We start from the raw sequence: 126525 nt of genomic DNA on the forward strand, positions 1-126525 counted from the left end.
AGGAAAATCCAGTTTTTTTTTCTTCTCTCTCTCACACACACACACACGACACATGGGCTTCTCTAAACATTCCTGGCCAGCTTTTGAAGCAAATCATAAGGCAGTCTCTTCGTACCTTAAAAAGGTTAACAACCATGGCTAGCTTCAGAAAACCATGAATGCTGCCTGAATTCGTTGCATGGTTTACATGCATAGAATTTTTAGGGGATTGCTACAGTGAGAAGCCCTTATCCTGAGAACTTCATGAGAAGCTTGATTTGGGCCCACCGACGTGTCAACACGATCACTATCCTTCATCGGAGGGCCCCACCCTAATAGATGACATATTGTGAAAATCTATCCGTTCAAACATTTTTTTAGGGGAATGTGAATTTTTTTCTCAACGATACATTTTGCAATAGGTGGGAACCTCTACTTAAGTGCGGTTTTTTAGGGAAAGGACCAATTACCAATGGGGGACAAAAATTAGGCGGAATTATCAATAGGACCCATGCTTTTCAGAAATTATCAACGAGGGACAAAAGAGGTCTTGTCATTAAAAGTTGAATGAAAATGCTCTATTCTTAAGCAACACGTTTTGCTTTTCCACTTTTCCCTCTTCTCTCTTCTTTCCTTCTTTTTTTTTTTGCCTTTTCATTTTCAACTTTGCTTTTTTACCTTACCAGTCATCTTCTTCATCATTTAGCCACCATTGGAGACGGGAAAGCTCGAAAACTTGAAACGTGAGCTCATTCTCATCTATCTCTCTATATCTAGGTTTTGTTTTTCGTTTGTTTTAGGGTTTTGCATTTCTCCTTCTCCCTTTCAATGGAGGATGAGGAAGATGAATCGTAGCATAGAAAGAAAAAAAATGGTGAAAATGAAAGAGTGAAAAAAAAAACAGCAAGTAAAAACGTGTTCATAAGGGACTTGATAAGCTCATTTGGAATTTGGTAACCCCATTTTGTTACAGGATAACCCCAACCCCAAAGACTTGAAAACCCCCTTCCAAAACTCCAGTATCCTCGACCAATTCTAAGGGACTTGATAAGCTCATTCGTAAATTGGTAACCCCATTTGATACTAGATAACCCCAATCCAAAATACTTGAAAACCCCCTTCCAAAACTCTAGTACCCTCGGTCAATTTTCAAGGACTTGATAAGCACATTCGGAAATTGGTAACACCATTTTGATACTTGATAACCCCAATCCCAGCGACTTGAAAACCCCATTCGAAAACTCCAGTACTCTCAGCCAATTTTCAAGGACTTGATAAGCCCATTCGGAAATTAGTAACCCCATTTTTTTATACTAGATAACCCCAATCATAGAGACTTGAAAACCCCCTTCCAAAACTCCAGTACCCTCGGCCAATTTTCAAGTACTATAAGCCCATTCAAAAATTGGTAACCTTACTTTTGAGAGTTCCTAACCCCCTTCCAGAGAGTTGACAAACCCCTTCTACTACAAAACCCCCGCCTATAGAAACTCTTCTAATGGCATTACAATTATGCTCATGATAGAAATAACAAAAGAAATGGATGTTGTTGTCAGTAAATGTACTTCATGTATTACATCCCAATTTCTGTATTACAATTTTTTTTTTAAGTAAATCAAAAAATATGTAGCCATCCATTCATGTATTACATTAACTTTTTCTTATACAACCAGTTGTCTTCCAAAAAAGTTAGTGAAGCCATCCATGCATTATCTCCAGAACACACCCTAAAATACAAACCGCATAAACCCTAAACAAGATAAATCAGAAATAGAGGAATGAAAAATAGTGCAAACTAAAAAAAAAAAGAAAAACAAAACCTAGATACAAAGAGATAGATGTTAAGAACTCAACATTCAAGTTTTCAAGATTTGCCAGCAACAATGGTGGCTAAACAAGGAGGAAGATGACTAGTAGGACAAAATAAAAAAGGTGATAATGGAAAAGTAAAAGAAGGAAGAAGGAAAAAACAAGGTCAAAACATGTTGTGAATGCCAAAGGGCGTTTTCGTCCAGCTTTTACTGACAAGACCTCTTTTGTCCCTCGTTGATAATGTTTGAAAAGCATGGGTCCTGTTTATAATTTCACCTAATGTTTGCGGAAATGATACATCGCCTCCTTTTCTTCCCTAGGCTACCTCATTGTAGTGTCAAATAAAAGTAGTCATGGACACACCAGAGGGTGGCCCGGGGAAGAAAAGGGGGCAAATATAACACTTCAATTTTTTTATCATGTCATTTTTATGATGGGCCTACCACTTGAGGGGCCAGGATCAGGATCAACCCATATCATGTCGCTGGGCTCAGAATTAGGCTTCTCATTGTCTCTTCAATTACCTAATTTTCCTAGTTGCCAACCTTGCCCTAGATGTGACTATCTGAATAGTCTTTTGCTAAATTACAAATGGACAATGAATAAAAGGTGAGCAAACAAAAAATAAAGGTCCCACATTGAATGAGAAGAAATTGCATAGATTGGATGGTTAGGATCATTTGATGGCTGCAAAATGTTGGGGAATGGAAAATCTACATGAGTAGAGCCCATCAGATCAACAATGCCAGTAACTAGAGAGGGTGACCTCAACATGTGCTCCATTTCCTCAAGAATCCTTGACACAGATGAAAATGAAAAGATTAGTAAAAACTAATAACCTCACACATGCAGCATGCCAAGAAAAAAGGAAAATCAGAAGAGACTGGTTCTTGGTCTGTAGCTTGCAATCAAACTACATTTCTATTCTAAAATCGATCATAAGTCTCCTATACCTGACCAAATTTCTAGCTGCTGTTATAAATAAGTACAACCAGAGTCATATAATCAGGAGAACCAACCCCATGGTTCTCAAGGGCCAGGGAAGATTTGTGGGCCCACTCCGATTGGATCCTCCATGAAAAGATATGGGTTTCCACCTTCAATGACAGTGTGGGTCAGATATAGATCGCTTCGAACATGGAAAATTGACTTTCGTCCATATAATTTGCTTCAAGTTATATTCACCTGAAACACTCGGACGCTGTGATCGGCTCCACAGGAAGCAAGCTGCAGGGTCCTGCAATCTCCTTCTGCCTCAGAGTTTCTCCACGCTAGACGATGCACCGTTGAAACATGGCACAAGAATGGATCGAACCGCATGGCAGGAACAGCCACACACCCACCAGAAAGACTCCACAATTCGATCAGCCCATCATCCATTCCAACGGCAAGAAATCCATCAACACCTGAACGATCACGTGCGACCCAAGACAAGGCTGTGATGCTGTTATTGAACTGCGGAAGAGTCATGAGCTGCTTAACACAACTTTCCTTCTCAACAGCCCAAATCTTTACAGTCTTGTCCCTTGAACCTGTTGCGAATTCATGACGATAAGGGTTCCACGAACATGCCCATATTATCCTTTTGTGCCCCTCGTGCCGAGCAACAAGATGATGACTGACTTCTCCCGTCTCTACAATTTTTGGAACCAGCAGGTAACAGGTGTTATAATGTGCATCATCTCACCAAAAGGTTCAAAAGAAATTAAAATTTTTATATATTGTAGTATCAGCTAGAGAAATGATGAAATCAATTATTTGGCATCACTACTGAACTCCTGTTTTATGTACCGGATTTCTTGATTGAGAAGACTGAGAACTGGCGATCCCTTGAGACGGCTAAAAGGAACATGTCATCATACGAGAACTCCATCTGTGTCACGGTTAGATTGTGAGACTGCAGGCGACCAACTGCTTTCCATGTTCCGACTTCCCATAGCCATATTTCAGCTACCATAGCTGATTGTGCCTGAAAGATGGATAGCATATGAGCAGAAGCCGAAAGCAGAGTAATTAAAGAAATTTAGAACTGAAAATTTCACAATTGTACATATCAAATCTTAAAGAAGTTTTTTAGGCTCACTTTTATATTAGTAATACAAAGTGACATTAAAGTTATCCATTTAGACAACGTTTTCTCACTAACAGTTCCAATACGAAAGTAACAAGGATAGTGGGAACATATTAACTACCTTGCACGATGAAGCAACAAGCTTCCCCTCATGGTCACAGCATAAAGAAAATAGCTCATTCCCATGACCATAAAGCTTGTGTGACTCAGGCCATAGTGTATGCCATGCCAGTTGTTCCTCGATGGGAGGTTCAGTTAATACAATTGGAATTGCATCCGGAATAGTCTCGAGCGAGTCCGACACATCATGACTAATTCTATCCTGGGCCTCACTTGGAGCTGCATACACAAGGCAATTGTTTGAGATAATAACACTCATTAAACAGGATAGGACTCCTCCAACATTATCTAAGCAATTAAGCTCTGGCCAGTCAAGAATTAGTACAAAAACCGCTAACATGAAGCGTAAAGAACTTGCAAGCATACAGAAGCAAGCAATGTCAATATATCATCAGCATCCACATCATATGGATAAACTTTCGTCTAATAAAAAACCTTTGAAACAAATACGCATGTCAAAATGCATGAACAACTGATTCAAAATCATGCTAGGCCCATCATCTATAGAGTAATAATTGCTATCATCAACCTTAGGCAGAATGAATTTTGTCTACAATTTGCTGGAATTGGAAAGAGAAAATGTATCCGGTTGGTTGAGTACAACTGCACAGTCACATCTCTTTCCAATGTCGGGGACATTAAAGGTGTAAATATACAAATATAAAAGTCGCACATGTAAAGGTTATTAACACAATTCATGGAACCAGAAAAAGGTACTAAAACTCACCCTGAACATAAATAGGTTTCTGTGATAGTCCAAGAGCTGACATATTTGCACCCAAAATTTGAATGTTATCTTGAGGATCTTCGAAGCAGCTAGATTTCTGTAACATGGCATGGTTCATTGTCTTCAAAAATGATAAAGGAGCTTCAAACACTCTGGCAACTTTTTCATCAGCTCCACTAACAAACCGGTGGTTCCCCTTTCCTTGAACGATTGTCACACAGTTAATATCATGACCATGAACTTGTGGACGAGCTATTTCATGACAAGAAATAGTATTTCCAAGGCACACTTCAGTTTCCCATGGAGCGAAAATACGAGTAGTCTGAAATTTGTTTAAGATTGGAACATTAAATAAGCCAATAAATTCAACTACATGTAACAAATTACAATGTTTTTACTGGTAAAATTTCTTCATCATGCTATGATACAAACTCTTTCAGATAGGTTTGATGCAATAAGGGACTGGATAATGATAATCAAGCATATAGATATGAACCCTGGAAAAATTAACAATATGTTGTAAGAAAATAGGTAGGAATTCTGCATTGTCGAATTCAGCACAATTCAGAGTCCAGGCATTTTTAGGTTGTCACTGGATCGATTGTTATCTATAAACGGAATGAGACAAATAACATTCAGAACATTTATAAAAGATAAAATCATTTTTTTCATATATTTGCACAAAATAATTGCTCTCTCTTTACAAGTACACAAATTCAGCTACAATAGTTTAAAGTATAAACAGTCTGTTATGAGTGAAACTTTTTTTGAAAGATTAGCAGTCTGTTATCACTGAAACTAGAAGCTACTTTTTACAATTTCCGTCAAAACATTGTTCAGAGTTCTAAGCCACCTTTACCTTCTTTGAAATTTCAAACATAAGAATGGAAACACCTAGAGAAAACCAATTGAAATCAATACTCGAGATGTTGCAAAAAATTTATAAGAAACTGTATTTATTCATGGAAGAAAAATTAAGGTTTATTGTGTTCTAAAGACTACAAACAATCTCTATGAATCACCCACATACTTCCAAGCCAGATTCCCTCGCACATTTTTTTTAATATTTTTGAATCTCTTCAGGAGCAGAACATCGAATTGAAAAATGTATCATCCCAATTGGAAAAATAAACTAACTAACAAATGGAACTGACGACTTTGAACCAGCCACCATATCAGTCCCTCTCTCACTTTTAAAATAATAAGGTGCTAACTGCGCTTTAACGGCATATGATTAGTGTGTTTTTCTACAAGAAAATCAATTATATTGTGATAAATAAGTAAACCTTAAGCCCAAGTTCCTATAGTTATAACAGCGATCATACTGAGTGTGTTTTCATCTCTAAGGATGGCAAGAGAGAGTGGGAACTGAGAATATCTCAAGTTGCAATTAAAAGAAAAGGAGGTAAAAGTATCTCTGAGGATACTTTAAAAATGAATGGATAAGATAGGAGGGAATAATACAAAAATTTCTTTAACTAAATTTATCCTCTACGCTAACAAACATCGTAACTTCTTGCTATATTTTGGCATGGGAATTGGTCGAGTTTGCATCAAATAAAGCAGGAGAAATCCCAGCACTTCATTGCTACAGGAGAGAAATATGGGTCAAACTTTTACTTCAAGCGTTCTCCAAGTAACATATTCGTCAATGCCCGGCGTTCTATGAGCTTATGTTAATTAGCATTTAGCAGTAGCACATGTAGGTCATGGTGTTATTTTCACTTATAGAACAGAGCAAGCTAAAATCAGGAAATTAATCAAAGAAAAAATATGTTTATGATCAATCAGGAGAAGTTTGACCCACATCGGGCGCAGTATTTATTTTTCAATAGTTGTTTCAAAACAAATATGTAACTCCTCACAGCTATTATTTCAAAATAAATAATTTGATAACCATCTTGACCCCAGGAATTATTCTTATTAATTATCACATTTGAGAACCATTTCCAAGCTGCTTATCAGACATTTCCAAAATATACGGAGGAGAAAAGATTTGGTTGTTTGAACAGGTTTTCCTGGAAATTGCGTCGAAGAAAATGGAAAGAAGCTTCCTTGCAACTTTGGTTGCAACATAAAGGCCTTAACAACTGCTCATGGTTCGATAGAAATGACGAAATTAAATTATAAAGTTGCATAATTCACAAAAAAAAAATTACCTGATCATGACTGACGGAAAGCATATATTCACATGATTTAGCCCATGCAATATCTGTTACCGCTCCACAGTGGCCAGATGGAACGATTTGTGGTTGCCAATTTTCGACATTCACCCCAATATTTTTCCACATATGGAAAGATCCACCATATCCATGAGCTAGAACTGAATCCCCACTTGGGCTCCAATGACCGCCATAGAATCCTAATGCACAATGACTTAGTTCCCCTACAGTAACCACATTTACCCAAATACCAGTGGTCCTTTCAGGTCTCCAGATCATCATTGTCTTGTCCATAGCCGCAGATAATATGCTTTGAGGTTGATCCCACTCATTTCCATCCACAGATGTTCTTAAAGGAGGTTGCCATTCCACTGAATAAACCCAGTCTTCATGTCCAATAAGCAAAGATTCCAGAGATACCTGATAGGATGAAGAACCAGCCACGAACAGAGGACCTTCAATATAAGATGTCAAGCCTATTCCTTCTTTCCTGTAGGGTACCTTAGAATTAGCTGGAGAGATATGCAAGGCCATCTTCCATATGCGTATGCATCTGTCCTGAGATGAACTTACAAGGAGAAGGGTATCCTTTCCATCATCAATACAAATAGGTAATGAAAAGTCCAAACTTCTGATCCAGTCTGTGTGGCCCTTCAACTCACATGCATAGTTAAACTGTATCCACGGCAATACAACAGTTTAAACGACTGAAAAATACAGTACAGGATACATATATAACCAAAGTAGAATATTTTTTCGGAGGTTACAAACCTTTCCTGTCCTTTCCCCACAATAAAGATGAACCTTGTTATCTAGGCCCCCCAATGCTAAAACTATATAATCAGAACTCCCTGGCAATTCCGCCAAAGAAATGGCCACCATAGGTTTTGAGCCCACATTAAGAAATTGCAGACATGACAGCTTACAGTCACCTGCAACCACATTGGGGATTTAATGGGAAACAACTAGCAAGGAATGCTTAGTGATACTGATTAAGGATTGAAATGATGCTTGAACATATAGGGACACACACACACACACAAAAATGCATACAAAAATAAGAACAAAATAAAAAATCAGAATCTTTATTGAATTATTACCTAAAATTTCCAATAATTGATCTTGAATTCTTGATTATGAAACAAATTCAATCTACACTTCATAAGATACAAGCATTTGTTGGCATTGACCTTCAACCAATTCTTTGTAGCCTATCTCAAACCACAATTACAAAGAGGAAGTAAGGATTCTTACAAGAGATATGACTTGCATTCTTCCACAATTCTCCACAATTTATTCCAAAATTTATTATGACTTGCATTCTAGTTAAAATCACAAAAGAAGAGATAGATAGATATGATTGAGATGATCAAGAGATAGACATTAATGCCAGAAGAAAAGAGAATAGTAAAAAAGAAGCCATATGAGCCACCACTCTTACATGAGAGGGGCGCTAATTGGGACCCTATGCTGCCCTTCAAAGTAAGGTATGTGAGAGGGGTGCGCTAGGGTACTCTTTCTTTTTCCCATGCGGCCTTGAAGAGGGCAGCATTTCTCATGCACGTGCATCCATAATGGTTTAACAAGATCAAGTACCCAATGGCATGTGTTATTAAATGAATTTCACTAGTCTTTCTTGATTACTATTAACCTAGTGTAATGTTATATAAAACACTCAAAAGGATAAACATAGAAGATAAATATAAGCACAACAATAGATAAGAATAGAATAGTCTTAAGCTAACCTAGATACCTCATCTAGCCTAGTTGCCTAATCTAACAACCAGACGATCCAATGGTGAGGCCATAAGTCCAAAGGAATTCTTCAGTTCAACATATGAAAAGGGAGCTCTTCTCCCTTGAGCTAGTTCAAACCCGGGTACCATTTACAAATGGCTAAAAGCTGGCGACAGGATTGGGTGGACCACTGGCAATGAATGGCTTCATTGACCTCTTAGTCATAAATGATATGATAACTTTTTCAAAAGTTTCTCACCCAACTCCACATGAGAAAAAAATCATAGACTGCTGGAAGAAACACGGGCATAATGTTACCGTGGTCACAGGCACCCCTTCCGTCCCACGATCCAGATTGCACAACCAAAATGCAGTACATTCGAGATCCAATTTGCTGAAAATGGCGACCCCATCATCCAAGACAATAAACTTTCATATTCATCTTTGCAAGAGGGGAAATTTCAGTGGACAAGGGAAAGACAACTAAACACTAGCTTATTAATTTGGTCATTTAACATGTTTTTATGTTTTTTTATTTCAGAACTAGATAGTTGTTTTCTATTTTCTTTCTTTTAGGATTGAGTATGCAATATATGACGGTACTTTATTTAGTGATATTTTAAGATCTTCAAATTTTATATATTTTTTTTTTGGAATTGAAACTTTCTTTTGAATAACTATGTGATACAAATAGTAGGCCAATAAGTGGCATATTTGCCCATTAGGATTTATTTCCATGTTATTTAGTTTCTAGGATTCTTATTTACATGTTATTTAGTTTCTAGGATTTTATTTCTCAAGTTATTTAGATTTAGGGCTTTTATTTATTTTCCATGGAATTTTAGTTCAATTGCCTATAAATAGGCCTCATGTAGTAGGGATTTTAACTTTTGGATGACTAATTGAATTGAGAGCTTCTCCCCCAGATTTCTTTCTTCCTCTATTCTTTTACTTCTCTTCTTCTATTCTTCCCTGTCTTCTCCTATTCTTCTTCTACTTCTCCCTAAAGTCTTTTCTTCTACTTCTAATCTTCTCTTCTTCTTCTTCTTTCCCCTCTTTCTTCTATTTCCCTTCCCGATCCTACATCACTATGTATGGCATAACCCCATATTACGGCGTACCGGACTAATCGGCGTACCTCATACCCATTCCCGTACCACGTACGGCGTACCGGACTAACCCGCATACCTCACACACATTCCCATACCACATACCAGAATGAACCACCTTCCAGGTAACATTGCACGGGCAAAAGGTGGCATTAAGACATAGTATAGAAGCGCGCGCGCGCACACACGCACAGAGAGAGAGAGAGAGAGAGAGAGAGAGAACTATTAAATGTCTAAAAAAGGGCGGCCCAATGCATGAGGCTTCCGCCATTGCGGGGTCTGAGGAGGCCTAGATGTACGCAGCCTTACCCCTGCTTTGCAGAGAGGCTTTTTCCGTGACTCGAAAAACATGGAAGACCAGATTTTTTTTTTAAAATTTTTTTGAATGGAAAGATATCATTAATAGAAGAAAAGAATATACTAAGCCGACCGAGGAGGACAACTAAAAGCAAAAAGAAAAAAGAAAGAAATGAGATAGTTACATAACATGGAAGACTAGATAGTTACATAATCAGAATAAGAATATTTACAAGAAATGAGAACATTTGTTGAGGAGTTATTGTTTAAGCATTTTAACATATATTTTAACATGACATGTAAGCCCAATCCTTCAGTAGTGGCACCATTAGTATCAAGGAGCTTATTCAATTACAATAGTTACTTCTTCTTCTTTTTGAATCGTATACAGTAGTTGTTACTAATCCACCTTGTATTATCAAAAATTTAAACCAAAGGATAGGATATTTATTAAACAAGCTAATGTATAATGAAGAAATCGACTTACCACCAGTCCTAGATGGAAAGACAAACTCCCAGAGAAAAACACTGCCGTCAGAAGAGGTAGAAGCAAATATTGCAACCGTTCCAGTAACCATGATTCCTTTCATACATGTAACACCTTTCTTGTGTGACTGTGGTGCTTGCAATACATGCCTCCACTGTGAAAGTAAATGAAAGAAATCCAAGTTAAAACCATTTTCACCATGAAATCAATCAGCCAAACTTGAAATAAATGAATGTTGGACAGGATAAACAAATTCTCTCAACTATACAACAAAATGTTACACAGGTCACATCTATGGAGTGCCCAACAAGGTAATAAGATGGTGGTAGTTTTTTTTTCATTAGCCAATAAAAGAGCATCAATAAATGAGTGAAGGTTCAACCATATGGATCGATTGATGTATCAGCCTGCAGCATTCATTTTGCTTTCCATGTTTGTGAGGAATACATATGGCATAAAGAGATTTTTTACAATTAAACTCACTGCCAGACGAGAACATGCATAGCAGTTTTTTCCACAAAAACGTAACTCATCAGAGCAAGAGCGAACAAAAATACATCTGCAAACTCGGTGAGTACCTTTCCTTCTTTAAGAGACATCCCCCATACAATAATGACACCATCAGCGCTTCCTGAAAGTAGAAAATGCTCCTCTTCATGCTGAACTGTGCATAAACATGGGAGAATCTTAAGTATGAGATTTAATAGCCTGCTTGACAAGAAAGACTCGCCTCAGAAAATCCAACGAAAATGCTATTGTAGTGTTTGACACACTAAAGAGTAGAATTATATAAAGATCAAAAACAAAATTTACGGAGGGGGTAGAGATTGTCCCAAATACAAAGATTCTGTATTCACACTGGTTTTGGCTAAAATATCAAAAATTGCTGATTACAAGTAATGAAGACCTTGATTTAATTGATAAAAGGGCAGCCCAATGCATGAGGTTCCTGCCATTGCGGGGTCTGGGGGAGGGCTAGATGTACGTAGCCTTACCCCTACTTTGCAAAGAGGTTGTTTCCGTGACCGAACCCGGTCACAATGGAGCAACCTTACAGTTGCGCAAAATGACATGCCCAAGGATCTGCCACTAACCCTGCCCCCCCCCTCCCCCCCCCCCCCCCAAGGAAAAAAAAAAAAAACTAGCGAGCGTCCAGCATGATTAAAAGTCTTAACCCCATAAGAATAGCACAAAGATGAGCCTTCTTTGAGTTGCACCACCCAATCGATCCTACTAGGACTCATCTAGTTACTTAACTAGGAGTCATATGAAAACATGGAAATTGCTTTTGGAGCATCCTTCACTTAAGTGACATCACCTTATATTGTAAGCATGGTTTTAAATTTCAGCCGAAATCGAAAGGGACCGAAACCAAAATTTGTTCGATAATTTTGGGCGAAATTTCGAGAAAATGTATGTTTTTTTTTTTTTTAAAGAAATATTACCAAATTTCGGCCAAAATTTCGAAATTAATAAAATAATATTTTTTAACTATTACCGAATTTCGGCGGGTCCTGAAATCGGTACCGAAACGAAATTTAAATCCTTGGTTGTAAGTATTTGATGGGACTACAGTACCCAGCACAATTGAATCAAAGCAACAACAGACAAATCTGTGATAGATACAAACTAAAAGGCAACAGAGTCCCAAACACCCAGCAGAATCAAGTAAAAGAAAATAAAATAAGTAAGTGTGTGATAAAGAACATGAAAAAAACACAGCAAACCCAGTAAGCAAAACATTTAAATACAAATAAAAAAAAAGAATGGGTATTATCAATACTTAGTGAGAGCGTTAACCACTAGGTAAAAAAAAAACCCCAATTCAGAGGATGTGTAGAGAAATACCTTTAAATGCATCCTTAGTGCTTGGCATCCATTGAGTACAATTCACGACAGCTTTATGCCCAGGAAGCGTAGTTAAAATCTGGGCAGTCTGCAGAAAGAGGGAAATCGAAATTGGCAAAAGTACACTAAAAATTATAAAAACAAAAAACTGAAAATACATCTTTCAGAAACATGGAAAAAGAAGATAGGGGAAGAAAGAAAAAACCTTGGGGCAGAAAATAGCAACTGAGTTTTGAGCCCCGAAAGCTACTAAACCGGAGGCACCCCATGAAACGTTGTGGACGATTCTATTGCATCCAGCTCCGATAAACAGTCTCTCCACCTCCACGCCATCACAAGTCATTCTCGTTTCGTTTCTTCGCTTCTTAATTTCTTCCAAGACTCTGCGCTCAGAGCAAAGAAAAAGAATCAATTTTTATTCACCGTTTGCGTTGTTGCCCTTGGCTTATGATTAATGGAGAGTGCTATTTTACTTATTTTTGGCCGTGGAAATAATATTCGCCCCATTTTCTTCACTAGGCCACCCGTTCTAGTCTAAGAGAATAACAAAGGGGGTGAATATCTCACTATCTGGGCACAAGTGTATGTGGGACCCACTTATGTGAATGATCAAAACCATTCACCTGATAAGCCCCACCGTGAATGGGCATGCCATGAAAATCTCCGCCATCCAGCTCCTGAGAAGAGGGCAAAGTTACGGGCATAGAATGGCAGTCAGCTTTAATATGCTTCGTGCTCTCATGAAAAATTAGATCCGGAGCAACCTGACTTTTACTCTCATTATCTCCACTAGGAGTGGATGGAAGGAGTGAAATACAGAAGTTTAAAAGGAGTGCTCCAACTCGGACCACATCACAAGATCGAGCAGTGGGTATGCTTCAACAAAGTTGAAGACAATATCACTTTTCTCACATTTTCAGGATATTAGAGAGCTCCTATGAACATACACTAACCAGTAGTGGAACATAGCATGTTTGGATAAATTGCCAAGGCAACATTGAAATGTGCATTTAACTCTGATGGAGATTAGGACTAAAAGAATAAGCTATTGTCCATCGTTCCTCTTAAGTATTGAATGATCAATGAATTGTTGTGAGATGATGTATACGAGGGGCAGAACAATCTGACTCCCCGCTTGAACAGAGTAGGAAATAGTTGGTCATCGTTAGATAAACTACCGACAAGTCGTAGATGTATAGTCAAATCATCAAAAGGTGCTCCATCGGTCTTGTGATACTCGAAGTAAAGCTCGAGAGGGGCATCATTCGTCACCCCCGGCCGGAACATTATTCGTTAGGTTTTAAAGGCAAAGAAAAACAGCAAAGGGGGTGAATTTATCTTCAAGTAGTGAACCACTCTCACAGAAACAGTTAAAGAGGGGGATTTTATCCGCTGAGAGGGGGGGAACCGATAGTCCTGGAATATGATCTCCTCATGCTGACGTCCATTTTGTAATAGAGACCGCTGAGCTGTGGATGCGATGTAAATAAAGCGTACAGTGGAACAAAAGTTTCTTCCTAATCAATGTCATACTTTTGGTTATATCCATACTACCATAAGAGCCTTATTTATCCAAAGTAGGTCGTTTTTTAGGTTGATTGAATAAACGAACTTGCTCCCAATGACAAATGCATGTAGTGGACATGGAACCAACTATCGGGTGTCACTCACAAGTCACAAAAAAGCACGATGTTCCTCACTCACGGCCATTATCCGACATTATGCATTGTTTGTTGTTTACTAGTTGAATGGATAAAATGTTGCTCGAACACCGGATATGGTGGCTACTTTAATATCAACTGTTAGGTACCTTACCAATACGCTAAAAGCTCCAATGCCGATTGACATATGAGGCAAGGCCCTTTAAACTTGTCCCATATTAGATTGGGTCCCAGCTAGTCCCATACCTAGGCGGGCCCGCCCGTAGGACCGTAACCATACTCGACAAAAACATAGTTTATCAGGTGTACACCTGTGAGATCTGCCACACTCCAAAGGTAACTCAGAGTTTGAGATTGAATGGAGACAATATGATATTTCTTCCTAGGTGATGACAAATTCGAACCCGCTATTGGATAATTCGCAACCCTTTCAAAGGAGGGTTATCCTCGGCGGAGTTTAACACTTTTTAACGTTGTTTCACGTGAAAGGGGTGCGAATCATCCTACAAAGGACAACTCTTGTAAATAGGACACCCTCGTATTGTGGTAGTTTTTGAAAGTCATGAGAATAGGATTATAATAATCAATTGAAATTACGTGTTCATCATTTTTAGAAATGCACAAATTACATTGATGAAGTTGGATTTCTATCGCAGTGTCCATGCAAAACCTTGTGTGATCACCAATAAACAGAACAGAATAGCAATGCCTTTTGAAGCGGGCCCATAATCACAAACAATGCCCATAATCGCAAGAGGAAGAAGCACTATAAACAATATTTTTATTATCTGATTCTTTAATTGTCGTTACTAATTCCATCCGTTGTAGGGCCCACCTGTTATGAATGCCCTAGATCATATCTCACCTATACAGTTCAACTGTTTGCGGTGATGGGTAATGAATGGTCTAGATCATCCCATCTATGCAGTCCGATTAAGTGTCATCACATGAGAAGATGGCTCCCAAATCGCATGCCTCTATTGGGTGAAATGATGGGACCCCCACTCACACCATCATCCAAGTAATCTCTCTCTGGGTTGTCTTCTTCTCCCACCTACAAAGTCCAACCTCGTTTCTTCGTCTCCTTGTCGACTAAAATTAACAAAAATCCATCACGCTATTTGCTGGAGACCCCCCCCTTCTCCACAAGCATTGATCTTCTGTATTACACTCTGCCCTCTTCTTCTCTCTCTCTCTCCCCCCATTTTCATGTGATTTTATTTTGTTATTCTCTCTCTAGCTCTACATACACAAGATTCTGTATGTTTCGTTGGTTATTCTCTTTCTTATCTCTATTCATTTTCTAGGGTTTGGAAAGCTCGTGAAACTCGGCCGACAAAATGTCCAGGCCCCAGGTCACCATCACTCTGGGGCGTAGCGGTCAGGTACCTCACTCCCTCTACTTTTTCTAACTTAGGCATTGGGGTGTATGTGCCTTAACCTACGCATATGCCTCAAGCTGAGTTTCCTCACTTTCTTCTTTTTCTAACTTAGGCATTGGGGTGTATGTGCCTTAACCCTAATAAATGGTCTCGTTACTGCTAATGGTGCTTTCAATTTGTGAATTCTCGAATTGTTATATGGGTCAGTGTGGGTTTGGAATGTTCAATGTCAGAGACCCAAGTCTGCAACTTGATTGATTTCACTATTAAGTTCAAATCCCCACTGCTTTTACCATTTGTTTATCGGAGGAATTCTAAGGATGGAAGTGTGTGTGGTGCTATACTATATGATAGCAATTGCTACTGGCTGGACCAATGGATTTTTTTCATCTCTTAATAAGTTGCTAGCATATTGGAGTTCATTATCAAGGTTGATGGTTGGATCCTTCTCCATAGACACGTGCTTTTGCATATACTGCCAATGCATTTTAGAAGGAAAGTTGGGCTTGAAAGTCAATTCACGGTTAGGATTATTTATATTTGGTTTAGTTTTGGGCTCATACACACTGGGAACCTCGAATTTGGATGGTTCCAATCTTCTTGAACATGTGTCACCTGTACAATGGAGATGCACTCAGTCATCAATCTCGATACTTTGCCCAATAATGCTATATTTTTTTAAATGCCTGATAAGTAGATCGCTGATTATGTTATTATCTACCAACCTTCTTATAGGTTATGAACTTCCCATAATATCCGAATCAGAGGAGACATACAATCATGATTCTGTTTCCTTCTCACATGCTTCGAGTACTTAGGAGTATCACATATATAGGGAAATTGTATGAGATCTCTTTTAAAAAATGATATCTGCACTTTTTTAATATAATGGTATTCGTCACTTTATTAAGCACATTTAAATTGGTTGACGGTAGTTTTTTGGGAATTTTAACAGCCTCTAACTAATCAATAAAGAAGTACCAATAGAGGGATGACTGGATGAGTACCATTGTTGAAAAAGGAAGTGTAGATATCAATTCTTACATACACACATATACATATATTATGCATATGTATGCTATGGCTTATAACATACAACATATATGACATTAGTGGTATCCTTTTCAATTTGGATATGGATAAAGCATACGACAGGGTGGAGTGTGGCTGCTTTGATTTCTCTAGGAGTTCCCCGCCCCCCCCCCCCCCCCCCCTCTCTCCCCACCTCCCCCCCGAGAGGATTCTTCAAATGCTCAAGAGGGTTGAGACAATGTGATTCTCTATTCCCTTTCCTTTTCTCCATTGTGCCCGATATGATGAGTTGCATGATTGACAAAGCTGAGGGTTTAGGCCTTACCATTGCCTTTAGATTGGGTTCCCCCGGGTGTTGCGATCTCCCATTTACAGTATGTGAATGGCACTTTGCTTTTCAGTAGCACAAAATTGGGAAACGTGATATCTCAAGGTAGTTATGAGGCTATCTCGAGTCAACATGTAAATTTTTCCTAGCCGTTAGTGATGAGAGTGCGGCTGGAGGAGAGACAGGTAGGCAAACTGGTTGGGACTATGCGCTGTAAGGTTGACTCGGTCCCTTATTCATATCCCCGCCACCACGCGCGCGCGCACACACACACACACACACACACAAAACCCATGGCCTTGGGGATCCCGTAGTTGAGAGAGTGGATAAGAATTTCCCTCTTATCGGAAGAAGTGTTGTCACTCCTTTTTTTTGTGTCTGTGTGTGAGTGGGGGAGGGGGGATCGCTCTCATCAAGGCTGTTTTAGTGAATTTGTTGCCCAATTTTATGTCTTTCTTCCAGTACGATAAGCATCATCAAACGTTGTGACTCGTGTGCAGCTGTAGAACTTTTTTTAGAACGATAATGAGAGTAGCAGGAAGTATCACCTTGTCAATTGGGAGACAGTCTATGAGTCAAAGGTGAGGGGGTTTGGGCTTTTGCACAGTTTTGAAAATGAACGAAGCCTCTTGGCGAAGTGGTTATGGAGATTCGGGGAGGAGCATGAGCATCTTTGGAGGGGGGTGATGTGGAGAGATACAGAGTTAGGTTTGAGGATTGGGAGCCATTGGATGGTTTCAGACATTAGGGTGTGTCAGGAGAGATATCATGCTCTCAATTGATTTTTTTCCAGGCAGGCATCATATTCAGGATTCGTTCGGGACTGTGGGTCGAATTCTGGCATTGCATGTGGTGTGGTGAGAGACCTCTGAAACTGGTATTAGGAGTTTTTTTAGCATTGCAGTGGATTGTGAGACTAATGTGGGAGCTTCTTTCACTCGTCAGGATGTGGTCGAATGGAGTTGACAGTCTGGTTCCACAATGCTTTGTTTTATCGGGAGATAGACTCAATGCTTCCTTGATATCACGTTTGGGTTTGGATTCGTTGTCATTCAGACAGACAAAGGATGATTAGAGAGATTGGATGTGGAGATCCATTGGGAGTTCTCTGTTAGATCGTTCATTTGGAAGCCTTTACCGTGATCGCCCTTATCGCCTACCATACGAATTTGTCGATTCCTGTCCCTTTCCGAGTATGCTTCTTTTGTTGGACTGCTTGCCTTGATAAAATCCCAATGATAGATCATTTGTGCTCAAAATGGAGGGACATTCCTTCTTTATGTAGTGTGTGGAGATTGAAGGAGGATGGGGTCAATCATTTGTTCATCCATTGCATTTTCGTGAGAGAGTTGGGCCTTCATCTTTGATTCTTTGATTTATTCGAGTGTGTTGGGTCCTTCTCGTCACATTGTTGACCTTCTCGAGGCCTACTCTTTCTCGCCGTGTCTGTTTGGAGTGAGAACACTTTGGAGGCTCTCTCCCTCTCTCTATTTTTGGCTTTATGAAATGGTTTGGAACGAAAGGAATGAAAGGATCTTCAAAGACTAGGTTGAACGTGCCCCGCATCCAACAATAAATCTTTTCTATTGTGGCCCAGTGGGTGGCAGTTATCTTGGAGTTCAGAGGCACTGAGTTTTCCATTTGTTATTCTCGGGCCGAGATTCGGGAGACAGTTAGGCATCACCCTCCCAAACCTACGCTCTGTTAGTCCTTCTTTGCCAGAGTTCTTGAAACTCAATTCCGACGGTTCAAGTTTCAGAAATCTTGACACATCATGTATTTGGCGGTTGCTCTATGGAGCGGATTTTAAGTTTAGCTGGGCTTATTCTGGTCCGATTGGTACGATTGATTCCATCAAGGTGGAAATCCTTCTCTCCTACACGGCATTTGGCTCGTTGGCCAAGCCCTTTTTGATTCCTTGGTTGTATAGGGCGATTCCCTCAACATGATTAGATGGATCAAGGATCAGAAGGACATTCTGTGGCGTTTTGCTGATGGGATAGAGGAAGAAATCATGGTTCTGATTGAGACTCTTCCAGCATGTTTTTCGTTTTACTAGTAGTTTGTTGTGGATGCTCTGGCCCCGTAGCGGTGTTGGGAGAGCAGATTTTGAGGTGTTTAGACACCTACCCCCTTGTGGCTCTTGTATTTACTGTTATTTTCCACTTTTCTCCGTATGTTGCCCTAGACCATTTCAGTTAGTGGGCCTTTATTTTTCTTTTCTTTTTTCAATTTATTTTACCATTTGAAAAACGTACAACATATAGCATGTATTGCAAACTCTTTATAAAATAATATGTCTTAATACTACAATTCAATTGAATTAACATGTTAGTCTTTCTGAGTTGCCACATCTGACTGTTCCATGTTTTTTGTGTCTAATTTACATAGCTTGGTATTAATTAAGGATTTGGTTCCTGATTGTACTAATGGAAAACTAACTATTCCTTGATGTGGTGTTGGATGGCTATCCAATCATGAATTGCACATTGTAATTTGAAGTTCTTTCATTCTCCGGATTCAATTGAAGTGTTTAATGTTTTCTTACATACTACCTTTTGTTTTCTGGCTAGTTCCTAATGAATAATTTCTTTCCTAGAAGTGCATTCACCTCCTTCTATTGACATTTGCAGGTTGTTAAAAAAGCAGGACCCACAACAGAGGGCATTCGTTCAGATTACGTGCCATTGTCGGGAAGTAAGAGACCCATAAGAGAGAGACTGGGGAGCAATGCTGAAAATCTCACATTGTATGCTGGACAGTCCAAAAGCAAACGGTGTGTCTTCTTTCTATCTTAATTGGTTTCCAACTATTGATGCTCATTTAGCCATCCATTTCTAAGAGTCGGGCTTGCTCTGGGGTTTCAACTTTCAAATGCCAATATGTCTACACTTCATTTTTTTATCAAATGTGTTGATGTGTCAAATAAATCATGTTCTCTCAGACATCATTTTTTGTTTGAAAAGATAAATTCTCCCCATTTCCCAACACCATTGTTTTTATAAACATTTATGCTTTTGTTGTTTTTTTTCCCAAAAGTTTTGCTTCAAAATGCTTTCTACCCATGCATTGGCATTCATGCACTTGTGTGATTATTAGAACAATTCAATTAGACATGCATTGGCTTTCACACACCTATAAATCCACTATATGCTTTGTCATATCAATAAATTAAATAATCCTTACATGCTATTTCTAGAGCCCAATGATTGCCATATAATCTAAGAGGTCAGGAATTTGAGTTACTAACCTAGTTTTCCCTTGCAACTTATTTTACAAGAATCTGATATTCTTTATGTTGAAAACCGAGAGATACACGATATGCAACACACGCCAAGCAGAGATGCAAGAAACACTAAAAAAACAAGAACATAAGATTTACTTGGTTCGGCAGTGTACCTATGTCTATGTGAGAAGAGTTTCACTATTTCGGTTTTGGGTTACAAAACTCTGCTTTCCCCTTGGTTAAAAAATTCACAAAATCCGCCGCAACTCGTAACCCTAATATATGGGGAAATGATATTTACGCCCCTTTTATCACCAGGGACACCCATTTGCCAGTGTACTTTGCAATCAAAGCCTCTCGATTTTTCTGACATAAAGTACATGAGCCCCCTTTTTGCCATTGATACACTGACGCTGGGTGTCCCTGGTGATGAAAAGGAGCGTAAATATCACTTCCCAATATATGGCTTATATATTAATGCCACTACATCAAGAAACTACTAAAACATCATTTATCACAAAACAGCTTGACCCACACGTGTGTCGCGTAATAGTCCGCCAGGGTGATCAATCATTGCCATAATACAAGACATCTGCACAATATTTTCCATTCCAAACTCCTATCATGATTGTTTATGAAGTTCACAAAACTGATACTCTACCTTTTACGGTGGGATGGATCCACTTCTCTCTACCTTTTAGAGAGGACAGGATGGATCCTGTCCTATCCAAGGTTTTAAATTTCGGCCGAAACCCGAAATTTCGGATTTCGCCCAAGACCGAAATCGAAATGAGCGAAATCCGAAATTGGCGAATTGTAACATATTTCGGTCGAAATTTCAGGAAAAAAATTAATTTTTTAATCCTTTACCAAATTTCAACCGAAATTTCGGCCCAAAAAAATGAAATTTCGAGCCCCTTTACCAAATTTCGGTTTCGGTGGGGTCTGAAATTAACCCCGAAACCGAAATTTAAAACCTTGGTCCTATCTAGCTGCCTGGTCTTATATTAGTGTGCTTTTGATGCTCTACTTTTACAGTTTAGAACAATACTGCCAATGTCCTCATCTCATGGATTCACCGATACCACATGATGGATTTGTTGAAAATCCTAAGGCCATGAGACGGCAAGGTACCTTTCCTTTTTGGCCTACAAGATGCTTCCAGCAACAGCAATCAACGTTTCTGTCAGTTTACCATGGAAACTGTTTTGTTTTTAACAAAGACGTCACATGATTGGGATGTTGGTGAGAATGGCTATACTTGGTGTGAGAAAAGTTATACTTGGCCAATCTCTTCTGAGGAAAGCGAGGAGTTTCTTTCAAAATTTCATCTACCCAAAAGCTCACACATTCTTTCCACAGTGGGACCTAGTTGCTAGTTGCTGATCTATGTTGCATGGATTCTTTGCCCCTATGCCGAATCCATGTCGACATGTCTCCACATGCAAATCAGACATGGATTCACATGGGACACACCCGGATTCTTGTCGTAGCCGTGTCCCGCATGAATCTTGTTTTTTTCGGGCGAATCCGATTCATCGTTGTCTCCTTTAAAATGCGAATCCTGTATATTTTCTCTCTAAAAGTGTTTTCTTATTAACTTTTTTGCATATGAAAGCACAATACTTACTCTTTTAATAAAAACTCTTGTGCCTCGACCCTCAAACATCGACCCCCTTCCTCCTTTGACTCTCTTAATACAAAACTCGCCTCGACCTTCTACCCTCAAAATTTTCATTGATACATATACATACATGTATGTGTGTGTGTGTATATATTTAAATTTTTAATTTTGAAAATTTTATTTTATTTAAAATAACCGAATCCGAATCCGACACCTCGAATCTGTGTCGGATCCCGACACGCGAATCCGAATCCATGCAACACTGTTGCTGATCATACGACATGAAAATATTGATGCCTCACCGGCCACCACCATTCAGCATATCACCAACTTATAGTTGTTGAGACATCACCATTCACCTCCTTAGTAACAACCATTACTATTAGGATATTACCAGCGGCGTCATTTTTATTTGGATATTACCAGGAAGGAGGTTGCATTTCAATGAGAATTTCCAAAAAAAAAAAAAAAAAAACTTAAAAGTAAAATTTCACTCTATAAAATGCCATCTTAACCCTATAGTTAAATTAGAAATTTATAAAAAGTGGGGTGATCCAATGCATGTTGATTGCATCATATTTTGTTGGGGGCATATCTATATCCCGGTAGATGGGCCTCACCTGTGATTGAGACTGACTTCCGCCTATTGTAAATTAGAAATTTATAAAAAGTGGGGTGATCCAATGCATGTTGATTGCATCATATTTTGTTGGGGCATATCTATATCCCGGTAGATGGGCCTCACCTGTGATTGAGACTGACTTCCACCTATTGTGTCTTCTCTTTGATTACCCATGTCCTAAAAGAGCTTATCGGACAATTCTAACCATCATATAATTTTTTTTTTTCAATTTTTGGTTTAGGGTGTGAACAACAATTCCCTCATGACATGAATGCATCAATAAAGCACTGCGTAAAATACTTGGAATGAAAGGAGATCAAGAATGAAGATGGACAAAACCTGCCCTTCCATTAAGCTTCTCAATGCGAAGAAAATACCCCTGGGGATCCATTCCCCACGATTGACAACGTCTGTTGAGGAAATACCACCGCATACAATTATAAGCTTTACAAAAAGCTAGCTTCAATAGTAGATGTATGCAAAATTATCGTGTCTGTTGTGTTCTTGGCCTTTTATATCCAATGTGATCCAAGGCAGATAAAAGCATTCTAATTTTTTTGAAAAGACAACAAAAATTGCATTAAATCAGAGAGAGTACACAGGGACAAGATGTCCCCGAAATCAACAATGACAATGCAAAAAAGCCCCACCCGAAGGCGGGCCAAAAAAACTCAAAAATTACATTGGCGGAGTAAAATGGAGAAGCACCGAAGTACAATCCACGCCGGCCTTTGCTAACACATCCGCAAGATCATTGCCCGATCTGCGTGTATGCTTGAGCACAGGCCTAATAACAGCAACCAAATCCCTGACCTCATCAATCTTGAATGCAAGACGCCAAGGCCACAAACCCTATTGGCCGCCCAAGCAATGACATTAGAACAGTCACCTTCAGCAATAAGAGGCCCAAGATTATTCAGGACATACCACCTCAAGCCAAACAATAAGACGCCAATGACATTAGAAGAGTCACCTTCAGCATTCTAGTTTTTTCAAAAGTGAAATTTGCTATCATAGCCAAATATTCAGGCAACAAACTCCAGATGGCAGTGCTTCAATTTTTCTAACATAAACAAATGATTCTAATTTATCCATGAATGCCTTCTGTTTCTACTAATCCTTACAGTGAGAACATTTGTTCTGTCCCTGATAATGGCTTTCATTTTCTCATGCAGCCAAAGGGGAGATAGTCATAACTGGAGTCTCAGTGATGATGATGCGAATGATGGCAAACAATACACTTCCAGTATCCATTCCGCATGCATTGGAAAGTCATTTAGTGTTTTTGTATTTTATTTTTTTCTCTTTCTACTTTTGGTTTCTACTTTTGGTCGCCTTAACTTTTGAAGATGCTGGAGTTGGCCGTGGTGACCTGCGATTCAAACTCATGCGCAAAAACTTGTCTAGGCAACCCCGGAGTTACAGTGAACATCATAGTGATGTAGACCTTCGTGAAAAGCTTTCACGGACAGTTCAGTCTCCATTAAGGAATGATACACGGCAACGTTTTCCAGAACCACATGCCACCAACCTTATGAGGCGAGTTCCTCCCACAAGAAGTGCGGATGACTTGCTCCAGATGGACTCATTAAGAAAATCGAATTCTTCTTGGACATTGGATGGGTTGAGACGTAGATCTCCAGATAGTTTTTTAGGTGCTTCTAGAGGTATCTCCCCTCTAAGGATTATGGACAACAGGCGGCAAGCTCCATCAGTACTAAGGTCTGTTGATGCTTTAAGACCCAGTCCTTATATGATAAAAGGTGTTGTCGATGCTTCAAGGCCCACATCTTTAATGACAAAAGCTACTGTTCCTCTTGAAGTCACAAAGCCAATTGCACTACTTCCTCCACCAAATATCGTCCTACAGAAGAGTTCTTATACAGTACAGTTCACTCACCACCTCCACTGCATGCTTACTTGCTTTATCACTAAAATAATTTATTATTAAGGGGGGCTTTTAACATGACCACCACCAACATACATGGATAGCATGATAAGTACTATTTACCGTTATTATTTTCTGCTGTACAACCTATGATAATTAGCATCTATCACAGTGTGCTTCTTTGAAGTGGTCAGATGCCTATTCTCTGATCCCTTCTTTGTAAAAGTAACTCCTCTTGTGTCAAAGTGAGTAAAAATACCTGATCTTAAAAGAGAACTTTGATTACCCAGTCCAATAATGTGGCACACCTTATAGGAGAGGCTTTATCTGTGGTTGCGAAAAAACTTCCGCAGAGCATTCACTGATGTTCTAACAAATTTCACATAATACTTTTCTCAAGTGTAAGTATTGCCTTTTAGGTCGTAGACCAAATTTCTAGATCATAAGCTTGGGTTACTTGTGTTGGTTCATGGATTAAAGAAAATCAGCAAATATGCTTGGTCAATCCTTTTTGAAGGAACAATGATTTGTTTGTGAGATTATAAAAGAAATAGCAAGGGCCTTATGTGTTTTGAAATTTTGATCTGAATGTTCTAATGTTTAAAAAAGCTCATAGAAGTAGTAGTACCATGCCAATTTCATGAGTTATTGAGGAGGAATTCAAACCATTTCTATTTTGCGGGGACTTCTCATTGTAGTTTTATATTTTTTTTTATGACCATTATCTTTATACGTTTAAATTCTCATATTTTTCTTTTTAACCTTGTGCTTTCATGTAGGTTGAGGAACCACTTACTGTCTCTGGTTTGTTGCAGTCATTGGGCTTAGGGAAATATTCCATTCTCTTTCAAGCAGAGGAAGTGTGTACTCATGGACTTCCCTATCATGCAATTCAAATTTTATATTTTGTAACATCGTCTTGCGAATTTTCACTTTGTTTTTACTGTAATTGTTATTTGACATAGTTGATTCACAGGTTGATATGACTGCATTGAAGCAGATGAGGGACAATGACCTCAAAGAGTTGGGGATACCGATGGTACTTTCACTTCTTGATCTTTATTGCTACCTTATGTTGTCTCATTGCTTGTTAATTTTGGAATGCTTTGACTGAAGTGGCTATTAATATGTAATCGGATCGTACTAGAACATCAGTTTACCCATTAGAAGAATTACCTTATTTATTTATGTTTTGAAAATGAGGAATTACTTTTTTATTAGTGCATGGAAAGTTTTTTCTTTTCACTTGAGCATGACACTTGCCTCATGATATCTCAAATACTTCTTGGCAAGATTCAGATAGTAAAGGTAAGCTTATAATCTCAATAAATTTTAGTATTCATTTATTCTCGGAGGTAGATCCTCTTGCTGGGAATGACACCGTGAGCGATTCTTTGATGATTTACAATCGCTACTTGTTGATGAGTTTCCCTAGACGGTTTATTATCGGGATGTGATATATTCGGCCCCATTTCTTTCTCGGGCCAACCCTCTTGAGTGTATTTATGACTACTCTTTTACACTGCAAGTGGGTGGCCCGGGAAGAAAGGGGGGCGGGTATATCATTTCCCATTTTTCCTTTTAGAAAGGAAAAATGGCATGCTTGCTTCTTACTTGTTTGCCACTTAAATTCTCCTCATACGGATGAGTTTCATAGTGCCTTACCCTGTCATCAAAAGTAGGCAAGGGCTTTGAGGACCTATGCCTGTAGGCATTCCATGGTGAAGGAACTTTCATGACCATTATTATCACTATTTGAAATAAGTATCTCTGTGTCTCTTATGAAATGCTATGCGCTGCAGGGACCTCGGAAAAAGATTCTACTTGCACTTTTGCCTCGCTCCAAACATTTACCGTCATGAGTTTTGACTTCGAACGAATATACACTTATGAGTGAGTATCAATCCTATTTGTGTGATTGATTAAACAGATTCTGTTGCCATTTATATTGAAGTCATAGTCTCCATTTATTTCTTTTGGAAATTATGGTAAAAGGTTTGCCCTTTCGAAATAATTGAAAATAACATTCTTCTTGTGAATCTCCAATGCAGATTATGTGAAATAGATTGATGATGTTTATTGATAGCCCTGTTGTGGACAACATAGTGGCAAGTTAAAGTGTTTTATCGATGTTAAATTATGATTGATTGATTGCTTTTATACTGGGTTGCTTCTCGCATATCATCATTTGCTTGAAAGAGCTCGGTAAACCTTATATTTTGTGAGCTTGGATTACTGGTGAAATTTGTAGACAAATCAATAATACCCATATTCAACTAATTCATCTAAACAAGCTGGAAATACATGCGAGGAGGGGATGAGCTCCTCCCTGCGAAAGCAAGCCAACCTTGGTTACCTTGGAAGAGATGGAAACTAAAACCTGGATTCTAAAATCCGCGTATCCAAACTGCCCCTAGGTGTTCGATGTTAAACCATTATTTGCATAGGTTTCCATATGTCTCTGATTTTATAGGATTTTCACCGAAATTTCCAACCAAAACCGAAATGTTTTTGTTTTCATGATGATCAAAACACATTGAAACCAACACTTGAATCCATGTTGATGGCTAGGGACTGTTGGATAGCCTTCTTTCTTTGCCCCCTTCCGTCTTCATCGGTGTCCATCATTCTCCACTATGCATGATGGAATGACCCCTATTTGTTTATGTCGTGTAAGTGATTAGACTGCTCTATATATAGGAGGTAATGGGACTGACCATAGTCAGATCACATATTCAACATTGATCATTCTGCTATACACTAATGTTGTGGGGGATGTGCCATATCGCCTCTATCATTCCTGAAATATTGTTAGGAGCCGCCTTAAAGGTAATCCAGCCTAGATTTAAGTGGAAATTACCAGCTTTCTTAACCTTTTCCGGGGCTTTCGTCAATCACTTTTGAGATGGAGTTAAAGGCTAAATGTAAATGGCAGACTCGTAAGAAGGCTAGGGTGTTGCTGCTGGAGAGGAGACTTCGCTAATAAAATTAGATCGATCTAATGTTTACATGTATTCTAACTCATATGATCAGATCTAGCTGTTGAATTCAAGGATAATATCAAGCACTAGAGTCCAAAACAAAAAGCTCTCAAATACTTCTGTTGGATTTAATATCGAGTCAATCAATAAATCCATTGGTTGAGATTAATCTAATCTGACTGTAGGATTGAAAACCAAATTTGGTCACTCGAATCTTTAACACATTTGGGTCTAAAATAATATCTTACATGAATTTTTGAATCTTGAAAACAAGAAGATACGAAGAAAATTTTGCAAAATTTCTTAGATGAGAGTAGAAGAGATAGAAGCTCCAAGGCATCACACCTCTGGATCCTAGGGCACCATTCCTTAGGTTTTATCGGGGCATCACACCAAGATTGATGAAGAGAAGCTCTCCATGGTTGCACAAGCAATTTTTTTTTTTCCCCATTCATAAACCTACCAAATGATGGCGCCTAATCATGGTTTTAAATTTCGACCGAAATCCGAAATGTCAGACTGAAATTTTGGATTTCGGTGAAGACCGAAACTGAAATGCTCGAAATTTGGTAAATTTCGTTCTAAATTTCAAAAATTTCGGGAGTTTCGTAGAAATTTATAATAAAATATTATTTTTTTTATGCCGTCAAAGAATTTTGATCGAAATTTCGTCCCAAAAAATCAGGGATTTCGTGCGTTAATACCAAATTTCGCCCGAAATTTCGCTTTTGGATAAATCTGAAATTTTAGCCGAAACCGAAATTTAAAACCATGCGCCTAATCCTTACAATATTAGTGTAGGCTTCCCCATAACTTTTAGACTCTTCCTGCAACTCAAACGTAAGACATATGAGCCCTCTTGACTAAAACCTGAAACTCTGGAGAGTTCCTACACAAACCCAATGAAAATAATACAAACTAAAACATGTGGGTGAATAGTGATATGAATAGTGACATGTGAATAGTAAACCCTAACTAAAACACTATCGTACCAAATATATAAAAGTCAAAATCTCAAAAGACAATTACATGCATACTAAATGAAAGATATGAATAGGTCTAATGACCTAAATCACTCTAATATGACTAATGCACTGATGTTGGGCACCCTTATTTCTGATTTGTGAAGGATGATTCCCATCATTCTCCCCTGCTTGAAAAGAATTTGACCTTGTTGAGTATAGGGAGTAGGATTGGTGCACTGGAACTATTCGACAATGATCTGCGAACAAGCAGAGAATGGTTGTCCTGTCCATTGAATAAGTAATATTGACAGCCACTTCCTCTAGTAGACATATTTTGACCATCATGCACATCTTTGATGCATTCTTTAGGTTACATAACTAATGGTAGAAGAAAAACTTGTTCATCTCTCTCTCTCTCTCTCTCTCTCTCTCTCTGAAAGATAACATATTTTATTCCAAAGCAAAAGCCACAGTTACAATCCAGGGAGACAAGCTGTCTAGGCATACTGAGTAGCGATCACTGCCTTCTTTATCCTCAGATAATATAACTAAGCTAATATTTGCAAAATTGACTTTGTATAACAATTGCAGCTTTTGTCTCTCACTTGAAGTTGAGATCTTTACAGTCCCATGCAAACCAGATTGAATGCGACAGCCGAAGAAATAAAGCTTTTGTAATTTTTCTTCGTAAGATAAATCTACACAAGGGATTTTGTGGGGAGGATCGGGTTCTTCAAAAGGGATTTCATTGGTAAAATGGAGTGAGGTTTGTCTCCCCATAAAAAATGGAGGATTGGGTATTAGGAGGGTCCAAGGCTTCAACAAGGCTCTATTGGGAAAATGGCTCTGGAGGTTCGGCGAAGAACAGTCTTCTTTGTGGGTTAGAGTTATTGGAAGTAAGTATGGGTTCTCGAATGGTCACTGGTGCTCTGCTGATAACTATAAATTTAAAGGTGTCTCAGTTTGGAGGGACATTTTGAAGGTGAAGGTTCTTTTTGAGAAAGCGTTCGTTTCAAGGTCTATGTGGGGGACAAAATTCGGTTTTGGCTGGACCCTTGGTGCTCGGCCGTGTCTCTCAAGGAGCTTTTTCCGGAGTTATTTATGGTGTCGTCTCAGAAAGAGGCATGGGTCAAGGACTGCTTTGAAAGAGTGAACGCGAAAGTGGTTTGGTCTCCTAAGTTTAGAAGAGCCTTTTTTGATAGAGAATTAAATTATCTTCAAGAATTCCTTTCTTTATTAGAAGCTTGCTACATCAAGAAATCGGGCGCAGATAAACGAGTGTGGAGTTGGAGTCCTTCTGGACTCTTTTCAGTTAAGTCTTTTTACCATCACATGATTTTTAGTATAGCGGAGCCTTTATCTTCCTCGGTCTGGAAGTTCTTTTGTCCGCCTAGAGTTGCTTTTTTTGGGTGGTCAGTTTGCAGCGGTCGGATTCAGACAATGGACTTTTTGAGGAAGCAATGAATGTGGCTGGTAGATTATTGTCCTCTTTGCTTATCTGCTGGCGAATCAATAGATCACCTTTTCATTCATTGCAAGGTAGCTCGAGTCATTTGGGGTCTCATTTTCACTCGCTTTGGAGTCTGTTGGGTTCCATCCAAAACAATGGCCGACTTCATTAGGAGTTGGGAGTGGAATCCTTGGAGAAAGAAAGGCAGGATACTCTGGAAGATGTGCCTTCTTGCTTCGTGGTGGTTCTTGTGGAAAGAAAGGAATGCGTGAGTCTTTGACGGCGAGGCTAGGTCTCCCTATTGGATTTATGTAAAGCTGATAGCAGCTGTTATATCTTGGGCTCGGAGTCTCCCTTTGTTTCGCTTTGTTTCAGCTTTTGACCTTTGGCAAGGATGGGCAATCATCTGTAAGGAAGGGGTCAGCAAAGCGAAAATCATACAATCTTGGGTTTCTCCCTCACAGGGGCTAATGAAGCTTAACTTCAATGGCTCGTCTCTTGGTAACCCTGGGGAAGCTGGAATTGGGGGTCTATGTAGAAATGACAAGGGGGAAGTTCTTTGGGCTTACTCAGGACCTATTGGAGTAGCGGACTCGAATGAAGCAGAGGTTAGAGCCGTTCATAGCGGGATCAAATTTCTGGATAGCCAGGTTTATGACTCATCTATAGTGGAAGGGGATTCCTTAAATGTAATTCGATGGCTTTCGGGTGAGGTGGCTCCTCCCTGGAGATTTTTGCCTTTTTTCAAAGAGATTGAGGACCTGATTCAAGGCTCTTCTATTGTGTTTGGCCATGTTCGGCGATCAGCCAATGCTGAAGCAGATTCTCTAGCCAGGGGAGGCGTTTTTAGGACAATTTTAGAGTGCTTTGATTATTTTCCTCCTTGACTTATTGTAATTTTTCTCTATTTTTGGTCCTATCATTGTATCTATATCTTGTTCCTTGGAGTTGACCAACTCGGTCCTCTCCTTATCTATGAATGAAATTGCAGCCACCTTTCAAAAAAAAAAAAGATAAATCTACACATTTTTTCCTTTTCTCCATAGAGCATCTTCTCTTCACATGTTGTCATAAAGTTCCTTAGCACGCACGTTTGTTTTGATGATACATTCTCTGGATTCCACTTGTTCCAATATGTCCCCTTTAGCTATCTAACAAATTAGCTTACTTGTAGGAGGTTTCGTGGCTTTTGTCTGATATTGCACAGATACCCCATAGCATGCACTTTTTGTGTCATAGTCATGGGGACAAAGCTCACAGGCTCATTTCACTTGGCAGTTTTTAAGTTGATCTATAGCCACTCACATATCAAAGATATTTGAACCCACTTTCGCATCCCTTTTTCTTTGAGAATAATGTAGTTTTATGATCTGCAATTGCCGACTTGGCAGTTTTTAAGTTGATCTATAGCCACTCACCTATAAAAAAGATTTGAACCCACTATCCGCATCCTTTTTTCTTTGAGAACAATGTAGTTTTAGCAATTGCCAACGTGGCAGTTTTCCCCATAGACATGCTGGATTAGTTTTCTATGGCCGGGAGATTTTGCTGATCCCACACCATTTCTGAAATTCTAGAGATCCATATATCACTGCTCAGATTATGAGGAATACGAAGCATTTCCAACCAAAAATATTAGACTGCATCTATAGACGTCCGATAAACAGAACAGGAGTATGCTTATATGCATTTTTTTTTTTCAGTTCATATTAATGATAATTTTCATGACTTATACAAGTTTCCTATAAATCTGATTGTAGTCTTTAAGATGGAATCAGTAGTAGTGATTCCATGTTGTGGCCTGAATTGGCTTGTTTTCCTGTGAAATGTTAGGAAATTAGTAACCAGAATGAAACTTCTCATGTGGTCAACAATCCAAGTTTTTTTTTTTTTTTTTTATATCTAACTTGAAGTATGATTTCAGAAGTGCAGGTCCCTGTTTGTGGGCCTTCCACAGTGAACGCTATCTATTACTTTCTTAACGGAGGCCGTGGGGTTGCAGACGGCCATAACAGGTTTGACACATTGGATACTTAACATTCTGAAATCCCTCACACCTATTTTGTATAATTGGCAGTTCAAATTCTGTGATCTTTCTACATCAAAATTGTATTATCCATGTATTGCCTTTTGTAATTTGGGTAAAGAGTTTCTCCATTTTAAATTTATTATGAGTAAAATTCTTGATCCTGGACTTCAATTAAACAGATTAAGCTGTTTGATTGCTTGGACTGCATATAATGGGTTGAATTGCATCAAAAGCTCTGTCGCATCAGTATCGGTATGAATGTGGTTTCGAGTTTTGAATTCGATAATCCTCAAAAAGAAAGATTTGTGGATTCGCCGAAATATTTTAATCAATTCTGTAAATTTAATTATAATAAGTAATATATTGAGAATTTTAACAAGTTAAGGTAATATAATGTTCTATTTTCATATAAAGACATTACTTCTAGGATGGATAAAACTAAAAAATTTGCGTTAATTGTAAAGTTGTGGTATGGCATTCAGAAAAACAATTAAAAGAGACCTAAAAGTGTTCCCTGAATCCTGAAGTATTGACATGTCCACACAGGTACATAGCCTATTTAAAAGAATCCATGTAACAAAGTGACAAACAAATCAAAAGTACATATCAATTTAACAATCAAAAGTATCTCAGTTGAACTGAATTCATCTCAACAAGCTTTTACAGATGGTGGGGGGGGTGGTGACGACAAGCGATTCGCCCCACCACATTCCTTTCGGCTCCTCGCCGCCAAAGCAATTAAGAACTTGGATGATGCCTTAGGGTTACAGGAATGATCAGTAGGGAAGCGATGTTTCAGGCAGACCTTCTGAAGGCAAACTTTGCAAGTATTTGTATTGGAAAACGTCAATACTTCTTTGCATCGCTTGACGGGGCACTTGGGTTTCTGCTTCTTGGAAGGATCACAGTCTCCAGACATGGCGTGCCGTTCTAAGATTACCTTCTCTTCATCCTCCCCTTCCCTCTCTATCGACATCGAACATAGATTGCACAGCACCACTGTTCTGTTTTTGTGCTCGGATTTTGGGCAATCATGAGACTTGTAGGATCTGTGATCCAAACAAAACACCTGTGGAAAACAAAATACACTGTCATGATCAAAGGTTTCACCTAGGGTTGCATTGCAATTTGGGTCGGACGGGTCGGGTTTTCTAAAACTCTACCCTACGTGAGAAATTATTTCAGGTCGGGTCGGCTCTAATTTTTTTAGAGAAACATAAACCTGACCCTACCCGAGATAGTTTCTTGGGTCGGGTTAGGTCAGGTTTCTCTATTTTTCTTTTAGAAAATAAAAAATCTTCACACCAAAAATCTCTAAATTTAGGAAGGAAACCATTTTTTTCACATCAGAAACACAATCACCTCAATGAACACAATTATATCAATGTAGCAAGAAGTAATTTGCCGTGTTATGGAATAGATATTTAAAAACCTATATGAGTTAGGTTGGGTTCCGGTTTTTTTTATTTAAACCCGACCCTACTTAAGATTTGGTTTGGTTTGGTTTTTCAACTTAAAACACGAACCAACCCAAGACCCATGATTTCTAAACCCGACCCAGGTTACTTTCAGGTCAGAAAAACCCGACCCAAGTTGCAACCTTAGTTTCACCTTCACCAATTGAACCATAAGAAAGAAGGAAATAGAATAAGAAACCTTTCGACATCCATCACACTTGAAAGGAAGAAAGTCGAGCTGATTGCAGTATGATTCTTGGCAGTGTTTTCCCAGTTCTGGAAATGCTTCCGTTCCTCCGTCCATATCTCTCTCTCTCTCTCTAGATTGGGTTTGTTTGTAAACAGGTGAAAAAGTTGCAATAGATGGAGGAAAATTTTCTTCTATTTATAGTTTTCCCTTCAATGGAGAGGAGAAAGCTTGGGGTTTAAGTAAGCGATGACGTGCGGTTTCTCGCCAGTTAGATGTTTCTAGAATTACGGTTGTGTTTTTCGTCGGCAACTATGTAAACAACGCGTATGCAGGAGAATGACCACCGTACCCTTAGCTTTGTTTGACCATGGATGGTGGCTTCTGTATGTTTATGAGGCCCATTTATTTGGTGGGCCACCATGTGGATTGACTATGTTAGCTATTCAATTTGGCCCTGAAGTGGTAAAAAAAGTTGTGCAAGATCGACCAATGGTCAAAATTTCAAACCATTGAAATTGCGTTAATAGGGTCATGGACAGTGTTGGTCATTTTTAGAAGCCATCCCGGAGCCTGAGGGGTATTTTGGTCATTTTTCTGGAAGCAAATTTTTTGTTTTTTGAGGTCTCCTCTGATCGGTCTATGGAGGGTCAAGATCATTTTGTTTTAATTGGAACTCGCACTTAACAAGTGGATATATGGTTTGTGAGCTCTAGCTTAGGCTGAGCTAGAGCTCACAAACCATATATCCCATAGTTAGTTTAGTCATCCAACCCATTAGTTTTATAGGTTATGGTTATCGGCCTATGGTTATGGTTTATGGCTATTGTTTATGGTTAGGGTTATGATTTGTGGAGGTGTAAATGGATGGCTAGAAATGACGCTCCTATAGATTGGATGGTTAGGATTATGGTATGGAGATGGTTTTTTAGGAACATCCTATCTATGTGAGGTGCTATAAAATGAATGGGTTGGATGAGTCAAATACCTATGAGAGATGGGGTATTATAAGCTCTAGCGCAGGGGTATTATAAGCTCTAGCGCAGGCTGAGCTCTAGCTCATGAACCGTGCTCCCTTAATAAGTTGTGGAATATTTGAGATTCAAAGATGAATGTTCTTATGATGGAGGAGGAGGCTACATTACACTTTAATTCTGTCCTAAATCTGAGATGTTGCACATGCCTCTTGATTTCCTATAAGATTACTAAACTCAATTCGAACCCTAATAAAACAAACTTAATCAATGTTTTGATCATATGTATTTTAAATATTGCAAAATTCTATAAAGACATGCTGTTATGCTCCTTGCTAAAAGAGGGTTATTGAGCCTCATTTGGCATTTATCTAATCAAATCCGTTGATCGGCTAACTGCCTTTGAGAATATATTGATGGGATGAAGGTAGCCCCTTATCCATGAAGCCTCATTTAGGGTTAGAAAAGTTAAACCGCTGATTTTTTTAGATGGAACCAAGACCATGTGGGTTGCCCGATAATGTTGTACAAGATCAATGGTCTTGAATTCAATTAGATCTCCTTTTGTGGGACCCAAAATTCCCTGTCACCATTGATCATGAGCATGACTTCCTGCCTAGTCGTTCTCGTGCCAATCCCTAGCCTTGATCTCTATCATTCTAGTATGCTAAAAATCAAATCTTTTCTTATAGAAATCCATATCAATTATATAAACTCTATTCAAGGTTACTCAAATTAGGCTATGCATAAATTTTAGCGTCACCTTACCTTTTTTGTTTTTTTCGATAGGTAAGCTAGGATTTGGCAAATGCTCTATCTAGAAGGTTTCTTTCATCCCGAGTCTCAGGAAGGGACGGGCGGAATTGAGTAGTCACTTGCAACTTCAATCATCAGTGGGCTCAGAATCAGAAAATATAGGAGTCACATTCTTACACAATCCCTCCCCTCACTATCCCGATACACAATATTTAAGAGCATGGGAGAGTTACAAAAATAGGGATATTCTCTCCTTTATAAATTGGTAAGCGATATATCCGCCCCTCTTGATTATTGGGGACACCCAGCAGCAGTGTATCAATGACTGAAGAGGGTCTGATGTACTTCATGTCAGAAGGATTCAATGGGGCTGATTGCCACGTACACTGGCCCTGGGTGTCCCAAGTAATCACAAAGGGGCGGATATATCACTTCCCTATAAATAATGGCATTCAACTTTTGAAAGAAAATCTGCTGCAAAATTCACTTCTATCCATACATGTGTGATTCTCCAACTCTTAAGTTGTACTATAAGTAGAAGGCCTTGGTGGTTAGCATTGAGATATACTGCATAGATTTCTTTCCTTTCCACTCGCATTAATAGAGAACATGGTTGTTGCATTTCTCATGATACCACCTATCGCTGCATTGTTCCCAAAGCAAAAGAATTTTTAAGAGGATTCCCAAAGCTCAAATTCAAATACTACAACTCCCCAAGAAGAGGACACGAGGCTACACATGACCTAACCATCTTCTACTTCAATCAAGTTGGTATTTTCAAAATTAATATAGATAAGATAATCAAAAGATTTACCCAATCTTTCCATATATTTTCATTATCTCTAGTCTTACGCGACATCATAGCATGTTGTATATCCATCTACTTTTAATTCTCATTCAAGATCCCCTCTTTCTATAATCGAACACTTGGTTGTGAGTAGATTAATGCTTTTCTCAACGTGGCACTGAACACTTGGATGCAACATTTTGGTTATAGTATTCACTGTTTTCTTCATCCACAACTAAGCACTTAATGCGGCATTTAATTTTACAGTACTTCCTTGACACTGCACTAGCCAGTGAAGCCTGCATTTGTAGGCATTTCAGATTGCGAAGCCCATGGGTTGGGCTCCTGTGGAGGCAGACAGAACAGATATATCCTCATCACCAGAGGCATATACGGAATGAGATGAAATTCGACTTGAACTTTCTTATTGTAACACATCAGAGGTGCACCAAGAAGGTGCTGACCATCAAAGAAAATACGCTAATGAACCCACCTGTGCGGGGGTTGTTAGGCCTTGAATATTTATGTTTTTTTTATTATAGTGCTCTTTGTATTGCGCTCTTTTAGTTTTTGTATTGATCATCTCGGTTGCAGGGTTTTCTCTTTTCTGCCTTGATAAAATTCTCTTATCACTCGAAAATAAAATAATGACATGCCCTTTAACAAATTACTCTTGCAGCATTGAATAAAAAACTTAGTTCTTGCACTTCTCTCATAGCCTTCTAAAGTCAAACACCATTATGCTTTCCTTTCGTTTCTTTTTATATTTTCTCTCAAGACTCTAGATGAGAAGAGGTGTGGATTACAATGGCCAACACCAGCCTACTGTAGTTTGTCTTGTTGGGTGACTATATGGGTGGCATCATATATCCTCATCCTCTACAACTCTAGATAAGTGACACGATATAAACTAAAATCAAATCATCCAACCAACCCACTTCAGTAAAATTCTACACAGATGGCCTTTAAGATATGTGAATGCTAAATAATCTGCTTGCCTACTTTAGATTCTTCCATTTTAAGAATTTGACTTCTTGGGTTGGATGTAAAGCAAGAAAGCAAATGAATAGATAATGGGAAAAAATATAAAAATAAATAAAAAATTAGTGGGAGCTGATGATCATCAGAGGTTGTGGTGGAAGAGGTCCACCATCCACACTAAACCAAATATTAGAAGATCTAGCCTAAGACAAGGAAATAACAACACAGGTTGATGTTTCCAAGATGCCCCCAAAAACTACAAAAAAGTGGGTTCCAACTAAACAACTGTCCAACACAAGTATTGTGCTTGTTTATTCAATAATTGTAGGCAGTTGATGACTTGATTAACAATCAAACTGTGGTTTTGAAATAAAATATAATAGTTTCCTACTGTAAAAGATATTCCTAGATATCATTCCACAATTAACTATCATACCCATATATTTTATATGCTTGCACATCATTACCCAATGCTAGTGTTTCTTTGGTTGAGGGTGACCAATTTAAGTAAGCTATTCATTTGAATGATCTTAGTTTCATCTGCCATTTTCTACAAATGCACTCCCATTTGCATTTTATTAATATTTGCAGGACATAGTCAAGATTAGCAATTTTTGGACTTACATGTATGGGGGTAGAGAGAATAGCACTAAAATATAGGACATTCTTAGGCAAAAAATTGGTCTAACAAAATAATCTATTCAATTAGTAGATTTGTTGCATAAGGTAAATGCATCCCCGTCTTTTGACTATTGAGATTTGCTGTAATCTTCTATCATGCATCTTTAAGCATGGAATATTGTTTTTAAAATGCCAAGTGGTACTAACTGCATGCTAATATTGATTTGCAAAGCACTTACAGACAAACAGTTGCCCTCTTAATCAAATAGATTAACTCCCTTTGGCAGAAAGTTAAATCTCTTTGACAGAAAGTTGAGAGGCGTATCTCTATTGCAATACGGAAAGTCATAAAGTTATAACTGATACTGTAGGAATGACTCACAATTCAATGGATGACACCCCTTTGATCTGACTTTTTTATTTCCTTTTATTGACTCCTCAGCTACTTCTATACTGTTCATGATTATAAGATAATACTTTATATGGAATAATTATGTGATATAAATGGAATAGAGATGAACTAATTTAATCTGTGCATGAGTTCTTGAGATATCTAAATCTGCTTATTGTTGAGGAGAGAGATGGAAAAGGATGCTGCAGAACAAGATGTTGCCACCTCTAATTACCTTGTAGACATTCATGGTGAAGAAAAGAAGCTCCGATTGTTCGGCTTCGAGGTGGATCCTTATATGAGAGCAAACATGGATGTTAATGATGGGGTTTGTTTTAGAAAGATCGAGGGAAATGAGGCGGCGAGAACAGTTAAATCCTCTGATACAGTCTTGTTTCAGAGGGAGAAACTAGCCAAGGCGAAATGCTCTCCTGGCGAGCCGGAAGATAAGAAGTACGGATGCCAGTTCTGTTTCAAGGAGTTTGCGAATTCGCAAGCTTTGGGTGGGCATCAGAATGCTCACAAAAAGGAGAGACAGATGAAGAAAAGATTGCAGCTCCAAGAAAGGCGGGCGAGCATTAGTTGTTACCTTCAGCGTTTCCAGAGTCACGGTTTTAGCTATCATCACTCAACGCCATGGTTCTATGATCCTTCTTGCTGTGCACCACCTGAGTTCAGTTTCTTTGAAGAATCTAAGGGTACTTTCAAGCCCTTTGATCAAAATACATGTGCCACCGTTTCAAAACCATTGGTTCTACCATATCATGTTCCAATCCAACAAAACACACGTAAATTCGACATGTTGCAGACAAACAGTTCCAAGGAGAACATGCCTATGGTCATCAAGCCTTCCCCCTTGCCTCTCACAAGCGATGCTGTAAAAGCTTGGATCTTCGATTAGGTCTGACCATGCAATCAAATGTCAGCAAGTCATCTAGAAGTGGATTATAGCACATTTTAGCACAGGTGTAGGGCTTTCTACCTTTTTTGTTTGTTTGTTTTTGTTTTAGTGATGAACTAAAATAGAATTTTTCAATAAAGAAAAGAACACAAGAAACGGTAGACCCAACATTAGAATTTACAGTTACTCTCTATGCCTATCATGTGGCTCTCAGCTAAAATTCACTGCACCATGGTTACCGGCTTATTTGCATTTGATTTGGAAATAAAGGCAAAATAACAAATAATTTTCAGATCCGCATCGATTAAATGTAAGGTTTTCCATAACGATTGTGGCCTCATCTTGACTTTTGTTAAACGTGGGTTCTTACATTGCTTTATGCTCTTAAATAAAGCCAAATTAATGGGTGATGGTTAGCAAAAGTAAAGGAGAAAACTAGCATGAATTTGTTATCTCATTAAGTCTCTCCATTATCGGAAGAGGGAATATGGCAATATAAATACATGGGTTTGGTCCCCATCTCACCACGAACAAAAAATAGAGGTAGAGAATACCCATTGGTCTCTTACCATACGCAATAAAGTAATAGAGATTGGAAACAGCGGTGACGCTCCGACGGCCAAAGGAGGCGACACATCCGGTGATCCAAAACAACGTATTACGCGTACAATGATCAAAGATCCAAGGACATCATGGCCTCAGGTAAAGATTCTAACCCTTCAATGTATCCTGCGTTGAATCCCTGAGTTGTTTGTGTTTTTTGAAAAATTGACTCTTTTTTGGGGGTTTCAATAATATGCAATCAGGACTGACTACTCATGATGTTGGCGACAATTCATACACATTTCTTGAATGATGCCTGATTTTTAATGTTAATTTTTTAAATCAAAATAACTACCAGGGCAAATTTTCCCCATGGCTGGATTTTGAAACTATGCTACAACTATGAGTTGTTCTGGCAATTGCGTGAAATTGAGAGGATACTATTGATTTCTTAAAGGGGGGCTGATGTTTGGACTCCCTTGGTTGGGCAATGTACACCCTCAGCATCTTCAGATCTTTTTTGCTGAATTTTACATTCCATTGGCTCTTTGTTAAAATCCATGCTGTCGGCTTCCTCTTGAATTCCAAGTTCGGCCCCACTAACTCTGTCGAATGGATACTCAACAAGATACCTTCACAGGAAGAAGATAGTACCCTTACTTTTGGGTCAAAAAGAGAAAAGGGAAATACCCTTTAACCAATTTGCACAAATACTAGATCCCACAAGTATATCATCAGTATCCCAAAACCTCAGTGGAAGACTGAGATAAGTAGGCATGTCTTGCAGCCCCATCCTCTTATAAAGTGATGCCCACAACCAAGCTTTCACGCAGGTTGATCTTTAATCCCGATATCACTTCAAACCATCTAAATATTTATTTTAAATTTCTCATTTCTAGCATTAAGAAAAACGAATATTTCATCCGTGAACAGTAAATGGAATATGGATTATGATCGTCTTTTCACTCGGGAACCTTTTGTTAGAGTAACTAGGTCAAGCTAGGTTGCTTGAAACATTACACCCAAGGTATCTAGTTTGGAATACTAAGTTTGTTGCCTCCAGCCCCTATATATATTAGATACACTAGGGTTTTAATAGGTTAGTGAGTTCTAGCCCAAATAGGCCCACTACACCGGTCCAATATCTTATTGGGCTTATATTAGAACATACATGGGTTATATTATATACCCAACAATCTCCTCCTATGTTCTACATATAGCACAATCCAATAGATAGATAGTGTAATGTTCAAAACAAAATATTGAATCATCCACATCACCATATGGTCTATATCATAAAAGATCTGTAATCCAACTGAAAACACGAATCATTTTATGACAAACCAAGAGTTTTAGATGTACAACAAGCTAAACTCAACCAAAAGGTAGTTTCACATATAAGTGAACTCCACTGATCTTAGAGGAATTCATTCATGGGGTATGATTCTCATCGAGATCTAAAATAAAGTTTCGCAAACAAGTGAACTTTATACATACTAAAATGAAAGCATAGTCTCCATGACTTTAGAAGATTTACTCATCAAGTAAGTCATCTTCATCAAAGTCCAAATCAAGATGAGCTCCTCATTTTTCGCCAATCCCTGTGAATTACCAAATATGGATTTCATGAAAATGAATCCAACCAATTGTGAAAACATGAAAGTATCTAGTTCTACCTGAAGAAGAACTTAGTACAATTCCTTAATTCACGAAAGTATCTAGTTCTACCTGAAGAAGAACTTAATACACTTTCAAAATGGCTAAAAAAGTATCAGCATCACTGTCAAGTTTCAATAAAGAACAAGACCTAAACAGCTTCTTTTGCAAAGAACCAATCATTATTGTCAAATTTCAATAAAGAACAAGACCAAAGTAGTTTCTTTTGCAAAGAATCATTTCATGTTTCTTTTTGGAATGTTACAGTCATCTTATCCATATTTGAGTTAAGATGTATCATCAAGTTTGGAATGTACAACATTTCCCAAAAAGGACATGTCATCAAATGTGGAATGACACACAACAACTGTAAACATCATCGAAACATATCAAGTACCTATCTGGGCCAAGAAAGGGAGATTCGAAAAATTCAAAATAACATGGATGTAGGTTAAGACATGTCTACACGGTCTTTAACCCCATCTCTCCCACAATTTTGAATATTCGATCTTTGGTCAGTCCCTGTTGTGAGAGCTTCGGCTTATTATCCTTCGATTTCATATCAATGAAAGTGATAATCCTGTGTTCTTGAGATAATTCAACATATGACCTGTTGCAGCCTAAGATGTCTCCTCTTACCATTAAAGAGTGAGTTCTTGTAGACACCCCATTTTGACCAGACCCAAGTTCGTGTCGTTTGGGCAAGGCCTCGTCAAATCAGTGAGTTGAGATCTCAAATTAAACCCTGGGGTAGCTTAGGGTCCCATCAAGGTCCCTGTGAAATTTCGTCAAGATCCGAGCATGTTTGCCTGGCGAACGAGCCAGGGCAGTGTCGTGGTGCAAGTTCAGAAGGGCGGAGGTGAAATACGTCTTTTTCCATGTAAAAAAAGGGGATTCTTGGGAATTTATGTTGCTTCTCTCGCAAGCAATGAGTAAGGGCTATCGGATCAAATTAGAGGGTTAGGATCATGTAGAGAGGGGAATCTTTGCCCCATTTTTTTTTTTTAACTTGGACGCCCCCCTGTAAGTCATAATTCGTTAAAAATTACATAGAGGAGGGCTGTCCAAAGGAGAAGAGGGGGGTCAATTTCATCATCTGGTTTTTAATAAAACCCATCGAGCTAGGGTTTGCGAAGGGGGATTTTCTATTTTTCTTCTCTCGGCAGAGGGAGAGGGGCAGCCGCAAGAACGACAGAGGGAGGAGCCAGTCATCTTCTCCGGCACTCTTTGTTGCCGCCGGCCATCGCGCGCAAGACCCGATCCCCACCTCCATTTCCATTAAATCCACCTACACCTCCACCTTCGCCACCCATCTTCACCACCATAGAATCCGGCCCTCCCCATTTTTACCACCACCATCTTCCTGTATTTCTTCCATTTCCCATCATCTTCTTCAACCTCAAACCATCCACTATCTTCTTCCCATCCCATCTCAGCCACAATCCCAACCTCCACCACCACCTACCATTTTCCAGACCAAAACCCATTTGGTTCCTCGTTCATTCAGTTTCACCCTTCACAGCCACCTCCACCTCCAGCAAACCCCTTCTCCTCACAGCCACCTTCTCCGGCAAGCCACCCACCGGCCATTGCTGCCTCTTTCACCCACCACAATCTTCCCCTAAACCCTCCCCCATTAATTCCGGCAACCTCCATCATCCACCTCTCATCTCCATCCTTGCCTCTCATATCCAAAATCAACCCCCATTTTCTCCTCTGCAACTCCGGTCAACCCTCCCGCCGGCCATAACCCACCACAACCTCCTACCTTCCCCGGTCGGATTCTCGTCGGAATCCGGCATCCACAATCTCTGCAAACCCCCTTTAGAAAAATTCCCAAACCCATTTCTGTTCACCCCAAACCCACTCTCTACCCATTATAACTCCATCCTCTCTTACCCAAAATCCTCACCTCTGCAATATCCACCATTTTTTCCGACCAACCCCTTTGCCGGAATCCAACCATTACCACCCCTTGCAACCATCATCGCCATCATTTCTCCACCCCAACCCTTTCTTCCATCATCTTCTTCATTTGATTAAATCCACTCCAACCCTTGTCAATCAAACTCTCGACCCCTTTCCAACTTTAGAAATGAATCTGGCAAGGGCTGAGGCATCGGTATTTTCATTTGTCTTTTGAGCTCTGAGTGTGTCTATAACTGAAAGCCTTGGTAGTAGCTCAGGCAAGTAGCTATTTATCTTCTTATCTATGCAGTTTTCTATGTCTTAAATTCTTTAAACATTTCATCCTACTAATGCAATGTGTTTGTGATATGTATGTTTGAGGTATGCTGATTCTGATCCACTGTTCCTCTTTTCACCTCAATTTTTCTAGGAGAATGCTTCGTTAAAGTTTACTGAGCTTTAATTAATTTTTTCTTCATCCTAATGCATAATGGTATTTGATTTAATTGCTCTTGTTCAAATTTTCCAATCATGTTTTGATTTCTCTGTATAGACTACCCTGCAGCCATTTTCGTTTATTCCTTTCTTGAAAATTTGTCAAATTTTTTTATTTATTGTTAAGTGACTGAAAGCTCGGGGTATTTGGAAGGTTGAAGATATTCTATCTTATTCCTTTAATCTCAAATGTAAATTTAAGCTCATTTTGTGTGATTATTGGTTGGTAAAAGTGACAGCATGTTGATGATTCTTTTTAGTATCTTTACTTATGGTTATGTTAATATTGAAAGACAAAGGGGAGTTGGTACAAATGTTTGGCATGGGTATTAGCTTCATCTCCCTGGTACGTTTTCTTTTGGAGGCAGATTGACTGAAATGTTTGCCTCGGCATTTCCTTAATTGGTTTGTAAGCATTCCCCAAAGACCATAAAGGAGAAGTAGTTGATCTTGACTGTATTGCGACTTGATAATCCCACAAACCCATCTTGTCTCTTCTATTTTTATTTATTTTTAAATAGCTGCCCAAGGTAGTGATAATTTTCAAAGCCTCTTTAATCAAAAGAAGGAAAGACAAGATGAGTTTGTACAATTATCAAAGCATGATAGTGTTAATGCCATCTGCCCGATAGTCATTTTAAACCCTTGGCCTGACCTTATATGCTTATGTCCGAACTATACATATATGATCTGGCTTTGTCACGTGCATGCTTTGAATTTTCATGACAGAAAAGAAATAGAATTCGGCTGCATATTCTTGCACATTTTCTCATTCTTGAAATTCAGATTCTCATGAGAGATTTAATCTCAAAGGGGATCTTTAGGTACCCCCCCCCCCCCCCCACTCATAGAAAAATTGGCACTGCACAAGTGTTGCTCTCATGACTTGACAAAGGGGTGTTGACTATCATATGTATTTAGCTTTGGGAATTACTCATATCATTGCTGTGAAGCCAAAGGTCACTTGCCCTCAGAGTGTTCATGGCCCGTTTATGTCTTTCTAGTTCTCCTTTGTAGATATTTGCTCCAATATCATGATTTCAATATTTTGGTTTCTAATGCCAACTTGCATTTTATTCCTCGATGCCGCATTTCGCTCTTGTTCGCAGCATATTAGTCTCCTTGTTTGGTGGACCTCGTTCAGGTTGCTTACTTGTCACCTTTTAGGTTTGCGCCGCAAGGGTCTCTCCTTCATAAAATATATACTTTGAAAGGAGAAAGACCGTCTTGGGGGCGATGAAGGCGCTAGCCCAAGCCCATCTTTAGGGGACTTGCTCAGTCCAAGTAGCATACCCCTCCTTTGTATATAGGAGACTTGCCCAGTCTTGCTAGCATTTTTCTCTATCCTACCTTTGTGTCTAAGAGACTTACCCAGTCTCATTCTCTTGCTAAACCTCCTCTTTGTGCGTCGTTTGGTTTTGGGAGAACACCTTACTCGGCTTGGCAGCATACCCCTACCCTTATGGGTATTGGGTTGCACATTTGTTGCACCCTAGGGCTAGGTAGCTGTCCGGCCCGGCTGGGTGTTTCACCTTTGCCAACTATGCACAGGGTCTTTTATTCCTTTTTACTTGTGAGCTTCTCCTTATTCGATAGTCCATTCGCATAGGAGTCAGCCCTGATTAGAGAGTCTTTGACTCATTCATCCTTTGTAGTGTTATTAGAGTCTCTGACTCATTTGTACTTCCTCCCTAGTGTTATTAGTTAGGAGTTTTTCCATTAGAGACTAACTCAGTCATATAGAGCCTTCCCTGCTTAGGATCTTAGATTGTTTTCTCTGTTCTTGGGGCACTATCTTTCTTGTTGTGGTTTGTCTCTTTGAGACGCCGGTTTCTTGTTGTGGTTCGTCTCTTTGAGACCTTTGTTGCTTGTTTGGGGTTTTCCCTTTTTGCTTTAGGGCTTTGCCCTAGTTTATGGTTATGCTTGCGTGTTCCCTTTAAGATTGAAAACATTTAAAGGTCCAGAGCATTGGAAAAGCTTAAAAATCCAAAAAACATTAGAAATTTGAAACTCAAAAACATTTGAAAACTTTAAAAATATCAAAAACATTTGAAAAACATAAAAAACCTTAAAAAAATCTAAAGTGTTGAGTGTTTTCTTTTAGAAGCGTAGTTTGAGAGTTCGTTTCGAACTACGTTGGCTTGATCCTCTTCTAAGAGGTACGTAGTGCAGCTTGGGATCGTCATCCCAAGTCCAGCCAAACTTTGTAAATAAATGCTTTAACCCTTTTTTTTCTTCAAAACCTTGTTTTCAACAAGATCTTCCTCTAGAGTTAGGAGTTTGTCCTAGATAGAGAGTTTTAGAGTTAGGAGTTTGTCTTTTATTTGTTGTGTGCTTGTTTGTGTTGTTTTAGAGTTAGGAGTTTGTCTTTTGTTTTGTGCTTGTTGTGTGTTTGTGTTAGAGTTAGGAGTTTGTCCTAGCTAGGAGCGCCTCCGTCCGGTCAGTTGGCGATTCACATCGCCGACTGATGACTAGGTCTTGGATACGTTAGCAATCCTATTATTTTCCTTATGGCATATAGCCTAGTTACACATAGGTTGTAGGAACCACCTGCATTAGCTTAGGGCTAACCTGCATTTAGTTAGGGCATATAGGGTGTCCTAAAATCTACAATTTACTGGAATTTAAATAATCGTACAAGAAGCTTTAAGAACTGGTCCGGTCTTTTAGATCGAGTCTAGGATAAAGGTCTAGGTGTCTCAGGCATCCTAGTTTAGAATAGGTGCGAAGAACTACGTTGCCTTGATTCTCGTGGAGGCGGGGATACGTAGGCTTCTTTGGATGAATACCAGACCATCCGAGGACTCGGGCTAATAATTTAGAGTCTTAGGATTTGTTGTGTAGTTATTGTATTTCTTTTGATGTGTTTTCTTACTTTCTTGTACTGATCTTATACATTTAGCTATAGCTTGCATGTGTTTGCACATCAGAATTTAGACACCCATTAGGTATGTCACTCATAACCTAGCTATGCTTAGGTGGCACCTCTTTCATTTATTTTTTGTGTGCTTATTATTTCTATTCTCAGGAAATGCATGCTTAGATAGACGATTCCTGAGGATCGTTCCCATTTCACATGATTTTTGCCCAAAACTCTTCGAGGTTAATAATAGATGGCATAAGAGACCAAGTGTTCGCACTCGGGCGAATTGGGGGCGCTCTTCGGACCTTCTCCATTCGTCATCAGGCACGGACCTTTTGTATCTCTGGTTATCCATTGCAAACAGAGCATTTGTTTTGGTTCCATGGTGTGTCCATGGATGGCGACTCTGAGTTATTTTCAGATATATCTTGGTTTCGAGCCCTGGCTCCGGATCAGGATGTATCTCTTTCTTTTTATATCGCCACTCATGCTATGCTGTGAGGGTGGCAACAGTTTCGAGAGTTCCTTGGTAGAGCTCTCCTTCACGTTGTGGAGATATTTGAGGATTGCAGGAGGGATCTCGCGTCCCTCGGCACCCGTCCTCGGGATCGGGGTCCACAGTTCTTCACAACCATTGTTGTAGCTTGATTATCACAGAACACACATAAGGAACTAATCCTTAACCCACTAAAGAACTAATCTTTAACCGGGTCAGTAGAATGCCATAACCATAATCAGATTCTTTATCCCTTAGCTTTCATCTATAGCTGAAGTTAGGGCATAAAGTTCCAATTCGACTTCCACACAACATCAATAAATTTACTGTCCTCTGATTCTGAGCCACATGATACATCAGAATAAACTTCCACAATAAGAAGATGGCCACCATAGTTCAGAGCATACTCTTGAGTACACGAAAGGTATCTCATCAGCCTCATAAGGGCATTTCTATGCTCATGGCCAGGAGTGCTAGTCAAATGACTCAGCATGCCAACTATAAAGGCTATGCCTGGTCTAGTGCAACACATAGCAAACATGAGACTACCAATCAGTTTAGAATAATCTAACTAATCCACACACTGTCTCTGCCTTAGAGATCAGCTTCTTGGTATAATCAAAATGGTGTCTCAATCGGTTTGCACTCACTGCATCCCCATAAGGAAAGTATTTTTTCATATAATGGGCTAGGCCAAGGGTGATTTCTTGCCTTTCAAAAACTTACTTTCGTACCAAGAATGGTGTTAACAACACCGAGGTCTTTTCATGTCGAATTCTTTACCCAAGGTTAGTTTCACATTATTCACCACACAGAGAGATTGGAAACAAGAATCAACATCTACATACAAGCAAATAATCATGACCTTATTTAACACAGAATGATAGTAAAAGCATTTATCATAGTAATTGATCAGAAAACCCAAAGCTCTTTACTACTTCGTCAAATTTTTGATGTTACAATTTAGGTGTTTGATTAACACCATAACATAATTTTGTATAAGCACATACAAAAATCTACTTACAGCCCATAGTCTTAGCCTTTTTTGGCAAATCGACCAGCTGTCAAGTTAGATTTTCTAACAGAGAGCTCATTTCATCATGAATGACTTCTGCCCATAACAAAGAGTCCCTAGATCTCATCACTTCCTGATAGGATGATGGATCATTCTTCAAAGGGTAGGTCACAAAGTCCTCACCAAAATTCTTGGGTACTCTACCACATATAAATGAAGTGCATATACCAAAATAATAGTAACTACTTTAACATCTTATAAAGTTAGTTGTGTACCTGAAGAAATGGCCAAGTTCGCAGTACCAGTGTGAGTGACCTCCATGTCTGCTCCACTAGCCACTGTACCAGTCTCCTTTACTTCGATAACATCAGTGAAAAATTTCTTTAAGTTGTAAGCATGACAAATAGCTTCTGTATCCGATCACCAATCTGAAGAAGTATTGGCCTTATCTTTTCCCAACATGGCAGTCAAACTTTTAGGCTCAGCCTTATCTACCAACATAGTAGCTTCCTTATATGGTGTGTCCAAACGATTAACGTTTGACCATCTCAAAGGGAATTGTAGTCTTGTCCATTTTAGTATAATTTACCAAAATAAAATATGGAAAGAGTGCACTTGATTTGCGAAGCGCGATAACCAAATAAGAATAATTAAGTCGCGAACCAAATCCAAATTCGAATCCGAGATATCCAAGATGAAACCCAACAGCAATAGATTACCACTAAGGGAAAAACCCAAACCCAACCTATTGGGATTTACAGGGGGTAAACCAAGAACAAAGAACCAGCCAAGGCGAAACCCGAGGCGAGGGTTGTTCAGACTATCCAACTGTTGGCAAAACTAGTTGGCAAGAACTGGTCTAAAACCAATTGCAAAGCTGTTTTCTTGCAAATCTTGTCCAGATTTCTCGCCAGAAATAGCCCTACGGCAAAAACACCAACTGCCATGAGTAAACCCCCAATATGAGCAACAATCCGAGCCGTGAGAAAACCCCCAAATTCTGAGTGATCTACGGCCTCGAGTTAAATTCCCCAAAAAAAATCGAGAATCTAAGACCAACACCAAAACAGTAGGTTCGGCCCAAAGAGAAACAAACGTCCCTGTTTGATGAGAGTGTAACAAACGTCCCTGTTTGTTCGGATGGTAGCAACAAGGGTCACGTCTATGAGGGAAGAAACCCACGGCAATAATAGCAGACGTCTCTATGGTAGTATGATCGGAAGAGAATCCACTATGATCAAGAGGGAAAAGTAGACGTCCTTCCCAAACGAGCTCTGTGGGAGTGCAATCCACGCTCAATTGTTCAACTCTGCCCCAGCCAAACACAAGTTATAACACTAGTTGCAAAGAGATCATGGCTGCCAAGTGAAACCCCCAAAATCGTAAGAGTAAGAGCTGTGTATAGTGGGGGAGGGAATAAATCCGACGGCGGGCTTTACCCAACAAGGGTTTATTAATTCCCACCACGCCCCTTTCTGCTTATGTGGAAGAAGAAACCCACTAGGGTTTCGTGAATAACCCAACCGTGTAATTCTCCCTACAAATAAAACGAGAAAAGAGAGATCGTCCCAAGAACGATTTCACAGGAGTGAAACCTACGGCCAAACCGTTTTCTAGAGAAGATGACTACGCCCAAAAAATAATTTTTGAGGGAGTCAAACCCACGGCTAAATCTTAATTCCAACGAGTGAAATTAAAACCACGAGCGAGAGATTAACAGACGTCTTCTTCTTCTTTTTTAAGTTGAGGACGTTCCCAAGATAAAACCCTAAAAAATTGTACTGCTTCAAGATTGTTAGAGTAACTAGGTCAAGCTAGGTTGCTTGAAGCATTACACCCAAGTTATCTAGTTTGGAATACCAAGTTTGTTGCCTCTAGCCCTTATATATATATTAGATACACTAGGGTTTTAATAGGTTAGTGAGCTCTAGCCCAAATAGGCCCACTACACCGGTCCAATATCTTATTGGGCTTATATTAGAACATACATGGATTATATTATATACCCAACACCTTTTACTGAGCCCTGAACTGTAAATGGGGTATGGCTTGTGATCCTCTTTTAACATGGAAACCATTTACTAATCCCTTTTCATCTCTTTTGATGAGTAGGCTGTGTGCTTCTGCAACCATAATAAATAGATAGGGGGAAGGTGAATCCACTTCTCTTGCGCCCCTTGAGCTCCCGAAGTATATTCAAGTGGTGAACCATTAATAAGAAGGGAGATGATATTTTCACCCCCCTGCAGTACTTGCACACCCCCCTTATAACGTGATTTGACTTAAAGTTGCCCACACCTTTCACGTCAAGTCAGGTTATAAGGGGGGTGTACAAGTACTGCGGGGGAGGGGGGTGAAAATATCATCTCCCTTCTTATTAACTTCAATCCAAAAAGTCTGACAAAATGCCATAGGAAATCCATCAAGGCTTGACGTTTTATCTTTTTGCATGGCAAAAGCGCCTTTTTTATTTCTTCTTCAAAACTTCTTTCCAACCTTCATTTTTTTTTTATATGATGAGAGGGTCTTGAATGTTAGACCATGAACCCTTGGTTTTCATTTTTGGTCTATTATCATCCAACAAATTGGTTTATCGTCATCGGGGAAGGCAGACTCATACCAATAAATGTTGTACGATAAGTCAATTGATTTAAATTTGGTAAACCCTAGTATTTTCATGCAATAATCCCAATGTTTAGTGCAATTACATATAAAAAACAAGTAGCCAAGTTCAAGCTTCAAATAAATAGGCCTCTTTTTTTTTTAAATTGAGGTTTTTTAATCCCAAAATGATTACATATGGAAGGACGAGGCGTCCCAAAAACCATCCATGGTTAAAAAGAAAACACAGGGATTACATTTGCAAGATACAAAAGAGGTAGAAGGAATCATATGCCTCGACGAGCTCCGTATGAATGACCATCTCCTCTAGTAGAATGCCGCCCTTGGCCAAGGGATCTGCCAATTCATTAGCCAACCTCCTCCGGTGCTCTAACAATGTTTTGATTTCTCTTACAAAGTCCCTTAGTTCCACAATTAGAGCATGCATTCTCCATAGATATTTGGAATTAGTTGAAGCCCACAAGATCGTATTCGAGGAATCCCCTTCAACAATGAGTGGTCCAAGATTGTGCTGTGAGTACCATCTGACCCTGAATAAAATTGCTCTTACCTCAGCCTCATTCGCGTCACAGATTCCTGCCGGTCCCGAATAGGACATATGAATCCGCATGTTTGAGTCACGAATAACACAACCAATTCCTGCTTTGCCGGGGTTTCCAATAGAGCTACCATTAAAGTTCAATTTAAACCACCCGGCCGGCGGTGGATTCCATTTGGGAGTTGTCTTCTCCTTTACACTTATTTCAAATATTACTGCATTCCAGTTTTTAAGAATCTGACCTATGTCGTACGGAATATTCATTCTCCCTCTAACCCATGAAATCAATTCAATTCTGATTCGTCCACAAATAAATACGCCTCTTAATGGTAAGCATGATACAGGTCATATATGAACAGTGTCAAAAGAACCCTCTCAATGTTATGACTCTCACCTGAACTTTCAAGACTCACCTGAACTGCCCATTTCTGGAATGATGCCATATCCACCTACACTATAGCAACTATTTTAATTTTGCCACGGCAGCCAACACTTCTTTAAATCACTAATGTCGCATCCAGAAACATAGTTGCAACTGTCCCAAGCACTTTCACTTGCTCCCACCACAAGCCATTTTCTAATTTTCTCCTTCACTTTTATTTGGAACAACCACAAAGACAGAGATCAAGAAAGAATTCTGATGATGAATTGTACATCACAACCTAATCCGTCTTGGAAGGCGGCCGCATCTGCTCTGCACTCTCAGAAGCTCCTTTGCAAAACCCTGATTCCCAGTCAACAAAAGCCCATTCAAAACACGATTAAAGGTAAATTTCCGAGGCAGAAACCGTCTCTCCAGCATCTCCACCAACAACTTCCCCGCCGCCAACATATCATCCGATCTCTTCCTCACAAACAACGCACTAATCAAAACATTGTACGTGTCCAAATTCGGCAAACAATCTCTCTCACCCATTTTCACAAACACATCAAACCCCTTCTCAATCTCCCCCGCCTCACACAAATAACGTATCAGAACATTGAATGTCTGAACATTCGGCTCGCACTCCTCCCCTTTCATTCTCTCCATAAACTCCGCCGCCCTATCCATCTCCCCTACATGGCATAGCCCTCTAATCACCACATTGTACGTTGTACAATTCGGCACATAACCCTTCTTCAACATCTCCTCAAAAACCACAATTGCATTCTCCACACTATCCTTCTTACATAGAATCTGAATCAAAGCATTGTAAGTCGCAACCGAAGGAAGAACACCTTCCCCAACCATCTCATCAAAGACTCTCCGAGCCTTTTCGACCTCACCCAACACACCAAAACCATGAACAACAGTAGTGTAGCTAACAACATCAGGCTTACAACCCCTCTTCTTCATCTGTAAGAAAAATTCCCAACCTTCCTTCACCTGCCCCGCCCTAAGAAACCCCTTAAGCAACGTATTATACGTCGCAATCGTCGGACTCAATCCCCTCTCTACCATCTCCTTCAAAACCTCCAACGCCCTAGACGTCTTCTTAACTAGACACCAACCGTTTGCGATAATGTTATAGCTAACAGAATCAACATTAAACCTACGGTTAAAAACCCTAAAAAGAGAATTCGCCATTTCTACGCGTTTAGACTTACAGAGAATGTCTAGGAGAGTGTTGAAAGAAGATAGATTTTGGGGGCATCCATGTTGGTGCATTGAGAGGAAAATTCGAAGGGCTCTTTCGGGTTTGCCGGAGGATACGTAGCGTTCGATGATGATGGCGAAGGTGCGAGGGGAAGGGAGGAGGTGGCGAGAGCGCATTCGGAAGAGGAGAGACCAGAGGGTTTTGTAGTTTTTCATTCGGCCGGAGATATCGATGGCGAGATCGAAGGTGGATTGGGCGTGGGTGTAGTTTGGGAAGCGGTCGAGGAATTCAAAGAAGTGGAGGGCTTTTGGACCATGGTTCCAGAGGAGCTTGAGGATGGTGTTGGCGAGGGAGGGGGACCATGGGATGTTTTTGCATTGGGTTAGGGTTAGGGTTAGGGTTTCTGAGTTGGTTTGGAGGATGAGACGGGAGATGGATGAAGGAGTGTGAGATGGGTGTGTTGTTGTAAGGGTTTGATGGTGAATGGGGAGAAGAGGGCGGTGGGAGATTTTTTGGAGTGTGGGGAACATTACACTGCAATGTTTCTCTTCGTTTTTTGTCTGTAAATAAGGCAGGGGGGATGAAAAATGTGCCGTTGAACATGTGGGCCCACTGCAGGATAGTGGGTCCCAACCATGATAAATCCGAACCGTTCATTTGGTAGGCCCAGTGTTTGGACCTGCAATGGCTTAAGAATTACACCAATCACCCAAGTAATCTGAGTTTTTTCTTTGTTGATATTACTGTAGCATGATTGACGTGATCTGTGGGCCATAAGATATCTAATGTAAGGTCTCTCGAATCAACGATTTGGATCAATCAAAGTTGGGGCCTACTAAATTGTACTGTACTGCCCTATTGAAGCAATTTTTATTTGGTGGTTGTTTATAATCCTCTGATCCAATGCTATAATTCTCGGAATCGATGCACTGTGCCAACCAATTACGAAGCTGAGATTAAAAAACAAATGAATGTATATTTTTTCAAGCATTTTCCTGGATTTGGATCAAGAAGTGCCGCTAGGACCCAGATCGGAGGTTGGGCGCAAGGTCTTAGGCCTGCGGGCATACGTGATGGTGCTGCCTCGATATAAAGATTGCGCCTTTCCCATCACCAATTCGTTTTGGGATAGTTGGCAGTTCCACGATTCTACAATAACCCGGGAGAGTGAAAAGAGTTTCGATTGATTTAGACAAAATGCCGGACGAAAAACCTGCTAAGATATGAGTATTAGAGCGAGCAAGTCAACAACGACACAAAAGAGTTTTGAAACAATGCTTTCATGATGGATTTATATTGCAAATGAACCTCACCAGTTAAACAATTTATACCTGTTAGAAGTCAGCAAACATGTAAGAAACCCTCAGTTTAAAAAATGGAAGCATAAATAGAAGAAAAATATTTTGCTTCCAAAAGCTCTTAGCTCCCTCGCAACTGTGTCACCCAAAAACAGCCCATTCACTTTTCTGTAAATGGCTGACATTAAAGAAACAGTTGTTCAGTTAGGACTAATCTCTCAGCCATTTTCAGTTAGACTTAATCTCTCAGCCATTCACAGGAGAGTGAATGGGCTGATTTCAGGCAAAATGGCGTCGGAGGTGAAATCCACTCTTCACTAATAATCAGCCTTCTGAGTTGAACTTGGGCAATTTTAGTTAAAAGAGCTAGAGTCCACAGAATAGGGTTTGAGCTGTTACCTTGCTATGCCATGGAGAGGGCATATAGATTCATGAAGCATCAACTTTCATGAGTTTTTGACATCATTGAAGTTTTTGAACAATGGAAGATGTGTTCCATACTTCCAGGTAATAAGGCAAAAATAAATCAATCTGGATTGAAACAAATGACAAGTTGGGAAACCATTATTAATTTACAATGGCGTCTTCGCAGGTATACCTGGAAGACGAGGATACTTCCTTGGAGTGGGGCGGTCTTTTAAGCAAATGACAGCAGTTCGCTGCCCATATGGACTGTGTGATTCCACTGAATACAATAAAAAATCTGTTAGTTGCACTTTGATACCGGACATACAGACTACTAATTACCATACACGCGTACAAACATGCATATAGTTGCAATATTACTAACTATATTGAAACAACATACCAGAACACAGTTGTAGTATGGAAGCTCCCAACAATTGGACTGATGACTTTGCATTTCTAACTTCCTCCTGCCCAAAAGATAGCCAAGCATAGGAATATCATTGAAATAGAAGAAAAGAACAATCAACAAACTGAGATCATTTTGATAACAATAGCATTTCAATATATTGCAAGCATGTACCGCATATTATACTGCAAGCATCTCCTTCTCAGGAAAGAAAATTGCAAAAATGTATCACATATTAATGTTTCATATTTTTTATACTGTTTTAGGCTTGAACTTCATACTAGGAGATGCCCTACAATCTCCCCTTGCATTTGTTGACACTATACAAAGTGGTTTAATTCTGGTATGAAATTACATTAAAAGAAATAATGAAATAGAATTTCTTGAAGTTTTAACGTATGGCAATATTCCTTTTATAATTGTTTGTCGCTCAAAATCAAACGGCATGTATTGATTGTAGTGCTATTAAACTACAATCTCAGTTGCCTTCCATGTATAGAACTCATTTCCTTCTCTTGTGCAAGTACCTTTCTTCTGTTGAATGAATCTTAAATTTGTGCATATTTCAATCTATTAATGTGCAACCCATCTTTTGCACATACCCCGTCCTTATATTCCCCCTCCCTCTTTTCTCCCCTCTTCTACAAATATTCCATTCACTCCCTATCTAAATCCAAAGATCCTACCCTCAAACCTCAGTTACCTTTGTGAAAATCGACAACCCTATAACCCAAAGTGCCAAACCCTCAAACTCTCAACCCACAGAAAACTGAAATCCCTACATATCATCCACAGACCCCACTCCATGATGTACCCCCTCCTATCTTATCCCTTCTACACATCCTGTTTACTTCCTATGTAGATCCAAAGCTCCTAACTTCAGACTTGAATTCGCTTTGTGCAAACTGACAGCCCTAGAGCCCCAACTCCCAGTCTAGGGCTACATGGAAGCCCCTGATCCACAGACCCCACTCCATGATGTACCCCCTCCTATCTTATCCCTTCTACACATCCTGTTTACTTCCTATGTAGATCCAAAGCTCCTAACTTCAGACTTGAATTCGCTTTGTGCAAACTGACAGCCCTAGAGCCCCAACTCCCAGTCTAGGGCTACATGGAAGCCCCTGATCCACAGACCCCACTCCATGATGTACCCCCTCCTATCTTATCCCTTCTACACATCCTGTTTACTTCCTATGTAGATCCAAAGCTCCTAACTTCAGACTTGAATTCGCTTTGTGCAAACTGACAGCCCTAGAGCCCCAACTCCCAGTCTAGGGCTACATGGAAGCCCCTGATCCACAGACCCCACTCCATGATGTACCCCCTCCTATCTTATCCCTTCTACACATCCTGTTTACTTCCTATGTAGATCCAAAGCTCCTAACTTCAGACTTGAATTCGCTTTGTGCAAACTGACAGCCCTAGAGCCCCAACTCCCAGTCTAGGGCTACATGGAAGCCCCTGAGCAGGGATGGACTCCCTCAACACTTTTTTTTATCCAAAACAGGAATCTGTTCTATGCAAAATCTTACTACGCACCATCGCTAGCAAATTCTATTTTTCCATGTACCTCAAACCCTTATCCCAATTCAAACGGTCCATAGCCCTGATTCCATTCCCCCCAAACCCCAATCTTCTTATGCCAAACCTCTGCATCCTTGCATTGAAAAGCCCAATATTTTTCCCCACGCAACTAATTAACCCATATCATAAAGCCATCCCACATCAAACCCTAAATGCTTCCAAGAGAAATGAAAAATTCCTTCTTCAACCCATCCATGAAACAGAAAATCCTTTCCCATTTCGAACATTAACATTCACACTAAATCCTTCTAACATGCCTACAAGCATAAACCCTTTGCAGACACTCAAAACTTTGTTCAACCTAGCCAACTATCACAAGGATCCAGAACTTTCTGCTGGATCTATGGAATATAATATGAGGGTCACATTTCCTCCACTTCCAGCTCTCTATTGTAGGATACCACTTAAAAGGAATGAAAAATATAATTATTTCAAAGCTAAAATAGAAGATCTCAGAATTGTTAAAGAAAGAGTAAAATGAACAGATAACTTCATATGGTAAAAGTAGAACAGTACACATAGATCTTTGACAACTGTCCAGATGGTAGATTTACTACTTAGTGTTAGCATTTGAATAGATTGAGGCTACACACACACACACAAAAAAAAAAACATCTCACAAGAGGTTCTTTTCGGATTAATTTATCTTCTTTCATCAGACAGTATACTTGCAACCCAAATTAACAATTTTCCCGATAAGTTATGCAAATGAAAAACAAATAAACCATCTCCTGCAAAAGCAGTGGTGAAATCCCAATTGGGAATGACCAAATTTTCAAAGCAAGATGAATAATACAAAATTTTATACAGGAAAATTTTTCAAAGCAATGTGGTATTCCACACATCCGTCAAAAAATGTGGTATGCCATTTGATGCATAGAAAATTGAGATTTACGTGCAATAAGCACTGAAAGCATAATTTGAGCCACATTGGTTTAAATATGATAAGTGCTTGATAAAGCATATAAGATGTGATGCAACTTACTCCATATTAACCCTATCATTAACCTGATTTATTTTTTACATTTTTGAAGCACAATTCCTAAATGGGAGTATACTCAAACAACCTAAAAACCAGAGGGTGGAAAAATGAATACCTGTGGATCATAGCCTTTCGCAGCTACAAATAACCCGCCAACGCGAACTAAAGGAATGCAGTACTCGGCTGAAAATGGAAGCAATTGTCATAAAAAAAGTAAGAGTCAAATACGTAAAATCAAGATTAAAATTTTGCATCAGACCTAAAATTCTCATTTCTGCTACAGCTCTTGCCACTGCTACATCAAATACCTCTCTGAAGTCAAGACTTTGGCCTGCATTCTGTCCTATAGCAAGGCTACAATCAGTGAGTTGGACAGGGAAACAGAATAATCATCAGAAAAAAAGTAAATAAAAAACAACAAAAATGAAAACCAGATGCATTTCGACAAAGGGGAGACAAGTTAAGGGTCATTCAGATCGAACAAATAAAGAACAACAACCATTTAAACTGTGAGATCTAATATGTCTACTGCAGGAAAACATTTTTAAGGGGTGCATAGCCATAATAGTCAAAAAACGTAGGCAGCCTTCCCTGTGCCTCTAGGAAATTCCCCAGCAAACAATCCTAGGGAAGTACAATTTTTTTTTATCATCTTCTTTTTTTGCATTTTAGCATTTCTTCAAACAAGTGAATAGGATAAGCTCGGCAGTTTAAACTTTAGAGCAAAATGAAAATCTATAATGTTACATGTCTGTAATTTATATATCACTACACAGTTCACGGTTGAGTAAACATAGGGGAGAAACCTAAATAAGTATAGAGGTTCAGAAATCAACACATGCAGCTATAAACAGCATATTTAGCCTTTTTTTTTATTGTGTTTCATTTTTTAATTCTGAAATGGTACATTGATCCATTCCCTTCTTTTTTATTAATGATATTTACTATTCTTCTAATTTAATGATCTTAATATGGCAATAAAGTTAGAAAAAATAGAAAATAGAAATGTAACAGTAGATCTATAGTTCATTTTTTTTTAAAAAAAGGTAGATCTATAGTAACTAAATTTTTAGAGTAAAAATTAGAAGGATAACACCCATTATGGGGAATTGGAGGCATTCTCATGAGAATTGAGCAGTTGAAAATCTGATTAATAATAGTATATGCACGGATAAATCAAGGTTACAGAAGGAATGGACTTGCAGACTGATAATGAAAGTAACTACATCAAACCAAAAACAAAAGCATGTACATATAGGTTAACCCTTAACAGTTAAAATTTTAAGTAAGTATGGATTTGACAAAAAAATACCTCTGCTCTCTCACGCAAAACTTGTACATTTGACAACCCAGTAAGATCAACAGCATGCTCCAAAAAAAGGCACCGTTTCTTCATCGACTCTAAAAGGGTAACCTTCCAACCTATCAAGTAAAATCCAAGTTTTTTTAAAAAAAAACCAGAATTTAGGAACAATGACCATTTCGAAAATGTAACTCATTAAGACTCAAGAGCAAAGAGAAGCACACAAAATAGACACGAATTTGAACTCACTGGAATGAAAGGAAACGAAAATCACCAGGGCAAGCAATGGCGAAGATTAATCCAGGGAGGCCGGGGCCACTGCCGACATCAACGAGATTGAGGTGGTCACAAGAAGATCCACAACGAGAAAGATATGAGCTTTGGATTGGAGGGATGATTGCAAGAGAGTCCTCCACGTGCCTTTTCATAACCTCGCTCGTCTCTGTCACGGCCGTGAGGTTCATTCGCTATTGAAACACAAAAGGGGCAAATTCAGATAAGAGGAATAGAGGATTTTTCTTCCTTGCACTGGTAATAAGTGTAGATACCTGGTTCCATTCCAGTAGAGCGTTGACGTAAAGGGAGATCTGCTCTTTCTGGCGGGGAGTTAGGGTTTGCAGATTGGGGGTGTGGAGAGCGGAGGTGGTGATGGTTTTTTTGTTCCTATTAGATGGGATTTGTATTGAGGAGAGGTGTTTGATGAATGTCCCAAGAGAGATGCGGTGATGATAGCTGCGGAGGGCAACCGTGGGAATTTTATTGCACCAAATCGACATCATCCCTCGCTCCCACTGAAAGCACGAACGGATAAACAATTTGGAACACGAAGAGGAGGGCAATTTTGAAAATATGAAAACATCAGGCTACTGATATTTGCACTACTTATCTCGATAATGAGAGGAAAACTCATCTTGTCTTTTGTAATTTACCCTGTCGTAGTGCAAATATCAGTAGCCTTTATCAATTTTTATGTTGTAAACATGGTTTGAAATTTCGGTTTCGGCATAAATTTGGGACCTAGCGGTAGGGGTGCAACTCAGGTCGGGTTCAACCCGAATTTGGGTTGGGTTGGGTTGGGTTAAGCTTTTTAGCAAATCGGGTTGGGTTGGGTGAGGTTGGGAAAAACCAACCCGAATTGGAAATCGGGTTGGGGTGTCAAGCAACCCAACCCGACCCGGCGCAATCTCTTTTCCCCAAAAGTACACGAGTGTTATGCACTTTTCTAGACAGCCATTACTTCTCTTCCCATTTTGAATTTCTCCCAATGCCAAAAATAAAGTAGGTTTTCCTTTCTTGCTACACGTGTAGAACAATGTAAGAAAGTTTACTCTTTTAAATGACGTTTATATTTATAACCTCTTTCACAGAAGAGATTTACTCATTTATATCCTAGGGACGCCTATTTTGTAATTTTCAAAAACCACTTGATAGAGGTAGGAGCGAGGGTATTTTTGTAATTTTCAAAAACCACTTGAGTTTCTTCTCCCCTCTGAAATCGGGTTGGGTCGGGTTGGGTCAGGTTGGGTTGGAAAAATGGGTTCCTCGGGTTGCGTTGGGTTGGCCTGAGGCCTCAACCTGACCCGAGTTGCACCCCTACCTAGCGGAAACCAAAATTTCGGCCAAAATTTTCTAAAGACGCAAATTTGGGAAAGGAATAAAAAATTAATATTTCACCAATTTCGGTTTCGGTGTTTACTGAAATCCGAAATTTCGGTCAAAATTTAAAACCTTGGTTGTAAGTGATCAATCTGTGAATTTGCTCTTAACACTAAATTTAGCATGGGATTTGCTAGGGACCATTGCAAAAGGCATTTCGCGAAGCGGCTGTTGCATGCAAGGTTTTAAATTTTGGTTTTGGAATGCATTTCGGTACTCACCGAAGCCGAAATTTTTGCCATAGCTTTTAAGGATAGGTCGGGTCTTTGATCTCTTGGCCATTAACCCTACTCTCTTTGTGATAGGGGTAAGTGATTTGTATGTTGATTGTAATATCTTTCTCATTCCAATAGACCGGTAGGAGTCACCTACAAATCCAAGCTTACCCATATAAAAACTCCAAATAAAAAAACTAAATCTTAGTAGGTTTTTCAAAAGTACGGAGTGCCGTTGACAAAATAAGGAAGTGCGGGTAATACCTATATCTTCTCCGGCTCGTGATATTTGTCCTGGACCTGGACAAAATGTCTCTTACGCGCGTCTTGTATCCATTCCAATAGAAATGGATTAAGTGATTACACAGAGCACTGAGTAGTGTAGTAAAATAGATAATGATCGCGAATCCAACAACAAAATTCCATCAAACAAATGTTGCTTCCTCTTTATCATCACCATCCTTCATTCTCTTTCAAAACCCTAGACTCATTCTCGCCACCCATTCCACCATCATCTCCTCTCAAAACCCTCTCCTTCCAAAACCCTAAACCCCTCACCAAATCCCTCCTCCGCACCTCTTCCCCAACCTCCTCCGACGCCGAAACCGTAAGCAAATCCGCCATCCAAAGAATCGCGGAGAAACTCCGCAGCCTCGGATACATAGAAGATGGAAAACAAAACCCTAACCCTAATCTCCACACCAAACCCCTCTCTGCCGGAGAGATCTTCATCCCCACCTCTCGCGAATTGTCCAAACATCGCGTTGGATACACGATCGACGCCAGCTGGAGCACGCCGGAGAATCCAGTTCCGGTGCCGGGATCCGGAACGGCGATAATGAGATTCCATGAAGTTAAGGGAGAATTAGAGAGGCAAAAGGAATCGGTGGGGAAAGTGAAGAGGGCGGCTCCGGTGCCGACTTTGGCGGAGCTGACAATTGCGGCGGAGGAATTGAAGAGGCTTAGGAGTGTTGGGATTCGGCTCGAGAAGCGGCTTAAGGTCGGAAAGGCGGGTATTACAGAGGGGATTGTGAATGGGATTCATGAGAGGTGGAGGAGGTCAGAGCTTGTGAAGATCAAGTGTGAGGATCTGTGCAGGATGAACATGAAGCGTACGCATGAGACCTTGGAGGTTAGTATCTTTATCTTGCTGTATGTTGCAAGGAATTAGGGAATTAAAAAGAAAAAAAGAAGAAGTATAAAAGTCTGTTCTTGAATTTTTCTTTTTGAAAAAAAATCCAAATTGTTGAAGTATTAGTGGATGTGCATATTGCTTATGATTTATGACCTTTTTGGTCACTATAAATGCTTTAAGAGGTGAAGAACTGTTGCCAAAGCATAGATGAATTAGAAGCTCCATTGTAAAGGAAAAGAAGAACAAGAAGAAAGGGGAAATTTAGTCAAAGAGAACAAATGTCATGGATGAATCGAGTCGAACTACGAGCCACTGTTAGCCAATTGGTTTGTTATCATGCTAGCTTCCCTGCTAATATGACTGATTGTATGACTGATGTGGTATTTTTGAAGGATTTGAAATCAATCGAAATTTTAAATGAAGCTCCCACAAAGATACTAGGGTGTGTTGAACATGACTCCTGTACAATCTGATGGCACTTGGAACATATCCTTCAATCTAATGCGGTGAAAAAAGGAATGTTGAAGGCAATCTTTCCATCGTCTTCAAGTTGAGGTCAGTGCTATCGCCTTTTGAAGAATCTGGGTAGTCAGGGGATTTGTTTAAGTGGGACTTCTCAATAGTGAACGGTCTGTGATGTTTGAAATCTAGTACCCAGTCTTGACGATTCTATCAATATACAATGCTTATAGTTAAATTTAAGATTTGGAAGGTGACCCGCGTGTGGAGAGAGGCAAACGCGGCTGCTGATTTCTTATCTAAAGCAGGCTGCCCTTGTAAAGGGGAAGACACTCCTCTCTCCATCATCTCCCTCCCCTTATAGACATTGTACATTTACATAGCATTGGAATTGGAACTCTTTATGATTTATTTTATTTATTTATTTTTGAGATCGCCATGCCCCTTCTAGACATTGTTTTTTTTTTTTTTACAATCTTTAATGGAAGATTGTAATGCCCATCTTTATGAAAGATTGTAATGCCCATCTTTTTTAATCTTTAACAACGAGGAGCAGGGTGAATTGTTCTGGGGTTTGATTTATATTAACTAATGTAAAGAACTACTAAAAAACCAAGAAGAAAAGAACTACTAAAAAGCCATTAATGACTTACACCTTATGTAATTCAATGTTTTATTTCCAACACTTCCCTCGCCCAAGTTGAACTGCTCCTCTGAACCTGTAAAACTTGTCGGTCAAACATGATTGATGATCACTTGTAAGGACTTTGGTAAAGATAAACTTATGTGGAAGTTGAAGCTTCGAAGGATGGAGAATGGAAAGTGGAGTGTGCCCAGCAAGAATGGGCAGAAGATCACGGAGAATGTTTAAGGGAAGAAGATCATGAAGAATCTGAAAGGATTGAGCAGTAGGTATTCGGGACTGAATGGATGGCGTGAAGGTGATTGGAAGTGTAGTGACTGCGGGCTGATGAACGTTCATTTCCTAAAGTTGTCCTCGCTATCGACCCCGTCGCCAAGAAAATATTTCAGGGGTTAAAGATAAGGAGAAGCTGCTCCCGGGAAAACTAGGAAAGCGAGTACTGGTCTCAGACCGGATTAAAAATGCAGTGGATGCTAGTGCATTAATTTCTGATGGAGGAGTTTTTTCCGGAATTGTTTTCTAGCCAAGAATGCCGACGGTGTTCCAAAACCAAATATGTCGAATGATGCACGAGTTGGTCCAAGAACCGAGCCAGATATTCAAGCTCCTAATGCTCCTAATGGTTTCTTTCTAAAAGCTCTAATGGGTGGAGAGGGTTTGCCAAACGGTGGCGGGGCTTCTGTGATGAGATCACATAACATTGCGAAACATTAAAGTGATGTAGCCATTAAAAAAAAAAATAATAAATAAAAATAAAGTGATGACAACTATATTTGGCATTGAGCTAAAAGTTGTTGAGACTACTATTTGGGTGTATGGTGATTATTTTTTACTTTAAAACTTGTCATCCAGCTGCAAGTCACTTGTGAGTTGCCTTTAGACTTTTGTCTGGTACCATGTCTTGTTTTTTTCCCAAGTCACAGTTAAGCATGATTGAATTTTTCTCTATCATCTCTTCAAACATGAGATGTGCTCCATTGAATTATCTCTTAATGGTTGCAAACTGTAATACGCCTTTTCAAGACAGAATTTCATCCCCGTATTCCATCCACTCTTCTTTAGTATTGTAACTTGCACTCAATCTTGTTATCCACTAGAATCTATGTGTGTGTGATGCTAAATGGAATTTATCACTTGCCATTCTTCCTAAAGCTGCTAATGGTTTCTTTCTAAAAGCTCTTAGAGGGTTGGCCAAACGGTGGCGGGGCTTCTGTGATGAGATCACATAACATTGCGAAACATGAAAGTGATGAAGCCATCAAAAAAAAAAAAAAAAAACACATGAAAGTGATGACGACTATCTTTGGCATTGAGCTAAAAGTGGTTGAGACTACTATTTGGGTGTATGGTGATTATTTTTTACTTGAAAACCTGCCATTCCAGCTGCAAGTCACTTGTGAGTGACCTTAAGACATTTGTCTGGTACCATGTCTTGTTTTTTTTTTTCCAAGTCACAGTTAAGCATGATTGAATTTTTCTCTATCATCTCTTCAAACACATGTACTCTATTGAATTATCACTTAAAGGTTGCAAACTGTAATACGCCTTTTCAAGACAGAATTTCATCCCCGTATTCCATCCACCCTTCTTTGGTATTGTAACTTGAACTCATCCCCGTATTCCATCCACCCTTCTTTGGTATTGTAACTTGCACTCAATCTTGTTATCTACTAGAATCTATGTGTGTGATGCTAAATGGAACTTATCACTTTCCATTCTCCTGTTTAAAATGCACGTTTTACACACTAGGCAGGTTCTTAAAGCTTATTGACAAATGACATGGATTCTTTTAAATTGTTAAAATTTCCCCGGTTTTCAGATGGTTTCCATATGAATTGGTTACTAATTGAAGGTGTATGATCTTATTTTGCATCGGTCGATATAATGCATATAGCATTCATTTAGCGATTTTCCATTGTCATATCAATTTATGCCTTCAATGTATATTGATTCAAAATTGGTTGTTTGCCATAATATTTTCAGAGGAAAACTGGAGGTTTGGTTGTTTGGAGGTCCGGAAGTATCATCATCTTATACAGAGGGACCAATTATGTGTATCCTTATTTCTTGTCTGACAATACAAAAGATGAGATTCGTAGTGATGAAGTTTCCTTGAGCTCTAGTAACAATTGTGGGGTCCAAGGTGAACAAGAGGACAGCTCACTATACAAAGTTGGCATGGAGTCATCCATTGAACCAGTTTCATCCAACAACTTATCTCGCTCATCACTGGTTTTTGGTGTTGGTTCTCCACAGAAAGTAAGACTCCAACTTCCCGGTGAAGCACAACTTGAAGAAGAAGCTGACCTTCTGTTAGATGGATTAGGTCCTCGATTTACTGATTGGTGGGGATATGACCCTCTACCTGTTGATGCTGATCTTTTACCTGCCGTTGTTCCTGGATACCGGAAACCTTTTCGCCTTCTTCCATATGGGGTAAAGCCCAAGTTAACAGACCGTGAAATGACTGTTTTAAGGAGACTTGGACGGCCCTTACCATGTCATTTTGCATTAGGTGAGTAAATTTATTACTCTTTTTGCAATATTCACTCTACCATCTTAGCATTCCTTTACTGTTTTCTCTATTTCCAGGGAGAAATAGGAATCTTCAAGGGCTGGCAGCTTCTATGCTTAAGCTCTGGGAGAGATGTGAGATTGCGAAAATTGCAGTAAAGAGAGGAGTCCAGAACACCAACAGTGAGATAATGGCGGAAGAGTTAAAGGTAGAATATGGAACTATCATTGCTCCCCCCCAAAAAAGAGAATCTGAAATTGTACTCGCCTCCTAAGCTGTATGTTAACCTTGACAATATTTTTTGATTCATGCACGTTTGGTTTTTTGCATTGCTAATACATAAATGAGTTGGGCATTTTGCTGCGTCTTGTGTCGAAATAGATGTTTATAACGTATAAAACACTGGTTTTCATATTAATGTCTCATAGTAACTTTCTTGGATGTAATATATGCTGGTGGAACTTTTAGTAACCAGGTAACAGACCTAGATATATGGGATAACAGACTAGTTTGCCGTGTCACTTCCCTAACCTAGGTGGCAATTGTGTGAAGTTCAGACTGGTTTTCAGTCCCAAATTCACGAAAAAGAGAGCAAAATCACAGAAAATCAATAAACCCAACAAGAGCAATAAAAGAACACCACTCTCTGGCACAACAGGACTCGTGTACTTAAATCATAATTTCGTCACGGATATCTATTTATTTTAAAGTCTACTCTTGCAGCTGCTGACTGGAGGAACTCTTCTATCAAGAGATAGGGAATTTATTGCCTTTTACAGAGGGAAGGATTTTCTGCCGCCTGCAGTTTCTGCTGCAATAGAAGAGAGAAAGAAGTATGAAATTTATAAAGACAGGCAGAAGAAAAATCAAAGTTCATCTGTTGATACTATGCTTGATCTTGAGTTAAGATCTGCAGAACCTGCCTCTGTAGATGAACTGAAAAGAGCAAATGACCAGAAAAAAGACCAAGCCATGGAACAAAGGAAATTGAATTCAGCAAGCTTAGCTGTTAAAAGCATGGACTCCAAGCTATCTGTGGTACGTATTTTGTAGATGGTTCATTACATACTATATCTCTCTTTTCTAGAGGAGGTGACATACTTTTCATTTTATACACGCAATGCCTATATGGTTGGATTAAAATCATTCTACACTATGACTGTATGACATGCTTCCTTCTAGGTTTATATTTGTTCAATGTCTATTGGAAGTTCCTTATAACAGGCATTAGAAAAGAAGGCGAAGGCAGAGAAGCTTCTGGAGGAGCTCGAGAAAGCTGCCACGACTCAAAGACCAGAAGCCGATAGGGAGGGTATTACCAAAGAAGAAAGATACATGCTAAGGAAGGTTGGCCTGAGAATGAAGCCTTTCTTACTGATGGGTGAGTGATTTGATCATAGTGCCGAAAGGTTCATTATAGAGTTGTTTAACTAATAGCAGATGGTTTATCAATGGGTGCTTGCCCATGAGCCCATTGAAGGGCATTCTAAGTCTTCTGTTTATGTCAGAACCATGTGAAGACTCATAGGGGTCACCAAAGTGACTCTTTCATGACAAAGATTCCAGTCCATGGCATGAGTGAACGATAAGGTTCAGAAGGGCTTGTGTGCTCTAAACAGTTTCAGTCGTTAACATTATCTGTTGTCCCCAGTTTCAGTCTGTGGCATGAGTTCGAATCCCCCTGTAGTAAATCCGATGTGCGTGGTTTACGGGTGATTGCGCGCATCCAAAGGGATTAGTCCCGCCCGTAAATGGGGTGGGAATACCCTATGTCGTAAAAAAAAACCCTAGGCCATCTCAAGAATCATGTTTGTATCACTGCATTGTTGTAATGAAGTGCTCCATCTCAGCTGTCAGCTTTACCAGGTTTAACAATAAATCAACTCTGTTTTTATTCAGGAAGACGGGGAGTCTTTGCTGGGACGATTGAAAACATGCACCTTCACTGGAAGTACAGGGAACTTGTAAAAATAATTTGCAATGATAGGCACATTGAAGAGGTTCAAAGAGCAGCACAGACATTAGAGGCTGAAAGTGGGGGGATATTGGTGGCCGTAGAGAGAGTGAGCAAGGGTCATGCTATCATTGTATATCGAGGGAAGAATTACCAACGCCCTATTCATTTGAGACCTCGGACTCTCTTAAACAAAAGAGAAGCTTTGAAGCGCTCTTTGGAGGCCCAGCGTCGTGAGGTAAATTTCATGTTTTTCCTCTTTGCTTGTCTGTAGATAAATGTTTTCATCAAGAGGCTATTCAACTTATTATACTATCTCCTTTTTTGTCTCTAATTGGTGCAGTCTTTGAAACTGCATGTCTTGGAGCTTACCAAAAACATTCACAAGTTGAAACACCAGGTGGTGAGTTTTTATATTTTGAAAGTTCATTTGGACTGAAACACCAGGATTAGAGCCGGGTAGATTCCTGTCACCTTCTTCAGGATTTTTTTCTAAAGGATTATTCATTTAGCCGACCCCAACTAGTTTGGGACAAAGGCTTTGTTGAGTTGAGTTGAGAATTTGGATTCAACCTCTGTTGAATCCAAAGCTATAGATTTGATTTGTTCTACTCCCCATGTCATTTTTAATGATGCAGGTGGAAGGTGAGGCAGTCAAAAACTCTGCGCGAGCAACTGAATGTGAGCAATCGAATGCTGTGTTTGAATCTAGTGACCACTCTGTTTCGGTGGAATGTGCTCATTGTCAAGAGAATGTTGAGGTAAGTGACATAATTAATAAGAAATTTTAAAGTAACGAGTGGTGTATTTAGCATGATGGACCATTATCTCATGTTCTAATGATCCAAGGTAAACCTATCAATTCTATGTGGCAGTTATTCACAGGGAAGAGGATTTGCAGATGCACATATCCATCACATTTCTATCTAGATATTAAACCAAACCTTAATTATTTCTATTTTGATTTTTTTCTTTTGATATTCATATGTATCTTTCATGTATTGCATTTGCATATGAACTAATGCTTTATTTATTTGTATACCTTCTAATATCAACTGTATGATTGATATGAAATGTTGGTTTACTAGGCTTTCTTAGCTTCATAAATTTATTTATTGTACCTTCAAAAAAAAATTATTTATTGTTTTCTGGTATTAATTATACATACTATGTATAGTTTTGATGTGTTTTCCTATATCCAACCTTGTATGAACTAATAATTATACAATAATTTCTCTTCCAATATTATCAAATCACTGTACGGATCTTGGGGTATATGGTTGCTTTGTTGACACCTTGTCTCCCTGTCTAATATTCTTCCAAGTGACAAAGATCTAAATCTAGCCCATAATCCAGGCCCACCAAAACATGGTGGTTTGAGGTGTTTGTGATTCTATTTCCTTTTTGGCATGATCACCAATTGCCAAGGGAGGGTGTGAAACTGTGAACCTAATGCAAGTCCCATGCAGTCAATTGAATGCACTGGTGCCTCAAGTAATGGTGAAGTGATCACCAGTTCTTCGCCTAATTTAATGGAATCTGTATTTGATGTGAATCATATTGATTTAAGGTCTTATCAACTGTTCATGCATTTGTGTTTTTCTCCTTACATTGTTCTCTTGTTTATACAGTAAACTAAGATCCTCTTCTGATTTTTTTAGGGACGGGATATGTCACTAAATTCCTTAGCCAAATATGAAGATCAGTTTCCCGAGGCTGAACCAGAGTCCTCATCTGATGCAGTACTAGATGAATGGGTATACAGATATAAGCTTGATTCTTCATCCCTCCCTCAAAACTTTTATTCAAATTATGTTGGCATCTTTAATTCTCTTATAATTTGCATTGTGGTGGTATTTCATGATGATTTTTCAGTCACAAGGTGGGACCACTTGTTCTGTGACCGATGATGAAGCTCATGCCTCTGGCAACGAGTTAAGGGAGTCCACATCTGAACCATTTAGGAGCAAACCGGACCTATCTGTTCATAAAGATGTAATAGAGGGTTGTGATGTTGAAATGGCTTTTGGAGAAGCACCTCCTCTCAATTGGGGCAGGGTACTAGATGATGTTGTATACGAATTTGACCTTGACTCTACATCTCATCCTGAAAATTTGTATTCAAATTCTTTGGCATCTTTGTTTTTCTTACAATTTTAGTTCTGGTATTTCATGATTTTGTTTTCCAGCCACGAGGTAGGACTGCATTTTCTGTCACCGATTATAAAGATAATATCTCTACCAATGAGTTAAGGCAATCCTCCGATGAATCAGTCGAGAACAAACCTGAGTCATCTGTTCGAAAAGATGATATGGAAGGGGGATCCGATGTTGGAGTTCCTTTCCGAGCTGCACCACTTTCCAACAGAGACAGGCTTATTTTACGAAAGCAAGCACTCAAGATGAAAAAACGCCCTGTGCTTGCTATTGGTAATCTTAATCTGAGCTCCCATAATCCTCGTCACACATGTTTCAAATTTGCAGGAAAATGGAATACTGTTATTTTAATTACCTTTAGACATAATCTTAAGACTTTAGTACTCTCTTTTTTTAATGATAACTAAAGACTTTTTCTTTTAAATATCTTTTGTGTTCTTATGCTAATATGGTAATAGACTGTCTGGCCTAATTAGTACTCTATCGATATTTAGATGGATTGGTTCCCAAGGTTGTTCTATCTGACAGCTTGCATGATGCTTTTTCCCTGTCACATAATTGTCAGTCCTAATTTTCGTTAAAAGTGCTGAATTCTCTCTCTAAAGTTAGTATATTTATTTGTTGAATTTCTACTTGAAGCTTGTATAGTTGTAAGGATAATCAGGAAACCCTTCCAATATATTCTGTTACTGTAATCAGGGAGGAACAACATCATTACCGGCGTTGCCAAAGCAATCAAGACTCACTTCCGGAAGAATCGCCTCGCCATAGTGAACATCAAAGGCAGAGCAAAGGGAACTTCTGTTCAAGAGGTGGTTTTAAAGCTGGAGGTGCGTGTGTGAATAATAGTGTCTTTCTCATGCCATGGCTGAAACTGGGCTATAATTTTTGTTTTTATTTGTTTCTTCTTTCAGCAAGCGACTGGTGCCATGCTAGTTTCTCAGGAGCCCAACAAGGTGATACTATATAGAGGTTGGGGGGAGGGAGAAGAGGGTGGTGGTGTTACAGAGAAGCTAGATGGAAGAAAAAGATCGACTGGTGGAGGGGTTCAGAGGCGGGAGGTGGTTTCCCCTGAGCTAATGGCTGCCATTAGACTTGAATGTGGATTGCAGAGCAGTCTTGAAGAGGAGGTACCCTTGTAGGAACAAATGCATTGCTTGCTTGGAATGGTATTGTTGTTCCTTTCTCCTACTTGGCCCAACATAGAAGATGAAATTTGTTTAAGAGATGGCCACATTGCCTAATCCAAAGAAGAGGCTTTGAGGTAATAGTATAGGGAATTTGAACTAGAAGTAACTAAATCAAAATGGAGAGGTGTCAAAGGGCACTTTTTGTCATTTCAAGTATCATCCAAGTTCTTGGTGAGGTTAGGGGGTGGGGACTTGTTGGTTATCATGTGTTTATGTTGAGTTAGGAGTTATAGTAACATTAAGGCATGTTTTGCAGCCATGAAAAATTATTCCATGGAGTATTTATGGGTCCAATTGTAAGAGAGTTAACTGAGGGGAAGGAGACTTAAGAGGTCTAGAGTGCAGAGAGCATGGAGTGGGCATGAGAATTCCTTAAAATTAGTGAAAAATTACGCTACTTCAAATCAGGTTTTTTTCCTCCTGTTCTTCAATGGCTTTTCATGCTCCATTTTCTGCTTATGAGAAGAAAAAACGATTTTGATCTGTTTTCTTTGCATTTTCTGCTTATGTGAGAAGGAAAAGAATTCGAAGAAATTAGGTTACAAGTCATCCGACAAGAAAAATAGGCCTACTAATAAGTAGAGGTATGATATACTCATGACTATATATTGATAATGATACCACACACTTTGATTTACACCTCTTAATTATAGTGTAAAAAAGTGACTAGTCCCTTGAGAATATGTACTAGAATGGTTATTGGGATAACCATGCATATCTTGATAAGATCCTTTATTTTAAAGTAGCAAATGACACTTGTGGTTGATTTTAGGACTTTCTTAGGGCTCAAAGGGTCGGTTGGTGCACCACCCTCCACCTAAACTTAGGAAATTAGATTTTGATTTGCCCTTAAAAAGCAAGAGGTTTCATTTATTCACCGTTGGGACCGATTATAACATGTCATTTTTCGGTTCCATAGGAGGAAATGTACCTGAAATTGAGATTATTGATCTTGTAGAACACCACAAGGAGATGAACAAGATTTTGGGTCTGGCCCAACCCCAACCCAATGGGTTTAACACGATTTCGGCTCGGGTTATGTTGGGAAAAGCCAACGAGATTTAATTCCTGGTTGGGTTAGGGTTTAGGCTAGGTAAATCGGGCTGGGTTGGAAGAAGCCAACCAGATTTAATTCTGAGTTGGGTTAGGGTTTAGGCCTCTGGCTACTTGACTTGACCCGAGCCAGAACCCAGATCTCTTTTTCTTACAAAGTTCTGCCATTTTTAAGTAAACAAAAAGCCAAACAAAGCCGAGAAATTGCTAATGTGTGAAAAGGCTATTAGTTTGGTTCTACCCTCGGCTACCATAACATTATTCTTGTATTTTTTCCCTACTAGTAAAAATGCACGTGCTATCCATTTAAAATTGTACAGACCACATCCTAGGTTGATCTAAACCGTCCATGTGATAGAACACAACATCAATAGGTTGTGGCCATAAAATCATTTCCATAGGTTGATCCTAGCCCTCCAATCTATAGAGGTTTCCATGATTGTTGTTCCTCTTAAGGTGCCCAGAATTCGTCAATATTTTTACAGGTGTCCTGCATTCTTAATATCAACATTTCTGTAATTTGACCCGCACATAGTGAATAAGAAAAAGTAGTTTTTTCGTCATCGTTAGGAGTGGAACTTGGGTGTCAACCCGACCCAATTCGGGTTGGGTTGGGTCGGGCTGACCCGATTTGATATGGTACCAATTGTTAACCACCTCAACTCAAGCCGGGTTGTTTTGGATTTTGAGAACCAATAGTGAGTCACCAATAATAAGTTTTTAACTCACAATTGGTTCTCAAAATCAAAACCAAACAGGGACTAACAATTAACAAAGAGAAATATTATCCGCACTACTATATTTTGATGATCACACTCCTCACTTTATTCAAGTACGGTTTGGGCCGCACCTTAGGATTATCCAAACCTTCCATTGTGAACTGTGGAGACTATTTGAATGTTGGAAAAGAAAAACACACATATACAGAACTTCTTCAGATGGAAACCAAATTCGGGTTTTGGGTCGGGTCGGGTTGCCCGATAGCCCAACCCGACCCAACCCAATTTCCAATTGGGGTTGATTTTTCCCAACCCAACCCAACCCGATTTGCGAAAAAAGCTTAACTCGACCCAACCCAAATTCGGGTTGAATCGTTGGGTTCGGGTTGAACCGACCTGCGTGGGAACATCCAAGTAACAACGACGGTTTGAGATTATATCGTGCTAATGTCCTCACTACCATATTTTATAATGGCAGTACTCGCCGTATTTTGATGATCGCACTCCTCACTCTATTAAAATGTACGGTATGGCCCGTACCCTGTGTCAGTACTTTTCGTATGTAGATTACGATTTTACCCTTAAATTATTTCTCATAGAGATAGATGTTAGATATCAGCAAAGGGGTTAATGGTAAAACAGTAATGATGAAGTGTAAATCCCAGACAAAAAGAAAAGAAATTTCTTTTGGATGGGCTACTTCCTACATAGGTCATGCCCCAAAAATAATTTTCATAGGTTGATCCGAACCCTCCGATCTATAGAGGGTTATAGGTTGATCTAAACCGTCCATGTGATGGACCATAACATCAATCGGTTGTGCCCGTAAAACTATTTCCATAGGTTGATCCTAGCCCTCCAATCGATAGGGGTTTTCAAATCCAACAATATTTTGCAAGTAATATAAAGTAGTTCTTTCGTCATTGTCATGTCTTTACCTCTTCTTGATAGTTTTTTGCCGTAATTGTTATAGATTGTACCCTGTGTCGGTACTTTTCGTATGTAGATTACGATTTTACCCTCAAATAATTTCTCATAATGACATATGTTAGATATCAGCAAAGGGGTTAATGGTAAAAGAGTAATGCTCACGTGTGGATCAAAAGGTTGGACACAAGCGGAAATAACGGCTAATGACACAAATGCCCTTACATGTGGGATACAATTGGAATTATGGCAGTGGGACACAAGCAGAAATAACGGCAAAGGGTGGAATAACTTAACCCATCATTTTGCCTTTATATATATAGAGTAGTTATTATTATTATTATATTATATTATATTATTATTATTAAGGAATTCTAGACTGAAAGGAGCCCTTGCAAAAAAGAGGTGAAAGGGCTCCCCCATTGGCTGCACATCACCATCATGTTTGACTTTTCAGCCATTATTCGTGCATGATGGTGATGTGTAGCCAATAGAAGAGCCCTTTTACCTCTTTTTTGTTGCAAGGGCTCCCTTCAGTTTAGACTTCCTCTTATTATTATTATTATTATTAGATAGATATATTAGACTAGATTAGATTAGATTAGATTAGATTAGATTAGATAGATTAGATTAGATTAGATAGAAGTAGTTAGATTAGATTTTTGTCCGGTCCCAGCTCGAACCCAACCTTACCCGAGTTAAAAAGGTTAGGTTAGGGCTGAGAGCTTAAAAGGAAAGTTGGGTAACCCTAACCCTCTTCAAACCGAGATTTGGGTTGGGTTGGGTGGGTTGAGTTGGGTTAGGGTTGAAGTATTCTTACCTCAAGTTGGACTAGGGTTGTGGCGCGGCCCGAGTTGCAATCATAATTTTCCAAATAGAAGCCAGGCAATTTTGGGCCTAGAATGGGTTAAAGCCCAGAAGCATGGCCCATTAGGGTAACTAACCTCACAGCCAGGTTAGCATTACCACAGTCTATCTCTAAATCCAAGCCGTTCAACGAAAATCAAAGGATCGCTGCCGTTCTTTCATTCCTTTAAGTACTCTCCATCCTGAGGGGTTTTCTCTGCACGCTGCGACGCTCCGAAGCTAGGGTTTACAGGTTTGAAGATTTTGCTTTCCCATTTTCTTCTTTCGTTTCCTATTTTTCATTATTTTCTGATTTGCAACATTTTTCTAGGACTCCTGTTCCATTCTCGCACCAGCCGATTTAGGTATGCCTGTAAATTTCCTTCCTTTTTTTTTTCTTTTCTGGGAAATGTTTTGTCAGTTCACATATCAGTGATTCTATTTTTTAAAGTATCGGGCTAGGGTTTGAAGTTTCTGATTTTACTTCTCTAGGGTTTGGAGTTTTTTTTTGGGATTTCTGTCTTGACGTTAAATGTTAATTTTGCTTAGTTTTACTTTATGATAGAGTTTGAAGATCGTGGTTTTAGGTTTCTAATTGTGATCGAGGAGAAAGGGAATTATGGGTTTCAGGTTTTTGAAGCTCTGTTTTTTCTTATACTTCGCCTTCTGAGATGCAAATAGATGGTAGTTTTTTATTTTTCTATAGTCCTCTTCATGTTCAGTCTGTTAAGGTTTTCTGTTTTTTATTTTATTATTTTTCTAGTTTTTTTAGTTTGTTATTTGAGCATGAGCCCAGGAGATTAAATGGTTGTTGGATCACTCTCATTCATTTACCAGCTGGGATCAATCTTTTTTACGTGGAATCTGTTACTGAGAATGATTTCTTAAGGGTCACATTTTATCAGACATTTTTTTTCAAGTTCAGTTCATGCACTAGGAATATTGAAATTGGATGTTGGACCTAATTTATTTGCTCGATCGATTCATATTATTTGGTTAACTTTGCTTTTAAAAATTTCAGGACATTGAGTGACTGGGAGATCATATTGAACCAATGAACATTAAAATTGTTTAGATTATTAGATGCTATTTAGTACTGGGAGTTTTGATTTATTAATAATTTTGCTTGCTCAGCATGTGGAAACTAGAAGCTAATGAAATGTTTAACTGCAAGGCATATCCTTATAAGTGGGTTTACTCCTTAACATTGATACATAAATTACAAGCAAAGCTTGTTGATTGGCTATTACATGTAATCTGTATTTCACACATGCATATGTGCATCCATGGAACAAGTTGCATCTAGCTACGTTACGGGTTTTGATGGAAGGAAAGGAATTATTAGGTATTCAGAGAGTTGGTTAAAAGCCCCCAATTTATCTTCTCAAAGGTTCTCCCTTTAACTATATCCTGCGTAAGTGTGGAAAGAGATTTGTGCTAGTACTGAACAGGTAGTTGTCCCATTGGGAGAATGTGAACCCCTGGCCCAAATGGGCTGAAACTGAACTTTGATGGGTCCAAAATGGGGGAATCCCTGGTCAGCAGGAGTTGAGGATCTTCTTAGAGACGATAATGGAGCGACAAGGTGGACATTCTCGGATCCTATTGGGATTGCAGATTCAAATGATGCGGATGTTAAAGAGATTCTATACAGGATTGGAATAATCGGCAGTAATCTGTTGGATTGTACAATTGTGAAGGGTGACTCCTTCAACTCCATCAGATGGTTGAAGGGAAGTCACCCTCGTCCTTGGAGACTTGCCCAGTGGATAGAAAAGATTCAAGAGCGGGTGGGGCTTCTTCTATCTCCTTCCAGCATGTTAGAAAATCTGTAAATTCAGAGGCCGACATGTTACCTAGGGTTGATGTTGCAAGAGAGCGCGTAGAACTTTTTGATTTTCTTCCCCACCGAGAGATATGGTTCACTGCGTTCACTGCGTCCCCTACATTTCTGTAAGACTAATTCCTTGTATTGACCATCTGGGTCGTAAGAGCAGCTTGGTTACAAGGTTTATTGACTCGTAATAAAATCTGTAAAAGCGCACACACACACACACATGTGCGTTGTCCATTCATTCAGTTATTGTCATTATCAATTCGCCTTGTTTGTTCTGGTTGTCAATTCCAATAAGGCATATTTTTTTAGTGGTCAGTATCTTCTACTTGCATTTTAGTTTATTTCATTAGTTATTGTTTTATCGTTTTGGGCTTCCGTTGGATTCATGTGCCGATATTAGGAGGCTTGTTTGGGACAACCCTGACACTTTGTTGGCTTCGTATCCTTTCGCTCTCTCTGGCTAACATTTTGCCTGCAGTCTCATCAAGTTCCTCATGGACTGGAGCAACCGACCACATTCTTGGTGACTTGGTGCACTTCAAACCCTAGTTTCATATCAGAGACTATGTATTTAGTCAGTGATATGAATGATATGATCACATCCGTTAGTGCAGTTGTTTTGACTGATGCATAAATTATCCTTTTTTAGTATGTTTCCTAATGTTAAGGATGTGTTACTGAATACCGATGCGTCGCTCACCGACTGAATACCGATGCGTCGCTCACCGACTCAGAAGGTTCTATCGGCGGCATCATTAGAGATCACACCGGCACGGCAACATCTCTATTCTCCTCTCAGACAGCGAAATCAGAAATCAACATCATGGAGCTTCAAGCTATTAATCGTGGGCTCGAGTTAGCCAAATCCAAAAACATTGGCAAAATCTGGGTGGAATCTGACTCCCTATCTGCTGTCGAAACCATCTCCAAGGAGTCTAAATGCCCCTGGAAAGCTATCATGCTTCTTGACAGAATTGAAACCCTTCTTAGCACCTTCAATAATTGGAAAATCACCCATCTTTGGAGGGAAGGAAATCAGCCCGCTGATTTTCTCTCAAAGACGGATTGCATCTGCAAAGGAGATGATATTCAAGTTCAAAACATCCCGCCTCATCTGCTGGATCTTATTGCTCGCGACTCCACTGGAGCCCCCCATTATAGATTGTAATTTATTTTTCCATGTTTAATGCCTCTATAAAGGTCCTCCCTCTTTTCCTCCGGTGCCTTGGGGAGCCTATTCCCCTTTGCTTGGCTTTTAAGCCCCCTTGATTCTGTAATCCTTTCTTTTTTCAATATATCTGGTCGGGGTCCTGCCTAACCCCAGCTTACCTACCAAAAAAAAAAAAAAAAAAAAAAAAAAGGATGTGTTACTATTAGCATCACAAGTTGTGGATGTGTTTTAATGCAATTTGAAATGGGAAAGGTCCCTGATGTGTTAGTGAGGAAGCATATTGAAGTAGAGACTGAATTAACTAGTGGACACTGCATGGGGCCTCTACACTTTAGATAAAACGACATGAACCTCACATGTTCATTTTCTTCATCGGTGTTCCAGCATTTAGGATGACACTTGTTAAGTGATGCATGCTATTAGGAGTATTTTGTTCACACAAGTTCTTCAATGAACTTTTCTCCAATACAAACAAGTAGTGGGTTTGTCATGTTGTTTATCACTGCATGATATGATGAAAAGGTTGGCATTAGTGCCACATGGTTGGCTCATATACAATGTGGTGAAAGTGAAACTTGGGTGTGAATAAAATTAATGACCATTTTACTTAGAACTGATATGATTGAAAATGAACAGGTAAATGGAATTGCAATGCAACTAGAGCACATCCTATGTGTGTATGCTCTCTAGGTTTTTGCAACCCCCTAGTTATTTAATCTGTGTTTGGTGAATTTTTTGAGACATGGTTGAGTCTGAAATCAGAAAGTGACATATCTATAATTGTGGTCGAAGGAAAAGTTGCATTTATTGACATTGGCGACGGAGAGCTATCTATCACTGTGTGCATTTCTGCAGATGTGTTGCAGTGACATTGGATGCTTGGTGGGACTGCCATCGATGGGAATCATGGAAGCTTAGTTGATGGTCATCACAGCGACTACTTGAACTTGTATGTCTTTGGAGGAGCTTAAAAAGATGGGTGGATGGGTGAGGGGGATCCTCTTTTGTCGCACTAGGTCTCTAGGGATGTTGAGTTTGTTTTTAGTCCGTATAGAGTTGTTAAAAACCCCTTCTTACATTTTAGGTTGTATGTGGGAATTTTAATGTGCTTGAATGCCTTGTGAAGAAGCAAAAATTCCAATTGATGTACCTAATGCCTTGTTTATTTTGAAAGGCACAAGGTTTTGATTAGCAAGAACAAAGCTTCGTAAACCACATTGACAAGTGTGTTAAGAGTCCGCCTGAAGAGTTGGGTGATCCATGTGTCAGATTGCATCACAGTTATCGTATGTGTATGGGAGTTTTTAAGATACTTGTCTGGTTGAATGCCTCATGAAGAGGCAAAAGTTCCAGTTGATGTACCTAATGCCTTGTTTATTTTGAAAGGCACAAGGTTTTGATTAGCAAGAACAAAGCTTCGTGAACTACATCGACAAGTGTGTTAAGTTTGCATGAAAGTTTGGTGATCCATGTGTTAGACTGCATCACAGTTATCATATGTGTATGGGAGTTTTTAATATACTTGTCTGGCTGAATGCCTCATGAAGAGGCAAAAGTTCCTGTTGAGGTGTCTAATGTTTTGTTTCTTCGAGAGGCACGAGCATCCAATAAATTGCCAAGTAAATACATTCCAATCATGTGTTCACTAGAATAAAACATGAGTTCACTAGAATAAGACACGAGTAAATACAAAGCTTCGCAGTTCCTGTTGGAGTGACATTGCAATCATGTGCTCGCTAGAATAAGACACGAGTTCAATTCTTATTATATTGTTTTTGGGTGCGATTTAACTCGAACAATTACATTGGCTCTTATTAGAACTTCACAGCTAAGCATGCACGGGCGAGAGACTAGTAATAGGATAGATGACCACATGGGAAGCACACATTATCCATGACCTTACAGTTTAGTAAACTAACCGAATAATAATGCTAAGAAACACTTGTTTTTGGTCGTCTCAAACCCTTGCCCTAATCTTGCCATGTTTGCAAAAGACAACATTACTTGTCACTTTGTTGGGAAAATAGGGTTGCCAATATTAGGAGGGCTGTTTGCTTCAGTACTACTGTTTATTGTATATCTTAAATTGTTAATGACTCGATTCCCTTTTGCTCTTTTGTTAAACTCACACCACCTTTGTTTATGGATGGTGCTTTCTTGTATATGACTGTGAATGTCTTGTCAATGGCTCTAATTTAACACTGTGTTCCTTGGAAGCTATTCCAGTCAAAATGTTTACGGCTAGGAGGAAAATTCAGAAAGAAAAGGATGCTGAACCTACTGAGTTTGAGGAGTCAGTCGCACAGGTTTTATCTTCAAACCTATTCGCTTACAATCATTAGCTTCTGTTAGCCCACTTCTTACCTGTCATATTTGCTGTCTTACAGTCCTTTTTTGATTTGGAGAACACCAATCAAGAGCTTAAGAGTGACTTAAAGGATCTTTACATTAATTCAGCACTGTAAGTCCGGCTACTGCTTACCTAATGATTTTACCTGGCAATTTCATGCATGGAAGTAAGTGTGTCCCCTTCTTTTTTGTTATTGATGCAGTCAAATGGATGTCGCTGGAAATCGGAAGGCTGTTGTTATTCATGTTCCCTACAGACTCAGGAAAGCTTTTCGGAAAATTCATGTCAGGCTTGTGAGAGAGCTAGAGAAGAAATTCAGCGGAAAGGTGAGATCAAATGGATATGTCTTCCTGTCTTATGGGAAAAAGTTTCATAATAACTTAAATCTGATGTTGTGATGATGAGATACTTGTCAGTGACGGTCACTGAAATTGATTGCTTCAAAATCCTCCTTGTTAAAAGTATTTCAAAATGCTTCAAAAAAAAAATTGTATTTTAAAACACATGCAACCCTTTCTTAACAAACGCATTCCTTCCTCTAAAAAAGTGAGCACGAGGCTTTCTAATATTAATTTTTTAAATGGTGGTAAGACTTTGCGCTGCTTGTCCTAGAAGACTAGAAAATGTAACTAATTTGTCAGTGGTGACATTTTGTTGAGCTGAGTAAAATGCCCAATTGTGAGGGCTGGTGTTCTTTTACAAGAGAAAAGTGACTAATGTTCATATAGATCAATTATAAAAGACAAACTAGGACATATGCTGAACTGTCCAATGTAAATGTTAAAAAGATTATTATTCCGAACCCTGAATGCTTGTTCCCAGTGTTATTTTGATTTATTAAACTCCCATGTGTGATCGATTCTTTGAAAACAAGGAAGTTTTTGCTTGGAGACCTGGATGGCTGGATCTGCTGGATCTTTTCTGCCAAATGCCTATCTTCCATTTTCTTCTCTGTAACCGTGTCTTTTATTGTTCTTGATTTTCTCGAATTATTTGTTTATTCTTGCATCTTTTTAAATGTTTTCCATCAGCGTGACAACCCAACTATCCTCCTATGTTTACTGCATCCAAATCAGTTCATCACAGGCCTAGTTCAATTTTTGAGGAGTAATCTAAATATTGGCAATTTTTTCATGGGAAATGATATCAGCACTTCAATGTTTTAATAGATGCGTGTTCCTAGCTTTCCTTTTCCTTTTTAATTGGCTCGGAAGAGCTTTTTGAGAACTGTAATGTCCTTTTGACAGCTCTTTAAATACTAAACGACAAGATGCTTCCGTGCTTCTATTAAAACATTGCAGTGCCGATATCATTTCCCTTTTTTCATTCCCTAATGAATTGTAGCACTTGCCTCTTATCCAAAGAAGACTTTTTTTTGGTAGACAGTGTCAGAGTTGATCAGATCCAAAGATCCAATTCTTATAGTAGGCCGCCACAAGACTTTTGCTGTTGGATCTACCTTGATTTGATGATCCTAAGCCCTTGATCAAAAGATGTCTTTTTAATATTCTGGAAATCCTAAAATCCTGCCTTATTTTACATGATTATCATTCAATTATATTGGGACTGGTGGCAATGTGCTAGACTGGTGATGGGCATGATGGGATGGGCATGATGGCCTGTGTGTCATTTTCCTCTAAAAGATAATGGTCCATCACCATCATATCAGCATACACTCTAACCACATGTGTGGTGGGCAATTAGTATCATAATTCTCTAGAAATCAACTTCAGATTGTTTTCAACCTTCTCTGTTCTGTTATTTACTTTTCTAATCCTTAATTGTTATCTGTAGGATGTGATCTTCATTGCTACCCGAAGAATAGTGAGGCCCCCGAAGAAAGGTTCGGCAGCCATACGCCCTCGCAGCCGTACACTTACTTCTGTGCATGATGCCATGCTGGAGGATGTAGTATATCCTGCAGAAATTGTTGGGAAGCGAATCAGATACCGCATTGATGGGTCTAAGATCATCAAGGTAATTGACATTACATTCTTTTGAATGATGATAGATTTTATTAAAGGGAAAATCTCAGAGACTGAGGTGTTCCGATACAAAAAAGACAGAAACATAAGATACAAAGGAACAGAAAGTCATTTTATTTACATTGCATCAATTGGCATTCTTTTTCTTTCTTGATGTACCTTTTCATGGTTTTATGTCTGTCATACAGGCTTCATGGCCTCAAAATGGTCTGGAATCAGTCCAGTTCCTAAACTGACTCTGTTATATTTCCTCATGTCTCAGATATACTTGGACCCGAAGGAGCGAAACAACACTGAGTACAAGTTGGAGACATTTGCAGGAGTTTACAGGAAGCTTTCAGGAAAAGATGTGGTGTTTGAGTATCCGATGACGGAGGCATGAAATCTAATTAATAGTAAGACGATATTATTTTGTGCTTTTTTTTATTTGCAAAATTGCTACTTAAGAGTCGGTATTTGAAAATTTTGACTCAGACGCTTTAAAACTGTATTTTTGGTTAGAAGCTTGCAGCAAACTCCTTATTTTGGATTTTGAAATCTGTTTGGATCTATCCTACCCTTATTTAGTATGATTTTCAATATGGGATCTCCGGTAAAATTGCCATCTATGCTGAGCTCGCTTCTCTCTAGGTTTGAAGTGGGCTTTTAAAACAGTGGGACAGGATGTGTACCAGTTCCAGTAATGTAGGTTGAACCGGCGCTGTTAAACTCTCATGCTAGTTGTTAGGGTGCAACTGATCGCTGGGAAAAATGAAACTGCAGTGCATTCCCATGTCAAGGGCGTCAACACTGCGGCATTTTTAGTTCAAAAGTAGCTCTGTGAGTTGCTCAGAGCTTTTACATTCCCATGTCAAGGGCACCAACACTGCGTCACAACAAACTTTCCTGTTTTTCAAGGCAAAAACCTACCTGAGTTCTCAAAAATCTAAGTTGCATTCCCATCACCAGCTTTTAGCAGGAATATAACTCCTGCTGGGTGGGTTTAGTCAGGCTGAGGCCAATACAAGCCAAGCCAGAATAGCATTCCCTCGACCCTAACCTGACCCAACCTGAGCCTCAGGCAGAGGATGGTTAACCCTAACACAACCCGCCCTCTAAATCTATCAACTCTAAACCGACTTGTCTAACCAATTTTTAACAAAAATCGGTCGGCTTGAGTCGGGTTGGGTTTGGGTTCGCCTAGGGTACAAATAAACCAAAAAAAAAAAAAAAAAAAGAAGAAAAAAGAAAAAAAGGAAAAACATACCTCTTGGATTTTGACAATCATGATAAAATTAGATGGAGGACCTGTTCGAGAAGGTTTGCACAAGGCCTCAATCCAAACCAACCCAAAATTACATCGGGCTGCCTGAGGAAATGTTAACCCAACCTGACCCAAAATCCGGTTGGGCCTGACCCAAGTTGCACCTCTAGCTTTTAGTTGAATGTTTTAGTTAAAAACTTTTTTTGAAAGCTCGTGGGCGTTAAAAAAATCGTAGAGATATTGGCTCTTGTTCCTGCTGCTTGTTCCAAGCGTTCGAATTAAACCATACGCGGGGATGTATGGTAAATCTAGCGGTTGTCATTAAAAGGGACAGTACTTAATTATTCTGTTCAGGGAAAATGCTTGTGATGTGTTTGAGAAATTGGTTCTAATGACCCAATTTGAAAATAAGATTAATTTAAAGGGGCTCTAATCACCCATTTCAAAATAAGATTAATTTAAAATAATCATATTTGCAAATTAAGGAATAGGAATTACATAAGGGCTGTGCATAGCAAAACGGGTGAATGCTATCGGAAGTCTCTTATCCCTTTGATTAAAATCTTGTGATTGTTCTTCATCTTCTTCTGAGTCGAATTGGCCGTTGGTGGTGCAACGAATACAGCCATTGGATGAAAAGTAGAAAGTAATAGAGAGGAGACCGAAGAGGGCAAAATGGTCTTTCGGATCATACGGCGTCCCTACTGATTCAATGGAGTTGAAATTATCAACCATCCACTCTTTTTGTAATTACTCAGTATTTTTTTACCTTTGTTGTTACTGTTCAAAGAATTTTAAAAAAAAATACTGCTGAGCTGTTCTACGACTGCAGTAACATTTGCCTTATGTGAAACGTTCATGAATAGTCATATGCAAACATCTCCCAAGTCCTTAAAACATTAAAGATTTATTGCATCAAAGTTTTACTTTTCATGCTGTAGGGCTCTAAATCTTGAGTCTTGCAATGCATTATTCCATAATTGGGTTCTTTTGCTAACACTTCCAAAATACATACGTACACTAGTCTCATGCTAGTTTATAAAGAAGTACCAATAGCTTAATGTTTCGCGATCATATCAATCAGTGTTCAAGAAAGAGTTGGGCAAATACTAGGCCAAGATAAAACCAAGTCAACTTGGGTGTGCTATAAATTTTTCATTAAGTCGGGTGAGTGTAAAGAGAGTTTAATTGACACTGTATGGGCAAACTTAGGAGAACTCCAAGGTAAAACCAAGACAATGATTGACTCAAGAGAGTTTTAAAGAGTAATATGAATCGATGTAGAGTCAACACCATGTAACCATACAAGATCCTCACATATAGCTCAAATAAAAGGAAAGAAAATTAAATGGTAGAGGAGGATTAGCGTAGCCTAATCTAATGGGAAGTCATAAGCATCCACAAAGACCGTTCTTAGTGAGAACTTATTAACAATTACATCAGACATTATGAGTTTTTACAAATCAGCGTGGTTATAGGTTACAAGAGATACAGACATACAACATTCCGAGCCTATTTACATAGTTTTTTCACAGAAGGCATGACGTGTTTGACATATTTATACATAGTTTTTTTTCACACGATAGAAATGACAACATATTTATACATAGTTTTTTTCCACATGATAGACATGACGGGTTCGGTGCAATGTTTTTTTGAGAAGTTTTTTCACACCAAGGCCATTAAGGCAAGACTGTCCCTGTAGATGGCAAAGGGCCATGTTTGGGAAACAAAATGCATCAGTAAATAAAAAAGAAGCAACAGCATCCATACGATCATTTGAAGGAAATTCACGCCATTTTACTTCATTTATAGGATAGTCTGAACTCTGGACTACATTTATTTAAAAGCTTCATTGCTGTATATTAACCATGAGAAAACTAGCATCCTACTCACATTTTAGGATGCAGGTATTGATCCAAAGTGATAGGTTTAGGGCCACCAAACCAGTCGATTAGAAATATATCCTCGATGTCTAGTTTGAAGATTTGGAAGTCGTGATCCTTGGGCCAATCTGTCACCCATCAAAATAAAAAGGAAGAAACGATAATATTGTGAGGATGAATTCAAGTTTCTGTGCCATGTTAAATTGCCTATAAGCATGATGCATTTACCCATTAAGTAATGAAGCTTTTGTGTAGAGACCCATGTACTTACCCTTCATCTCAGCATGCTTTGTAAAGAGAGCTTGTTCAGCAAACTCTGCTTCCTTGGACTTCCTATCGACCATCTTCAACTGAAATGCACACCATGTTTATCAGAGAAGAAATACCAAGTACACAGTTCTATGCATAATTAATCATCTACACTTACATTGTAAAATTATTTTCAGAGTGACCCTCACATCCCCTATAAAGTTTATTGAAAAAAAATAACTCCATTCACATTTACAATTTATATCAATAATAACACCTTTTTGCTCATAGTTTCTTTTGTTGATATGTACTGTAGTGTAGACTCGTAAATTTAGTTCAAGTATGCAAAAAGGAATTATGCGGTTCACTCCGGTGGATAGTAGAATGTGATAAAATACCCATTTCTCCATGATTATGAATACTTTTATAATTTAATGAACCTATTTGTCATAATCAAGTACGAATGCCTGGTCACTAAGGACAGTCAAGGTATGTTAGTAATGTCATGATCTCTACAAAGGTTGAAGGCCCTTCAAAGCTTTCTTACCAAAACATTTTTTGAAAGTAAAGCACAAATGACAGGTAGGAAATAGAATATGATGGGAAATTATGATAAGCATTAATATTCAAAGACCTTTCTTCTATCACTTCTCACCGACAGCTATCTTGCAAGATAGATAGACATGAAACTCTCCTAAAATAGAACTGCTATGAAAGAAAGAATGCTTTACTGCCTCTTATCAGTATCCAAATTAAAACATCAGAAGTGTTGACCAGTTAATAAAGGGGAAATCGTCTAGAATAAAGGAAAGGTATCACTGAGATAAATTTCATTAACTAAAAACAATATCTTTGAATGCTGGAAACTGTGTGGATGAGTAGACTTTTCAGGTCTTCTGAGGTCACTGTGTCATACACCTCATGCCCCATCCATCTTCGTACCATTCGAAAAAAAAAAACCCAACATACATCAATGTCAAGATACTACGAACAGATTCAAAAGAAAGACATAAAATTAAAGGATGTAGGAATATAATCATAACAAATGGACAAGATTATTCGATGATACATCATGTAAGAAATGCAAAGTCCACCAACAAGAGAAAACAAAATGATACAGAAGTAAAGTAACACCCACTCATAAATCAATAGGTGATGCATACCTTTCCTGTGAGGGTAAGTTTTGCACATGTGGGGTTTTCTGGATCTTTTTTGCCACAAGTTCCAAGAGGAAACTCACTAATTGTAAGTGAAGACCTTGCATCCTTCAACGCATTTCTTGCAGTAGGATCAAGGGTTGTCAAATAGAAGTAAGGGATGCCAAGGCCTTTACCAGGTAATCCATCACTAAAAGAATCTACATTGCTGCATGTCATTCAGATTAAGACAACACAACAATTATCATCGCACAATTGCATGCTATAATTGTATTTCTAAGAAATCAACTTCTTTGTATATGACTTGGGAAAAGATTGAAAAAGAAGACAAGCTTACCCAAAGGGGGCCCCGCCCAATTCACTTGAGATGGTACTGTAGCAACAAAAACATAAGCACGTGAGGTTTAGATTCCACAACATATAAGCTTCATTGTGCACCAAATTGATGATAGCTAAAGAGACGCCATAGGATATTGATGAAATACTTAGGACTAGTGGAGTCGTTGACAATACAGAACATCTGAAAATTGATTTCTATTACTAGCCTGTCAAACCAAGTCCCAAATATATTCCAAATTCAAAAGGTGCCTTCATGCACTCCTGATCAACATTGCTAAATCAAATAATTTGTAAATATAACAATCGACTGAGAGAAAAAAAACTTGTTTACATGCCCATTTGGGCCCAAACACATTCTCAATCCACAACCTAGGAAATATAGCCTATGAAACGGTCCACTCGCTCAAAATATAAAAAAACACAAGGTATGCGTGCAACATGTGAACGAGGCCCAGTGCACGAGGCTAGGGAGGGGCTAGATGTACGCAGCCTTACCCCTGCTTTGCAGACAGGCTGTTTCCGTGACTCGAACCCGTGATCACTAGGTCACAATGGAGCAACCTTACCGTTGCGCCAAGGCCCGCCCTCTAATATGAGATTCAAAAAAGGCAAGTTGAGATCTAGGGTTAGGAGAAAAGACATTCAATATTTTTGTGGTAAGTAGTTTGGCCACTTGAAGTAGAACTATTAATAACATCCTAACAACGTGAACAATAACAATTTTGAAAATATTAAGGCCGTAGTGGTGGATGGGCAAAAGTAACAGTTGTTGGAAATGTCCACATAGTCTCCACAGGTAATAACACTTGTATTCATGAGGAGTGAATTTTGGATTCCAATTATTCTATTTATGTGTGCTCCAAAAGATAATATTTTGATACATTACAAGAGAGAGGAGATGCTGTAGTGCCCTTGAGTGACGGGTGACATGTCTACTTGCGATGTCACAAGAATTGGGACAGTAAGGACAAAAATGTTTGATGGAGTAGTCTGCACTTTGGGTGATATGGTATATGTCCAAAACATAGTTACCGGAAACTTCCTAGTTGGATGGGAAGCTCGTTTCCTTGGTAACTCGTTTCAGAAGCCAAGTTCTCCTCACTTCCCAAATTTAGGGGAGGCACGCTTCCTAGATGCTTCCCATGTGTTTCCTCTTAATTAAGAGTGAGTATCCTATTTAGGTGATTATTTTCTCCTGAAAGAATATTTTCTCCTTTTGATAATGTTGAGCGGGCATTTTTTTTAAAAGAGTATGTTTAAAACTTGAAAAATCATCGTAAGTATCAATTGAAAATTATGTGGATCTTTTTTATACATGAATAAAACATGCGAAAATTTAAATTCCTAAAAGTTGTAATTCTAATTAGTTGCAAAAGTCCCAATCCTTATCTATATCAACCCTTCCTCCCTACCCAACTGCAATACTACTCTTTCCATGCAAAGTGGGGAAGGGGTGTACAAACATGCAAAAATGTAGATTTTGTGCAACCCTCCCTCCCTACACATGTTCGATGCCTCCCAATGGGGTTTCATTTGTGAGGTCGAACATGTTAGGAATTTAACCGGGTAGCCTAAAACTAGCCATTAGAGGGAGGGTGCCCATTCCCTTATAACCCATCCCCATGCATTTTACTTATCCAATGTGGGACTATTTGCTTTTGCATGGAACCCAAACAATTTTCCCCTCCACGTGGAAGCAACTTGGGAACCACGAGATCACTACACCGGGGTTTCCAAGATCTTTCCCTGAGGGGGAGGCAAACCGGGGTGACTACGCCCCAAACTCTGATACCATTTGTTAGGAATTTAACCGGGTAGAACTCACCCCTAAAAGCTAGCTATTAGAGGGAGCGTGCCCATTCCCTTATAACCCATCCCCATCTATTTTACTTATCCGATGTGGGACTATTTGCTTTTGCGTGGAACCCCAACAGAACACTTGAAATTGTCACCATTCCAGCAAATGAGAATCATAGTTTACCAATTAAAAAAATTACTTTTAAGTTAATTTAAAGAACATAACAACAGAAAAGACGAATTGCAATTTAAGATCCTAATGGTGAAGAGAGGACATGAACGTAAATCTATTTAGTTAGGCATCGCTCGTGTTCTAAACAAAAGCAGGTCCTTGTAGCGAAAATTTCAGAATCAGACACGGTCCACTTATGGGTCGTCTCAATGACCAGAATCAAGATAGATAAACCAAACCAATCTACTGGATTACATAATCATCCGCTCTATCTCTTTTTAGTCTACAAAAACTCATCAACCCATCAGAACTAGCAATTTATCATCTCTTTTTAAAATTTACAACCACGAAAAAAAATTCATCAAGAAAATAGTAAAATAAAATAAAAAAACCCATGTAGTAATAACTAAATAGAACCCCCAAAAGGAAAACCCAATTCAAAAAACGCAAGAAAAGAGGAAAAGAAACAGAGATTCTAGAATAGAAAACAGTACAAAAGAATTGGAGAGAGAGAGAGAGAGAGAGGGAAAATACCTTAAGACCCCCCAAGAGTTCTGAGAAGCCAACCATCGGGCGGTGGCAACAGCCTCCGCAGGGTCTGGTTTGGGTTGGGCGAGAGGGCGTCCATTTACAAGAGAGAAAAGGAAGAGGAAGAGGCAAAGGGAAGAGGAAAAGCTTTTGAATCCCATTTTCTTCCTTATTTCTCAGACACAAATGCAAATAAAGCGTTGCTTATATACTTGGAGCTGACTCGAAATGTAAAGGAACGGAGATCTTATCGGTTACGAATCCAGTCAGTAGCTACCTGTCAAAGAAATCTGGGCATATTGGTGGGGCCTACTACCATGTTTGATTGGTGGGGTCCACTACCATGTTTTTGCACGCCATCCCGATCTCATTGACGGTTATAAATTCCCCGAATCTGTGTAATAAAGGAGAAGGATGAGGGAGAAAGACCAATTTGACGCTGAATTCAATTGTAATGGCTGCCATAGCCACACGTAAAACATTACTGGAGATTTAGGCCCTTCGTTGTAGTGGGCCACGGTTTAAGAAACCCACATAGTAGAGGATCTTAACCATTCATTCGGAGTATGCTTAAGGATATATGGTTTGTGGGCTTGAGCATATATCCCATAGTTGGTTGAGTCATCGGATCCATTAGTTTTATATGTTATAATTATCATTATGGTTAGGATTATGGATTATGGATGATGGTTAGGATGAACACCGAGATTTTATGTGGTTCGGGCAAGCCTACTCCACAAGCTAGAAACACAATCTTCCACTATGAGAAAATAATATACAATGATTACAATGGATTTAAACCAAAACTCAAAACCTGCAACCATTTTCTTGCTTCTCAAACCCAAGACCGTACACCGAGAGAAACCCAAGAAGAAAATCCAAATAGAAAATCCTCTATTCTTCTTCTTCTCTCCCCTCCCCCCCCCCATCTCACCAAAGGCAGCCGACACACCTTCTCATCTCTTGCCATTTTTCCACACAAGAAATTTGCTATCCCATAGGTTTCAAAGAAAACCTAAAAGCTATGGTTTCCTATCCGGTTACTTGCCTTCCCACCCAAGCAACCCATCTGGGTGGGAAATAAGGCAACTTTCCAACAGATAACTGAGCATAAATTTATCCTTTTTTATTGATTTTTTACAAGCAGATGCAGTTCCACGTGAGCTCGAGAAAGACAGAACGAGAAGATGCTTTGATTGCTTGTTATTTTACTTGGCTTTGGCCCATATTCGAGGCATGGAGCATGCGCTTGTTGGTTGCGAATATCAATTTGTTGGATATAGAGTTATTGCTTACAAGTTGTAAAGAGTACTACTTTACTCACGTTTAAATGTCCATGAACTTACAAAGATAAAAAAGGGACCTCCATGCTTGGAAAATAAGGAGGATATATGGATGCAGGTCTAAAATGTACGGTGAATGATGTCATCGCATTGGTGGGTGTCGCATGGGTAATGGGCCCCAGCCCATCAAAATATGAGGTACAAGGTGGTTGGGCCCACACTATGACTGGGCTTGGGTAGAGATTGTGGGAGCCGCCCCCATCAAAACATCAGGTAAAATGGTGGACCCCATTCAATGCACGGGTTTGAGTGGAGTCTGTGGGACTGGGAGCTATCCTATCAAAACATGGTGGACCCACTCAATGCATGGGTTTGACTGTTTGAGTCGAGTCGGTGGGACTGGGACCTATCCTATCAAAACATGGTGTAAAATGGTAGTCTCCACCCTATGCTTCTGTTCGCGTAATGGTGGGTATATTCATGGGAGTGAAATGGTGGGCCCCACCATATGGATAGATTTGACTAGAGATGGTGGGCCCTACCACATCAAAACATGTTGTGTAGAAATGTAGAATGGTGGGCCCCACTCACGCTATGCATATGGGAAAACGTCTTGCGATATAATTTTTCCATGGAAAGGACACCAATGACGAGAGAGAGAGAGAGAGAGAGAGAACGCTGAGTACTTCATAATTTCATATCATAGAGAGTATTATTCTGGACACACTGACACGATCATTACTTAATAGTAAACTAGCACTCAAATCCCTGGTTAAGAATATAAGGCTTGTATGCCCTGAATATCATCCTCATCCAGCTCCGTTCTAGCCTCTCCCATTTTGATTGATGGGAACATAACAGCTTGTCTTACGGAACTGTGATAAAGTCCAAGCAAATGTCCCATCTCATGTATTGCCATAGATTCTATGTCCATATACGGACTACTAGAATTGCTAACTACTCCCCATGGCTCCTCATCATCTACATGGAACCGTCCTCCAGGTGGTGCATCAGAATATGCTAGAAAACCTCCAGGCCCATCAAATGGTTGTCCATCGCCATGATCTCTGTGGTAGTAGCCGATCTTAATATCGGCAGAAGCATAATCATAAGTCCTCTCAAACGTGAAGTGGGTCACTGCTTCCCATTTTTTGAAAGCTCTTCCGCCGAAGGTGTTGAGTATTTCATTGTCAGTTATGTTGCCGTTAGTGTCGAAGGCAAAGGTGAGATGGGTCTTGGAAGCTGGCCATTTTGGGCTACCGGGAAAGAAGGCGTAACGGGAGACGATGTGGAGGCCGGTGGTCCGACTCCAATATTGCTTCTTGCCGGAATTCATGGAAGTTCTGCCTTTGATTATGTCTGGAACTCCGCACCTTGGCATCATCATCTGTTGAACTGTTTGGTAATCCAGTGCCCCTGTTGAAGGAACATATTGGTATGATAAATGATCAAATGGTGGAGACGCAGATAATCAAAGTACGATTCATTAAGGCCCGTTTGGATATACGGATTTTAGAATCTTGGATTTCCTCCAAATCATATTTCTTTGAGTTTTTATACGGTGCACCGTCAAGTACCTTGCTAGTGGTACCACCCTTGATATTTAATCCAACAACAGATCACTTTTTCAGAGTCTGCTGTTGGATCAAAAATCAAGGGCAGTACTGACTAGTGACCACGGGCACCATATAATTTCTATCTTTTGAATAAACAATGACGCTTTCGCCAAAAAAAAAAAAAGAAAAAAAAAAGGGTGTCTTTTTGAAGGAAATATCATTTCACAAAAAAGTCTTCTAAAATAAATCAAAAACTAAAATATTTTGAAAATAACCAGCACCTGTGATGTTGAGATTGTAATTGAGTTGGTAAGTCCTAATGGCCTTCTCTGTGAGATGATCGAAGTACTCATCTTCAGCTCTGGTAATGTAATACTCGGGGAGGTAGCCGAATTTCTTAAGATATTGCTTAAGTTGGGTAATCCCTTTAGCACTATGTCCTTTTTGGCATCCCTCTAGCTCTTTGAGGAACTGGAAAGGGTATTGTTGTTTCCCTCCGCTTACAAAATGAGAAGAATGGGATTCAGTCATCAGAAGAGAGAAGAAGAGGAGGAGGAGGGGAACGCTCATGACAAGGGAAAATTGTGGTGAGGCCATTGTTTCTCTTGCCAGGCCTAGGCTTTAGACAAAAACCTGATATTGTTCTCAAGTAGTGGATTGGAAATGCTTATTTATATTAGCCACCTCCCTGTCCGTTACGTGTTAGATGGAGTCCCACGATCTTTCAATCTCTATGAACAACATACAAAGACGGAGTATAATGTGAACGCAATGTGTTCTTGCCATTTCTAGAGATTTCTCCAATCTCTCTGAGATTCTGCAATCTATTTCCACTCTATCATTAACATTTTACAATTTACTGAGATTGACAAATCTATCATGTTTCAATCTTTAACACCATGACAACCCATATCATATATTCCTATATATAATTATTTCTCGCTTCATCTACCTAGGGACCTCCTCACCTTTGAAGAAATTTAAATTTATTTAATTTATAGATTAATCAAGTTACAAAGACGGAGTATAGCGTGAACGCGATGTGTTCTTGCCATTTCTAGAGATTTCTCCAATCTCCCTGAGATTCTGCAATCTCTTCCCAATCTATCATTAACATTTTACCATTTACGGAGATTGGCAAATCTGTCATGTTTCAATCTTTAACACCATGACGACTCATATCATATATTCGTATGTGTAATTATTTCTCGCTTCATCTACCTAGGGACCTCACCATTGTAGAAATTTAAATTTATTTAATTTATAGATTAATCAAGTTCCTCAAAAAAAATCCTTGGGAAAAATCCCAAGATGGACGTCATTTTTGTTGGCATTTAATTTATAATATGATCAATTCAACCTCCATGGATTGACTTTTGTGCTGGCATTTTAGTGTGGCCCACACTGGGACCCACAAATAAGGTAGATGTTTGTAAATTCTCTCCTAGAAAGCTTATCCACTTGTAGACCCGGCAAACGGGTAACCCGGGAGGGTACGAGTACGACCCGGGCGGGAACGGGTACGACGAGTACGAGTAGCTTTTACACGTGATTCTACGGGTAGCCATTTTATGTACCAAAATCTTACCCGGGCAGGCACGGGTATACCCGCGGGTAACCCGACAACTGAAACAAGTATTATAGTTGCACAGTGTAATTTTGTACTTCTACAAGTGCATGTGATTCTTGAGCTTGTTTGGCTCATATATGAAAATTAGTGTATATGCAGCCATGGAAGTTCAGTTTCAGGGAAATTAAATAAATGCACATTGATTTGAACTCATAAACTTCAAATACAAGATTCAACACCTAATACAGAGCTTGATAATAAAACTTGAGTGGTTTGATCCTAACCATCGAAATTTGGGTCCCACACACAGGGACATGTAAGTGCAATTAAGACTGTTGGCCACCCACATAGTCTGATTGCTTTGACTTGTTTTGTTGGCCACCCACATAGTCTATTTTTTTACTGTATAGTGTGTAGGCCTTAAGAATAAAAAGTTGAAAACCGAATGGCGGATAACCCGCGGGCACCAACGCCCGACCCAGACCCACCCGCGGGTCATCGGTATGGGTTAGGTGCGGGTATTTTTTTTCGCTGGTAATGCAATTGGTACCTGTACCCTTGCGGGCTGGGTGTACCCGCGGGTACAAGTCCCATTTTGCCAGGTCTATCCACTAGTGCTATATTTGCAAGAGGAGCTTATAAGATAAGTCTCAAGTGTGTTTTGATTTAGAGGAAACTCGAGTATTGTGGTGTTATCTTGGTGGATGATGTCATATAGTTTATAAATTAAGTTTCCATCAAAAGAGGGCCCCTAATATGGGAAGAAAATTGTGCCGGTGACTCCATCAATCAAGCCCACAAGTCTTCTTCAAATCAAAAGAACACTCTTTTCTTGTTCGTGGCGCAACGGAGTTCGTGGTGTCATCAAACAGTTCAAGGGAATTCACGATCTTAAGTTCTAATCGCCATTGCTGGAGTTAAGTTCCGCATTAAATTCCATATAGTAATTTACACTTTACATTTTGTGGTTCAAACTTTTTTTCATAGGTAAGCTGGGGTTTGGCGGGGACCCTACCTTTATTAGATAAAGACTAAACTCGAGTACAAGATGTCATCCCAAACTCATGAGATCCAAAAACTCTAGTTAAGTAAAGACTAAGCCACTAAACTTAAGAGGTCAAACTGCTCAATGATCTTGAGTTACATAGTTAACCATCTTGATGGCAGCATGTTGGGATTTTTAGGAGCGTCTTAGGCAATTCTTTGTTTTCTTTTTGGTAGGTAAGGATCAAACTCGCGACCTCAACGTTAAGAAACAAATCCTCAACCATTGAGCTACAGGCCCAATCCCTTAGTCAATTCTTCTTTGGAACCTTCTTCCATGGTTCAACTTCAGAGAGCGATACATTTGATTTCTCAAGATCTGGACCCAGTCCTCCACTGTCCTCTTGCTCAACTGGGATCAAATTGACTAGATGACGCTCATCCACCCATGACACTCTTCTTTCGAGCTTCTAGCCTATGCTCTTTGTCTCTCCCCGACTCATCTTCAGCGAATCATTTCCAAGGATTCATAGTAATCTCCCTTTCATATTTATTATTGAGCTGATGTCCTTCATTCATTGCTGAAGTGGTGGATTAGCAATGCATATTTATAGTAGCCACCCACTATATTACCCGTTGAGATCCCTCCTACTGCATACTGGGCACGGATCCCCAAATTGGAGATTCCGTGTAACTAGTTACATTACTCGCAATATCTTTGCCCGTCCCAGCGTATTCCCAGTGAGTCACCTTGTTTTGCCCTTCCCTCCTGTTCCTACTTTAGATGTTGCAATATTAGCAAGTGCTCATAGGAGTTATGCATTGGTGAAGGCTTACTCCAAGGTTCCTACAAGCGAAGATACTCATTTGGATGAAAGACAAGTCCTCTGGTCTTGTCCTCATGGTTGCCGCTACACTCTTTTTGGCTCGCAACTTGATTAGCTACTCATTGACGTTGTCGCGTTGTGCTCCTTTAAAAGTAAGTAAGCAACCAGTTCCGTTCCAAGTGACATGGCTTTTCACTATTCCTTTTCAGAGAAGAGTATTCCTTTCTAGAGAAGGTTGCTCATCCAGTCCAGCGGATCAATTGTTTATGCGGCAGTGCGATGCTGAGAATACTCCAGGAAAAGCTTAAAAATCTCTCTTTCGCCTCATTCAATCTATCCAGTCGAGATTGGGTTGGTGTTCAATGTACAATACTATACAAAAGCACCACCTTTTTTTAGCTACCTTCTCTCATACTATACGCAACGCATTACGCATGAATTCTTGGTCCTTAGATACATTGGCCTTTCTACACATTCTCGAGTTCACTCATTCATTCCATCTTGTCCAATTCATTGATTTACTCAACTCTCTACAGCCAACAACTGTAACCTCGCTAACTGCTTTTTACACTGTCTAAGGCTACGCACTATAGCTAAGCGGTATAGAAGTGTAAGAGTTCTTGTTGTTGTAGTTCAGTAGGCTATGGAACTGTAGTGATAGTGATCTGGGTGCGAGTAGGAGCGCATGTGTAGAAATTATTGGCCTAAATCCTATTTCTTCATTGGTTTCGGATCCGTAGGAGTGCATGTGTGTGTGTGTGATTTCGTCCTGTTCCTTGGAAGAGAAGAACATACATTCTATTCTGTTCGATCTCTCCTCTCTCTCTCTAGTGAGTCGTCAAAGTCTTGGTTGAAAATAGAACCGACAATGCTTAAGAAAGTTGCTCGTGCTTAGAAAGGTTCGATCCCAGCTTCCCCACCCAAAAAACACATCATATATAAGGTCTCCACACTTGAGACCACAGCTTTAGGTGAAAAATAATACAAACAAATTTAATAAGGATCACGTATATTTGCAACAATTAATGTATGAGAAAAGGGTTCCTGTGCTAGAGCGCAGATAGCTTATCTGCGCTCGATTATAGGAAACAAGGGTGGATCCACATTGTTGGGATGATCTTAAGCATTCATTTGAAAGGCCCCATCATAGATGAGGTGTGTACCAAAAATTAGCTTCATTAGATCATCATAGGGTGTCTATTTGTAGGGGTGAAAATGGACAGATATTGTTTGTCCACTAATCTGTCCATTTTTTCACCCCACAATTGGACACCTTAAGATATCCAATGGAGCTGATTTTTGGTGGACACCCTATCTATGAAAGGGTCTTCCAAATGAATGCTTTGGATCGCCCAACAATGTGGGCCCACCCCTGTTTTTGCACTCGAGCGTAGCGCAAAAACCCTTCACTCTTAAAGTATATATATATATAGAAAGGGAAAAAGAAGAAGAAGGGGAATGGTTGCATCAGTGGGCCAATCATGGCGCATCTACTCTGCCTCTAATGAAACAAATACAAACAACTCATCTGGTAGGTACTGAAGAAAATTACAAAAAAAATCTATCTGTGGGTTTTATTTACTACAACATCAGAACAGAAATAATCGTGAAAGAGAACCCAACACCCGCGCACCACCATAAACCCGGACCCACCCTCTCACCATAGTTCGTATCACTCTCCTGACTGGAAGGAGTTGCAGACCCATTGAAATTCGGGTTGGTCCCGTACAGCAATTGAATCCCCTGTACATCATCCCTCGCCAACTCTACCCTCTTCGTCCCCGTCGAGAGCGTAGGAAACATGATCGCATCTTCCACAGATGAGTGCCCTAACCCTAACAAATGCCCTATCTCGTGCACCGCCACAGACTCTAAATCAATACCAGACTTCGAAACCTTCCCTTCCGCCACCCAATTCTCCTCCGCATCCAGATGAAATCGACCGTCCGTCGGGGAGAACGCGTGGGCCAGCGTCCCCAAAACCCCATCGAACGGCTCTCCATCGCCATGATCTCCCGAAAAGAATCCAATCTTGATATCCGCACGAGAGTAGGAACTTATCTCCGTGAACGTTAACGGAACAACAGCGGACCACCGAGCGAAAGCGCGGGAGAAGACTTTTACGAGTAGCTTTTACACGTGATTCTACGGGTAGCCATTTTATGTACCAAAATCTTACCCGGGCAGGCACGGGTATACCCGCGGGTAACCCGACAACTGAAACAAGTATTATAGTTGCACAGTGTAATTTTGTACTTCTACAAGTGCATGTGATTCTTGAGCTTGTTTGGCTCATATATGAAAATTTGTGTATATGCAGCCATGGAAGTTCAGTTTCAGGGAAATTAAATAAATGCACATTGATTTGAACTCATAAACTTCAAATACAAGATTCAACACCTAATACAGAGCTTGATAGTGAAACTTGAGTGGTTTGATCCCAACCATCGAAATTTGGGTCCCACACACAGGGACATGTAAGTGCAATTAAGACTGTTGGCCACCCACATAGTCTGATTGCTTTGACTTGTTTTGTTGGCCACCCACACAGTCTATTTTTTTACTGTATAGTGTGTAGGCCTTAAGAATAAAAAGTTGAAAACCGAATGGCGGGTAACCCGCGGGCACCAACGCCCGACCCAGACCCACCCGCGGGTCACCGGTACGGGTTAGGTGCGGGTATTTTTTTTCGCGGGTAATGAAATTGGTACCTGTACCCTTGCGGGCTGGGTGTACCTGCGGGTACAAGTCCCATTTTGCCAGGTCTATCCACTAGTGCTATATTTGCAAGCGGAGCTTATAAGATAAGTCCCAAGTGTGTTTTGATTTAGAGGAAACTCGAGTATTGTGGTGTAACCTTGGTGGGTGATGCCATATAGTTTATAAATTAAGTTTCCATCAAAAGAGGGCCCCTAATATGGGAAGAAAATTGTGCCGGTGACTCCATCAATCAAGCCCTAAAGTCTTCTTCAGATCAAAAGAACACTCTTTCTTGTTCGTGGCGCAACGGAGTTCGTGGTGTCATCAAACAGTTCAAGGGAATTCACGATCTTAAGTTCTAATCGCCATTGCTTGAGTTAAGTTCCGCATTAAATTCCATATAGTAATTTACACTTTACATTTTGTGGTTCAAACTTTTTTTTATAGGTAAGCTGGGGTTTGGCGGGGACCCTACCTTTATTAGATAAAGACTAAACTCGAGTACAAGATGTCATCCCAAACTCATGAGATCCAAAAACTCTAGTTAAGTAAAGACTAAGCCACTAAACTTAAGAGGTCAAACTGCTAAATGATCTTGAGTTACATAGTTAACCATCTTGATGGCAGCATGTTGGGATTTTTAGGAGCGTCTTAGGCAATTCTTTGTTTTCTTTTTGGTAGGTAAGGATCAAACTCACGACCTCAACGTTAAGAAACAAATCCTCAACCATTGAGCTACAGGCCCAATCCCTTAGTCAATTCTTCTTTGGAACCTTCTTCCATGGTTCAACTTCAGAGAGCGATACATTTGATTTCTCAAGATCTGGACCCAGTCCTCCACTGTCCTCTTGCTCAACTGGGATCAAATTGACTAGATGACGCTCATCCACCCATGACACGTTCTTCTTTCGAGCTTCTAGCCTATGCTCTTTGTCTCTCCCCGACTCATCTTCAGCGAACCATGTCGAAGGATTCATAGTAATCTCCCTTTCATATTTATCATTGAGCTGATGTCCTTCATTCATTGCTGAAGTGGTGGATTAGCAATGCATATTTATAGTAGCCACCCCCTATATTACCGTTGAAGATCCCTCCTACTGCATACTGGGCACGGATCCCCAAATTGGAGATTTCGTGTAACCAGTTCCATTACTCGCATTATCTTTGCCCGTCCCAGCGTATTCCCAGTGAGTCACCTTGTTTTGCCCTTCCCTCCTGTTCCTACTTTAGATGTTGCAATATTAGCAAGTGCTCATAGGAGTTATGCATTGGCGAAGGCTTACTCCAAAGGCTTACTCCAAGGTTCCTACAAGCGAAGATACTCATTTGGATGAAAGACAAGTCCTCTGGTCTTGTCCTCATGGTTGCCGCTACACTCTTTTTGGCTCGCAACTTGATTAGCTACTCATTGGCATTGTCGCGTTGTGCTCCTTTAAAAGTAAGTAAGCAACCAGTTCCATTCCAAGTGACATGGCTTTTCACTATTCCTTTTCAGAGAAGGGTATTCCTTTCTAGAGAAGGTTGCTCATCCAGTCCAGCGGATCAATTGTTTATGCGGCAGTGCGATGCTGAGAATACTCCAGGAAAAGCTTAAAAATCTCTCTTTCGCCTCATTCAATCTATCCAGTCGAGATTGGGTTGGTGTTCAGTGTACAATACTATACGAAAACACCACCTTTTTTTAGCTACCTTCTCTCATGCTATACGCAACGCATTACGCATGAATTCTTGGTCCTTAGATACATTGGCCTTTCTACACATTCTTGAGTTCAGTCATTCATTCCATCTTGTCCAATTCATTGATTTACTCAACTCTATACAGCCAACAACTGTAACCTCGCTAACTGATTTTTACACTGTCTAAGGCTACGCAGTATAGCTAAGCGGTATAGAAGTGTAAGAGTTCTTGTTGTTGTAGTTCAGTAGGCTATGGAACTGTAGTGATAGTGATCCGGGTGCGAGTAGGAGTGCATGGGCAGAAATTATTGGCCTAAATCCTATTTCTTCATTGGTTTCGGATCCGTAGGAGTGCATGTGTGTGTGTGATTTCGTCCTGTTCCATGGAAGAGAAGAACATACATTCTATTCTCTCTCTCTCTCTCTCTCTCTCTCTCTCTCTATAGCGAGTCGTCAAAGTCTTGGTTGAAAATAGAACCGACAATGCTTAAGAAAGTTGTTCGTGCTTAGAAAGGTTCGATCCCAGCTTCCCCACCCAAAAAACACATCATATATAAGGTCTCCACACTTGAGACCACAGCTTTAGGTGAAAAATGATACAAACAAATTTAATAAGGATCACGTATATTTGCAACAATTAAAGTATGAGAAAAGGGTTCCTGCGCTCGAGCGCAGATAGCTTATCTGTGCTCGATTGTAGGAAACAAGGGTGGATCTACATTGTTGGGATGATCTTAAGCATTCATTTGAAAGGCCCCATCATAGATGAGTTGTGTACCAAAAATTAGCTTCATTAGATCATCATAGGATGTCCATTTGTAGGGGTGAAAATGGACAGATAGTGTTTGTCCACTAATCTGTTCATTTTTTCACCCCACAATTGGACACCTTAAGATATCCAATGGAGCTGATTTTTGGTGGACACCCTATCTATGAAAGGGTCTTTCAAATGAATGCTTTGGATCGCCCAACAATGTGGGCCCACCCCTGTTTTTGCACTCGAGCGTAGCGCAGAAACCCTTTACTCTTAAAGTATATATATAGAAAGGGAAAAAGAAGAAGAAGGGGAATGGTTGCATCAGTGGGCCAATCATGGCGCATCTACTCTGCCTCTAATGAAACAAATACAAACAACTCATCTCGTAGGTATTTTATTTACTACAACATCAGAACAGAAATAATCGTGAAAAAGAACCCAACACCCGCGCACCACCATAAACCCGGACCCACCCTCTCACCATAGTTCGTATCACTCTCCTGACTGGAAGGAGTTGCAGACCCATTGAAATTCGGGTTGCTCCCGTACAGCAATTGAATCCCCTGTACATCATCCCTCGCCAACTCTACCCTCTTCGTCCCCGTCGAGAGCGTAGGAAACATGATCGCATCTTCCACAGATGAGTGCCCTAACCCTAACAAATGCCCTATCTCGTGCACCGCCACAGACTCTAAATCAATACCAGACTTCGAAACCTTCCCTTCCGCCACCCAATTCTCCTCCGCATCCAGATGAAATCGACCGTCCGTCGGGGAGAACGCGTGGGCCAGCGTCCCCAAAACCCCATCGAACGGCTCTCCATCGCCATGATCTCCCGAAAAGAATCCAATCTTGATATCCGCACGAGAGTAGGAAGTTATCTCCGTGAACGTTAACGGAACAACAGCGGACCACCGAGAGAAAGCGCGGGAGAAGACTTTACTAAGGATTTGAGATTCAAAAAGTTGAGTCGATGTCGAGAAGGCGTACCTTAGCCTGGTCTTGGAAGAAGGCCACTGGGGTGCGCCGGGGAAAAATGTGTAGTGTGCCACAGTGTGAAGTTTCGACGCGGCCTTGCCGGAGTTCATTGAGGAGGTACCGTTGATTATATCTGCGACGCCGCATCTTGGCCGTACTATCTGTTGGACGGTCGGATTGTCGAGGGTTCCTGTGATGTTGAGGTTGAAGTTTGATTGGTAGGTTTTGATGGCGGACTGGAGTGGGTCATCAAAGTTATCGGAATAGTTAGAAGAAGAGGGTTGAGAGATGTAGCCAAAGTGGTGGAAGTACTGTTTGAGTTGGGCAAGACCGTGTACTTGTTGGCCGTGCTGGCACCCGGCCAACATTTTGAAAGGTTGCCATATGCCGGTGGTAATATTTGTGATCTTTGGGGGCAGATTTGGGAGGCCGGAGACGGAGGTCCATACGAGCGTTAAGAGAATTGCTGCTCTGGAGAGGCGGATGGAGTCCATTTTGCTCTTCTATCTTCTTTCTTTTGGGACGGCAAAAGAGATTTAGAAATGAGTGTCGCTTCTTATTTCAACGATTGGGGGATTGGATTTTGCTTTCCTGTCTGGGACGAAATTGGACGGCAATTTGTCCGATTTTTCCACGAAGCCGGCGACCATTTCCACTTCTTTATTTTTGGCTACTGTTTTCGTCACTGCCATGTTTTGATAGTTGCACTAGTTCACTTTGTCTTTTAGCATTTAACCATCTGTCAAAGTTTCCGAATTAGCTCTTAGAAGGTAATTAAGAAAGAAAAGACAAGGTGAGTTAGTGCAATTATAAAACCGTTTTGGTGCGAATATCAGTAGTGTTATTTTTAATTTTTATGATAAAGTATACAGTGACCTACGGCCTAGTCCTATCATTCAATATGGGGGTGGTCCCAGAAATTGACAGCCTACGGTACGTTATTATTGTCTTCATCGTTGCATTCAAAGTAATGGCGTAAATTTGATAAAATAAGCCTACTACTGATATTTGAATGGGCCAACTGTTATTTCAACGAGCAATGATTTCCCAGCGGGACCTACCATGATTATGTGGATGCTTGTGGAGGGCCAATTAGATTTAATACACATGTTTTACTTCTGCAACATCTTTTTTGAGTCATGGTTCACCTTCTGCTTCATTGTAGTTCGTCAATAGTTCATTTTCCGAAGCTTTTTTGAATTCTGCACTGTCTTTCGTCTTTACCTCCTCGGCCACAATGAATGAATAGAGTCTTCGTCTGGTTCTTCTAATAATTTGAAGGTGTTCTAGGTTTTATGACGAACTGTTCACCTTGGTTATTTCACAGCAGGTGGTCAATTTTGCTATCCATCTTTCAGTCTTCATTGTTGCAATTGGTTCCTTTTCTTGTAGTGTTAGAGTTGACTAATTGGTTCCTTTTCTTGTAGTGTTAGAGTTGACTGTTTTACTGCCTCCATTTCTGCTTATATTTTTCCTCTTTTTCTTGGAGGTTGGGGTCACTACAGCACCTGTCAGTCCAAGGGCGATGCCAGAAATTTTGCACAAGGGGGGCAAAAATTATAGTAATTTTTGTTCTCCAAACAAATGACAACAATATTATAGTTTCTCCAAACAAATGAAAACAATATCGAGGGTAGTCCAAGACGCACCCTCGATAATGCAAGATTCCTTTCTCTTACATCCGACTGGACCCACTACGCCAACCAATGGGAGGAGTCCTCTCTCTTCAAGCGCACCATACCATATGCGCTTCAAGCCTACAATCTTTACTTGGGAATGGAAAAAGATGGTAGGAGGATTTAATTGGTTTTGGGATGGAGGAGGATTTACTTGGGAAGGGAAAAAGATATTTTTTAGAATGAAGGGATATAAAAATGGTAAAATTAAAATTTTAAACTTACTTTCTATCTTAGGGATGATTGGAAATGGGGGCATATTTTTTTAAAAAAGGGATTAGTATAAAAAAATATTAAAAAATAAAGGTATATTTTTTTTCTCAAAAAATTAAGGGGGGCAATTGTCCGCCTTCCCTTTCAAGTGCCATCGCCCGTGTATCAGTCGATCGGGTGAAGACTTTGTAGATGCTACATGATGTTGGCTTCCAGTCATATTTGATTTTTTGTTGTGAGACGCCGGTTGAAGTAGAGATGTCGATGAAATCCGGGAGTACTGCTCCAACTTTTGTAGCATCTTTCTACGGGCATTGCCCTCTTATTCAGCATTTCCACTCTTCTTTGTTTGTCTTTTCCTTGAATAGCTGAGGAAGGAGAAGTAAAAAAGAAACGACAAAAAAACTTTCACAAATTGGGGGTCAAGATCATTCTTTATTGGACATTTTTAGGGAAATGATATCAGCACCACCATGTTTTGATATTTGCGCTAACTCAACTGGTCTTTTATTATTTAAATGTCAAAGGTTGTTACAAACTTACACTTCCCGAAAAGCTCTCACAAGGCGATTAAGAAAGAAAAGACAAGCTGAGTCTACGCTGATATCATTTCCTTTTTTTTAAAGAAAAGACAAGCTGGGTTTGTGCAATTATTAAAACTTGTTTGCGCTGATATCATTTCTCTTTTTTATTCTAACACAGTGTAAGGAGTAAAATATGAATGGTTTGGTACAAAAAAAAACAAGCACTCTTTGTACTTCCCCAACATAGATCCCATCCATTAGAAAAAATCATGTGAAAATCAATGGCTAATTACTTTCTAGCAAAACTGAGGTAGGCCTTCGGATCAGGGACAAGGATCATTCGATCAAGTGTTTATCGACTTGATCAACTGTCACATTTGTACACATGGAAGTGAGTCGGGCCCTCACATTTGCAAAGTTAATGAGATGGGATCCGTTGATCCAATCGGCAACCACAATGTCGGCCTATTTCTATCAACCCACCTTGGTCCGATGACCGCACCCTCCTAATCCATCAAGCCTCGATTTATCCGGATCAGAGATCCATTTCGGCATGAGATCAAAACCATGTAATTTGCATCATGATGATCTACATTGCATTAATTTCAGGTGGGTAGTTCATTGATCTTATTTAGGATTGTTTAGGATTCCACTAAGAAAAGCTAAACAATTGAATATTTTTAGTTCATCATCTTACGCATGGATGCCCGTCCCAAATGGGACCAATGCCACTAAGATCAACTGTCCTGATCTCACATGTACATACCACTCCCCTCTTGTAAGATTCCAGTCCAAAATTGTCTTATGCGGAAGAGGAGTGGAACGGGTGGGATAAAATCGTTCGACGAAAAGAAAAGGATAAGTTTGATTTCTTTCTTGGGCCACACCACAAGAAGTATTTGAAAATGTTTTGGACTAGTTATGATGGGATTTATGTGCTGGATCTATTTTTCAAGTGCTAATTTTTAAGGTGAAAAGTGGCGTTTTCAAATGGAAAAAGCATATGCAAATTTGCGTGACATTTGAAAGTTTTTTTTAATGGGTAAGCTGGGGTTTGGCGGAGACCCCTACCTGTTTATTTGATAAAGAGAAAGATGAAACAATATAAGGCATGAAAGCCACCCTAACTCAGAACAAGTGAGAGTAAGGGAAACAACCTCAGCAGACTAAGAAATCTAAATGCTCAATATTTGTGAGTTACATAATCAGCTAATTTGGTTTCTCTTCTTCACTATCCTCTTGCTCGACTGGGATCACGTGGAGTTGGCATTCATCTGCCCACAATACTTTCTTTTTTCGAGCGTCTTTGGGACCATTTGCGTTTGATGGATCATCTTCCTTTTACGAGGAGGATTCTGATGAGGAGGGAACCCCTCTAGGGTCGGAGTAGTCTTTTGAGATCACTTTATACACTATGCAAGTAGAATATGAAAGCTTTATACACCTATGATCATCTCTGAGATCTCTCCTACTTTCGAATGTGGACTAAATTTTTCGTGGAGAGATAGAAGCATACTTGCGAAACTAGGCGCAAAACCATAAATAAGGAGAACTTTTAAAAACTAATTTTTTATCCAGTGTTTTATATTAAAATAGTAGCAAGATGTACACCCCCCCTAGGAATGCCATCCGACTCAATGTTGAATGTTGCGCTCTCAGCAACCCGGGCTAAGCAAGTATTAGTTATTAGAGGGGTTTTTAAGAACGATTCAGTCGATATCATCTACACTATCACATTCGCAGTTGACTTCTCGAATTCCATTGAAGCTGAGGTCTTCACACTCTATCAGTGTTTGACCATCTTCATGAACCAAGTGGAGGGCAGCTTGAAAGTGGAAAGCTACTGAATTCACAATGGGTGAAGGTAATGAACGATGGTCTATGGTGAATTTTGGCAATATTCCTTTTCACAATTGTTTCTCTTGCCACGCCTAGGCTTTAGACACAAACTGATAAAGAGAAAAAGCCCTTAATGTTACTCAAAGTGCTGGATTAAAAACGCCTATTTATAGTAGCCATTTGTTGGGGGGTTCAAGCAAATGCAAAGATCCCACTTCGGAAAAGTGAAGGATGTGGATGAGCATATAAAGACTTGGGTACCGTCCCATTAACGGCTAGCACCCGGGTCCCAACACCACCCCCTTGCAAGCTGCGTGTTAGACAGTCTCTCGCTCTCTCCCTCGACACCTTTCAGAAACAACAGTCTTTGCAGAGTTGCTAACAATTAAATTTGAGTCTCTATCTCGGTCAAAGTCTCAATCAATTGAAAGAAACTACGAGTCTCTCGTATTGTAGGTATGGGTTCCCGGGGATTCAACCGGCTTTGAAATTGTTTGATTGAAAGGTATAAGTGCTCCTCCCTCTCTCTCTCTCTCTCTCTCTCTCTCTCTCTCTCTCTCTCTCTCTCTCTCTCTCTCTCTCTCTCTCTCTCTCTCTCTCTCTCTCTCTCTCTCTCTCTCTCGTGTCTAGATCATAGAAGAAGGTGGACATCACAAGTTTATTTATTTTTTAAATCACTTGGGCCCACCTGATTTGAAGATTCAAACCTTTCTATTGTTGGGCCCCAACTTAAATAGGGCCTTGCCCATAAAACCATCTCCATAGGATGATCCAAACCCTCCGAACAGCCTCAAAAGAATGGAGAGTTAGGAACATCATTCGGAAATGATGGTGAAGGTTTTCCGTGACCCTCCCCACCCTAGTTGCACCCCTAGCTCCATTTGAGAAAGAGGGTGAAGGTTTTTCCATGCCCTCCTTCATGAGGCGGTTTTGACATCAACAGTGAGGGCAAAGGAAGGTTCGCCATGTAAGCCTAGAGTTCGTAGTAACATTGATCATCAAGGTAGATTGCAAAGCAGGGTTTGTTGTGCTTCGTGTGCAACCACCAACAATGTCTTGATTCCCTATTTTCATATGTTGAAGCATTTTATCACACACTCTCATCCTTTTTGGAAAATTATAATGTTACACTGACAAGTATCTATTACAAGTAGTTTCAGTACTACAAAAATCACTGATGACATATGAAAATATTGTTGATATAATACTTGAATATGAGGGTAGATCCCACACGGGACTGAGCACAACACATAAAATTCCGTTTTCGGCGGATGCTGTCACAATCCCCACCACTTGCTGCAAATCAACCACAACACAATTAAGCAGTCTTTCTATTTATCTTTGTCATCTAGTGTGTTTGGTGGAATCAAGGCTTGGGAGCTTCCATTCGAGCTTGGGAGTTCAGCCACTCTGTTTTGTCCCGTGGAGAACCTATCTTCATAGATCAGTCAACAATATGGCCCACGACCTCTTTGACGGAGTTGTTGATTGTTCAACATTGGTTGCGGAAAACTCCTCTCCCTTCATAAATCTCGGCCACCTCCTTATCTCTGCGGCGTCAAACCCACCTTTGGTTGGTTTACCTTATCAAGTACTTGTTGGTTGCTTGCTGTCAGAAAGGTTAGTGTGTGAAAGAAGGAAGAATTACCTCCCCTTAACTTTGATTCTTGCAACCGGTCTATGTCCTTTGTAATTTCCATAGTCCTTGATTTGATATCAACACCCTTCTCCATTCTATCTCCCAAAAAAAAAAAAAATCTATCCTGCCTTTTGATTCCTTATTAATACACCCCCTTTGCTTTAACCAGAGTTCTACCCCAACCTTATTAGCACACCCTCATTCATTTGTCTTTAGTCCGATATTCTAATCCCCCGCTATTGATATGTGTAGCCCTCTTTGTATGCACATTGTCTAATTTCTTTAAAAAAAATTCAGTTTGACCTTGATGGTTGCCAATAATTTTTGTCCTTAAGCCGCTAGTTGTCATTCTCTTACCCTTTTTCTTCTCAGGTTTCGTTTCTTCCATTTGTTTATTTTAGTTGAGGCACCTCCGTTGGGGTGCGTGCCTGAAATAGAAATATTTACTCGCTCAGTTGAGTTGCTTCAGTCTCTCGAACCCTTGGAGTGAGTGGCTAAGAGAGTGGTCTTGCTCATGGAGGCTCATTCTCGCCAATTTTGACATTGGTCCATAGTGACTCATTTTATGTAGACTCGTCCATAGAGACCTTGAGTCTTATCTGGCCCATTGTGGCTTCCTTTTGGGAACTGGCTTTAGCATACATTAGGCAAGAAGCATCAGTCAACAAAAGTGGATCTTCACCATCAGCCAGAAGAGTTTTCTAATTTCTAATTAAGTTTGTCGGGGACAGTGTATTGGGGACATTTTTTGTGATCAATTGGAAACATTTTATTGTAATCAAACATTCAATCAATATACGTTTGAGGGGGAGTGTTAAGATTTGTAAATCAGATCATGATAAGATCTGGTGGTTTATAATTTGGTTGTAGATTAGGGGAGTTGGTTTAGATTAGGATGTGGTGGATTAGGGAAGTTCGTTTAGATTAGGATAATATTCTTATCTTTATCTCCCGTGTTTATCTTCAGGTGCTTATTTAAGCTCTAGTTATTGTTAATTGTAAACATCAAAGATTAGTGAAAATCTCTGAAAACTCTACCAATATCAATTCCGCATGTGATGGACTAATTGAGGAGAAGGCTGCTAATATCAATTTGACATGGGATGGGCTAAGTGAGGAAAAGGCTGCCAGCATCAATTCGGCATGTGATGGGCTAAGTGAGGAGAAGCCTTCCAATATCAATTCGGCATGTGATGGGCTAATTGAGGAGAAGCCTGCCAATATCAATTCGGCATGGGATGTTGAGATGTGAACTCGTGTGGGGCCCATGAAGTTACTACCTCGAATCTTTTTAGATATTAGAGGGGATATAAGTAGGGGTGGCAAAATTGGCCGAACCGAACCGGAACCGAGCCTAAACCGAACCGAAAATTCGGTTTCGGTTTGGTTAAACCAAACAGATTCAAATTTCGGTTTGGTTCGGTTTGGGGATCAAACCGAACCGAAATCGAATATTTCCAATTATTATGAGTAAGGGGTGGCAAAATTGGCGGAACCGAACAGAAACCGACCGAAAATTCAGTTTTGGTTCGGTTTTGGTTTGGTAAAACCAAACCTATTCAAATTTCGGTTCGGTTCGGTTTGGGGGTCGAACCGAACCGAAACCAAACCATTGCCACCCTAGATATAAGACAGGATATATATCTTAATGGGCAGTTGGATTTGGTTTTGTGATTTAAGTTATTTTCAGTTTCCTGTATTAATTTAATTAGTTTTAATTAATTATTGGATTTTCCCAAAAAAAAAAAATCAAAATTTCTCAAGAAGCTGAATGAATTCGAAATTCCAACAAAACTCTACTAAAACATGAAATCATCCATCAACACAGTGAGACAAATTAGGACTAGTTTATGTGATCATCATGAAAACAAGTAACTAACATTGAGATTAAACGTGGATTATGAAAATATTAACAAGCTGAGACTAGACTATGGAAAGAGGCAAGAGAAAAATCATTAGTGAGTTAACTTGAATATGAGGGATCATGCATGAGACACGAAATAAAAAAAACATTATAAGGATCCACTAACTGAAACATATATAAAAAATTATGAGAAACAGCTTGAATACTATGGGCTAAAACATGGAAAAGACAGTTTATGAGACATACCTTGTTTGAGGGAGAAGCGAACTGAGAGGATTCGGTGGAATGAATTCGATGAAGAGGATTTTGGGAATACTTTTGCCAAGAGGGTTTCGGCAACAATTTTGATCCAAGAGGGTTTGTAATTCAACCGCACAGGGATAAAGTAATTCGGGTTTTTGCAAACAAGGAAGCAAGACAGCCACAAGAAATAAAACAGAAATTCAAAATGTTACACAAAATCCAAGGATGAAGACCAAAGAGAAATTCAAAAAGTTAACGTGCAGAGTCAATTTCCAAAACGATTGATGGTGGAAGTAAGAGTTTGGCGAATTCAACGCGTTTAATAACTTTTATATATAAAACAGCCACAAGACAACTTTCTTCAAATAACTATTGCGGGACTAAATCCCCAATACAACATCAAACAATATTATGCATAAAGAAACACATCAGCATTTTTTTTATTTTTTATTCAGGCTTACACAATCATACTTACTACAGAGCTAGCACCCAAATCACTTCAAAAATCTGTAGCTAATTATTGTACAAGGCATGTATGCCCTGAATATCATCCTCATCCAGATTCACTCTCCTCTCTCCAGGAGCAATACCAGAGTGCATAACAGCATTTGGATCAGAAGAGTGGCCAAGTCCAAGCAAATGCCCAATCTCATGTACTGCCACAGATTCCAAGTCGATCGCATCACTAGACTGATTAACACCCCAACTCTCGTCTGCATCCAAATGGAACAATCCTACAGTGGGCTGAAAAGAATGTGCTAAAATCCCTCCAGGCCCATCGAATGCCTCTCCATCGCCATGATCTCCGCTGAAGAATCCGATCTTAATATCGGCAGAGGAATAATCCTGAGTCTCCTCAAACGTGAATTGACTAACTTTTGACCATCTACTGAAAGCACTGGAGCAAATGGAGCTCAGGCTTTGGATGTCAATGACTTGGACTCCATCTGGGATGAAACCATAGGTGAGATGGGTCTTGTCAGAGGGCCATCTTGGGTTATTGGGGAAGAAGGAAAAATGGGATACAGTGTAGAGCCCAGTTGAATTGTGATGGTGCTTCTTGCCGGAATTCATAGAAGTTCTTCCGTCGACAATGTCGGGGACACCGCACCGAGGCTTCATCATGTGTTGAACTGTTTGGGAATCGAGTGCTCCTGTGACGTTGAGATTGTAATTGAGTTGGTAAGTTCTAATGGCATTCGCTGTGAGATCATCGAAGGATTCATCTTCAGCACTGTTGGTGTGGGTGTAATATTCTGGGAGATAGCCAAATTTCTGAAGGTATTTCTTAAGCTGGCTAAGACCCTTGACACTATCTCCTTTGTGGCATCCCTCTAGCTCCTTCAGGAACTGGAAGGGATGTTGATGTTTCCCTTTTGTTACGAAATGAGAAGAACGAGATTCAATCATCAGAGGAGAGAAGAAGATGAAGAGGAAAACGCTCATTACAAGAGAAAATTGTAAAGAGGCCATTGTTTCTCTTGCCACGCCTAGACTTTAGACAATGAGAAGAAGCTCTTATTGTTACTCAAAACTGGGGGATTAGCAATGCCTATTTATAGTAGCCTCCCCCTTACAAGCTGCATGCTTGTTACACGGAGTTCCGAGAATTAAAGGTTTCCGCGGAATCAACGGACTTTGAGATTGTTTGATTGAAAGGTGAAAAGTGCCCTCCATTTATTTCTTAGAAATATCTCTTTCACATTCCCTGTGTCCCCACACGCTAAGTCATATGAGAGCAACTGAGTCTTTATTTCCAAGTCTCTGGCCCAAGTCTTTATTGAAAGACATGGGTCTCTTTCGATAAAGACTTAATAATGGGTTACAAGTAAGAGAAGGAAATAGAGTCTGCATGTGTAACACACAACTTATAATTGGGACCATTAATCTTGTGGTGGTCCACTAGATTAACAGCTGCAATCAGGAAGGCAGCACTTATCTTGTGTTAGTTAAGTAAAACTAAGATTAGATGCACTCACACAAGAATAAACGTGTGTGGACAGGGTCAACTTAAAGAAGAAATTTTTAGAGAAACAAATGTGCAGTACTTTCACTGTTCAATCAAATAATTTCAAAGCCCGTTGATTCCTTTCAACACCTTTCACACCATACGAGAGACGAAACTGTTGGTTCTGAAGTAGTCTGGTAATGAAGCAGAGGAGAGACGAAAAGCTGTTCTTTCTGAAGTAGATTCTGCTAATGAAGCAATATCTAGTTATCTACCATAGATTATGAAGGAATATCACCCCAAGATCAATAGTCCTAACTACCCCATGTGCATGGGCCCATAACTAGTGTAGCAGGCTTAGCATTCGATAAATTGTGTGTTAGAGGTGTAGTGTCTTTCTCTGTGTATATGTGGCCGTATTGGACGACCTGGCAATTCGTTATTTCCAAGTCTCTCTCCTAAGCCTATGTTGAAGAGGGCATATTGGTAGGGCTGTCCATTATTCGGTGTTAACCGAAAAACCGAATCGCACCGAAATAAATTTTGATTATCGGTTCGGTTTCGGTTTTAAGGGTATTAAAATCGGTCTTACCCGAAAAAACGAATTACACGTATACGCGTGAGCCACTAGATATGGCGATTTAATAGGAGGATAGGTCATATTCGGCCTCTGCTTTTTGCCGGTTTCAGCTGATTTGAGGTTTTGGCTTTTTGCGTTTTGGCCAATCCCCTCACCACCATCGTTTCAAAATAAAGAAATAAAAAACAAAAAGTTGATAAAGCAGAAAAAGAAGTCCAAAAAGAAGACTAAAAGACATTTATAAAGATCCAAGGTCCTTTTAATAATGAACAATATTAAAACTTTTATACTTTTTAAGGGGAAATGATATATTCATTCACTTGCCTTTCTTTAGCGAGGACAGCCCCCAACTAGAGTAAAAGAGTAGAAAGGGGCTGTCCCGAGTAAAAAAAAGGGGTCAATCGGACCTAGGGACTAGGGTTCTACTTTAAGTTTTTTTTTTTTTTTTCTTGGTAGGTGAATCATGACCTAGGATTTTACTTTAAGCTTTAGTCTTGAAAGCTTTACAAGTTAGGTTTTCTTGAGAATGTGAACTGAGAAGTAGAAGAGGCCGTGTGTCCACGTCCATGGGACCACTCCAACTCCAGCTATTGCCGTTGGCCATCACTCCAACTCCGGCGACATTCGATCCCGACAGCCGATGACTTGCTGTCTCCCTCTCTCCATCTTTGGTTTTCTCTCTCTCCCATCTTCATTTTGGTTATTTATTTTTTAATAAAATGGGACCAAGAGGGGGTTCTCCATTTTTCCACCGTTTTCAATTTGAGAAAATGGCTTAATTCGGTTTTAACCGAACAAACCGATCAACCGAAATTATTATTCGGTTTCGGTTCGGTTAGCACACATTTCGGTGGTGGTTTAGGTTATAACATTTTGGTAACCGAAAAAATTCGGTTCGGTTAGGTTAATCAATGGACGTATATGGTCCATGATTTTTATGATTGAGAAAGACGAGCCAAGCCCCTGTTTGGATTACAGGAGTTTTTTGAATATGCAAAAGAAAGACTTCTTCAGAATTTCTTGTTTAACCATTGCATGATTTAACGTATATGTCACTTTCCCACCATTTGCCCTCTCTCTCTCTCCACACACACACACACAACAGGAACAGTTAGTGGGCCCAACAGAAACCGTTGGTGGAATGGTGGGTCCATCTTTGAACAACGTAGGCCCCGCCCATACCACACCATAGGATATTCCAAACCGTCCATTTGATGGGCCATGAACGTAAATAGGTTGCGTCCCAAAAAATATCATTTCCATAAAATGAATGGTGTGGATCGTTCTATAGAGTTGGTCGTAAAGTAACATTAAGGCCCGTCCACAACATAGGACGATCCAAGCCGTCCATGGTTTGGATACTCCTATGGAGTTGGTCATACAGTAACATTAAGGCCCAATCGTAGGCCCCACCGATATTTTTTCAAATTGAAGCGTACCGTCAACAACATAGGATGATCCAAACCGTTTGGATCATCCTATGGTGTGGTTCGTACAGTAACATTAAGGCCCAATTTAGGCCCCACCCATATTTTTGAAAATGAAGTGTAACGTCCAGACCATAGGATGATCCGAGCCGTCCATTTGATGGGCCATAACATAAATGGGTTATGCCCCCAAAAGGGTTGGCCCATCAAATGAGTGGTTTGGATCATCCTATGGTTTTACAGTAACATTAAGGCCCGTCCACAGCATAGGATGATCCAAGCCGTCCATGGTTTGGATAATCCTATGGAGTTGGTCGTACACTAACATTAAGGCCCAATCGTAGGCCCCACCGATATTTTTCAAATTGAAGCGTACCGTCCATGGTTTGTATCATCCTATGGTGTGGTTCGTACCAATTTAGGCCCCACCCATATTTTTGAAAATGAAGTGTAACATCCAGACCATAGGATGATCCGAGCCTTCCATTTGATGGGCCATAACATAAATGGGTTGTGCCCCCAAAAGGGTTGGCCCATCAAATGAGTGGTTTGGATCATCCTGTGGTCGTACAGTAACATTAAGGCCCGTCCACAGCATAGGATGATCCAAGCCGTCCATGGTTTGGATAATCCTATGGAGTTGGTCGTACACTAACATTAAGGCCCAATCGTAGGCCCCACCGATATTTTTCAAATTGAAGCATACCGTCCATGGTTTGTATCATCCTATGGTGTGGTTCGTACCAATTTAGGCCCCACCCATATTTTTGAAAATGAAGTGTACCGTCTAGACCATAGGATGATCCGAGCTGTCCATTTGGTGGGCCACAATGTAAATAGGTTGTGCCCCAAAAATCATTTCCGTAGGATGATCACAACCCTACAATCTATAGAGGTTGCATAAGATGTAGTTTCTATTTAGATTGGAGGGCTAGGATCAGCCTATGGAAATAATATTTTGGGATGCAACGTATTTACGTTTATGGCCCATCAAATGGACGGTTTGGATTATCCTATGGTGTGGTATGGGCGGGGCCTACGTTGTTCAAAGATGGACCCACCATTCCACCAACGGTTTCTGTTGGGCCCACCAACTGTTCCTGTTGTGTGTGTGTGGAGAGAGAGAGAGAGAGAGAGGTCAAATGGTGGGAAAGCGTTAGCCAGCCGTCGGGGGGAGATATCAGCGCCCATTAGAAATATTTTTTAATAACCAAAAGAAAGAGGATGTATATATCAAAAAACGAGATTTTATAAGGTGTACGCCATTATAGTCCCTTTTTTTCTAGAAGTACTGTACGGACCACACTAGAGGATGATCCAAACCGTCCATATGATCCAAATAGTACATGGCCCATCACATGGACGGTTTGGATCATCCTCTAGTGTGGTCCGTACAGTACTTCTAGAAAAGTAAGGGACTCTAAGGGCTTACGCCGTATAAAAGAATTATATCCTTGTCTTCTTAAATGACCCTTCAGGTACCCAAAATGAGGTAGAGAATAAGACAAGCAAAGCTGCAAAAGTCTAGCTGGAATTGACAACTTCACTGTGCATTGCACTGCCCAAAAAAATAATAATAATGTATTTGCCCCTTTGTTTTACTCGGATCACCCCTTGGTTTTACTCGGGACAGCCCTCTCTAGTGCATTTATGACTACTATTTTACATTGGAGGGGCTGTCTCAGCCTCTCAGGTAATGAAAGGGGGCGTAAATATCATTTCACAAATTCATATTATCAGATCGAGTAAAAAACGAACTACTTCTTCTTCTTCATGAGTTAAGGTATTATAGAGGGTCCTACTTAAATGGGTTTGGATTTTTGTATTTATTTATTTTTTTAATAAAAAGTAACGACTCATCTAATTTGGCCGCGTCAACCGCGTTCTTAGCCGCGTCAATCGTGACCGCGCCTAGTCAACAATGATTTTCTTTGGCCGCGTTCCGCGTCGAATCTGCATTTTTAAACACTGAGTAATATAGTTAAGAAAAAGTTAAAAGTGGTAAAACACTATTGGTTTTAAAAAACCTAATGAGTAATGTGCCAATTAGTTGGGGGAAGTCAATGTTAGCGGAAAATCAAATTAGTTGTGGAGGGGAAATCAAATTAGATGTGGGAAAATTGAAAAATGATGGCAAATATAAAAAAAATTTGCGGCAAAACCTGATTAGTAGCAAAGCCTATTTCCTAGGGGAAATTTTTTTCCAAAAACATTTTCTATGGAACAAAACGAATGACAGATGAAAAGAAGAAAGCTGCTTAGTATATATTATATGGGATTTGCTAGGGACCATCGCAAAAGGCATTTCGCCGGCCTGCTGTTGCATCAGTGAGTAGCCACATATGCTCACTTTTCAACAGGTTGTCTCTATTCATTATGTGGCTGCTGTCTCATGCAACAGCGGATCCGCAAAATCTCTTTGTATCTCAACCATGAGGTGGAGGGTTCGATCCCAGAATCCCGCACCCCCCCAACCCAAAAAAATAAAATAAAAATCAATCATATAAGGTCTCCACACTTATACCAAGCTAAGGTGGAAAACAAAAGACACAAAATAAATAAGGATCACGTATCTTTGCAACGATGTATATATATATATATATATACATATGAGGAAACTGTTAAGCTCACCAAACTTATGGTGAGCTAGCTTGCCCAATCACATGGGGGCGCACTTTGTTAGGATGATCCAAAGCATTCATTTGAAAGTCCCTTACATAGATGAGGGGTGTACCAAAAATCAGCTCCATAGGATCACCCTAACCCCTCCATTTGTGGAGGACAAAAATGGACAGACACAAATCTGCCCCATTTTGTCCTCCACAAATGGAGGAGTTGGGATGATCCTATGGAGCTGATTTTTGGTACACCCCCTATCTATGATAAGGCCTTGCAAATGAATGGTTTGGATCACTCCCCAAAATGTGGGACCCATGTGATTGGGCGAGCTAGCTCACCATAAGTTTGGTGAGCTTAAGCTCACCAACAGTTTCCTCTATATATATATATATATATATATATATATATATATATATATATATATATATATATATATATATATATATTTCCTCTATATATATATATATATAGGAAAGTGAAGCTACACCGCCGGTGTAGCTAACTTAGGTACACCGCCGGCTTAAAATACAATGGACCCACATTGTTTTGGTGATCCAAACCATTCATTTGATAGGCCTTGTCCATTTTTGCCTCCACAGTTTGAAGGGTTGGGATGATCCTACCTAGCTGATTTTTTGGGCACACCCTATCAATGTAAGGGCCTATCAAATGAATGGTTTGGATCACCAAAACAATGTGGGCCCATTGTATTTTAAGCCGGCGGTGTAGCTAAGTTAGCTACACCGGCGGTGTAGCTTCACTTTCCTCATATATATATATATATATATATATATATATATATATATATATATATAGAAAGGGAAAAAAAGAAGAGAGGAGTGGTTGCGTCAGTGGGCCTGCCCTACAGCAGCCAATCATGGCGCATCTACTCCCCCTCTAATGATACAAGCCCCCGAAAACAAATACAAATAACTCATCTCGTAAATACAGGAGGGAAAAAAATCCATCTATATGGTATTATTTACCACCAACATCATAACAGCAATCACGAAAGAGAACCCAACACCCGCACACCACCCTAAATCCGGACCCCCCTGCTCACCGAAGTTCGTATCACGTACTCTCCTGGGTCGAAGGAGTTGTAGTCCCACTGAAATTCGAGTTGCTCCCTTACAGCAATTGAATCCCATCGAACGGCTCTCCATCGCCGTGATCTCCCGAGAAGAATCCAATCTTGATACCCGCATGAGAGTAAGAACTTATCTCCGTGAACGTTGAAGGAACAACCACGGACCACCAAGCGAAAGTGCGAGAGAAGACTTTACTAAGGATTTGAGATTCAAAAAGTTGAGTTGAAGTCGAGAAGGCGTACGTTAGCCTAGTCTTGGAAGAAGGCCACTGGGGTGCGCCAGGGCAAAATGTGTAGTGGATCATAGTATGGAATTTCGACGAGGCCTTGCCGGAGTTTATTAACGATGTACCGTTGATTATATCTGCGACGCCGCATCTGGGCCGTACGATCTGTTGGACGGTCGGATTGTCGAGGGTGCCGGTGACATTAAGTTTGAAATTTGATTTGTAGGTTTTGATGGCGGACTCGAGTGCGTCATCAGAATTGTTGGGAAAGTTGCCTTATTTCCCACCTATCGTGGGTTACTTAGGTGGGGAGGTAAAGGCAAAGAAATAGAAATTGCCTTTTGGGTTTTTAGTAAAACCCTAGTATAGAGAGAAGAGTTTTTCCTCTCTTAGGCTGAGTCTAAACAAGAGGTCTTTGGTGTGTCGGCTGCCAATTGAGAGAGAAGAAAAGGAGAGAGAAAGAGAAAGGGAGAAGAGGTTTTTCATCTCGAGGTTTTCTCTTGGGTTCTTTTTTGGGTTTATCTCTCGGGTTATTTCTTGTGTACGGTCTTGGGGGTGAGAGGCAATGAAAGGGTTGCGGGTTGTGGGTTTTGGTTTTGGTTTTAATCTATTGTAAACCTTGTATTTTGTTTTTCTCATAGTGGAAGATCGTGTTTCTTGCCAGTGAAGTAGGCTTGGCCAAACCACGTAAAATCTTGGTATTCATCTTGTGGCTTGCTTGTTATTTTTATCTTCTCCGTTTAATTTGTGCACGATAGGATAAGATTGCCCGACGGATTTTCTCAACAAAAGTTATCGGAATAGTTAGAAGAAGAGGGTTGAGGGATGTCGCCAAAGTGGTGGAAGTACTGTTTGAGTTGGGAAAGACCGTGTACTTGTTGGCCGTGGTGGCACCCGGCCAACATTTTGAAAGGTTGCCATATGCAGGTGGTAATATTTGTGTTCTTTGGGGACAGATTTGGGAGGCCAAAGACGGAGGTCCATACGAGCGTTAAGAGTTGCAGATGCGAATGGAGTCCATTTTACTTTTCTGACTGAAAAGTATCTTCTTTTTTGTGTGAAAGAACGAATCAAACGAAATTTAGAAATGAATGTGGCTTCTTATTTCAACGATTGGAGAGGGGATTGGATTTTCCTTTCCTATCTGCGGCGAAATTGGATGGCAGTTTGTTTGATTTTTCCACGAAGCCTGCAGCTTGGCGACCATTTCCACTTCTTTATTTTTGGCTACTGTTTTTGGCACTGCCATGTTTTGATAGTTGCACTAGTTCACTTTGTCTTTTAGTATTTAGCCATATGTCAAAGTTTCCGAATTAGCGCTGAGAAGGTAATTAAAAAAGAAAAGACAATATGAGTTAGTTCAGTTATAAGAACATTGTAGTGCGAATATCAGTAACGTTATTTTTAATTTGCGAATTGCTAGTGTCCATCGCAAAAGGCTTTTCGCGGCTGGTCTATCTAATACCAATTAATTTCTATGACAAAGTATACAGTGCCTTACGGCCTAGTCCAATTATTTAATATGAGGGTGGTCCCAGAAATTGACGGCCTACTGTACGTATTATTGTCTTCATCGTTGCAGTCAAAGTCTGGGCGTAAATTAGAGATGATACTGATATTTGAATTTTGAACCAGCATATCTTGATAATGAGGCAAGGTCACTTTGTTGTTTTTTTGTAAATGGTTGTTGGGCGCCTTTTGGGTCCGTTCACTTGTTTTCTCGGGAAAGGAAAGGAAAAGAAAGGAAAGGAATCTGACGTGGCAAAAAGGAAAGGAAAGGAAAAGATATTGTGCTGGAAAAGGAATCCTGCTGCTGTTCACTTGCGCAGGAAAACCTGAGAAATCCATAGAAAAAGTTTCTTGCGCCTGTTCACAGCATAAATAAAAGAGGCATATAAATGTACACCTAGATTGGCAAAATCTCCATATAAATCCCAAGAAATAAATCTCAGAACATAGATCCATGAATATTGCTTATAAAAAAAAACAAACTAGATCTCAAACCCTAATGTACGAAAAAAAACTAAAAAAAACCCAACATCAGTAGCAGATTCGATAAACCTAGCTTGGCAAAATCTCCATATAAATCCCAGGAAATAAATCTCAGAACATAGATCCATGAATGTTACTTATAAAAATAAAATAAAACTAGATCTCAAACCTTATTGTAAGAAGAAAAAAACTATAAAAAACCCAACAAAGTGACCTAAAATCCAAATATCAGTAGCAGAAGAGAGCTAAAACCCAAATATCAGCAGCATATTCTTCACTATTTTGCAAATAGCAGAATGCGAGATAAAATGGAGATAAAAAACAGAGCCATAAAAATCCGACCCAGAAGATCTAAGATTATTTCTCGGAAACCCATTTCTGAAACCCATATCTCAAACCATTTCTGCAAACCCATTTCTCAAACCCTTTTCTACAAACCCATTTTCGAAGATGGAGACCCATTTCTTAAACCCCATTAGAAGATGGAGTGACAAGAAACCCAAAAATCAAAAGATGGAGACCCATTTCCGAAACCCCATGTTGTAGAAAACAAACAAAAAATGATGAAAAACCAACATCCAGAGAGATAGAGAGAGGTACCTCACTTGGGGTAGTGTCGCCGGAGGAGTATTCTCGCCGGAGAAGACAAATTGTTGGCGGAGAAGATGAAGATCCAGGCAGTGAGAGGCTAGAGTTTTGTCCTTGCGTGGGTGAAGAAAAAAAGAACCCCGACTTTTTTTCCCGTCCCGAGAGAAAAGAAACGAAATCTCACCTATTCCGTAGGAAATGAAATCCCTCGTTTGCGAGAAAATATGACTTTCCGCGTCATTTTTTTAATTTTCCAAGTCTGATATTTTGGGTTTCAAGTGAAACCAAGCAACCAAGCGAACATTGCAAAATCACTTTCTCAGGAAAAAAAACGACATTTTCCTTTCTTTTCACGCGCCGAGAAAGCGAGTGAACACAGCCTTTGGGAATTGCAAATTTGCAATGGCTTTTGATCATTGTACGCATGTCGGCGTGTGCCACGTTTGTCTATGCAGATTTGGATTTTGGGGAATGGGATTGATAAAGGCACTTCGTGGCATCACGAGCTTTGATTTCCCTGTGGGACCTACCATGATTATGTGGATGCTTACGGATGGACCGATTAGATTTAAATTTAATACACCTATTTTACTTTTGCAACATCTCTTTTTCAATAGGTAAGCTAGGGCTTGGCGGGACCCCTAATGTTATAAAGAGAAAGATGTTACTCTTGAGTTACATAATCAGCTAACTTGTTGGGAGCATGTTGGAATTTTTGAGAGCACCTTAGGTAGGGAATAGAGAGTATTTCTTCTTTAGAACTTTCTGCCATGGTTCACCTTCTGAGTCATTGTAGTTCGTCAACGGTTCATCTTCCGAAGCTTTCTTGAATTCTACAATCTTTCGTATTTACCTCCTCAGCCACAATGAATAAAGCCTTCATCTGGCTCTTCTAATAATTGGAAGGTGTTAATTTGAAGGTGTTCTTGGTTTTTATGATGAATTGTTCACCTTGGTTATTTTGCAGCATGTGGTCAGTTTTGCTATCCATCTTTATGTCTTTATTGTTGCAATTGGTTCCTTTTCTTGTAGTATTGGAGTCGATTGTAATACTGGCCTCCACTCCTGCTTAGATTGTTCCTCTTTTTCTTTGAGGTTGGGGTCACTATAGCACCTATCAGTCGAGTGGGTGAAGACTTTGTAGATGCTGCATGATGTTGGCTTCTAGTCATATTTGATTTTCTGCTGTGACATGCCGGTTGAAGTAGAGATGTTGATAAAATCCGGGAGTGATGCCCCAACTTTTGCAACATCTTTCTACGTATGTTGCCCTCTTTTCCAGCATTTTCACTCTTCTTTATTTGTCTTTTCCTTAAATAGCTGAGGAAGGAAAAGTTAAAAGGGAACAACAAAAAAACTTTCACAATTTGTAGGGTTAAGATCATTCTTTATAGGACACTTTCAGGGAAATGATATCAGCACAACCATATTTGCACTAACTCAACTTCTCTTTTATTATTTAAATGTCAAAGGTTGTTACAATTCCCAAAAAGCTCTCTCACAGGGCGCTTAAGAAAGAAAAGACAAGCTGGGTTTGCACTGATATCATTTCCTTTTTTTAAAGAAAAGACAAGGTGGGTTTGTGTAATTATTAAAACATGTTGGTGCTGATATCATTTCCCTTTTTTCAAATATCTAACAGTGTAAGGAGTAAAATATGAACGGTTCGGTACCCAAAAAAAAAAAAAAGCACTCTGTGTACTTCCCCAACAAAGATTCCATCCATTAGAAAAAATCATGTGAAAATCAATGGCTAATCACTTTCTAGCAAAACCTTACAGGAAGTAGGCCTTCGGATCAGGGACAAGGATCATTCGATCAAGTGTTCGTCGACTCGATCAACTGTCACATTTGTACACATGGTAATGAATTGGGGCCTCACAATTGCAAAGCTAATGAGATGGGAATTGGCAACCACAATGTCAGCCTATTTCTATCAACCCCACCTTGATCCGATGATCGCACCCTCCTAATACATCAAGCCTCGATCTCATCCGGATAAGATATCCATTTCGGCATCAAAACCATGTAATTTGGATCATGATGATCTACATTGCATTAATTTTAGGTGGGTAGTTCATTGATCCTGTTTAGGATTCCACTAAGAAAACTAAGGGACCGTTTGGATACTCGGATTTTAGAATCAGAGATTTCTTCAAAATTGTAGCTAAGAGACAAGAGAAGAAGCGGAGCAGCCGTCGTTTCTGACTCCTCGCCCTTCTTTCCGTCAGCAAGAGAGTAGCTTAAAATCCTCCCATATTTCTAGGTTTTAGAAATCTCAAGATGCTGGAGAAATTTTTAAAACATGAATTTCTCACTTAAAATTCAAGAAACACCGCAGCTTGATCATAAACCCTCTTGTACAATTCTAAAATCCACGTATCCAAATGGCCCCTAAACAATTGATTATTTGTAGTTCATTTTCTTACGCATGGATGCGCGTCCCAAATGGGACCAGGGCCACTAAGATCAGCTGTCCTGATCTCACATATGTAGATACCAGTAAAGAAGGGAAAATGCGGAAGACGAGTGTAAAGAAAAGGATAAGTTTGATTTCTTTCTTGGGAGACAGCGTACACGCAAACAAAGGCGTGGTGAATGCAAAACAAAGAAAGATGCTTCTAGAAAAGCAGCTACGATGCCCCCACAACACCGAAGGTTCTTCACCGCTTCACAGGGTCAAAACTCCATAGTCTCCAAAATTTGAAACCTGCGCTGTCGAAACAGACCACACTAATTACATACGACTACCCACTTCTCCCAAAATGTCCGGAATACCCTTTCTATTTTCGATGAATTACCAAAAAGAAAAAGGAAATCAAATCTCACACAACCATTTGACTGATTAAAACCCTTTCTTTTATTAACATGTGGCACATGTGTATACTGATTGGTGCGATTCATTAATAAGAAAATTAAACTAGAAGAGAGAGGGAGAGGGAGAGGGAGAGAATTGGGTCGAATAAGGCTAATTTGGTCTTTCCAATAAAAAACTTCTGATACCACGTGATTTAGTAAGGAGAACCAAATTATTTTATTATTATTATTATTATATTTAATTTTCAAACCATTATAAATAAGCATTGGGTGACCAGACCTCCTGTTATCTCTAAATTCCAAGAAAACTCTTTCTCTCTCCCTCTCTCAAGAATTCTCATTCAGAATCCATCTTCCGTTGAATGGATCGCAACGACTCTTTTGGAAATACATGGGCCGATCAATGGGATTACAGCAATCCGGACCCGATTCCCGAGAAGAAGGAGAGTGCAACTAACAAATACGGTAAAAAGGTCGGAAATGGGTTCGAGAAAACAAAGGCTGTGGCTTCCACAGGCATGAAGAAGGTCAAGACAGGGACGACTACGGGGTTTCAATGGATCAAAGACAAGTATAACAAGAGGACCCAGAAACACTAAAAGGAGGGACATATCTTCCTTCTCTACCTTCAATCGATGGATCACGGATGTTTTTTTTTTTTTCTTCTCTGTTTGTTTGTTGCATGGAATTTGATTTCTTTTTTTTTTTTCTGCTGTTTTCATTTATTGTATATCATCGATTCATTTGTGTAGTTCTGTATAAAACCAGTTGGGTTTTGGAAGATTTTCCATGTTCTTTGTTCTATTTTTTTCTCTCTAGGCTTCACCTCGGAATCTAATTGTTACCGGAAGTGGTATGGGGATCTCCCTTTTTTTTATATATTATATAATTGAACCACATAGGAGAAGCACGTGGGAAGCTTAAGATCGGGTCAGATGATTTTACTTGAATTATCTATTAGTTTGATCAATTGCTTACAAATGGACGGTAGAAGAAAAACAGAGCAACTACCCATTTTCAATTTCTATGACCCAACGGTTGAAATATTGGAATAGAATGATTTGCACGTTACCTCAGGTATACGTTCGGGGGCCTTCGATGAAATGATGCTGATATCATTTAGATTTGCCAGAGTCAGGTTTCTTTTCATTGAGGGTGCCGATATCAAAACCAAAGTTAGCAAAACGCCTGATTCGCCGATTAAAAAAAAAAAGGTAAATGATATATCCGCTCCTTCTGATCACCAGGAACACCCCCTTGTCAGTGTTTGGGGCAATCAGGGGCATTGAATTCTTCTGACATAAGTACAATAAGGGGTGTTCCTGTGATCAAAAGGGGCGGATATATCACTTCCAAAAAGAAGGACCGCAAAGATTCGACTTTAATATGGTACAGTTTTTAAGAAAAACCTGGTCAAAACAATGGTAACACAAGAAAATAAGTTTAGAATTTTGTCATTTACAAAATATCGTTGGGGTAAAATTGGAACGTTGGCAAAAAAAAAAAACATGTTTAAAACATTTAAAATGCATTTTAAACGCGTTTAGAACATTGGAGTTTTATTTGTTGTGAAAGTTTTAAACGGAGTTTTAAAGGGCACACCAATAAAACTTGTTTTTTTCAAAAAAAAAAAATGAAATTTAAAACGGAGTTTTGCTAACTATGATCAAAACAAGGGGTGTTGTAGTTGGGAGACAAGAGAAGAAAGAGAGCAGCCGTCGTTTTCTGATTTCTAGCCCTTCTTTCCGACAGTAAGAGAGCTGCGATCGTCCCATGTTTACAGGTTTTAGAAGCGGGAGAGATTTCTAAAACTTGGTTTTCTTACTTAAAATCCAAGAAATGCTGCCAGGACAGCATACCAACAACTTGATCATGACCCTCTTTTACATTGTTTCAAACTAAAACTTGAATTCTAAAATCCACATATCCAAACGGGCCCTTAAGGAAAATACAATTATTTTATTTATTTATTTCCAGCTAATCCAATGCAACTCAAACCTAGAACCTGCCATTCATGATTTTAGCTATTAACACTGCTTTCAAGCTAAAACCTAGATTTTACAATCTTCAATCTTAAAATCCACGAGAATATTTTGGAAAAGTTTGGAAAAGAGTAACTTTTCCTGAATTCATGATTTTCCATGGTTTCATTACACAGGAAAAAACAGATAACTTAAAATCACCCTAGCTCAATTTTTCTAGAGACCTTCGATTTAAAACCATAATCCTCTTAATAAGCAGTAACCATATCATATTACCAACCCCCCTACGTCAAAAAACGTTAAAGTTGCCCACTGTTCACGTTATAAGGGAGCGCATTGCAGGGGTGGTGAAAATATCATTGCCCCATGTATATTCCTATAGTTTTCTATTATTACAATAGGAGCTGAACCTCCCCCCACTATCCTACTAATGTTAGCGAAGCTGGGATTGGCATCAATGCTTCCAAAGCAGAGTATTTTTATTACGTGAAAATCGTATAATTTGTGTTTTAAGAAAAAAAATTATGGGATTTTGCTAGCGTCTGACAGCAGCCATAGAGGCTCACTTTTTAGTAGTTTTTGTCTTCATTCACTCTATGGCTGCTGTCAGATGCAACAGGCCATCCGCGAAATGCCTACTGCGATGAACGCTAGCAAATCCCAAATGTTATATTAGAATTATGGTTGGTACTCTATATGAGGTCATAATTTAGTGGGATTTTTTGCCAATTAGTCCCAAATTTGGAAATCGGTCCTTTCAAGTTACATATTCTCCAAAACTTAATGCAAAATAATTGCCATACATGCATAAAATAATGGGATGTGATGTATCCCTCGCCCTTTGTTTACCACAGCGTGGCATAGTAATTGGAAATGGAGTAAGTCGTATATTCACAAACACAGTCTATCACACTTGTATATGGAAAGTATCTCTCTTCCTCCAAGATCTCAACTTGAGTGAATTCTAATTAAAGTCTATTTTTTCTTTGGTCAAGTAAGAAATAAAATGAGGGACAAAAAGAAGATAGAAAGAGAACGATTTCCTTGGGAAAAAAAATCAATATCCTCTTTTTTTTTTCTTTCAAACCGTTAGCCTTGGGGCCCATTTGGATGCCGAGAAGATTTCGATTTGGATTTCTCACATTTGCAGCCATTTTTGTGTTGTGATTTGGATCTTGATCAAATCCTTTGATGTCCAAATCAGCCACTGATAGTGAAAAAAATCAGATTTCTAAATATACCGTGGAAATAAGTAATCGAAAATCCACACATCTGGCAGTTTTCTTCACTCCTCAACCTTTCCCCTCCACTTGGAAGTACTCCCTTCTGTCTCCCTCCCTTAACATGAGCTGACGGATCAATTCATTTTGTATTCAAATTAAACTCAATTCCAAATCCAAATACAAAATATGAGGTATCCAATCGGGCCCTTAATTTAAATAAAAATATAGGAATGCTAAACTCAAGGTTGGCCTCATTGGTGGAAACTGGAAATTCCCCAAAGTGACTTTTACATTTTTTTTTCCCTTGCTGTTATATAGGAATGCTAAACTCAAGTGTGGCCTCATGAGAGAGCAGCCACACAGGATGAATTAAATGAATAGGACAAAAAGCGAGCCTGTGGGGCTGCTCTCTCATGCAAAAGCCTGTCTGCGAAATGCCTTGTGCGACGGTCCCTTGCAAATCCAAACAACATATATTAACGGGCTGCCTACGCTACCGTTCCACCCTTTTGGAGAAAAGACCTCGCTCGCTTGATCAAGGCCTCCAAAATTAATTTTAAAATCATTTAGATCAAGGGTTTAGAATCATCTGCTCATGACTTTGGCCTAATATATCAACCACCCAATCCACCTCCCACAAAGGTGGTCTCCAAAAGTGATAAACGTGGGCCCTCATTAATATCTCAACGATATATGGGAAGGAAGGTAAGAAGGGACCAACAAGCTGCTTTGGAAAATGCATCCGTTGGATCGCCACTGATTTGGATGGGACCAACACAAGACGGTGAAGATTAATGACATCATTCTCACAGTGTCCGATAAGCCAGTATCGTTTTCCAAATTTATCTCGTTCAATAAAACATTGCAGACAACCGAAAAACCTGACACCGAGTCCGAATTGCTTTTCCTAGGTTGCCAAAACCGTGGAAGACGGCGAGGCAATTCATGGAATATGGAACACCAGATGTTGTTTGGTTGCCAAATTTTCTATGAAACTCTCTTTGATTCCCATTATCTTCCAATCAAATTTCATCATTTTGGTGATTTTTTTGTGGAAGAACAGTAGAAAGTAGAAAGGCCGTAAGAACAAGTATCCATCATCCCATCCTTGTTATTCGAGCCAACGTTAGCTTACTTTTTGATTAGTTGTTGGATCAAATAGCATGGCACCTCTATTGTACTACCTTTTGGTGTTTACAAGGCTTGTCATCGTATAATTAGTGGTGACGA

At 39.6% G+C, this 126525-nt stretch overlaps 11 protein-coding genes and 4 pseudogenes across 21 annotated transcripts; 6 read left to right on the forward strand and 9 right to left on the reverse strand.

The window, feature by feature from the left end:
* Window positions 1-2553: 2553 nt before the first annotated feature.
* On the reverse strand, window positions 2554-12807 carry ELP2 (elongator protein 2). 2 transcript variants are annotated; one of them, XM_077360317.1, is made up of 11 exons: window positions 12555-12807; window positions 12350-12437; window positions 11080-11165; window positions 10502-10655; window positions 7643-7803; window positions 6869-7546; window positions 4710-5031; window positions 3984-4201; window positions 3583-3760; window positions 2977-3425; window positions 2554-2888 (listed from the first exon to the last, which is right to left on the reverse strand). In XM_077360317.1, exons 1-11 carry the CDS (start codon window positions 12690-12692, stop codon window positions 2757-2759), a joined length of 2604 nt encoding a protein of 867 aa, XP_077216432.1. In that variant the 5' UTR covers window positions 12693-12807; the 3' UTR covers window positions 2554-2756. The 2 variants fall into 2 exon arrangements, with proteins under 2 accessions (XP_077216432.1, XP_077216433.1); XM_077360318.1 differs by having other exon boundaries at window positions 11080-11160; window positions 12555-12695.
* Window positions 12808-15017: 2210 nt separating this feature from the next.
* Window positions 15018-31695, forward strand: LOC143851038 (uncharacterized). Of its 2 annotated transcripts, none has more exons than XM_077360364.1 (9): window positions 15018-15172; window positions 15318-15395; window positions 19386-19528; window positions 23400-23470; window positions 23574-24109; window positions 24892-24972; window positions 25089-25151; window positions 25915-26005; window positions 31433-31695. In XM_077360364.1, exons 2-8 carry the CDS (start codon window positions 15351-15353, stop codon window positions 25972-25974), a joined length of 999 nt encoding a protein of 332 aa, XP_077216479.1. In that variant the 5' UTR covers window positions 15018-15172; window positions 15318-15350; the 3' UTR covers window positions 25975-26005; window positions 31433-31695. The 2 variants fall into 2 exon arrangements, with proteins under 2 accessions (XP_077216479.1, XP_077216480.1); XM_077360365.1 differs by having other exon boundaries at window positions 31441-31695.
* Window positions 28844-30395, forward strand: LOC143849470 (uncharacterized). Its single transcript, XM_077358480.1, has 2 exons — window positions 28844-28982; window positions 29884-30395. The coding sequence occupies exons 1-2, from the start codon at window positions 28844-28846 to the stop codon at window positions 30393-30395; spliced, it is 651 nt and encodes a 216-aa protein (XP_077214595.1).
* Window positions 31696-32064: 369 nt separating the features above from the next.
* On the reverse strand, window positions 32065-33370 carry PMZ (zinc finger (AN1-like) family protein). Its single transcript, XM_077360362.1, has 2 exons — window positions 33194-33370; window positions 32065-32606 (listed from the first exon to the last, which is right to left on the reverse strand). Exons 1-2 carry the CDS (start codon window positions 33296-33298, stop codon window positions 32187-32189), a joined length of 525 nt encoding a protein of 174 aa, XP_077216477.1. The 5' UTR covers window positions 33299-33370; the 3' UTR covers window positions 32065-32186.
* A 4511-nt stretch (window positions 33371-37881) lies between these two features.
* LOC143849471 (uncharacterized) lies at window positions 37882-38592 on the forward strand. The gene has a single exon (XM_077358481.1). It carries the CDS (start codon window positions 37882-37884, stop codon window positions 38590-38592), a length of 711 nt encoding a protein of 236 aa, XP_077214596.1.
* Window positions 38593-50305: 11713 nt separating this feature from the next.
* On the reverse strand, window positions 50306-53845 carry OTP43 (Pentatricopeptide repeat (PPR) superfamily protein). The gene has a single exon (XM_077358756.1). The coding sequence runs from the start codon at window positions 52833-52835 to the stop codon at window positions 51384-51386; it is 1452 nt and encodes a 483-aa protein (XP_077214871.1). The 5' UTR covers window positions 52836-53845; the 3' UTR covers window positions 50306-51383.
* Window positions 53846-53989: 144 nt separating this feature from the next.
* Window positions 53990-61294, reverse strand: LOC143849647 (S-adenosyl-L-methionine-dependent methyltransferases superfamily protein). Of its 2 annotated transcripts, none has more exons than XM_077358758.1 (8): window positions 60425-61294; window positions 58838-59080; window positions 58564-58756; window positions 58299-58408; window positions 57246-57324; window positions 57102-57169; window positions 54412-54478; window positions 53990-54288 (listed from the first exon to the last, which is right to left on the reverse strand). In XM_077358758.1, the coding sequence occupies exons 2-8, from the start codon at window positions 59066-59068 to the stop codon at window positions 54176-54178; spliced, it is 861 nt and encodes a 286-aa protein (XP_077214873.1). In that variant the 5' UTR covers window positions 59069-59080; window positions 60425-61294; the 3' UTR covers window positions 53990-54175. The 2 variants fall into 2 exon arrangements, with proteins under 2 accessions (XP_077214873.1, XP_077214872.1); XM_077358757.1 differs by lacking the exon at window positions 60425-61294 and adding an exon at window positions 60167-60292.
* CFM2 (CRM family member 2) lies at window positions 60378-70644 on the forward strand. 5 transcript variants are annotated; one of them, XM_077358750.1, is made up of 13 exons: window positions 60378-61292; window positions 64381-64912; window positions 64990-65120; window positions 65636-65950; window positions 66137-66293; window positions 66812-67104; window positions 67210-67269; window positions 67505-67627; window positions 68528-68623; window positions 68742-68939; window positions 69056-69296; window positions 69723-69853; window positions 69938-70644. In XM_077358750.1, exons 1-13 carry the CDS (start codon window positions 60594-60596, stop codon window positions 70163-70165), a joined length of 3204 nt encoding a protein of 1067 aa, XP_077214865.1. In that variant the 5' UTR covers window positions 60378-60593; the 3' UTR covers window positions 70166-70644. The 5 variants fall into 5 exon arrangements, with proteins under 5 accessions (XP_077214865.1, XP_077214866.1, XP_077214867.1 ...); XM_077358751.1 differs by having other exon boundaries at window positions 68742-68936; XM_077358752.1 differs by having other exon boundaries at window positions 68742-68924.
* A 3258-nt stretch (window positions 70645-73902) lies between these two features.
* LOC143849506 (small ribosomal subunit protein eS7) lies at window positions 73903-81680 on the forward strand. Of its 4 annotated transcripts, none has more exons than XM_077358553.1 (7): window positions 73903-74011; window positions 74090-74123; window positions 78984-79072; window positions 79154-79227; window positions 79319-79442; window positions 80911-81093; window positions 81364-81680. In XM_077358553.1, the coding sequence occupies exons 3-7, from the start codon at window positions 78998-79000 to the stop codon at window positions 81481-81483; spliced, it is 576 nt and encodes a 191-aa protein (XP_077214668.1). In that variant the 5' UTR covers window positions 73903-74011; window positions 74090-74123; window positions 78984-78997; the 3' UTR covers window positions 81484-81680. The 4 variants fall into 4 exon arrangements, with proteins under 4 accessions (XP_077214668.1, XP_077214667.1, XP_077214669.1 ...); XM_077358552.1 differs by having other exon boundaries at window positions 73907-74011; window positions 78993-79072; XM_077358554.1 differs by lacking the exon at window positions 74090-74123 and having other exon boundaries at window positions 73933-74011; window positions 78993-79072.
* A 2057-nt stretch (window positions 81681-83737) lies between these two features.
* On the reverse strand, window positions 83738-88692 carry LOC143851590 (uncharacterized). Its single transcript, XM_077361060.1, has 6 exons — window positions 88479-88692; window positions 85974-86009; window positions 85643-85844; window positions 84502-84580; window positions 84241-84358; window positions 83738-84043 (listed from the first exon to the last, which is right to left on the reverse strand). The coding sequence occupies exons 1-6, from the start codon at window positions 88631-88633 to the stop codon at window positions 84013-84015; spliced, it is 621 nt and encodes a 206-aa protein (XP_077217175.1). The 5' UTR covers window positions 88634-88692; the 3' UTR covers window positions 83738-84012.
* Window positions 88693-96273: 7581 nt separating this feature from the next.
* Window positions 96274-98417, reverse strand: LOC143849477 (metalloendoproteinase 2-MMP pseudogene; annotated as a pseudogene).
* A 1722-nt stretch (window positions 98418-100139) lies between these two features.
* LOC143851749 (metalloendoproteinase 2-MMP pseudogene) lies at window positions 100140-101443 on the reverse strand (annotated as a pseudogene).
* Window positions 101444-109102: 7659 nt separating this feature from the next.
* On the reverse strand, window positions 109103-110447 carry LOC143851344 (metalloendoproteinase 2-MMP pseudogene; annotated as a pseudogene).
* A 6060-nt stretch (window positions 110448-116507) lies between these two features.
* Window positions 116508-120156, reverse strand: LOC143849480 (metalloendoproteinase 2-MMP pseudogene; annotated as a pseudogene).
* Window positions 120157-122366: 2210 nt separating this feature from the next.
* LOC143851352 (uncharacterized) lies at window positions 122367-122873 on the forward strand. Its single transcript, XM_077360748.1, has one exon. The coding sequence runs from the start codon at window positions 122453-122455 to the stop codon at window positions 122687-122689; it is 237 nt and encodes a 78-aa protein (XP_077216863.1). The 5' UTR covers window positions 122367-122452; the 3' UTR covers window positions 122690-122873.
* Window positions 122874-126525: the final 3652 nt, after the last annotated feature.

The sequence above is a fragment of the Tasmannia lanceolata genome, unplaced genomic scaffold, assembly GCF_043159265.1.
Source record: "Tasmannia lanceolata isolate RefF3 unplaced genomic scaffold, GAP_Taslan_0.1 ptg000018l, whole genome shotgun sequence".
NCBI lineage: Eukaryota > Viridiplantae > Streptophyta > Magnoliopsida > Canellales > Winteraceae > Tasmannia > Tasmannia lanceolata.

Excerpts from the sequence above, each read along its gene's own strand:
- ELP2 (XM_077360317.1), bottom strand. The coding sequence starts at position 12,692 with ATGACTTGTGATGGCGTGGAGGTGGAGAGACTGTTTATCGGAGCTGGA. Across the intron at positions 5,032-6,868 it reads TTTCCGTCAGTCATGATCAG|ACTACTCGTATTTTCGCTCC; the intron begins GTAATTTTTTTT and ends AACAAATTTCAG. Across the intron at positions 3,426-3,582 it reads CTTCTCAATCAAGAAATCCG|AGACGGGAGAAGTCAGTCAT; the intron begins GTACATAAAACA and ends CAAAAATTGTAG.
- LOC143851038 (XM_077360364.1), top strand. The coding sequence starts at position 15,351 with ATGTCCAGGCCCCAGGTCACCATCACTCTGGGGCGTAGCGGTCAG. Across the intron at positions 15,396-19,385 it reads CTCTGGGGCGTAGCGGTCAG|GTTGTTAAAAAAGCAGGACC; the intron begins GTACCTCACTCC and ends TGACATTTGCAG. Across the intron at positions 25,152-25,914 it reads AAGAGTTGGGGATACCGATG|GGACCTCGGAAAAAGATTCT; the intron begins GTACTTTCACTT and ends TATGCGCTGCAG.
- LOC143849470 (XM_077358480.1), top strand. The coding sequence starts at position 28,844 with ATGGAGGATTGGGTATTAGGAGGGTCCAAGGCTTCAACAAGGCTCTAT. Across the intron at positions 28,983-29,883 it reads GGGTTCTCGAATGGTCACTG|CTTTTGACCTTTGGCAAGGA; the intron begins GTGCTCTGCTGA and ends GCTTTGTTTCAG.
- PMZ (XM_077360362.1), bottom strand. The coding sequence starts at position 33,298 with ATGGACGGAGGAACGGAAGCATTTCCAGAACTGGGAAAACACTGCCAA. Across the intron at positions 32,607-33,193 it reads AGTGTGATGGATGTCGAAAG|GTGTTTTGTTTGGATCACAG; the intron begins GTTTCTTATTCT and ends TGTTTTCCACAG.
- LOC143849471 (XM_077358481.1), top strand. The coding sequence starts at position 37,882 with ATGGAAAAGGATGCTGCAGAACAAGATGTTGCCACCTCTAATTACCTT.
- OTP43 (XM_077358756.1), bottom strand. The coding sequence starts at position 52,835 with ATGTTCCCCACACTCCAAAAAATCTCCCACCGCCCTCTTCTCCCCATT.
- LOC143849647 (XM_077358757.1), bottom strand. The coding sequence starts at position 60,187 with ATGGCAAAAATTTCGGCTTCG. Across the intron at positions 58,409-58,563 it reads CTTCGCCATTGCTTGCCCTG|GTTGGAAGGTTACCCTTTTA; the intron begins GTGATTTTCGTT and ends TTTACTTGATAG. Across the intron at positions 57,325-58,298 it reads TTTTGCGTGAGAGAGCAGAG|AATGCAGGCCAAAGTCTTGA; the intron begins GTATTTTTTTGT and ends GCTATAGGACAG.
- CFM2 (XM_077358750.1), top strand. The coding sequence starts at position 60,594 with ATGTTGCTTCCTCTTTATCATCACCATCCTTCATTCTCTTTCAAAACC. Across the intron at positions 67,105-67,209 it reads TGGAGGCCCAGCGTCGTGAG|TCTTTGAAACTGCATGTCTT; the intron begins GTAAATTTCATG and ends TAATTGGTGCAG. Across the intron at positions 69,297-69,722 it reads ACGCCCTGTGCTTGCTATTG|GGAGGAACAACATCATTACC; the intron begins GTAATCTTAATC and ends TACTGTAATCAG.
- LOC143849506 (XM_077358553.1), top strand. The coding sequence starts at position 78,998 with ATGTTTACGGCTAGGAGGAAAATTCAGAAAGAAAAGGATGCTGAACCT. Across the intron at positions 79,228-79,318 it reads CTTTACATTAATTCAGCACT|TCAAATGGATGTCGCTGGAA; the intron begins GTAAGTCCGGCT and ends TTATTGATGCAG. Across the intron at positions 81,094-81,363 it reads ATGGGTCTAAGATCATCAAG|ATATACTTGGACCCGAAGGA; the intron begins GTAATTGACATT and ends CTCATGTCTCAG.
- LOC143851590 (XM_077361060.1), bottom strand. The coding sequence starts at position 88,633 with ATGGGATTCAAAAGCTTTTCCTCTTCCCTTTGCCTCTTCCTCTTCCTT. Across the intron at positions 84,581-85,642 it reads AACTTACCCTCACAGGAAAG|TTGAAGATGGTCGATAGGAA; the intron begins GTATGCATCACC and ends TGTGCATTTCAG. Across the intron at positions 84,044-84,240 it reads CAATACCTGCATCCTAAAAT|GGACAGTCTTGCCTTAATGG; the intron begins GTGAGTAGGATG and ends TGCCATCTACAG.
- LOC143851352 (XM_077360748.1), top strand. The coding sequence starts at position 122,453 with ATGGATCGCAACGACTCTTTTGGAAATACATGGGCCGATCAATGGGAT.